Raw genomic sequence first — 144,179 nt, forward strand, 5'->3', positions numbered from 1 at the left:
ATTACAGGTGCAATGTGTTCAATGTACAGATTAGTAAATGAGACACTGATAAAACTTTTAAAAAATAAACAAGCAGGGTAGGGGAATTTTCAGTGAATGCTGGAGTATCCACTGATGTATGATTGTGTGAAAGCAAAAAAACCAAAAATAAATAAATAAATAAATAAATGATAAATAAAAGATCTAAAGAGAGATGTTAGGCAGAGAGAATAGCAAGGCTAAAGACTATACATCTCTAATGGGTTAGGAATTTGAAAAATTGTTAGGAGGTCAAACTGGCTAAATACCAGTGAATATAGAGAATAGGTCCCACAGTTATGTATTGATAGATTATGTAAAACTTTTTAGGCTATGATAAGAGGTTTAATTTTATACCAAAATCAGTGGGAAGTCATAAATGCATTTAGAAATAGGACTACCATGATTAAACTTTTAAAAAAGATCAATCTGCACCACTTTGTGGAAAATAGAGCTTAAAGGTATCAAACAAGAAGAAAGAAAACCAGTTAAGTATTATGGTAATGCTACTAATAGATGGTATGGGTAGGTGGCAAATAAATAAATAAATAAAGGGAAGTAATCACATTCAGAATTCATTTTGAAGACAATCTTAAAAGTACTGAAAGTTGACCAACCCAAGCCTATTATATAAGGAGATGCGGTTCAGACATGCACAATTGGCTGTAATTAGACCATCCAGAGCTAAAAAGACTTCTGAAAAGGCACGGCAATCCTTGGAAAATATCATGCCCCTTTTATAACTGCATCTGCTAAGGGATTAGAATGTAGGCTGAAGCTTCTGGAAGCTAAATATACAATATAAAGAAAGAACCTGCCTGAGAACGAAGCACGAAGGAAATTAGCATCAAGACAGAGGGAGATACTGTGGTGTAATATTTTTTGACTAACTGAATCCAACTCTGTGTGAAACCAATGCTGCTTTTCAGATATTTTAAATGGTTAGAATAGAGATTTTTGTCACTTGCAAGTGAAATCTTCTGCACTATTTTGTAGCAGGTTACAAAATACTGGTCTAACTTCTATTATTAAACAAATGAAGTAAGTCGTATAAACTTGCTATGCCAAAGTTTTCCTCTATGCAAAATGGAAATGATGAAACTATCAACATTCTAAAGGAATAACGTGCCCTTCAATCCATAACTGGTACAAAGATAAGACAGTAAAAACTGACAATGAGTGGGTGTTGAAGAATGAGAACACATGGACACAGGGAGGGGAACATCACACACTGGGGCCTGTTGGGGGTAGGGGGCTAGGGGAGGTATAGCAGTGGGTGGGAGCATAGGGTAGGGATAGCAGGGGGTGAGGGGATAGGGGAGGGATAGCATTAGGAGAAATACCTAATATAGATGACAGGGTGATGGATGCAGCAAACCACCATGGCAGGTACATACCTATGTAACAAACATGCCCATGTAACAAAAAAATGTACACCAGGACTTAAAGTATAATAAATCAATTTTTAAAAATAAAAGAATAAATAAAATAAAATAAAATTACATTTTAATACTGAAAGAAAAACTGACGAGGCTTATTTTTGCCATTCACATGTTTTAACCTTCAGCCTACATAGAACAACTCAATTTTGGGGAGTTACGTTGTATATTCCTGACTCTATGCCTTTATTATGCTTTACCTAACAGCATGATTTCATGTAAAAAAACATTTAATGTGCTTGTGTGTATTGAGTTTGTATATTGTTAAATATACAAAAATAGACATATGCAATTCTTGCTCTTGACATATCCAGACTAAGTTGAAATGCATTATGACATATATTGAGTAGTATGTGTGTGTCTGTGTGTGTGTGTACATGTTAATTGTAAATGTCCAGAAAATAGAAGAATGAAGAAAAATAATATGAAAATGAAGCAGAGGAAAACGATGAACTGGGGAATTAAAGGGAGAGGAGTGGATGGACAGTGAAAGTACCCTGGTCTCTTGGGATTTGCCCTAATTATCTCCATTATTTTTGTGCAACTAATGAGATATTTTGACAAACAATTATGCCATAAACCTTTTGTTAAAATTTACTCTAATAATTTTGGAGACAAAAATATATTTACATGTTACAAAGAAGGAAGGAGGCAACTGTGAGGAATTTGTGACAATATACAAATATGTAAATCTCCTATTTGCCATTTTATTGGTCAACACCCATCACCCTGTGATTGTACATAATGAATTCCATATTATAAAATAGTAAATGTTTCTCCTTTTTGTGCATTGTTTTGTAATTTTTTAGATCGATCCATGATGTGGATTTCCCAAAACCATAGATGCAATAGAAGAATGGAAAAAAATGTTTACGTCTTGTCAATAAAAGCTTTATCTCCAGCTCCAGACTTTAGATACCTATATGAAGCTTCCAGGGTTTGCTTTTGACAGTTTCTCTTCCTGAAATACCTTCCCTGAATATTTGAAATGGTCACTCCCTCTCCTAAAATACTTTCTCCTCAGAGATAATTTCCATCATCATCTTATCAAAAATGGCACCATCTGGCAATATCTGAACTTTTATGTCACTTTACTTTTTTCTAGATCTGTTATCAAAACCTCTTTATTGATTTATTTTCTCTTTCCTAATGTGTAAGATACTTAAAAAAGGACACTTTGCTTTTTTTCTGCAATTTTAACACCACAGTTCTAACATCATATTCTCATTAGATACTTGTGCTGTATTAGGCAACATAGTAGCTGCTAAAAAGAGAAATGATGATTTTTTTAATGAATGAATAAAAATAAAGTAAAATTAGCTCTTAAAATATTTTACTTCGAGACAGTTGTGGATTCACATGGAGTTGTAAGAAGTAATTGAAAATTAATTTTAAACAAAACACCAGATAATCCAAATGTTTTTCCCACTATGTAAGATAGTCAGTTTTCATAATCAGCTGGTCTTTTCACCCTTAAAAATTACTGGGAAAACAGCATTATCATTCAATCAAGGTGAATCTACCGTTTATGTTTTCTTATGTCACATTCCCCACTCTCCACATGTTTACTCAATCAGATCAATTTAACAAAATTATAGAAAATAGAAAGCACACTTCAGATCATAAACAGAAAAATAAACAGTGTCTTCTATTCTTGCACATTCACATGGACATATTTTGCAAAGATAGAAAACCATCCAGGTATGGTGATCCATGCTTGTAATCCCATCACTTTGGGAGGCGGAGGTGGGTGAATCACTTGAGTTCAGGAGTTTGAGACCAGCCTGGTCAACATGGTGAAACCCTGTCTCTACTAAAAATACAAAAATTAGCCAAGGAGGTGTTGTGCCGGTATTGTGGCATGCACTTGTAATCTCAGCTACTTGGAGACTGAGGCAGGAGAATCCCTTGAACCCAGGAGGGGGAGGTTGCAGTGAGACGAGATGGTGCTGCTGCACTTCAGCCGGGATGACAGAACGAGACTCCATCTCAAAAATTAAAAAAAAAAAAAAAAAAGAAAGAAAGAAAACCTATTACAAACCTATGATGTCAACTCATTACCCGTTTTCTTTCTCAGTAAATGACTATCATAGACATTTCATTACAATGCAAAGAATAGAAAATGAAATGACTAATAGAAATAGAATATACATAGTATTTTTTTTGCCAACACTCTAAAATATAAATTATAAGAGTAGAATTTGTTTAAGGTAAAACTTTATTACCTAATGATTTAATTAGTTTATTTTTGGAATAATTCATTTATTGATTTATCAAATATATGTCCAACATATCGAACACTTAGAATGTGCCAGCCACTACATAGGGACTGTATGCTTCAGAGAACAAAACAAGAGATCTTGTTTTTACGAATTCTAAGCTCTAACTGGAGAATATAGACACACACACACACACACACACACACACAATGTTCATGTACCCATAGAGACAAAGGATTAAGATATGCAATCTAGTGCTGTTACATCTATGCAGGAAAATAAAGCAGTAAAGAGAGTAGAGAAGCGTAGGGCACTGGGAGTGGGCAGCTGTAATTTTAAATAATGAAGTAGAATGGCTAGAGAAAGCCTCCTTTGAGGTGATTTTTGTTTAAAGACCTGAAGGAAGTAATCAGGGACTCACATTTTGTCCCTGGGAAAAGCTGACCAAGCAGCAGGAACAGAAAGAACAATGAGCATGAGGCAGTTATGTGCCTACTACGAAAGAGCAGAGTGATAAAGTACAATAAAACATATATATATATATATATATATATATATATATATATATATATATGAAAGAAAGAGTAGAGTGAGATGTGGGTAGAGAAGCACTTGCGTTGGTCAGAGAGAAAACAGGAGCTGAATCATTCAGGACTTTGCGGCCAACGCGACACCTTTGGCTTTTGCCCTGAATGTGATGAAAGGGATCTGTGTATTTTGAGCAGCGAGTATCATGTCTTTACCTTTGCTTCTTTGGATCACTCCAGCTGCCGGTAGGGAGGCAAGGGCAAAAGCAAGGAGACCATTAGAAGTTTTAAATTGCAAAGTCTTCTCAAGCCGTTATTAATCTGTAAGAGTTGAGAAATGAAAATACAAAAGCTTCCTATATATATATATATATATATATATATATATATATATGAACAGTTAATATCTCTGAAGGCTTTCTATGAGTACTAAGTAGCTGAAAAAAATTTCCCTGGAAGAAAGCTCCAGGCTACCCCTTTCATCATTGCCCTAACTCATTCACTATATAAAACTTCACACGTACTCTCCTTATCTATGTGTAAGACACAGATATTTCTTTCTCTCCATTGTGTTCACCTTTTTTGTTTAAGGAAATGTAAGTGTTAAGCCTCAGTTATCCTTTTTTCATCTTTAAAGGCTTTGTGCAATAAGCATAACCCTTACTTTGAATCATACATCAAAACAATTAATGTACAGTACTGAATTATAGAGTTGAATATAAAAGGAACTTCATCTCCACTTGATGTACAATATATGTCAAAATTCCATTTGAATTAATGGAACTCATACACAGGCTCTGTGAAGAAATAGTTTTTAGGAGCTTTTAGAAGATTTATCAGAATGTGTATAGCTCAATTTTTTCCATATGTCTATTGACTTTCTTGTTTAATTGGTTAATAAGAGTGCTTAACAATTGACCTGACGACAAAACTCTAACATTTTAATATAAAACAGAACATCTTCAAAATAGTATCTGTAAGACTAATTGCCAAATGGCTGACTTATGCATACATGAATTCTGTTCCTGTGAAATTATTTTTCTAATCTTCCACTTAGTTATCACCATCCTCAAATGCTTACGTTCCCTAATGCTGTTTAATTTCACTGCCCTCCTTCTAATGCCAATTTTAGATGGCCATCTGCATATAAGGAACCTTACTGGCTATTATGAAGCCATAAAAAGTGATAGAGAATCCTTACCCTGAAGGAATTTGTAATTGGTTATTTTAATGCAAATTTGAGTATAGTAACTGTTATATCAAGGTGTGAGTTTAGAAGTTTTTCTATAGCAGATAATAACTGAACTAGACCAGAAGAAAAATAAGAGTTCAATAATCAGAGATGAGATGTACTAATCATCTACACCCTAAAGACAACCTATTGCATTTGTGCTCTGTTTGAAATAATTTTTAAAGAATCACTAGCACTTTCATATTTGTAATTCTGAAAATACCTCGACATAAACCAATATTATTATTTAACACATATTTTTGGAGTCCTAAGTGTATAACAGGTACTAATTAAGAATATAACATATATCCACTCATTAAATACTTATAACAATTTTCCGAAGTAGGTACTATTTTCTTTCCTTTTTTTTTTTTTTTTTTTTTTTTTTTCTTTTGTGTGTGTGTGTGTGTTGGAATCTCACTCTGTCACCAGGCTAGAGTGCAGTGGCACGATCTGGGCTCACTGCAAGCTCCACCTCCTTGGTTCAAGGGATTCTCCTGCCTCAGCCTCCCAAGTAGCTGGGACTATAGGCACACACCACCATGCTTGGCTAACTTTTTAGTAGAGATGGGGTGTTTTAGTTGAGACAGGGTTTCACCATGTTGGCCAGGATGGTCTCTATCTCTTGACCTCATGATCTGCCTGCCTCAGCCTCCCAAAGTTCTGGGATTACAGGCATGAGCCACCGCTCCCAGCCAATAGGTACTATCTCTCTCTAACTTTACAAATAGTATCTTGTACTCTTATTCTCCTACATTCCTTTATTCCACACAGCAACAAGCCACTCAGAACATATCCCTCCCTGCTCTAAACCCTCCAATAGATTTCCAGACTACCTAAAGAAAAATCAGAATTTTGGATTGAGGTTTATCTAGCATTATATCATCTGGCCCTTGTCTAATTCTCTGTTATTCTTTTCTACAATTCTCTCCATCGCTGGACTTTAGCCACATACGACTCCTGCATACAGTTAACCGATCTCATTCGCCTCTTAGGTTTTGTACTTATTCTTTCCTCTGCTTGCAATGCTGTGCCCACAAACTGTCCTATAGCTTGTTGTTCTTTCTCATAACCAAGAGCTTAATAAAATATCAAATCATGAGAGAGACGTAGCTCACATATTCTAAGTATGTGTCACTTTCTATCTTACTCTCCTACATAAATTCTTTATGCTCTTAACAAAATAAGTGTTTTTTTTTTCCATTTCAATTTTTGTTTCTAAGATCCTAGTCTCTCTCCCTCACTTTTGAGCTTTAAGCTTATTGAAGGCAGAGACCTTGTTTATTTTATAACACAGAATCCCTGCGGCTGTAAGAACACTATGGCAAAAGTCTTCTTGGTCAATAGCTGCTGAATGAATGAATGGTTACTTTATGTAAGTTACTTTATGCAAGTAACTTCAAATCCATTTTTAAAACTTTAGGTTTCTGTACAACTTTTCATACTTTCCAATCCATGCTCTTAATCTGAAAATGTTCACTTGCTTTTGAGCCATTGTTGTGAGTTAACATGCTCATTGTTTAATACAATTATAGAAATAATTTTATATCTAATATTTATGAAATGGCTATAATTTTTTCCACATTGCTATGGTCAATCTCAATTACTTATTAGAACAATAATATTAACTAAAATTGTGGTAATGGAGAAACTCAGTCTTTGAGAGAGCTATAATTTGAATGTTTGTGTCCCCCTAAAATTTATAGTAGAGCTCCTAAACCCCAAGGTGATAGGATTAGGAGGGCCATATTTAAGAGATGAATAGATCATGAGGATGTGTACTTCATGATTGGGATTAGTGTTCTTATAAAAGACGCCCAGGAAATTATCTAGACCCTTCTGCTAAGTGAGGTTGGAGTGAAAAGATGGCCACCTATGAGAAACAAGAAGTCAATGCATCTGCCATTGACTTAATCTCAAATTTCCAAGCTTTCAGAACTGTGAAATATATAAAATTCTGTTCTTTAAAAGCCATCCAGTCTATAGTACTTAGCTACAGATGGCTGAACAAACTGAGACAAAGAGCTAAATTATTGTCTAATAGAACGTAGTCAAATAAACTGTACTGATGGTATTTTAGCACATTCCATCTGGTTTTTGAGCTAATAATGTAGATGGCCCTACTATACCTTGTCTTCAGTGTAAATATTTGCTATCAAAATTTCCTATAATTACTTGCTTTTATGATTGGCATTTGTGTGGCAAGGAAAGAGTCTTAAATATCAAGCATGTCATTGGATGGAGGTGATACATATCACCACACTGAAGGAATTCCCATTATAGCTCCCTTATTTTCCTATAAGGGCCCACAAGGTCATGTGTTCCAGATGGAATAGCTTCCAGGGGGAGGATAGCTATAAAGATACATCTGACTTTATACCAGGGAAAAAATAAGCGTAAATTTTGTTGTGTGTCTTTAATCTCCAATTTATCACAAAAACACAGCATAGTCTAGCTTATCCTAATAACACGAACAAATTCTAATTTTGGAAACTACACAATTCTTTTCTAAAATTTGTATGTCTGTTTAATAAAATTACATGATAATATAAACAGATTATAGTTTTTTTAAATGTTATTATTTTCTGAAACCTATGTAATGCTTGCCCAATAGAACCACATATAAATGGACAAATTAATTAGCGAGCAATGTGATACATTCCCACCACTTCCACTCACAGTCTTTTAGCCAAAATTGGTGACAAACTTACAACCTACCTGCAAATGAAATATAAAGGAGCACACTGAATATGTGATGGTAAGTTCTCACTGTCTAAGCCAGAGTGTTACATTATCAGATGAGATACTGTGACACAAACATTGATCCTAATCATATTTAAGTAGGAAAAAATGCTTCAAGTATAAATTCTAAAATATTTTTAATGTCGGCTGGTACAAAACAAGATTTCAATTAATAATCTACCACAAAGCTTTTCTAGCTAGAAATTATCCTTAGACCAACAGGCATTTTAACTTTCAGAAACAAAAATACACAAGACCTGGATGCTGAATGAAATGTTAATATATATACTTCAGTTATACCTTTGCTGTTAGAAGTAACTGGAAAGTTGCAGTGAAATGGTATTTTTAATTATACTATAGCCATTATAAAGTCAACTTTGCATGGAATCTCCATATCTAAAAATGTAATTCTCTGAATGTAATTATTACCAAATGAAAGGACATTTATACCAAGGTAAATCAGTTTATCTCAATTTTGATATTTTTGTGGCTACTTAACATATATCACGTGGCTACAATGTGCAGGTTTTAACAATTGAGCACTCTAAACTTCTTTGATGATATTCCTTTTTTAAAAATTAAAAGTTATTCAATGGAGTTAGACAATTTACAAAAACATTTAAAAAGAATATAGATGATTGAGCAATATGATACTTAATCTTCCTTCTTCAAAATAATTATTTTTTGAAAATCATTTTAAAAACTAGCGATCAGTGAGTTAGAGATAATACAACACACCTTCCTTGTTCTAACTGTAGTCAGGCTCCTCTAAGCCCTCTAGACCTGAACCTGTGTGTCAGTCACTGTCATGCCTACATTTCTTAATTTTAGTAAGAAATTTGCTATGTTAGTTTAGGGAGAATCTCCCATCCTTGATATATGATCCCCTAAGGATCTGATCCCCTAAGGATCTGATCAAGTTCTGCAACCCCACATTTTCCCACATGATATCTGATCACCCTGATTTGAGTTTATCTAGGATCATATTAGGTCTTTATAACCAGAAATCTCCCCCAATGCCTGGCATTTCTTTTTAGTAATTTTCCATACACTGACCCACACCCTGCTTCCTGGCTATAAATCCTCACTTGCCCATGCTATTTTGGGAATTGAGCCCAGTTCTATACTGAGATCTCTTTTCCTCCACTACAATAGTTTGTGAATAAAATCCTTTTTTTTTTTTAACTGTCCAACTGTAGTTTTCTTTAACAGCTAGCAACCATAAATACAGAAATCCTTTTAGCAATAAAAACGGATAATTAAAATGCCAAGTGGGTAATGTAAAAATAAGTACTAATTAAGTGAATTAGAGCTAATTTATTTAGATACAGAAAGATAAATATAAAATTATAGCAGCTGAGAAAAGAATTGTTTTTCAGGACACTGAGTACAACATCAATATAAATGTGGAGATAAAATAGAAATAATGTATTCAGATGAACATTAAAGGACTGATTTAGCTGATACTGCAGTTTTCAAAAGATATAATCCTATTAGTTTTAATACAAATTAAAATGTATTGAGTGTACTGTCTAAATGCTTTGCAGGTACTTTGTCTTTTAAGCACTTTATGAAGTAGGGACTATTGTTATCCCCATTTTATATATAATTTTAGATATAGTTTTAAAAAATAAAACTCACACCAAAATGGAATATAAAACATTAATGGTCATCAACCAAGTACCTTGTGAAAGTCAGCGTTGGGAGGAGGTCTGGAAAGAAAAAGAAATCATGGTGTTAGGAGACAAGCATGTGCAGAGGCAATGCATACCAACAGAGTCATAATTTCTGCTCTCAAATAATTCCTTTCAAAACCAATCATTGTTAGCTTGTCTAGTTTGCTTAAGTCAGTTATTTTTAAGTAATCAGTGTTCATTTGTTGATTTCCTCTCATTATGTAATCTTATTTCATGTAAATCATTTCCCCGTGGCCCTAGTAGTGCTAACAGGCCCTTTGTTACTACCAGGATAATAATATCCTTTGGTATTTCAAAACATGTTTCAATAGATTTCCTGCACCCTAAAAAACAGTTTTATAAATAGCTCCTCTGTCGTCTGGTAGGGAGACAACATTAAGGTTAGGAAGAGGGACATCCCATTTTCTGAGCCTTTGGACACTCTTCTGCAGTGCGCCAGGAAAGTTCCAAATTTTACCTCATTCAACTACGGGTCGTATCGAGTCTAGGCCTTAATTAAGTAACACAGTACATGAATTACTCCTCTCCAAGGTGTTCAAACCAACCTGCAAAATCTTAAATACTGTGGCAAGAAATGTGTCCCATTGAGCCTTCTATTTTGTCCAACTTGCCCAATCATTCTTATGCTCTCCACATATGCACCACATGCTCCGGCAGAAACAGATTTGTGAGATTTTATCTTTCCTCGATGGTTATTTCCTAATACAGGTCTTTACGTCTCAGGAGAGGTGGTGCTGGGGTGAACCTCTTTAATGATATGCAGCAGTAAGAACATCAATGGTAACTCTGAGGTAACTAAGCTTCAACTTTTGGGGCAAGTTATCCAGATGAAGTTACAGAAAGACTTTCATGCAGAGGAGGAACCAGTTTCTTCAAAAAGGGGAGGGAGGTCTGTCTCCAGTGGCAAGTGAGGTTTAGGGAAACTTTGAAAGTTGAAATTCTTGGCCTTTTCTATGCCTGCCAAAATTTCCTCGTGTTCTAAAGTCCTGTTTCTTCCTTTCCAGTGTGCTTACTTTAACATGAGAGATGTGGCGTGTGGAACATTTGACAGTCTAATTCTGTGTCTCTTAATCTCAGTTTCAGTCTGAAACTCCTAACTGCTGCTGGAGACAAGGGACCCCTCTAAAATTTCTACAGAGGTGCTTAATTGTACATCCTTGACTTTTAATTCTCTTTTCCTTGTATATACACTTCAATGCCTTTTTAAGAACCCAGGTGACTCTATAAATATTATAAATAACATTTCCAAATATAACAGTGGCATAGTCACTTGTCATCACAATACATTGACTTGAACCTGTGCTATATCCCATACAACCAGTTTGTTAGTTGATTAGTCATCATTATATTGCTTACAATGGATATCTTGTGTTCTATTTTCCCCCAGCTTGACCATTATCTCTGAGCTCCTTTAACAGCCCAATCCAAGAATTCTATTGGGAGCGTTTGTTTCCTAGGGAAAATTTCAATTCCAATTACTGTATCAAATGAGTTAAATCACAAATCAGATGCATCCCGTCAAATTAGGATAATTTGCGGATTTAATGAAGTATGAGCAGAAAACAGGGAAACCACAGAAAATTATACAGCATACTGAGTTTAAAAACTGTAGAATTACAAACACTCTAGACGTAAAAATGTTTAGGAAAAGAAACACTAGCCAAAACTTGAAAAAGAAGTAATATAAAAGTGTTGTTCTGGGAGGCAGAGGTTACAGTGAGCCGAAATCACGCCACTGCACTCCAGCCTGGGAGGCAGAGTGAGACTCCATCTCAGAAAACAAAAAAAGAAAAAGGGAAAGGAAAGGTTATTCTGAGAGAAGGAGTGAACTTCATTTAATGAACACCTAAAGCCGGATATGACCCCAGTGGGAATAGAAATAATAGAAATAATAAGTACCCTTAATTACTCTACTTCCTCCCTCTCTTTTCCCTCTGGGTCTCACCACTAGCCAAATCAAAAGAAAAATGTAATTCCATTGTATCTGTATACTAAATTAAAAAAAAATTGGCCATAAAAAAATGAAATTATGCCATTTAGAGCAACATGGATGGAAATGGAGGTTATTATTTTAAATGAAACAGGCCAGGAACAGAAAGACAATTATCACATATTCTCACTCATATGTGGGAGCTAAAAAAATTGTTCACATGAATGTAGAGTGGAAAAACAGAGAACAGAGCCTGGGGAGGGTGGGTAAGGGCAAGTGGGAGGATGAAGGTAAGTTTCTCAATGAGGACAAACGTACAGTTTAATAGAAGGAATGCATTTAATGTTCGATAGCAGAGTAAGGTGACTATAGTCAACAAAATTGTATTGTTCTTGGGGGATGGACACCTTAAGTACTCTGACTCAATCACTATCCATTATATACATGTAGCAAGATTTCACATGCACCATAAATTTGTACAAATAAACAATGGAAATAGAGATAAAAGGAAGATTTGGCACAGAACAAATGGGAAAATCGTGGCAAGCCAATCTGGAGGGGCAAGTGGGTGATATCTTACAAATAATACATATGATAACCTTTCTTTCCTTAATATCTCTGCTCAGGTTTTTCAAGATTAGCAGGTCTAAGGCTAAAATCTGCTCCTTCTGTGTTCTCCCTAAATGAGAAAAAAATATCCTCATTGAATCATTTGTTCAGACAAGCAAACTCAGTGTCATCTTTGACTCTTCAAACTCTATCATATATTGTATCAGCAAAATATATTGAGTCTGCCATCTGAATGTGGGATTACAGGCTGACTCTGACAACTTCGTGCTTTCTTTGCTATGACTACTGTAATCAAAATGATGACTGAAATAACCTTTTTGCTCTTCTTTCTGCTTTCAACCTTAAACACTTGTAGAATATTTTATAATTCCTGTGATCCTTTGAAAATGAGCCATTTCATCATTCCCATGTTTAAAACCTTACAAAGACTTCCCATCATATCAAAAATATAATGCAAAGTCCATATTATAGCTGATAAGGCTCTAAATTCTATAAAATGTAGGCATCTTTATATCCATATTTTCTACATCTTTTTGTCTGAGGCATTCTGTTTTAGTCACCCTGACCTGCTTCAATTTTTTTGACCACTACTAAGCAGATTCCTGCCACAGGACCCTCGCCAATCCTCTACCTGGAATTCTTTCATTCCTCTTATCCAGAGGCTCTCTAAATTCATTTATATGTCTGCTGAAAATATCACCTTCTCAGATAGCTCATCCCAAATCATCCTAAATAAAGTTATATGTATGTATATATGTATGTGTATATATGTCAATAGTTACTAAGATAGTATGATGTGGCCAAAGGATCTCAGTAGTGATTCTCAAATGTTTATTGGTTTATTACAATGTAAATAATTTATAAATGATAGTTTTAGAAAAATAATTTAATTGAAACATATACATATAAAACAGCCTTCTCTTATAGAAAATTTTAAAATAATTAACGTAAGTGAAGGTGTGTATAGACTGTTAGGTATTGACATATAGAAAATACTTTTATAAAATTTATTTTTCTTATATCCTAATGACTTTTTCTCTCATACAAACTCACCCTTAATTTGGGGGTAAAATTTCAGCCATTTTTGTTTCTTCGAAACTTTATTGATAGCTGAAATTTTCACTGGAGCAGAGGTAGAATTTCTTCAATGATGTTAAATTATGTTCATTATTTTTCTTTGGCTAAATGCTTCCTATAACATATTAAAGTTATGTGAGACTATTAAAGAGAAAACCTTACCTTATGCTCTCAATGTTCCCATTTTAGGGTTTACAGTTAGTTTGTTTTGACATGCAGAAAATTAAACAAAAGGAAATGATGAAATACAATAATAATTCTGCATATTGTTATTTACAATAGTAAATATTTTGACTTAACTTTCTAGATGTCTCAAAAATGTGTATACTCCCAATTACTATGAACTTTGATTATGTGTATAAATTCTATCACAAAGTATGTTATACCTAGAGAATGTTTTCTGAGACTTAAAATGCATTTAAAATTAGCCAGGTGTGGTAGCTCATACCTGCAATCTCAGCATTTTGGGAGGCCGAGGTGGGTGGATCACCTGAAGTCAGGAGTTTGAGACTAGCCTAGACAAAATGGTGAAACCCTTTCTCTACTAAAAATGCAAAAATTAGTTGGGCTTGGTGGCAGGCACCTGTAATACCAGCTACTCAGGAGGCTCAGGCAGGAGAATTGCTTGAACCCAGGAGGCAGAGGTTACAGCCTAGATTGCCCCACTGCACTCCAGCCTGGGTGACAGAGCAAAACTCTCTCAAAAATAAAATAAAATAAAATAAAATAAAATAAAATAAAATAAAATAAAATAAAGTAAAATAAAAATAAATTTAAAATTTTGGAACCTTTCAGTTCAAGACTGCTTTAGAAATAAAATATATTTTTCAAAACCTCTTTTTTAAAGGGCTTGCATTGTTTCAAAATGAAGGGGAAATGGTAAATTATATGTAATCAAGATTTTTTTTTAAACAGAAGCTTTAATTGGTTTCATCATAGTTGCAAACTTATTTTTCCTATGTAGTAATCATTAGATAAAATAATGGCATTTTTCTCAGGGGAATATTAATTTCCAAATTTAGAGACTGGGTGCCATTTAACATTTTACTAACATTGTTGCCATTTGCATGAAGCTGATAATGGGTGTTGAATTATATTTAACTTGGAGGCAGCAAATGGAAACTAATCGTTTCAGATAAAAAGTTAGTGGAAGCTGTGCAGTTTCACAGATGACATGTCTTCTTTCTCTTGCTCTAATTATGGAACAGCAAATAACAAGTAGAACTGAGATTTTGCCTGAGTGGTGGTAGTGACTCAGCCTTGACTCGTGAATGTGAAATAGGCTTTCAGCTCACAGACTTCTCTACATCACATTGCATGCTGTCTCGTGCTCTGACTCACAATTTCTTTTCTGTAAGAGTGAATAAAGGCAGTTGTACTCACAGTTCCCATCATCTGTAATTTCAGAAGCCTTCATAGTATTTCCTTGGTTCCTTACTAGTATGAAATATCAGGCCTTTATGTTATTTACAAAGAAAATAATAGAAATGTAGAAAGGTGATTTCAGAAAGAGGTTGATTTAGCAAAAATCTGCAGTGGCAGATAATTCAAATAGAAAACAATATTCTTACCCCTGTTTTTTTAGTGACTTGCAAACAAGTTGGGAAATTTGAAAGACCTGTTAGCTATGTAAAAAGTAATTTTTACATGACTATTTTATTCATTAGCTGCCTCACTTCTAGTTGTTTCCTTTTGTAGATGAAACAGACAATATTCTCTTAGAATGATATGTTTATAGATTTTTTCTTTTCAAACCAGGAAGACATTTAAAAGAAAAATTGCAAATTATAATTTTTAAGGCTTAGAATGTATTTCATATAGCATAAAAGAATCTCTTATGTATAATATTTTTAATAATTCAAAAATTTTAACTTTTTATGCTAATTGCACCTGTAAAAACTATTTTGTCCCAAATCTTAATGCATTATAATTTTTGAGTTAATAGTTGATAGAGTTTGGATATTTGTCCCTGCCCACATCTCATGTTGAATTGTAATCCCCAGTGCTGGAGGTGGGGCCTGATGGTGAAGCAGGATATTTCCCTGAACCCTGCATGAGACTTGAACACAGTCCCTTTGTTGCTCAGCACATCACTCTCAACTTTTTGTGGGAGGCAGCACATGAGTGAAGCAAAACTGGAGTGCTGAGTGCTGGGATCAGCCAGCTGCTTTGGTGCAGGTGGAATCAAACTCCACTCACTTAGATCTGCTGCATTCTACCCCTCATAGGAGGGAATGCACAGGTGAGTGGATGTAAGAGCCAGAGCGAGTGCTTCTGGATGCCAGCAAGAGCAAACTCCGCACAGACCCTGTGGCAGTGTCCAGGTGGGGTGCCTGAGACTCACAAGGCCCCAAGGTGTATGTTACAAGGCTCTCTTAGCTCTGCCACCCACGGATGGCTTAAATGTTTACAACTCAGTGGGCCCTCCATGCTTTCCCATGAGGCAGCCATCCTTCATCAGCAATGGCAAAGAGCCAGTGTGACAGCTTTTTGTATCCATACTCATGGCTCCTGAGCTCTTATCTGGTGTCCAAGAAAAATGAGGTCACAAGAATGAATTAAAGGATGGTAAATGCAGAATATTTTATTGCCTATGAAAGTGGCTCTTAGTGGGCAGGGGAGCTAAAAAGGAGATGGGGTGGGCAAACAATCTTTGGCTGGACTCTGGCCCTCTCAGGCCAGATTCTTTTCTGACGTTACACCATCAAGTTGTTCCTCTGAAGTCAATCTGCTTCTCTTTGACATCCAGCCATAGTCTCTGACATCAAGCTGCTTCTCTCCTCTCTGCTGGCTGAGTCTGGGGCCTTTATAGGCACAGGATGCAGGGTTGGATGGGCCATGGGTATTTTAGGAAAAGGCAATAGATAGCATTTCTCACTTTGGGCCATGATTTCAGGCCTTTCTGCTTGACGGTGGGGTTTTTTCAGGGACTCACCCTTTTCTGCCTAAAATTTCTCTGCCCTCTGTCCCTATCATTTCTCCACTCTGAAGAGGCACATCTAACTGCCATTAGAATAAGGATAATAACTAGTTTTAGCTACTTTCTGCTGACAGGAGATGTTGTCTGGGAAGAATGGCATTCAGATTTCTTCCAGAGATATACCTAAAAGTCCCTCGCAAGACAGCCATCATTTGAGGCTCCAGTTGCCCAACTGTTCAGAGTTTGATTGGCCTCTGGCAAGAAGAAACAAGCTTTACAAGGTTAAGGATGCATGGATTAAATATGTGTATTTTACAAAAAGGAGCTGAAAAGAGAGAATCTAGTACCAAAGATCACAGAAAGAAGAAGTGAAATATGCTAATTATTTTGAAAACGAAATAGAACAGAGCAAAGGCAAAAACAGCAAGCATAGCAAGACTAGAAAGAGGATATCCATGGGAGATTAATTATTAATACTTATCCTTTGTGATTTTTTTTAGCTTGAGGTCACTGATCTCTTCCACGTTGGTAATTTGGGTGCTCTTCTAGGTTGACGGAGGTAACTTTGTCAGCTTCCCAGGCCTTTATTCGGTTACAATTAATCCAAGAATCTATCCCAATGAGCTTCCCTACCTTAGGAGTAAAAAGCAGTAGAGAGTAAGGTCCCTCCCAATCTGGGCTTTCATAGGGAGAAAGGGAAGAAAGTCCCTTTACCATTAGTAGTTCTCTTGGCTTAAATAGAGGTGACACTAGTTCAAGGGACTGGGCCTCTGACAGTTATTTCAGTTCCTGTTGGAAATGGGTCAAATAAGTTTTATATTGAATCCAATCAGAAGTTTCCTGATCTAGCAATAAATCATTTTTAGAATAGACTATATACATTATTTCAAAGTGACTCAAACCTATCTTTGAGGGTTGTTTCTAATATGTAGTTGGGCTTTGGGGAGGAGTTGTTCAGGGGAGATGAGTCTCCTGAGACAGTTTTCTGTTGTGTCTTTTGATAATATCATCTGTGTTTTCTACCTTGCCTGAGAAATGTGGTCTCCAACACAGTGACAATGATACTGTATCCTTAGTGCCTTTGGGACCCTCTGGATGACAGCCACCTTGAATGAGAGGTGGAGGTACCTCTTTGCTCTGGAGGTACTCAGGAGAGCAAAGTAAGAAATCATCTCATTAATTAGTACTTTCCTCACCTCAGAAGATTTCTCTGTCTGACATGGAAATGATTCTACCCAATTAGTGAAGGCATTCATCTGTATTTAGATGTACGAAGTGCCCCTTGCCTTTGGCATATGGGTAAAATCCTCTTGCCAGTCTTTCCCTGAATAGCCTCCTGTCCTTTGGGTTCCGGGGAAAGAAGCTGTCAGTTGAGGGGATTATTTTGAAGGCAAATCTCACAAGCATTAACTACATGTTTAACCATTTGTTTCAAGTTTTTTACCTGAGAACAATCTCTGGGTCAATTGATAGTGAGGGAATGTGTTCTCTTTCCGGGTCCATGAGGGGTTGTAGTTTTAAGGGCAAGAATTTCCCAGCACCACGCCCTGCTCCCATCTCTCTCCATCTGGAAGATTATGTTTGAATTTCAGGGATGTGGGAAGAAACTAAAAGTCAATCACCCCAGCGGAAGTTTAAAGGAACTCCTTTCATTGGCCAGAGGAACTTTGGAAGGTGGGGATTTCTCCCAGGATAAATTCCCCTGCTCCTTCACCCACGCTGGATTTCCAGCTTTCTGGAATCGCCTCCCACACGGTGGGAGCTCCCTTGATTTCCCCTCTGGGATTTCCCCTCTGGAATTTCCTTCCACACTGTTTGTGGAAGTATTTCTCTTTTCCTGTCCTTCTCTTTTCTCTACCTAAACAAAATCACCTTTCTGCCAGACTTCTTGGGCCCGATATTTACTTTTGCAAGCATAAGGTGTAACTGCAGTGGCCCTACCGCTTATGCTTTAAGAGGTTGGAGACCAAGAACCCACAGCACTCCCTCGGGGGAGCTGTGCCTCACCAGCACCCAAGAAAAAAACCGTTACGATAGGTTTTAATTTTACCTACGTAGAAGGCCTGGTGAAGGCTTTTAAGAACTTTCCATTAACTGGCAGCCAGTAAATGAAGCTTGCTGTCTCCCAATTGTAGCCATCCTGAGGACTGAAAGACGTACCCTCAAGAAGTGGTCCCGGCCGGGCGCGGTGGCTCAAGCCTGTAATCCCAGCACTTTGGGAGGCCGAGGCGGGTGGATCACGAGGTCGAGAGATCGAGACCATCCTGGTCAACATGGTGAAACCCCGTCTCTACTAAAAATACAAAAAATTAGCTGGGCATGGTGGCACGTGCCTGTAATCCCAGCTACTTGGGAGGCTGAGGCAGGAGAATTGCCTAAACCTAGGAGGCGGAGGTTGCGGTGAGCCGAGATCACGCCATTGCACTCCAGCCTGGGTAACAAGAGTGAAACGCCATCTCAAAAAAAAAAAAAAAAAAAAAAAAAGAAGTGGTCCCTTCTATTTCTTCAGGAGAATTTTGAGGTTTTATTTCTCTTATGGGGCCCTCCCAGATCAGTCGGGCTTCAAGTGGATCACAAACTTGGGGTCCTCTCACTGTTGCTTTAGCTGCTTGGTCCACCAACCTACTTCCCTTGGCTCTTCATTCATCCCTTTGTGATGACCTTTACAATGCATGACTACTATTTCCCATGGTAGAAAAACCAAAGATAATAGTCTATTAATTTCCTGATGGTATTTAATGGGAGACCCATTAGCTGTGAGGAAGTTCCTCTCTTTCCAAATAGTGGCATGGGCATGGAGGACTAGGAAAGCATACTTAGAATCAATTTAAATGTTAACCACATTCCCTTTGCTTAATTCAAGCACCCTTGTGAGGGCAATTAGTTCAGCTACTTAAACACTTGTGCCTGAGGTGAGAAGCATGCTGTCAACAATATCATTCAGAGTAACTATCCTATACTCTGCTTTATGGATCCCTTGTTCTACAAAAGAACTTCTCTATGTAAAGAGAATCCAGTCTGGGCTCTCTAAGGGGGTTTCCTTGAGGTCCTCTCTGACCACCTAGGTTTGTACTGCTATCAGTTCACAGTAATGTTCAAGGTCCTGAGCTTCCTCTGGGAGGAATGTGGCTGGATTTAAGGAGGGAAAGGTTTTTAATTAGACTGAAGAGCCCTCTAATAGCAGAGCTTAATACCTGAGGAGGTAGTTGTCCGTTAGGCAGAGACCCCCACTAAGAAAGACAGCAGTCCTGCCACATTATGTGGATTGTAAATGACGAAGTTATTCTCCATGGTTTACTTAATAGCCTCTGGTACCAACAAAGCTATCACAGAAACTGCTTAGAGGCAGGCTAGCCATCCCTTGGCTACTAAGTCAAGCTCCTTACTTTGGTAGTCTACATTCTGCTGGGCTGGACTTTGGGCTTGAGATAGAACTCAGAGGGCCATTCCCTTCCTTTCTGACACTAAATGTTAAATGTCCTCCCTATGGGAACCCTAAGGGCTGGTGCCTTAAGCAAGCCTTTTTTTTCAGTTGATCAAAGACCTTTCTAGCCTCTGGTTCCCAAATCAGAGAGTGAGTTTTAGCTGCCTGAGTCTCCTTTATTAGTTGATATAAGGGATGAGCTATTTCACCATACCTATTCATAGGCTGAAGAATCCTTTAATGCCCAAGAATCACTTCAGTTGCTTGAGGATTGTGACAAGGGGGGAAGAGGAGAGACAGGCTTAATCCTATCCTCGCCCAATGCCCTTGACCCCTCTGACAAGACCAGGCTTAGGTATTGCATTGAAGTCTGACAAAGCTGAGCTTTAGATTTTGAAACGTTATGCTCTCTTTTAGCCAGAAAATTAAAAAGAGAGCCTTATAGCCCTCCCAAGAGATTTCTTCAGTTGGAGCTCAAAGGAGAATGTCATCTACGCATTGTAAAACGTTTTAACCCGAGGATAAAGGAACTCAGACGAGTCTTTTGACATTGCCTGCTGAAGCAAGTAGGAGTTATCTTGGAATTCCTTAGGTACCACCATCCAGGTTAACTGGGAAGTTTGGTTAGGGAGATCCTCAGATGTAAACAAATGCTGGGAGTCAGGGTGTAGCAGTATCTAGAAGAAGGCATCCTTTAGCTCCAGGACTGTGAACCATTTAATTCCCTCAGGTGTTTGAGCTAGCAGGGCATACAGATTGGAAATGATTGGGTGAATTGGAACCACAGCCTTATTTACAAAGCAGAGCTCCTGAACTTGTCTCCATTGTCCATTGGGCTTTTGTACCCCTAATATCAGGGTATCACAATGGCTGTTGCAGGGTTTGAGGAGACCTTGCAACCTTAAGTTATCAATGAATCCTTGTAGTCCTTTCCTAACTTCTGATTTCAGGGGATATTGTTCCTGGTTAGGAAAGGAGGTGGGATCCTTAAGGTGGATGTGGACTGGTTTGGCAGTTGTGGCTCAGTCAATTTTTCCTTGAATTGCTCAAACTTCTGGGTTAACAGCAGTCTCCCCTAGGAGAGAAAAATGATTTATCTTGGAGCCATCCAGATGGTGGTACCCATATGGACCAAGGTGGCTACTTTCAGGAGGTTCTCTAAAGCACTGTTTGGTCCAAGACCTGTTTCTGCAGCTTCCTTCTGATATCAGGGGCCACCTGAGTATTAAATTTATACTTTAGGATTAGTTATCCCTCTAGTGAATCTGGAGATAAAACGGTACGTTTTATCAAGGCCCCTCTTAGCCTCTCCAGGAAGGCAGTGGGGTTCTCATCAAACCCCTGGTCTTGGTATAATTGAAAGGCTTGGTTCTAGTTCTACATAGTCCTCCACTACATACACCTGAAAGTGTTTCCTCTTCCATTCTCCAATGTCACCATTGGGATCCTATGTAAGGTCATACAATTATACCATTTGTTTCTCTTCCAGTTGGATAAAATTCAGGCCCTTTCTTGACACTATACGTAATACAAAGCTCATCCCCAAATCTCTCTGCCACTTGCAGAGAGGCCTGCTTCTCGGTGTCAGTCCAGATTTGATTCAAAAGTAGCATAATGTCTTTCCAGGAGATTTGAAATACTTGGGTTAAATTCTGGAAAGCCTCTATATATCTGTCAGGATCATCTGAAAATGTGTCAAAATCCTCCTTAATTTGCCTTAAGTCCTATAGAAAGAAGGGGACCAGGACCTTACTGGAGCCAAGTTCACCAGGCATCTGTTGGAGGGGTAAGAGTAATACTAGGACTTGTCTTGGGTGAGGATTTCTAGGAGTGGGCAAGTGAGAGACAGAAACTGGAGAGGGAGGACAGGGTTGACCTGGAGGGGCAGGGCCAGAGGGAGTTGGCTCCCCTGCTGGAGGTGCCACTCCGGTTTATTTCTTGAGTTTCTTGGAATTGCCCCTTGTGCCCTCCTCCACAGGAGAGCTGGATGAATCCTTCACTATTAGCACAGGTCTGGACTACCCTTCAAGGTAAAGAGATCCTGCACATGTGAGGCCTCAGACCATTTGCTCTCAGGTTTACAGAAAGCATCTAACTGCAAGATGGTATCAAACTAAATAGCTCCTTCCTGAGGCCAAGACAGTTCTTCCCGAAGAGTATAATTTGTCCAAATCTTTGCGCAAAGGGCTAAAGGCAGTTTTTTCTTTTGAGTCTGAGAGCCAAAGCAGTCCCCCCCCACCCCACCCCCCCGGTGGTTCCCAATACACTCCAGAGGAGTACAGAGGATGACGGAGAGAGTTGGGTGCCAATTCTGGAAGACAGGAAAACAGACCTTCCTCATGTTCCTTCCCTCTTCAGCAAACCTTGGGGTGTGAGGAGAAAGAAGATGGGTATTATTATTTATCTCTTTTGTCTTTTCTTTTCCCCCCAGAGTCCTGGTGCTCTTAGATGAATGCCACCAATGGGTGTCATTGAGGCCTGAACCCACAGCAAGGAAACCACAGAGAACAGGAATTAGCGATACTCACCTACGCTTCCATCTTCCCTACTGCTGGCAATGTTTGAGCTCCCCGGCTCTTAGCTATGCCATGGAGCATGGTCTCCTCCCATCAAGTGGGGGCTATTTACATTGTGCCTGTTGCTTGATCCATTGGCTGTGGATCCCTAAGATCTGACATTTTTTTTTTGGCGCGGGGCGGGGGTGGGGGGGCTTCAACTCAAAGTTTAGAATTGAGTTTGGGACAAAAAGTGTCTCAGGAGTGCAAAAATTCATTTAGATTAAGTCCCAGATGGGCTTCGGCAAATTTGCCACTGTTAGCCGGTGGGGTCCTTCTTTCACTGCTTCCCTGTCATAAGCGGAGGGCTGAAGTACGAAAGAAAAGCTCCTTTGCATAAAAAAAGGTAAAAGAGAGAGAGAGAGAGAGAAAGAGAGAGAGAGAGAGAGAGAGAGAAACAGCTTATGTGGGGGAAAAAATAAAACCTCTTGCTCTATGAAAATGGGTTCCTTTATTCACTGTATCCTTCCTCTGGCTTGAATCAAGCTGTATCCCTTGGTCAGGGTAGAAAAAGAGTTTATGAACTCACAGGGGGAGGGGACAGTGAGCAGGAAACTCTGGCCAACTGCATGGCGCCCCTGGCTTCTAATATTTCCCTGGGGCCCTGCTGGCAGCTGCAGTTTTCTCCCTCCCCATGTGGCTGTTGGGTGTGGCACTTTCATGCTGCAGACACATCCAGGCACCCCAGCTGGAGGGGAACGGGGTGAGGGGGAGAGCTGCTGTGCACCACACACACCTGCAGCTGTTGGGGTTAGGGTGGTGGTGGCACCTCTAAGGAAATTTGGGCCATGATAACAGGCCATTTGTCTTGAGGGTGGGGTTTTGTCAGGGACCCACCATTTTCTGCCCAGAATTTCTTTGCCCCCTGTCGCTATCACTTCAAGGTGAGTGGGTCATGTGGGTGAATCTCTCAGGAATGTCTTGGGCCATCCCCTTGGTGATAAGTGAGCTCACATAAGATTTGGTGGTTTAAAAGTGTGTGGCACCTCCCCACCCACTCTCTCTCTTTTTCTTGCTTGCTCATGCGTCCTCTATATGAAGTGCCTTCTGCTTTGTCTTCCAGCTTGATTGTAAGCTTCCTGAGGACTCCGTACAACCTGATGCCAGAACTATGCCTCCTGTACAGCCTTCAGAACCATGAGCCAATTAAATCTCTCTTTAAAAATAAATTACTCACTGTCAGGCATTTCTTTAAAACAATGCAAGAAAGGCCTAATAAAATAATGTTAACAATCTGAGTCACCCATGATTTGGGGTAGATTGATTACAAAGACCATATAGTTTTACAAAGTATTAATTCAGTGTTTTTTACACTGTAATCCCATAGTCAGTGTCTGCTTAAACATCATATCATCCCCTAAACTAGTCTTTTGAAAGCCCTTTATTTTAGCCATTTCAGCAGTTGTTAATATCTGTCACTTATATATGAAATAATAGGATCATATTTAAATGATTCTCTGGGCTGTAAATACATCTCTCAGAATTTTTTGTTAAAATTTAACATAATCAGATTATCTTGATTCAATTATTTATTGTAAAAATTCCACCTACCACTAGGAAAAACTTAACTCTGCATTTTTCAAAGTGTAGTTATTTCCTGAATAAATAAAATGTGGCAAGAAACTATGGCTACTTCGTGGGTCAGTATGTATGCTATGTCTTCTACAGCTGTTGTCTTCTGAATTACTTTAGGGTGTACCATCCTTTTTTTATATGTAAGTATTTAAAATATGTAAATTTTTTCTCAGAATGTGTGATTCGTTTCTTTCTAGTTAAAGGAGATTTCCCCCGTGATCAAATTCAATCATCGTTCTATATTTTGAAATTCTGCTTGAAATACGCTTATTTTTATTTATGAAAAATGTGCCAGAATATCAGCAACTGCAATTTTGTAACACTTATATAAGCATATTTTCCAATTCAAAATCAAGTTTACAGCTAGAAATAGCAGACCAAATGAGAGAAATATCATTATGAATTTGTAAATGCTGTGAATTCAATAGCATAGCTAAGAAAATGAATGACGATGCTTCGGCAATATTTTTATTTTAAGATCATAGTAGGCATGGACAGAACGAGTTTAATAAATGAAACTGGCATAAATCTAGAATATATCATTTTAAAGGTTTTCACTCAGCACACAATAGTTCATATTTTAAAAACATTTAAAACTGAATTTGGAGAACCTGCATATATTGCGATGGTCCCACGGCCTTTCATTTTTAGATGTTTACAGTGCTTTGCCAGTTATTGATTTATTGTCTCTAATGTCTAAGTTTCCCCTTTTTATCTGCTCTGTGAAAATACATCAACGCTTCTAAATATTTTTCAGTTAATATTTTACACTGAAGCTTTGTCAATAAGGAGTGGTGAAGAAACATCGTTTAATATAAAGTTTTGTTTTCTGATGTTCTTATGCTCATTGGGTATGTTCCTGCACTGTACCTAGCTTTTCCCAGCACTAGGCTCCTGTAGTGCCCACAGCTTCTCCACGGCCTGCCTTCTGCTATGCATGGAGGCCAGCAGCATTTAGCAACCATCTGCTCTCTTCTGATACCGCTTTTGGCTGGTTTTGCAGAAAACTGCCCCTGGTGAGTCACACCCCCATGAATTACTTTCACCACACCTTGGAGAGCATTTTTCTGGCAGGTTCACCGCAGCCATTTCTCTGCCCTTCAGTGAGCCACAGCTGTGTACTCTCCAAGGATAACTTGTAAAGCCCATATGTGTCTTTGGGGCAGGGAGGTGCTATTGCTTGGATGTCCTATCTCAGCCATGGAGTAATCATTCTTATTTTGATCTTTTTTACAATAGTCAGTGAATTTACTGGAGATTCTGGGGTATGTTAGCTTATGCACGTAGATGTATCTCCATTCATGATGGTTGACTGAAACTTGGACTTAGCAGAAAACTATAGTTAATGAGACTAAATTTGCAGATCATCTGCGGCATAACTCAGGGAAGCAAATGTAAAGGCTTAGGAAGGTAGGGCAATTGAACTGAATGTATTATCCAATTTTCATTTGTAGTTTTGATATTTTTATTGTAAAAAATCACCACAACCACTGTTAAAGTTTCTTTTGCTTTAAAATTACCAAAACTTTAGTGACTGAAAACCTCATACTCATATCATCTTACAGTTCTGGCAGTCAGAAATCCAAAATAAGTCTTAGAAAGCTAAATCTAAGTGTTAGAAGTGCTCAGGTCTTTTTGGAAATTTTAGTGGATTTTTTTTTTAAGCTTTTAGTGGTCACCTGTACTTCGCAATTTGTGGTTTCTTTCCATCTTCAAAGCCAGCAGTGTTAAATCTTCTCTCCTAATTCAACTCTATTATCTGTTAACACATCTGTTCTTTATGATTCTACCCTTCTCCCTCCCTCATACAAATATCTTTGTGTTTATATTGGGCCTTTTCTGGATAATTCAGGATAATCTTCCATTGTGAAGATCCTTAATTTAATGAATGTACAATATCTCTTTTGCCATGTAAGGTAACATATTCATAGGTTCTGACATTAAGACATGGGCATCTTCTGGAGACCGTATTTAGTTTACCACAATCTCTGTCACTTGGTATGAAGCTATTGGCCTAATTCCTTATTCTCCATACTATTCTACAAGTGGTTTGCTTTTACCTAGCAGGGTCAATAGTATAATTGTAGAATATTGTTTCAGAGCTTCGCCAATTCTTTTCTCTGTTATAATATAGTCAATAGGGATGTTAATCATCTTGACAATTCACAAAACATCTAAGTCATCTACTAAGCTAATTCTACTGATTAAAACTGAAAAGTAGGAAGCCACAAATACACTTTCTGAAACAGTGGGTGGGAAATGTACCTAACACAATTTCATGAACCTGCCTTCCCAGTGTAGATTTCGTTATTTCAGTGGTCTGGAGCATGTCAAGATGGTTCCTACAAAGAGAAAGGTAAGTTGTCATACCTCTCCTTATCTACTATGAGAAATAAGCACAATATTTAGTAGTCTATTTTATATTTGTCAAGTATTGTTTACTACATTTCAGCGTGTTACTTTGGCTAACCTGCAGAATTGTACACAAGATGGCCGGTTATAAATTGTACAAGAGCAAAAGAAGATGACTCCTCAGCAAATTCAGATTCAGTCTGTAGTATAAGGTATTCTAATACTTGGGCCTTGTAATTTAACAGATTTATTAATATTTACAATGTACACAGCATATAGAATGCTGTATGAGTCTTTGGTGAACAGAAATAGAAAAATCACAGAGAAAGTCTCCAGGATTTTTATAAAATCTATGCCATGTTTAGCAGATACTATTCTTTTGAGAAACAGAATCTGACTTGCTACTGGGTCTCGTAGAGAATGAAAGCCTAACCATGGAACCTCAGATGATCAACCTACCTTAGCTTTGTGCCATTTGTCACAGTATTAGGTGAGATCAGGAATTCATATCAGAGCAAATAAAGTGCAGAAATAAACTTATATTCATGTAATGAATTTGTTTTACCACACATTTTATCACTTCAAGAAACTGGCCTAATTGAAAGGTACACTGGCGTATTGAAGACTCATTTTGACATCAGTTGAGAGAAAGATGCTTAAAAGAATAAAATATTATTTCAGGATATGGTATGTTTTCAATCGAAGTTCTTTATACAGTATGGTTTTCTACACAGCCAGAGTCCTTGAGTCTGAAAAAGAAAAATATGTGGAAATGGGAGTGGCTCTTATCAAAATATACCAAAATACCCAATTACAGAATAATTGTTTCCTACATGGTAAATTTGAGCTCAGTTTCTTGGGAGATATTAATTCTTAAATTGATATGAATCCAGCCAGAAAACACAATCAATGAATTCACTAAATTGGAACAGGAAACTACCTCCTGGACTTTTGGGGCTCCCTGTGCCATGAAACTAATGGAAAAAAAGAAGAATTCATCTACTGGATGGAGTGATTTACCTTAAGTGAAAATGTATTGCTTCTAATAATGAAGTAAAAGTAGACTATATGTGGATCCCAGGATATTCTCTGGGGCACTTTCCAAGCATATCCATGCCCAATTGTAAAGGGTGATAGAAAATCACAGCAATCAGAAAAAAACACATACTGAGGGTTTCAGACTTTCTGAAAATGAAGATTTAGGTCAATCCAGAAAAGAATATTGATCAGAGGAGATGAACCCAAGGGTAGGGAAATACTGAATTAGTGGTTAAGGAATGAAGCTGTAGATGTCAATTAAGGCCTTGAGAACAATTACAGAAATCAAGACTGGTAATTTTGGATGTTTTCTATTTTTCTCATTATATACATGTGGTTATTTGTATCTATGAATCATTGTTTTCCTTATTCTTTATATTTTTAATTTTTTATACAGCAGCATAATGTCTGCATTAGAAACCTTCACATGAAGGGTGTTCCTCAACACCATGTGACAAATTCTAGAGGAATGATTTTCTGGAAATTTCAGCAGTGCATTTCCACAGTGATTGCTCTGTCATTCAGTAAGCAATAGCCTTGCCAACTCCAAGATGTATCTTAAGTGTTATACCTTTGAACTGCAGGCAAAGACTCTTCTATAGGTCAATCCTATGGGAAATGACTACTCTTACATCTGTTACTTCAATAATTTTTGGAGGTATGCTTACTTCTTACTAACCAATTTATTATAACTTCAACTCCTGTTGTAGTTAATAGGTTTTTACAGTAAACTGTTTAAACACTGTGTGGTTACCATCTCTGAATTTGTCATAGATGTATATATATAATAACTTACATTGATTGATTCTATAATATTGAACTGATCTTAAAATCTGGTATTAACCTCACTTGGTTATAGTGTATTATGCATTCATTTATTATGATATTCAATTTGCTAAATTTATGTTACATATTTTTGCACATATATTTATTTTGAATATTGGGTTGGGGTTTTTATCCAACCAATGTTAGTTAACAAACATGTGGTATCTACCAAATTGGCTTACAAATAAAAGAGCACTCATAAATTAAGTAAAAAAGTTTAAGCAACTTTCAAGTTCGCATGACTTAATTAAACCTTTAATAAGCAAGCTAGCTTTAAAATTATTGATAAAATAAAAACAAACTATCTTCAGAGCTGTCAGCACGCATTTTTGTTTGGATTTCATGTTTGTCTTTGCTAGATATTTAAGATATCAGCGCTTGTCACAGAAAGTTATGAAACCATAAATCTAGCCAAAACAAAACAATTTTTATGTGAATGTTTCGATAAGACTGATTTAATATTGTTGGTTTAATGAAAACAGCTGAATATTCTGGTGAAATAATTTCATTGGTGAAAGTGTCCATGCAGTAAACTTTAAGGTTTTATTTAGGCAAACACCTAATATTCACAGAATATAAATTGGATAAAAAGGGAACAGAAACACATAAATATTCTAGATAAACTATTAAAATATGAATGTATAAGTGCTGTAGGTGAAGTTTTTGTGTAATTTATAATATGCTCATTAAATAATTGGGTCATTTCTAATTAAGAAATGGTTAGAAACATGTTCTAAAAATTGTGGAATTCTTCTCATTCATAAAATGCTAAAATACCTGATAGGCAGCTCAGGATTTCTTGCTTCCTAGTTTTTTACTAAAACTTATCTCCTTGATTTTCACTAAAATTTAAGGTTACTAAGGATATGAATTATAATTAACATATAGTTATATACATAAATTGTGCCTAAATATATATTATTAGTGAGACAAAGAATAATGTTATCTAATTCAGGAGTTATGTTAAAGTCGATTTAAATTATGGACTTAAGGTTATTTATGAAACATACTAGTAAGGAACTAGAAAGTAAGGAAGAGAGATGTGAAGAGAGTAATGTATATGAAGACGTATTTTTGGTAAGAAAAGTTATAAAAAAGATAATAATTTTGTATGAGAAAAGATGTCATGTGGTTAATTTTTTGACCTAAGGTAAAATGACTGGTTATTTAAAGAAAGAGGAAATCTGAGACTGAACGGAAAACCCAGCCATGTTGCGGATCGTCTGTGTAAGTCATATGTAGTTCTTCTTGTTTCTCTGTGTATTCTATCTTCATGTATATGCAAAGAAGATAGAAAGTTGAAAAAGTTTATATTACATTATATTATTTAAAATCTGTTAGACAATTGAGACAATTGGAGAAAGTTGGCTAATTAAACTTTTCTTAGTCTTGATTAAGGTGAAATAAGAAATACAATAAGGAAATGTACTGAGAGTTTAGCAATTCCTTTTTAATATAGTTAAGCATGAAACCAGATTTAGTGTTGGGCCAAACCTCACATACATGCTTGCATTACTTCATATCATTTGCTGTTTTGCATGGATAGTTCTAGCACTGGAGTAATTATTGGCAATGTGCCTAGAGCAAATTTCTTGATTGCATAAGATGGTAATATTGGTGGACTTAAGGATATTGAATTGTGTATCAGGAGAAGAATAGTAATCATGATTTTTAGTCTCCAAGAAACACTATAGCCTCCAAGGGAAACTGATTTGGAAATATTTAGGATTGATTTCCTGTTTATTTGGTTTTGTTTCTGATTTTCATTTGTTTGCTGTTTTTTTCCTCTTTGGGTTTATGGCCTCTGTATGCATAAATATAAACCATTGATGATTTTTGGTTCCTAGTGGAAGAATACTGTTTGGTTCTGTGAATAGTTATTTTGCTTCCTGTGGATTTCTAGCAAGTCATCATTTGCTTTATTTATTTATTTACTTACTTTTTTGAGAGAGAGTCTCACTTTGTCACCCTGGCTGGAATACAGTGGCATGGTCTCGTCTCACTGCAACTTCCCCATCCTGGGTTCAAGTTATTCTCCTACCAGAGCCTTCTGAGTGGCTGGGATTATAGGGACTTGCCACCACACTCAGCTAATTTTTGCATTTTTAGTAGAGATGGAGTTTCACCGCGTTGGCCAGGTTGGTCTCAAACTCCTGACCTCAGGTTATCTATCCACTTGCCTCAGCCTTCCAAAGTGCTGGGATTACAGGCGTGAGCCACCAAGCCCAACCCATTTGTTCTATTTATCTATAATTCCTAGGCTACCCTTGTCAGACCTGCAGGAATAGATGGAGCACATCAGCCATTTGAAATTTGGTTGGTTTTGCTTGCTTCTGATTATCTAGAGAGCTATGAGAGCTTTAAGTTTCCTGGCAAAAATAAAGAAAAAAAAACATAAAAAACTTTTGGAATAAGTTCTGAACAGAAATAGTGCATTATTTTTTATTTGAAAAAGTAGATGAGAATTAAAATGCTGAAATTATATTTATTTACTAGGAAATTCAATTCAATTAATAGTTTGAGTAAATGTCAGATCTTTCCCTGTAGGTAATGAAGAAAAATTTGATAGAAGTATAAAGTTTTAATGTTCAGAAGACTGGCCTTGTCATTAAGAAAATTATATTGAGGCTGGGCGCCGTGGCTCACGCCTGTAATCCCAGCACTTTAGGAGGCTGAGGCGGGCGGATCACTTGAGGTCAGAAGTTCGAGACCAGTCTGGCCAACATGATGAAACCCTGCCTCTATAAAAAATAAAAATAAAAATAAAAGAAAATTATATTGATAGGGGTTTCTCTCAAACTTATTTAGTTGTGTTGACTATTATTAAAATTAAGTGACATTCATTTGGATTAAGTAGAAATAATAATGTGAAACTTTCTAGTGAATTTTGATCCTGACCAGTCTGTTACTGATGGGCCTTCAGTTGTGTACTCAAAAACAAAGTATGTGCGAATATTGCACTGGTTTCAAGATTTTGGTGGTAAAAGTTAGCCAATAAGTTGTCAGTACTGTATCTAGAAACCAATCTTAGAAATATGTCATGATGCTCTTCTAAAATAGTGAAATTATTTTGTGTTTATTGTTACTTTGTCTTTGTTTCATTGTATAATACTAAGTGAAAGGAGATGATTTCTTCTTATTTCACTTACCATTTTTAAATGGTGGAGAGAAAAGTTAGTTGTCTTACTTTGATATGCTAGACATTTTTTATGCTTTTGGTCATAGTTCTGTCACTAGAATGCTAGTAATTAGATGTATGCAATGAATAACCTAACTACTTTTTTACAATAGTTTGAAGTTCTTCAGGCACTAACTACTAAACACCAAATAATACACCAGAGCAAATGATATAGGACCTTCTGTAGTTAAAATATCATATTAAGTAATGTGCTCTTAAGTTACAGGGCTTTGACTCCTGGGTCTGAAAATGGTACCAACTCCTGCGAAATTTTGAGCATTGACATCAGATGAAGCATCATCATTGGGTTTGAGAGAAAGTAAAAATCAAAATGAACTGCTTTTGTGAGACACAGGGCCAAAAAGACTATTCAATTCCTCTAGGACCAGGAACTGTTGGGGAAGAGGTGGGTGAGGGAGATTGTAAGGGTTGATTTTGAGAGATAAGATTAGTTCAGAGTTTTTCTATATATTAAACATTAATATTAAAAGCACACTGATGCAAGGCCAATCTCTGGGCTCATGTGTTGGAATAACAAGATTTTCTTGAAGCATTGATCAGCTTATCAATAAAAATTGGAAAAAGTTCTAAAAATTTATGGAAATCTTATTATGTGGTCAAACGGATTAAAATTACATTTATTTATAAGGATTAAAATTGCTTTGGCCAGTTGCCATGGATCATTCCTGTAATCCAGCACTTTGGGAGGCCTAGGTGGGTGGATCACCTGAGGTCAGGAGTTCAAGACCAGCCTGCCCAAAATGATGAAACCCTGTCTTTATTAAAAATACAAAAAAATTAGCCAGGCATGGTGGTGGGCACCTGTAATTCCAGCTATTCAGGAGGCTGAGGCAGGAGAATTGCTTGAACCCAGCGGGTGGAGGTTTCCATGAGCTGAACTCTCACCGCTGCACTCCAGCCTGGGTGACAAGAGAAAAATTCCTTTAAAAAAAATTACGTTACTATTAGCAATAAATCATACAAAGATAAGTTTTAGTTTTCTCTTTTAAACAAAGTATAATATTAAGAGATAAAATAATTTGTTTACATTTGAGTAAACTGCAGGGAGAAAATGGAGGGGGAAGAGACAGATTTAATCGGCCTCATGCTGTCTTAAGTATTAGGTCTTATTTTTGGGAAACTGGGTTTGCTCTCTATCAAAAAGTAAACATTTTCATTTTATCATTTCAGCTAATGAATGACATTTTATTGTGACCTGTGATACTACTTTGTTATTTTAAAACTTAACAGACTTTCCAACAGCAAAATTTGAAGCTCTAAATTCAGTCATTTTGACCTTAAAATAACTTTTTTGGATCTTGAGATTCCCTGAAATCAGAGACAGACATATGAGGTGTACTAGGTTTATTTGCTATGTTAGTATCATGCAGGACACATTGTCAGACCTGAGGTGCTGCTTAGCTTCCCTCGGGTTATATTAAATAGATGACTTGTTCATATGTGTTCCAGTACTGTATGAGATTCCTAAAATTATGATATGTCTTAATATATTTTGTCAGTAAAGATTATTTTAAATTGTTGTAGGCTTCAGAAAAAAACACATTTTCTTGTCAACTGTGTCTTTAATGATGGTTGTCTTAAGACTTTTGTCATCGACAATTGATGTTTTGCTTTGATCTTTCTAAAAAAAAAGTGACTTATAATCAGCTACAGTCCAAGGCCTGCCTCTTTGGAAGAGTTCATGAAAGGTACTCTTGAATACAGGTTTCCGATAACTTCGGGGACTGTGCCATCGGATTAGAGAGAAAACTTCCAGGGCACTAATTGAAAGGCTGATGTGTTCCTGAAGATTGCTAATCCAACATGAAGAAGCGCAAGAGTTGATTGCATGGACTAAATTAATGGAGGATAGACATAGTTTTTTTATGGCTTTTGTTGTTTGAAATATTGCTAATTCTTTTTGTTTTGTTTTCCAAAATCTGGAGAATCTTTTTCTTTTGATCTATTTGTAGCCTTGGAATACACTTTAAGTCTATTGAGTATACTTCTGTAAACATAATTTGAGTCATATATTTCTCTTTGCCTAATTTCTTCAAAATTTGTAAACTGTTTGTGAAAATTCTTAATCCATGGCACTGTTTGCATACAGATAATAACAACATGTTTTCTTTTGTAATGACACACATTTGAAGGAACTAGTTATTTTCTCAGGGCTCTGACCAAAATGGCCTTGTGAGATGTTTCAGTAAAGCCAATTTGGGAGAGTCTATATGGACAGTGATTCTTATCATATTTTGTATGGGTAGTCAAGCCAAGTATGTGGGACTAAAGCTAATGTTTCAGGTAGATTGGTCCTTCTCTGATTTGTTTCTGGTAGAAGTGGTGGACTGAAGAGAGAAATACTGTATGTCAGAAGAAAACTCTATATCTTATTATATCTGATTAACCATTGATTTCTGAGTGGCTACATGGTCAACCATGGTATGGAGATGCTGACAACACCCCTCCTCAGCATGAAGCAAGTAGAAAGATTGACAGCTGGATTCCTCATGACTGAGGAATTGAAAAATAGAAAGTGGAGACTGAAACCACCCCAAGAGTTCCATAAACAGTTGTTTTTGGATAAACATAGAAATTGATCTCTGGCGTTTTGATAACAATCCTGAAAAATGGAAAAAGAAAACATGGTACATATACACCGTGCAATACTATACAGCCATAAAAAGGAATGTGTTAATTTGCTTTGCAGGGGCGTGAATGGAGCTGGAAGTCATTATCCTCAGCAAGTTAACGCAGGAACAGAAAACCAGGGACTGCATGTTCTCACCTGTAAGTGGGAGCTGAACAATTAAAACACATGGACACATGGTGGGGAACAACATACACTGGAGCCTGTTGGAGGAGACTGGAGAAGAATAGCTAATGGATGCTGGGCTTAATACATAGGGAATGGGTTGATCTGTGCAGAGAACCACTGTGGCACATGTTTACCTATGTAACAAACCCGCACATCCTGCACATATATGCTGGAACATAAAAAGATCAAGAAAGATAAAAGTTTAAAAAAGATAAAGAAAAATTTAATATTGCTTTCAAGTAACACACACAATTTCTTTTTTTCTTTTCTTTTCTTTCTTTTTTTTTTTTTTTGAGACCAAGCTCTCCCTCTGTCACACAGGCTAGAGTGCAGTGGTGTGACCTCAGCTCACTGCAACCTCTGCCTCCCAGGATCAAGTGATTCTTCTGTCTCAGCCTCCCAGGTAGCTGGGATTACAGGCACCCACCATCACATGTGGTTAATTTTGTTGTATTTTTAGTAGAGATGGAGTTTCATCATGTTGGTCAGGTTGGTCTTGATCTCCTGACCTCCAGCAATCCACCCTTCTCAGCCTCCCAAAGTTCTAGACTTACAGGCACATAATTTCTTATTATAATTATTATTCATAAATTATTATTGATTTTTTAAAACTGCCAATAAAACATCAAAAGATAAACAAATCAGGACCTAAAGCACATATTTACAACAGTTAAGTAGAACTTTGATACATATTAGTTACATGCAATTTAAAGTCATTTGTAGTTAATAAGCATAACATATGTAACTGAAAAAATATTTAAATATAATTAATGATTGATTAATATTATATTTACTTTATACTGTTATAAATTTTATTATTATGCAACTTTACTTAGATTATAATTGTAACGAAAGTATCATATAACATGCAATAAATGCCATTACTTCTCATGGCTAATAACTTATTCTATAATCAGAAACATTTTTATTTTTAAGGTATTAAAAGGTATTATTAAAAGGTATTATTCAGATTTCCATGTCTACGCATATTCATATTGTTAAAAGCGACTTCTCAGATTAATAGTTTAGTTTTAGTAGTGACAGATATATTTAAGGTTTACTTTCAGTTTTACTGTTGAACTAAAATTGCCTATCAGAAAATCATTAATTTAATTCTGATTAAATAAAATAATTATTTTAATATTTTTGTCAATAGTCATAAAATACATTATTTTAATCAAAACAAAAAGTCAAAATGTAAGCCTCTTTATATTAAATATACAAGTTTCAAAAACGGTATAGATTGGGACGTACCTCAAATAATGAAATGTAAATATTAAATTTAAGAAATATTAAATTATTTTTGTAAATAAAGTTTTATTTGAAAACAGTCTCATGCATATCAGTTGTATGTCTACAACTGATTTCACACTACAACAGCAGTTACCATATGGCTTTCAAAGCTTAAAATATTTTCTGTTTGGCTTTTTACAGCAATTTTTCTTGGGTTCCGGCCTAGAGCAATGCTTGGCCAAATAATTTACTTGGCAGCTCCCAAGTTCCTTCATATTTATTCACTTTCTTTCATTTGCTCCACCAATTCTCACTGTGCCTCTAATATCTGGGTTTCATGGTTTGTAATTGGGTAGCCTAGTGTCTCGGACCTTGGATTCACTTATATCTGTGAAAATCAGCAGGGTTTTGGGCCTGACAAGGTCTTATTAAAGCTGAGCAATGGTAAATCTACTAAAGAAGCCGACACAGATAAAATCCTTGGTGTGTGTTTTGTAGTTTGTCTTGGAATGTAGGTCATGAGAACTAAAGAAAATTCAATAACACAGAGGTGGAATATTTCAATAGTAATGTTAATATACATAAGAAAGACAGATTGTTTTCTTTACTATAGCTGCCTTCTCTTATCATTAGTTTTGCAGAGAACATAATACAAAATAAAAACATTTTAAGTAAATTTTTGTTTGACCTTTCAAAAGAACTGTGAGGAAACTGTATTTTTTAAAAGTACATTGATCAGAATCAGTTAAATTTTGCTTTGATCATAAACTGCTCCCAATTCTCATCAGCTTACAAAAAGTAATGTTGTGTCATTTAAGTTAAATGTTTATTGTGGGCCAACTTTCCCTCTATGCCACATTGCCTTCATTCTGTATCTGTAGTAGGCAGAGCATCTCATATCTAGAATACTGTTGTTGTTAAGGAAGAGAAACATGGCAAACCAATGAGTCTCAAAACAACAGCTCTAAAGTGAGCAAAAAAGGTTATCTGGCCACTCCTAGGTTAAGAACAAAGTCTTCCTATGGGTAGAGACACTAACAAGTCTGCCATGATTTCATTTTCAGGGACAGAAAGCAAACATTTCAATATTTTGATCAATAATTTTAAAACACTATGTTTGGCATATAATCCTGGATTCTTAGTAGATATATGTGCGTATAAGATTCTGTAAATATGAGGGTAACAATTTGATGACAAATCTAACTGGGGGTGGGAGAGGCTTTTAAGAAACAATGAATAAATCATCTAGGTCAGAATACGGTTGCTTCTGATAAAAGTTTTTTGAAAAAAGTCAGCATATAGAATAACTTGCAAATGGTATGGTAAACAAAAGAGAGACGTTCAAAGAAAATGCTGAGCTCAAAAGATAATATTTTAAATATACTTCATAAATGGCATATATTTTTCAGTATGATATTCTCTCACTTTCTTTCAACTCTAATGTCTCAAATTACTTGGACTTTTGATAATACTATATCAAATATTTAAAATGGCCAGATTCTTTATATGGATGGACAAAATATATGGAATTGATATATAATTTAAACTCTTTCTCCTTTGTGACTTTCTACATGGAGAAAGTAAATTTCAGCATATTGAGGGAATCACAATTGCAATTCTGAAACAGCAAGTTTTCTAAGATATTTTTGTCAGAGAGTGGGTGCCCTTATATCTCTTAGCAGCAGGCTGAAATAAATGGCCATACAAAATATATAACCTGTCTTTCTTTCCTTGAAACTGAATCCAGGCAGCTATCACTGTATCTCTTCAAAAGAAACCCAAATAAAACACTTGCTGAATGTGATCACTGGAGAGAGAGGCAAATTCTCTTGAGTTTGAAATATATATGAAAAAGATTCTGTGAGTTAAACTTTAGTGAAGCTGCTAAACTCCAGGGACAATGAAGACATACTACAAACTTCCAGAGGAAATATTTAGAAACTTTAAAAAGAAGAAAACAACACAATCACTGAATCTATTAGTAATGACACAGTGTAGAAAATTGTAGAATATCATCTATAGATTCTTGAGGGGAAGAAAATAAAACTGTAATGTCAGAAGCTTACACTCATCAGAAATGACATACATCTTTTGAAAGGAGCAAAGAAAGACATTTCGGTGGATTTTAAGGTATGATGATGAGGATCTCATGAAATCGTCCCTAAAAGAAATGATCAAACTGGATACATTTAAATATATATATATATATATATATATATATATATATATATATATATATATATATCAGAGCTCTGGTAAAGACATACGAAGACATACAGCAAATTTGAAAATGTTCATACAGGGATACTACTAAAATGTGGTCCAAAATGTGAGACTATGGCATTCTTATCTGAATCTTTCTTCATTCCCCTAACTCAGCGTCAGTGACTCAGTTATTCCACCAAAGACCCAGCCATGAAAAACAAAATTCCTCATCACTAAAGAGAGCCCATTGTGACCCTGGATCTACAGATCCAGAGAGGAATACATTTTGTGAGATTGATAGTAACATAAGCAAGTTTAGAGAGAATGAATGATAAAGGCCAGCAGATCCATTAGCCAGAGCTTGTGATTATGTATGAGAAACAATGGACCAGCAGATTAGCTAAATATTTAAAAGAAAGATCCAGGAAATGAATATCATAAACACACCACATATCCTTATGGTTGACTGGAAGGCTGGGCATTTGTGAGAGAAACTAGAGTGGGTCTCATCTATTCATACATTCCTGCCTAACGGTGGGAATGTGCTCAACCTTAAAGTCAGAGTGAAACATACTTGTTAAATGCATTATTTCAACAAACATGCACATGGCCACCAGTAAGGGTGGTAGCCTTTAGACTCAAGATGTATAAGCACAACTTTTGCCTATTGATGACGTGACCGCTATGCTGTATAAGCACAGAAGCGACCCTTAGGGACTCAGGCTTAAAAATTTAGATTTAAATTTCAAAAACTGATTTAATTCAGTCAAGGTGCTAAACAATAACAAGAAAATAAAAGAGCAACAAAACAACCCTTGGAAGAAAACTTAGAATCCACTAAAAAATAGTGCCCAAAATGGGCACTATTAAAAATGGGCAAAAAATATGAACTGTTCACTAGAGAAGATATCTCAAAATCATTAATCATTAAAAAAATGCAAATTCCAACTATAATGAGCTAGCATTATATACCAATGAGAATGAGACCCAATATATTTATTCTCATATGTTGAATAGAAAAGACAAATATAGTAAGTGTGGATGACATGAATAAAACACAAACTTCATGCATTGCTTTTGAGAATATTCAGTGATTCTGTCATCTTAAAAATTTTTGCATTTGTCCAAAAAAATAAACATAAATTTACCATATAACCATTAATAAATGTACATTTATTTCATTTTTGTATTTCCACAAGATAAATAAAAATATATGTCCATAGAACATTCTCGTATGTCAGTGTCTGTATTAATCAGGATTCTCTAGAGGGACAGGACTGATAAGAGACATAGGTATATGAAAGGGAATTTATTAAGGAGAATTGACTCACACGATCACAGGGTAAAGTCCCATAATAGGCTGCTTGCAACTTGAGGAGCAAAGAAGCCTATAGTGGCTCAGTCCAAGTCCCAAAACCTCATAAGTACTGAATCCAATAGTGCAGCCTTCAGTCTGTGGTCAAAGGACTGAGAGCTCCCAGCAAACCACTGGTGTAAGTCCAAGAGCCCAAAAGTTGAAGAACTTGGAGTCTGATGCTCAAGGGCAGAAGGGATTTGGCACAGGAGAAATATGAAAGCTGGAAGACTCAGAAAGTCTGCTGCTCCATCTTCTCTTGCTTCCTTTATTCTAGCCCTGCTGGCAGCTGATTAGATGGTGCCCATACCATTTTAGGGTGAGTCTGCCTCTCTCAGTCCACTGCCTCAAATGTTAATCTCTTTGGAAATACCCCACAGACACACCTAGGAACAGTACTTTGCATCTTTCTATCCAATCAAGCTGACGCTTAATATTAACCATCACAGTATCCAAAATAGTGTTATTTCTTACAGCTCCAAACATGACATTATCCAAATTTTCATCAGTTGGTAAGCGGATGAACAAAACATAACTAAGTGATGGCATATTCATCAATAAAAGGAATAAATTACACATACATTGTGTTATATGAGTGAATCTCAGAAACATTAAATGAAAGAGGACAGCTGCAAAGGACTCTCATGTGATTTGATTTCTTAAAATGTCCTGATAGGCAGATTTATATAAACAAAAAGCAGATTGGGTTGCCTCTGGTTGAGGATAGAAACAAGAACTGACTACCAAGGTACAGAAATGAACTTTTTTTGTGTGATGTCAATGTTCTAAAACTGGACTATTGAGATGATTTTGTAAATCTATAAATTTGCTAAAAATCATTGATTTTCAATGTGTGAATTTTATGGTAAATAAATTATACTTCAATCAAGACACCTAAAAATGAAAACATACAAATACAAGGAAAACAATTTGGACATATCTGGACTGAGAATGTAACTATTTACGTACTTTCTCTGAGAAAAATCATTAAAGATGTACACGTGTAAAATGAAAATTCAGTCAGAAGAGAAATCCCATGAGAAGGAAAAGTAAATGATACAGATTATATAAAATAATCTCCTCTGATTTTAATATCTATTCATTTATCTCTCTAGCTTTCTGTACACTCACCCATCCACCTTGTCATCTATATCACTATATTGAACTCAGTAGAGTACTTTTAATAATGCTGTATTTTTCTCCTATGACTACTTTCAAAAATATGTTTTCATATCTTTTCTTATTCATTAGAGAAAACTTTTGCAGATTCGCTAGCTGCTGAATTCATTTCAACTACATAAGTAGTCTAATATTCAGGTATTAAACAGTACAGAAAAATCTCAGTAAAAACTTAAGTATCAAATCCACTTAAAACTTCTTTATTTTATTTATTTCTTTTGGGTCAGGATATTGCTCTATCACTTAGGCTAGAGTGGAGTGGCACCATCAGGGCTCACTGCAACCTCCACTTCCCAGGCATGAGATACCATTCCAGCCTAAATTTGTAAATTTTTATTTTATTTTATTTTATTTACTTATTTATTTTGTGGAGATGTGGTTTGGCCATATAGCTCAGCTGGTCTCAGACTCCTGGGCTCAAGAAATCCACCCACCTTAGCCTCCCAAAGTGCTTGGGTTTAGGTATAAGTCACCACTCCTAGTTTATTTAAAAGTTCTAGCAATTAAAGGATTTTGGTAAGTATAAGAAATATAGGTACATAATTTAAAAATATTTTACTTTACTGAAGTTTTTTTGGACTATTTGTTGCATATCTAATGATTTCCATCATAGCGAGAAAAGATCTGCTTATAAACTATTGCATATTTCTGAGTTTAGTTGACTTAAATAGATGAGGATTTCATGATCAAATTGAGATTTTCTTGAAGGGAGGAGCCTGCTCAATAACAGAAGTGCAAACACATAATTCATTCCATCAAATTATTATTTTTTAAATAGAACAATTAGAGCTGTCTGTATTCCATATATAGTAAAGATTTAATGGTTCTTTAGAAATAACCTGTTTGTTTTAACAAGAGAACAAATGAATCATCATGATAGGACAAAAACTAATAGTCTCTTTAAAAGTAAGGAAAAGCATGTACTGAATCAGTCTCTTTGGCATTCAGAAGTTCTGTATCTAAGACCACTAGACACTGGCAATAACATAACTTAATTTTGTTCAAAACTTCAGCCTAAGAAAAAAATATATGCTGAATTACAGCAAAAGAGAAAAATGGGATCTGCTGAAATATGTTCCTCCAGATTTTAAACTCTTAGTCTCAGCTTCAGACATACACTTTTGTTACAGATTTTTCTGGGTTTACTGGAGAAACCAAAGTTGAGGGAACATTGTTTTTGTTTCTATTTTTGCAAATGTACCCCAAACATAAAGGCTTAAACAAATAACATTTATTATCTCCCAATTTCTATGGTCAAGAATCCAGACATGATTTAGCTCAGTACTCTTGTTTTAGAGTTTCTTACAAGGATACAAATATAATGTTGGCTGGGCTATGATCTCATTAAAAGGCACGGTAAGCTCACTCATATGGTTGTAATTTCTCAAGGGTTATTGGAGTTAGGGACACAGTTCCTCAATGGTTGTTGCCAGAGGCCACCCTAAGTTCCTTGCGACATGGATCTCAGTACACCACACAGTGCGATATAGAAAGTTGCTTTATCAGAGAAAGCGTACAAGAAAAGCTGGAGAGAATGTGTGAGCAAATAGAGGCAGTTTTTATAGGCATATTTCAGAAGTGAAGTGATGCTTTTGCCATATTTTATTTTTAACAGCAAGTCACTAGGTTTGGCCCACACGTGAGTGGAGTAGATTGTGTGAATGCACTGAATACCAAAAAGCAAGCAAGAATTATTGGGAGTCATTTTGAAGCTATCACAAGTCCCTGTGATAATTAAATTTAGTACCTATTTCCTAGGTATTCTTTGTACCTTGTATGTGGATAGAGGGTCTTAGTCCATGTGGAGTGCTATACAAAAAAATACCATAGACTGAGTGGCTTATAAACAGAAATTTCTATCTCATAGTTCTGGAGGATAGGGATCCCAAGAGCAAGGTTTCAGCAGGTTTTATGTTTGGTGAGGATGTGCTTCCTGGTTCAAACATGAATTTCTTCTCTTTATGGCCTCACATTATGGAAGGGGCAAGCCAGCTTTTAGCTCAACTTGCAGATGTTAATTTTCCTATTTATTATAATATTGATTTCATTATATGTATTTATATTAATATCCAATTAATAGTTTAAAATATTTATCATGAATTGATTTTTTGAAATTATTTCAAACATTGTATTTCTCTCACAATTTTTTCCAAATTGCTTTCTTCTCTTTGATTTGTTCTATCTAAAAGATTCAGTATTTTTTAAAATTTATAATTATAAATCATTCTACTATAAGGATACATGCACATGAATGTTTATTGCAGCACTGTTTACAATAGCAAAGACCTGGAACTAACACAAATGCCCATCAATGATAGACTGGACAGGGAAAATGTGGCACATATACACCATGGAATATTATGCAGCCATCAAAAATGATGAGTTTGTGTCCTTTGTAGAGACATGGATGAAGCTGGAAACCATCATTCTCAGCAAACTGACAAAAGAACAGAAAATCAAACACCACATATTCTCACTCATAGGTGGTTGTTGAACAATGAGAACACATGCACACAGGGAGGGGAGCATCACACACTGGGTGGGGTCTGTAGGGAGGAAATAGGGGAGGGACAGCAGGGGGGTGGGGAGTTGGGGAGAGATAGCATGGGGAGAAATGCCAGATATAGGTGATGGGGAGGAAGGCAGCAAATCATACTGCCATGTGTGTACCTATGCAACAATCTTATATTTTCTTCACATGTACCCCCAAACCTAAAATGCAATAAAAAATAAAAATAAATAAATAAATACTATTCCGATCAAACTGCCAATGCTATTTTTATATAATTTTAAAAAATAACTCTAAAATTCAAATGGAACTAAACAAGAGTTCATATAATTAAAGCAATTTTAAGCAAAAATAACAAAACTGGAGGCATCACGTTACCCAAATTCAAATTATGCTATGCTGCTACAGTAACCAAAACAGCATGTACTGATACAAAAACAGGCACATAAACTATGTAACAAAATAAATAATAAAAAAGTAAAGCAGAACGCTCTATGATCATCTGATTTTTGACAAAGTTGACAAAAATTAGCAATAGGGTAAGAACTCCCTGGTCAATAAATGATGCTAGGACAGCTGGGTAGTAATATGCAGAAAAAAGAAAACTGGACCCCTACTTCACCATACACAATAATTAACTCAAGATGGAGTAAATATGTCATGTAAGACCTAAAACTCTAAGAACCCAGAAGAAATCTGGGAAATACCATTGTGGGTGTTGGGCTTGGGAAATAATTTATGACTAAGTCCTTAAAAGCAATTGCCACAACAACGACAGCAACAACAAACTGTTTACAAGTGGGACCTAATTAAACTAAAGAGCTTCTGTGCAGCAAAAGAAATTATCATCAGAGTAAGTAAACAACCTACAGAATAGGATAAAATATTTGCAAACTATGCATCTCACAAAGATCTAACATCAGAATCTACAACAATATAAACAATTCAACAAGCAAGAAACAATTAACTACATTAAGAAGTGGGCGAAAGATGTGAATAAATATTTCTCAAAAGAAGAGAAACAAGTGGCTAACAAACGTGAAAAATTATCAACATCACTCATCAGAGAAATGCAAATCAAGTCCGCAATAAGATATCATCTCACATCAGTCAGAATAGCTACTATTAGAGTCAAAAGCAACACATGCTGGTGAGACTGTGGAGAAAAGGGAATGCTTATACACTGTTGGTGGAAATGTGAACTAGTTCAGCCTCTGGGGAAAGCAGTTTGGTGATTTCTCAAAGAACTTAAAACGAAACTACCACTTGACTCAGCACCTCATTGTTAAGTAAGGAGCCAAAAGAAAATAAATTGTTCTACCGAAATAATACATGCAATTGTATGTTTTCTACAATACTATTTACAGTTACAAAGACATGGAATCAAGTTAGGTTCCTATCAACAGTGGACTGTATTAAAAAAATGTGGTACATATACACCACAGAATGCTATGAATGAATCATAAACACCAACAAAATTGTGTCCTTTGCAGTAATTTGGATGCAGCTGGGGGCCATTGCCTTAATTTGGTTGACACAGAAACAGAAAAGTAAATACCACATGTTCTCACATATAAGTGAAAGCAAATCTTTGGGTAAATATGGAAATAAAGATGGCGACAATAGATGCTGGGGACTCCTCGAGGCTGTAGGTAGGAAGGGGAACATGAACTGAAAACCTAACTGTTGGGTATTATGCTCATTCCCTCAGTAACAACATCAATCATACACCGAACTTCAGCATCATGAAATATGCGGTGTAACAAACCTGCACATGTACCACCTGAATCTAAAATAAAGTTGAAATTATTTTTAAAAAGGGGAAGAATATCATTGAATAAATCAGCTAAAACTTTTCTGTTTGACTTATGTGTTTCTTAGTACAGTATGGTATATAATGCCAAACAAATGTATGTAATAAATGTATTTTCTAGATGTTTATATGACAGTTTACAGGGCTGTTGAAAGTATGGCATTAGCAACTGGCAAAGATTTCAAACCAGGAGCTGATGTTTAAACTACAGACGTTCAATAACATGTAGTATTTTTTAATGTAATATTAGAGATGATCTTAAATTTTAATAACATGGTGACATTAAATGTAGAATAGTAATATCCCTGTATACATAATATAAGCAATAAGCAATTGCCTATACAGAAACCAATGCTTTTTTTGATTAATAATAAACCTGAATATATGACAGGAAAATTGGACTGAATAGTCTTAATATCAAAACAAACTTAAATGTCTTTTAAACATTGGAAAAGTACTTTTATTTTCTTTAGGTTATAAGTCCATTTTATTGTTTACTATCCCTTTCTTAGTAATATATTTCAAATGCCAAAAATACAAAAAATTAAAGTTTTTCCATAACCTTAATGAAACATTTGTTATTATTATTATTCTTTTAAATTTAGAATGAAGCAAACAATTACAGCACAAAGGATCACAGAGTATTTGTTTCTTTTTAATTCCACTTGGAATTTTTCTATTTGTTTATGAGATTATAAATATTTATTAAGTAATAAACATTTTATTCCAAACAGTTTGCCCTATTTAGAATATGATAAAATACGTAAACAATCACAATATAAAATTAATTAGGGTTAATTATGTATAATGCATAGAATTATCTCTGGTCACATTTGATAGTTACAATTTATATTTACCAAAAGTATTTTGATTTAAAATATTTTCCTTGAAGAATTTTTTTCAAAATTAATCTATTCCAATAACAATAATTTATGGATCTGTTGATTAGTAGCTAGTTTATGATTTTATTTAGCTAAGTAAAAGTTATGAGGAACAGAAAAGAGCTATCAACAATTAAAGGCACATTTAACAAAGAGGTACCAAAGGGGCACAAGGAAATTTTTGGTGGTGAGGAGCATGTTTATTACTTTAATGATGGTGATCATTTGACAGAATTATGTATATATCTAAACTCATCAAATTGTGTGCATTTCATATATGCAGCATTTTGATTATTGAACATATCTCAGTAAAGCTGTTAAAAATCATAATTTTTGGCTGGTCACAGTGGTGCCTGTAATCCCAGCACTTTGAGAGGCTGAGATTGGCAGATCACTTGGAATCAGAAGTTCAAGACTGATCTGCCAACATAGCATAACCCCATCTCTACTAAAAATTACAAAAATTAGTTGGGCATGGTGGCATCAGAGATATGCAAATTAAAACCAAGATGAGATGACATCTCACACAAGTCAAATGACTATTGTTAATATTCAAAAACCACATATGTTTGCAAGGATGTGGAGAAAAACAAATGTTATACTCGGTTCATGATACATTTTCTAAATAAAAACACTAAATATAATAAATTACTTTTCTTAATTTTATTATGATTATATATGTGTGTGCATATTATATTCTTTTCAAAGGACATTGGAACAATTGTCTAATATAGTCCCTGATATCATGATTGGCCTTGTCAGAAGACAAAGTAGGTGGATGTTAATTTAATGATAATATGGAGGAGGTTACTAGATTTCACCATCTATCATTCTGTATACATTTCTTATTTAAATCAGAAATGTTTTCTCGTCTAATAAAAAGCAAATATTCTGGAAGATGATCTACTTAGCATATAATCTTATTGCAAATTTATTGGGAGCCAGCCATGATCAAACCCAAATGAGATAGTTATATGTTAGTTACTTGTAAGATACAGTCAGTATCTGGTTCAAAAGAGGTATAAACCTGAAGCATCAAAATTACCTGGCAGAGGCAAGACAAGCATTCATTTCCCAAATCTGCCTTCCTTCTCCAGTTCTCTTATGTTTAGGAGATCCACGTTTCTAAATCTAGGCACGGACTGTAGGCCCAGGTGAAGACGCCCCTTCCAGGCTCTCGTATATTTGAGAATGTAGGTTAGCTGAATAGTGGCTGAACTTCATCCTCCTCGGATCTGCTGTGTGAGGAAAGAGATCAGATTTTCTGCCTTCTTCCGTCTTTCTTCTTGATTCCCTCTCTTTCCCTCTTTTTTTTCTCCTTTGTTGCCTTGTTTCTTTCCTTTCTCTTTATTTTTCTGCTTCTTTGTCTTCACTCGTCTCACTCTCCCTTTTTGTTTATTTACATCATTTAATTTTTCGAAATGGTCTCCAGTACTCAGAGATCTCTGGGAGGCCTCGTGGTTGTCTCCACACAAAATATTTATATCTAGATTCCTCTATGTTTGATCACCTGCTTGAAATTGTAAGAGGAGTATGTGTTTTCTTATTAATTGCTAGGATTATGAATGATGTTTTTATACCGAAAGACTGATGAACAAGAGTAAAGTATACAAATCAATTGATTATAACTTTTAAATGACATGGGAGTTTTGAGAAATGAAGGCCTCAGGAAATAGAAAAAAAATGTATATTTTTATGTTTATGTTCGATTAATGGTGGGTAGTTGTAGATGAATATGACTGCAGGACAAAAGGGCATGATCTAATGATAATATACAAGGGGTAACTTAGCAAGGCCTGTTCGTTCAGATTCTTCTTTATATCCCTGTGTGTTCAGAGATAAGGATGTTTCTTGCCTTTAGGTATAGGGAGGGCACCTCTTAAATGAAAGTCTTATGACCTGCTTCAGAAAAATATCAGGTAATCCTTTGTAGTTTTTATGACCTGCTTCAGGGAAAAAGGGCATGGAAAAGTCAAAGAGTGATCTTGCTTCCTCTATTTTCTCAAATGACAAGATGCCATATTTTGGGGTAGCGTGTCCTGAAACCCATCACTGGGATGAAATTTTTTAGAAAAACTAGGAGTCATTAAATAGGAAATGCATATTTTTAAATATTTTTAAATAGGATACTTAATTTTTTGTTTCTGGGAATATTAGATGCAGAAAATTTATTCTGTGTGAAAATATTCTCAAAATGATTTCTTTTCCCAATATTTTTAGAGTAGGTAATCTGGAGATGTCATAAGAATATCAATTGTCCTGGCCAGGTGCAGTGGCTCAAGCCTGTAATCCCAGCACTTTGGGAGGCCGAGGCTGGTGGATCACAAGGTCAAGAGATCGAGACCATCCTGGTCAACATGGTGAAACCCCGTCTCTACTAAAAATACAAAAAAAAAGTAGCTGGGCATGGTGGCACATGCCTGTAATCCAAGCTACTCAGGAGGCTGAGGCAGGAGAATTGCCTGAACCCAGGAGGCGGAGGTTGCGGTGAGCCAAGATTACGCCCTTGCACTCCAGCCTGGGTAACAAGAGCGAAACTTCGTCTCAAAAAAAAAAAAAAAAAGAGTATCAGTTGTCCTAAAATTTTAATGCAGTAGTCATGTAATCCACACCATATTAAGAAGTCACTCTTCTATAGGTTCTTCCAAATCATTACTTTAGAGAGTTAATCACTGTACTCTTACAGTAAACTGTAGTTTTACTACTGGCTTTGGTTGTAACCTACTATTTTATTGGGTATTTCCTGCTGCTTCTTTACTGGCCCCTCCAACAAAGCACGTTTCAAAATTTTATTTTGTATTAATTGTCTGGCTTAGACAAATCACTTCTTTGAGGCTTGGTTTCTAATATCTGCAACAAAGAAATGATCTGACTGATTTTCAGTCTTTTTCCTGGCCTTTAGGTTGTATGTAGTTTTATTTGGTTTTAGTCTGTTCTGCCCAAAGACATGCTGCTCATGATTTTTGTCTTTGAATAACACCATAATTTATCCAAGTATTCACATTTAAGTTTTCAAATTTTCTCCATCATCCTATACAAAAACCCTATGCATTGTTGCCTTACACAAAAACCCTATGCATTCTATTCTTTTTAATGATCTTTCTTTTCTTCTTCATTCTACTCCCATTTTTGTCATGTCAGTTTACATCCTCATTAATCTGATTCTGAATTCCTTGCATAGATTTCTAATTATACTCCTTTTGAGGGTCTTCCTTCTTCTTACTAATCTTCCAGAACAGATCCAGTCATATTCAAATAAATTAAATGACCACCTCTCTCCCCTACCAAATTAACTATAAACGTGATAACGTTCTGACATTCAGGATTTCTGCAAGTATCTCCAACACTCACCCTATTGCTTATCACAAAATGACATAAAACTCTACTCCAACTGAACTGAAACTATGCTTTTCCTAAAGAATATCTTTCTTTTGTCCCATGTTGCTTGTTGTTGCTTAGTTTTATTTAATTTGGTTTGGGCTTTGTTGATCTCAAAAAATTCCGTGTGTGTGTTACACTCTTTTCTTTCTCTGGAATTTATTTTCTTTTTCATCAAAAGACCAGATTTTCGTTCTTTTAATGAACGTTCTATCCAGTTGTCATGGCAATTTTGTTATCAAAAATAGAAGATTAAAAGAACCTAGGACCAATTCACTGATTTTTTGAAAATTAAAACTGAGTACTGTATGTATCAATGATTTGGCAAGGTCACTGTTTACTTGGAGCTACAACTGATAGACTACCTCACAACACGGAAATGTATTCAAGTGCTGATTTATTTTATTTTGCTGCATCATAGTGCTTCCCACCTATATTACTGTAGTGATTCATTTATTTCTTGAATTATGGTATTTCTGTCTTCATAGTTTTCTTCTAAAAGATTATAATCTCCTTAATTTCAGACAATATAATTCATTTATCTTTCCTATTGCTCTTTAAAATGAAATATATATATATATCAAATACATATATATGATATATATGTGTATATATATGTATTTGATATATATATCATATATATGTATATATGTATATCAAATATATATGGTATATATATGTTTCATTTGTAAAATGAAACATATATATATTATATATATATATAAACATCTTCAGATCATAAAGTCATGATTAATGATTTCAGTTAATTGAAATATTCATGTGGTCATTGATGATATCTATATCATCTATACCTCTATTATCTATATTTATACTTATACCTATATTTAAATCTGTATCTACAAATCATCATATCTTAAAAAAGAATAGCAACAGATAGCACTGTTTTACCAGAAACATGTCAAAAAACATTGAAATGTACAACTAAGAATTACTTCATATATTCTTATATAATTGGATAACTAATTTTTTGTTTAAAAAACAAGGCACAGATGATTGAGGTGGTTTGATGTTTAATTGAGTTGTTAGTTAAACCTATTTTACCAGTTCTACCTGAAATAAGCATTTTGCTTATTGTATTAGTCTATTTTCACACAGCTGTAAAGAAAGACCTGAGACTGGGTTTTCTGTAAAGGAAAGAAGTTCAGTTGACTCACAGTTCCACTTGGCTGCAGAGGCCTCGAGAAACGATCTCAGGGGAAGGGGAAGCAGGCACATCGTACTTGGCTGCAGGCAACAGAGAGCGAGTCTATAAAAGGAGCTGTCAAACTCTTATAAAATCATCCTATCTCCTGAGTATTCACTCGTTATCACAAGAAAAGTGTGAGGGAAACCATCCTGATAATCCAATCATCTCCCTTCCTCTACCCTCTATATGCGAGGATTACACGTACCTCTCTCAACACATGAGGATTACAATTCAAGTTAAGATTTGGGTGGGAAAAGGGAGACAAACCATGTAACTTGTAGTTAAATCGCCTGCCCAGAACCACCTTTGATTTAAATAAAAGCCTACCTTTGCGTATTGCCTTAACATGTATCTAAAATCCTGTTTACAATTTTTGAAGAAAAATTATCATTTCTAAGTAAGGTTATGATTTGACTCTGGCTTTATTGAAGCAAAAACAAAACCAACAAACACACACCTACACACACATAAATATATAAACATATTTCCATAAATGTTTCTGGACAGAGGGCTAAATTATCACTGTTAGCTTTCTTTATATATATTATAATGCATATATAAAAGACCTATGTAATATATCCAAAATTTTATTGTCTGGAATGCTTAAATATCTTTGATTTTTAAAGAAATGTATATTCCATGAATAATTTAACACTGAATAATTTCTTTTCTTTGAGAAAGTGAATATTATGTAAGATTAATGAGAATCATCAGTTGAATTTTTTTAAGTCCTCAAAAAATAACAATAGTTAAAAAAGAGTTTAAAACAAACAAATAATTATTTTCATTAAAGGCCATATATAAATGCTTGATGGTAAATTTTCCCTGGCCTATGTGAATGTTTCTTAGTATTTCACTTCATGTACCTGTATTCAGTAGGAAATTGGAAATTCTGGACTTTGCAAAAATGATGTCAATACATAATAGTTAAATGAGAAAAAATCACCTAATTGGGGGAAAGTACAGTCACTCAAATTGGTCATTTTTCATTATGTTGAAAAAGCACTGAGATAATTAGCTGAAATTCCCAGGTAAACAAAATACTTCATCATTGTGAAAGCATAGTCAGTGTAACTAAAATATCATTCAGACAAAATGAAAGTCCAAACACTGGACTTTCATTTCTGGCACTTACAAGATGAGTAAATTTTACCAAGCCATTTAGGTTTCTGATACTCAAGCTCACTTGTAAGATGAAAATAAAATATTTCTTTCAAAGAGTTATAATAAATTGTAATAGAATGATTGTGAGCAGACACGAAATCTGCCAAATAACAGAAACTCGCTCTTCCCTTCTGAAATAAGGAATCTTTAGTTGTGTTACTTAGAAACATCGATTGAACCACTTTCCTGTGGCTTTTAAATTTTATTATCTATACCAATGGAGAATATCAGAACAATTAAAGAATCCAGCCAGGCAAATCAAAGTAGAAAACAACCAAATTGGGGGTTGGGATTTAGAGTGACTTAAATATGTTAAAATATGATTCATGAAATTTGTACAGTGGAAAAAATATCTTGTGGTTAAGATTTCTTAAAAAGTCATAAAGTCTATAGGCACACACAGCTTCTTAAAGTTTTTTACCAAGAATTACGTGAATTGATTTTACTACAGTGACACTAATTCAGTAATAATCCTAAAAGTGAATAGGAAACGTGTACTATTTGCCAAGGATAGTAGACAGGAGATATAATAATCCATTGTGCTTATGTTATTACTTGGCTAAAAATAACACCCCAAATTAACAGGAAGGTACACCATGAAAGAAGTAAACGTAGCTTGCCCTTTTATAAATTAGGAAAGGGTGCCTCTTCCTCAATAGGCACATTCCAGAGCCAGGGAGTAAGGCTTAGTGAGTTTAATGCCAGCTGGATTTCAACTCCCATTGTTCTCCCTGGTTAGGGTCTTATGTAGAATGTATTAAAAGCACAACAGAGATTTGTGGTCTTAGATTAGGGAATATAACCAAGTTTTCTTGGGGACATAGTCTTAAAGATTGTTGCCACTTGGTGATTGGCAAATTAGCAGATGAAACATGCCAACTTTAGATGGGGGTAATGAAGAAAACATGACAGAAAAGAGTCAACTCTGATGGCAGAACTGTTAGTCTATACTCTCAGCTTTTATAAGCCTCTTGGCTGCATTTATGTCCCTCCTCTGAGCGGAAGACAGATGTCCTATCAACCTAGGTTCAGGGAGATTTTGATGTAAGCAAACTTGTTATCTAACCTCTTCTCTCTTGTGTGTGGACCCATTGATTTCTTGATGACTCATGATTTGTTCATATCTCATCCTCTAAATGTATTGTCTTCATATGATTTTTATCTGAGCAAATCTTTCCCCAAAAATACTTAACAAGAAATTCGAGCCTCATGTGTTTAACTGCACCCCTCCCCTCAGCTACTTCAGGGACATCAACAGGGTACTGTGCATGCTGTAATATAACAGTCAAGATTCATTTTACTTGTTTTGCCAAAAAAAAAAAAAAAAAACCATCTATTTCTTAATCATCTCAGACTGTGATTTGCTCTAAGAAATCTAAAACTGTGTACTTAAACTCAAGGGTTAATGACTTCTCCCTGTTCATGCATGATTTTGACAAAGTTTTCCAATACCTAACCTAAAAGCAAGTTCCGTGGGGGGTGGGGGGGAATACATAAGATCCTTTAATTCAAATCAAGGAGCTGTTTTGCTTTTCCTTGATCCTGTCTTATGGACCTTAGTAAAATGTTCAGAGGCTGTAATTGATTGATAGTGTTTGGATGTCTGTCCCCTCAAAATCGTGTGTTGAAATGTGATTCCCAATGAGGAATGTGTGGCCTGGAAGGAGGTGATTGAGTCATGGAGGCAGATCTCTCATAAATGGCTTAGCACCATCTTCTTGATGATAAGTGAGTTCTTGCTCTGTGCTCATGTGAGATTTCGTTGTTTAAAAGAGCTTGGCACCTCCCACCTCTTTCTCTCTTGCTCCCACTCTTACCACATTACAAGTGTGCTTCCGCTTTGCCTTCCACCATGATTCTGAGCTACCTGAAGCCTCACCAAAAGCAGACGCCAGCACCACTCTTCCTATACAGACCGCAGAATTGTGAGCCAGTTAAACCTTTTTACCTTATAAATTACCTAGCCTCAGGTATTACTTTATAGAAATGAAAAAAATGGCCTAACACTTGGATTAAATTAGTTAAGATCATCAATTCTGAGTTTTGTTATGGATAAATGTTCACATCTAGGTTATTACACTTAGTCATCCTAGCAGTCATGTAATAACCATCTAATATAGATTATTGCTATTATCATACTACTATTTGAGGTTCATACAAGTTAAACGACTTGTATGAGCCTCAGACACTCGTATGGTACTTATTCAGCTCAACAAAGATAGAAATAATCGACTGAGCACAGTTTGTAGAAAATAATTTATTTTCTTATTCTACTACTTTGAATTAATGATAATTTTCAGATGATTAAAACAGAATATTTACATAAAACCTTTGGCCAACGACAGTCTTGGAATGCAGGCTATTCTTTGGTTAGGTAAAGTTCGGTATTGTAGCTAATGAGTCCTTTTTTTGTTTTTTTGAGATGGAGTCTTGCTCTTGTCACACAGGCTGGAGTACAGTGGCATAATCTTGGCTCACTGCAACCACTGCCTCCCAGGTTCAAGTGATTCTCTTGCCTTGGCCTTCCAAGTAGCTGGGATTACAATCTATTTATATAGTTCTCAATATATTGTAAATATTATTAACTCATAGTTTCTCAACTCATGTCTCCTTATTGCTAATCATATAGTCCCATATTTATGTGCTCCTCTGATTAAAACAGATCCTAAAGAATATGTAAACGCATGCTTCTAATGGTGTCTCAACTGTCCTAAGATTATCAAACATATTTGTGTGCCTGCCATATTGATATGAATGCTATAAAAGTGAATTTATTTAACCATTACTGATGAATTTTGTTAATCCTCACAATTTAAAGTTTAATGATGTTTCCTTCCCACTAGTGCTCTCTACAGTGAAAATGTAGAGAGGTAAAATAATTTATTTTCAATGAAATAAATTGACTTTACAGGTTAATGTGCTTTCATTCCAAAGCTAAATGCTATCATTTTACTCAATTAACTTTTTGTCCTTTGTTCAAAGTCCAGAAATGATAAGAAGTTACGTCGTTACTTTATCCATTCTGTGAATTTCTCTGAAGTTGTAATTACTGTACTGAGAATTTTAGATTTTTTGCACTTTACCAGTCTTGAAGAGGCAACATGGTATCAATGTAAGTGGAATTTTCCTTAATGGATTTTATCTGCTGGTCAAGACCTTTTCAAAGTAATAGAAGTAAGGTCTTAGTGTTCATCTGATACAAATAACTGCACTGAGTGGAAAAAGAATTCAGATTAATACTCTTTTATAAACGCAGCAAAAGTGTGCTTTTACTGTAAATGAAAAACTGAAGATGGAGTCTGAATTTGCAACTGTAATGAGAATTTAACACATACCCTACTTCCAGGCATTTCACGTTTTGTGCCTGTTTCACCTGATTCTTTTTTCTTTTTTTATTTTGCTTTAAGTTCTGGGGTACATGTGCAGATCTTGCAGGATTGTTACATAGGTATATACATGCCGTGGTGGTTTGCTGCCTCCATACCCCTGTTTCACCTGATTCTTATCCAGTTTATTGTTATTAAAACGAATTGTAAGTCACATAGACATATTTGAGTTTAGTATTCTATTTTACATCTGAAAGATCAGATTTGAAAGTTTGCATTGGAACCCACACTCCTGAGCTTGGCATTCATGGATGAAAATCTGTTCTTGAGATTTCTCTAAGCTTTCTTCCTCTGGTCTTCTTCAAGTGACCTCTCCTGTCACTTGGTTCACTGGAAATGCCATATCTTTTTCCTGAACTCCGGTTGTATTTATTATCTTGATTAATCATTTGGCATATGTTGTTTACATCCTTAGATTCTTAGGTTACAACAAAAATGGTATAGACTTGTCACTAATCCAAACCTATTGTTATGGTACCAATGGGAAGAATAAACCAAGATTTTAAAAATGCACAGTGCAATAGACTAACTAGTGCTTACAACTCTTTGAAAGTCATAAGGGAAGAGGATACTCATTACTTGAAGGGGCTCCATTAGGCAAAGAGGGGTCATTTGAGGAGGCCTATAAAGACAAACATAATATACATACGCAATGCAATTCAAACATATCGTAGGAACTACGCAGGAAGGAGTTGAGTTTCAATGGAATGTTGTTGCAGGAGAATCATGAAATATAACAAATGTAGATGATCAAATGAGGAGAACATCCCAGTTTAAACTAATATATTTTTCATTTTCATCATAAGAATACTTGTCATAATGATAACTGTTATTGAAGCTAGAAGAACTTAATTCAAACAAAATCATCAGTGTTTACTGCATAAGAGTATATGGATAGCTACTCATTAATATAAAATTGATACACCCAGTAAAGACTTCAGTCCCTGTTACTTCAAGAGTTAACAGAAATACACTAAATATAATGTTCAGGAGGACTATCTTCTATTTAAAGAAGCCGAAATAGAAAAACCTACTGTAGCTATATTGCTCTTAGTTTATTTCTGTCATAATAATATTTAACATACTATTGACTAAATTAAAACGAAAAAGCCCATCAATCTTGTAAAATATTTTCATATTAACAACAATACCTCAGTGTAATCTGTAGAATAAAATCTTAAATACTAAGATTTTTGGCTTGGAATAAGCTAAAATGACTTTACTACTAATAAAAATATGAAGAAAATATATAAAAAATAAATCATAAAATATAAGAAAATATAAAAGGATATTTTAACAGATGTTTTATTGTAAATATTCAGAAAATATTTAATAAATATTAACAACTATGCTTTGTTTTGTCTTATACATCTCATAAAGTTCTAAAGATGAAAATAAGATACATAAATGATTTTCATACAATTATAAAATATTTCAGGAGTTATGAGGAAGGTGGTTGAGTTTCAAAGGAATGTGGTCCAGAGTTATTTCAGGAGAATCATGAACTATGACAAATTTAGATGATCTAGTGAAGAGTATATCCCAGTTTAAATGAACAGCTTAATCAAATCCGGACAGACCAAAGTAAACACATATGATCAAGATATTAGTTATTATAAATAATAGCTGGCATAAACCAGAAAAGCACTGATACAAAATAAATAAATAATGAGGTGCTGTTGTAGGTTGTGAACCCAGATGAATGTCAGGAAATAATATTTTAGAAACCTTAGATTGACAAGCAAATATAAATGAGATCAAAATAGAAGGAGAATCCCAAAGGCAATGAAATATCTACAAGATGGAAATGTTGCAAACTGAGAGGTAGTAGCAAAGAGATGAAGAAAGTATTGTAAGAATAAAATGATTTTAAGGATGAAGATGTAGGGGGTGGAGTGGGGAGGGAGCAGAGGCCTCCCAAAGTTGCTTTCAGTTCCCCTCATCCCACGGGTCCAGGTTCTTGACCTCCCTTATCCCAAGAATGGGGGCAGGGGCCCCGGAGGCGCTGCAAGTTTACGGTTGGAATAAATATCACGGACCCAAAGAGTTTCTGCTGAGAGAGAGAGAGAGAGAGAGAGAGAGAGGAGAGAGAGGAGAGAGAGGAGAGAGAGGAGAGAGAGAGAGGAGAGAGAGGAGAGAGAGAGAGAGAGAGAGAGAGAGAGAGAGAGAGAGAGAGAGAGAGATCCCATGCTCAGGTAAGGAGCATTGGGGTTTTAACCCTGAAGTTATTCCTGCCCCATTCATGTTCTCATCCAATGAGAGGAGTTCTTTCAAACTTCTGCTGGAGTGATTGATTTCTGACTCTGATACTGAATTGGCTACTTGGTCGTTCAACAGAGGCCCCTCCTTCCAGAGCTTTATGGGGAGCTTTGTAAACAAAGGAGCACACCTGGATTTTTCACCTAGCCCAAGAGTGGGAAAGTCAGAAAAAGAACTCTAGGTTCCTGCATGGGGGCATGGATGGAGACCTGGCCCTGGGAAGTTCCTGCCTTTGAAACCACGCCCCTCGTGGTCCTACACAGTCCCTCAATAACTGTATAATTATGGTAACAATGATAAGTAAATGAATTTTTTTTTAAAGAGTTATTATTTAGTAGCCTAAGAAGTTACAAAGATACCACAAAAAGGTGATCTCAATTTTAAATGCTGAGTTTGAAGTAACTACTGCATATCCAATGAAAATGACATTTAAAAAAATCAAAACTGTACTGGTGATTCCAGTGCCTTTTAATGAAGCTTTACAAAACTTGAGAAAGAGCTACATGAAACTGACTTAGAAAGATTTTCAGAATATATTATTTAGTGGGGAAAAAATGTAAAGGAACATGCACAGTATGCTACCTTACTGGTAAGAAAGAAATGAAAATTGACATGTATCTTTTTCTCATAACAAAAAGAAGCACTAGAAAAACAAATAACTAAAGTTAGTACAAACATGAGGTAAAGTGACAGGCATTTCTTGAAGTTTACCTTTTTATACAACTTTGACTTTTAAAAACATATTAATATTATTGTTTTAAAAAGAAATTAAATCAGTAGGAATAGGAAAGGGGGAAGAAACCCAGCTAAAATACAAGAGACAAATAAATCTAATTATATTTTGAGTGAACACATTAACTGCACCACAGGAAGAGAAAGAAAGGAAGAAATGAAGGAAGGAAAGATAAAGAAAAGAAGGAAGGAAGAAACGGAGGAGAGAGTGAGAGAAAAGGAAGAACAGAAATAGGAAAAAAGGAAGGTAGGAAGAAAGGAAGAAAGAATGATGAAGAAAAAAGAAATGAAAGAAATAGGAAAGAGAAAGAAATAATGAAAAAAGAAACTTCTCCAGATGACTTATTAACAACACATACATACTAGCTGATTTTATAACCTAAGTCTGGAGCAGGATGGGCTGTGAGGAACAAAGAACAAAGTGCAAAAAATTCTGATGTCTTTTTAGTGGAGATGTAGCAGTAAGTGAAGTTTAAATTCTGAAACTAATTTTTATGAAATACAGAACTAATTGAATCAAATGTGCTGATGATTATTTGTAGGATTCGCAGTTCTCAGTGTGGAAAATAAATGGATGGGAAAAACCATAAAAGAGCACTTGTGAATGGATTAGAAATGGAAGTATCTTTGTGAACTTATGATTCTTAAAATATGTAAATGTACATATGCATAGGTTTATAAGCATATGCATATATTATATGCATAATTTACAGTTTATTTTGCCAACATTGAGGATGCATGCCCATGACAGCCTCAAGAGGTTCTGATGACATGTGCCCAACGGGGTGGTCAGAGAATAGTTTGTTTTCACACATTCTAGGGCAGGCGTCCCCAAACTTTTTACATAGGGGGCCAGTTCACTGTCCCTCAGACCGTTGGAGGACCGCCACATACTGTGCTCCTCTCACTGACCACCAATGAAAGGGGTGCCCCTTCCTGAAGTGCAGCGGGGGGCCGGACAAATGGCCTAAGGGGGCCGCATGCGGCCTGCGGGCTGCAGTTTGGGGACGCCTGTTCTAGGGAGACAGGAGACATCAAACAACATATGCAAGATGAACATTGGTTCGGTCTGAAAGGCAGGACAACTGGAAGCAAAGGTGGAAAGACTCAAAGTAGGGCAGGGCTTCCAGGACATAGGTAGATAAGAGATAAATGGTTGCATTCTTTTGAATTACTGATTAGCTTGTCCAAAGGAAGAAATCAGAAATGCATTTATTTCTGTGAGCAGAGGGATGACTTTGAGTAGAATAGGAGGCAGATTGGCCCTAAGCAGTTCCCAGCTTGGCTTTTCCTTTTAGCTTAGTGATTTGGGGACCCTCCCCAAGATGTATTTTTCTTTCACACTGTGCCTGTATATGTACATGTCTATTTATATTTGTAAGTACATATATGTATATGTATTTATGAGTGCATTAATTTCCAAACCCTTTTCAATAAAAGGGCAAAGAAGCCAACATACCCACTGGAAAAGAGCACACTTAGTACTCAGACCTTTATCTCTATCAAAATAGATTGTTGAACACATGGATAATTACAGGGCTATAGCAGGTTAGGTATGAGATAAATCTGAGACATCATTTATGCATGAAAGTAAGAATGGAGGTAAGTTGCAAGGATACAGGAGCTAACTTATTTGAAGGGAATCCGCTATGCAAATAGGGACCATTTGAGTACGAAGATAATTAAATTAATTATATAACAATGAAATAGGAATTAATGTACCTATCTCAATTTAATTATTTACATACTTAGTAATGTTATCTATATTAAAATATACATAAATGTATTGCTAATTTTTATATTACATACACATACCCTCACAAACACATGTCAGAACTGAGGGATCTTTTGCACAGTAAAATACTAAGAATAGAATTATAAACATGGAAGGAATGCTGAAATTGAAAAATGTAATTATTTATTTATTTATTTATTTGAGATGGAGTTTTGCTCTTGTCACCCAGGCTGGAGTGCAATGCCAATCTCAGCTCATTGCAACTTCTGCCTCCGGGGTTCAAGTGATTTTCCTGCCGCAGCTTCCCAAGTAGCTGAAATTACAGGCTTGAGCCGCCATGCCCGGCTAATTTTTGTATTTACTTTAGTAGAGACAGGGTTTTACCATGTTGGCCAGGCTGGTTTCGAACTCCTGACTTCAGGTGATCCACCCACCTAGGCCTCCAAAAGTGCTGGCATAAGAGGTGTGAGCTACCACGCCCGGTGGAGAAATACAACATTTTAATAACCAACACCGTAAAGACCGGATGATAAATTTAGAGGCCAGTTTGAATAAGGAGGAGGATATTCCAGTGTCCCAACAGACTGGTTTTTTTTTTTTTTTTTTTTTTCTTTTTTTTTTTTATTGCATTTTAGGTTTTGGGGTACATGTGATGAACATGCAAGATTGTTGCATAGGTACACACATGGCAGTGTGCTTTGCTGCCTTCCGTCCCCTCACCTGTATCTGTCATTTCTCCCCATGCTATCTCTTCCCACCTCCCCACCCCCCGCCCCTCCCCCATTTCCCCCCAACAGACCCCAGTGTGTAGTGCTCCCCTCCCTGTGTCCATGTGTTCTCATTGTTCAACACCCGCCTATGAGCGAGAATATACGGTGTTTGATTTTCTGCTCTTGTGTCAGTTTGCTGAGAATGATGGTTTCCAGGTTCATCCATGTCCCTATAAAGGACGTGAACTCATCGTTTTTGATGGCTGCATAATATTCCATGGTGTATATGTACCACATTTTCCCTATCCAGTCTATCATCGTTGGGCATTTGGTTTTTAGTTGGAAGGAAAAGTAAATATCAAAACAAAATAGTAATTAGAAAGTGGAGGCTGGGTGCGGTGGCTCAAGCCTGTAATCCCAGCACTTTGGGAGGCCGAGGTGGGTGGATCACGAGGTCAAGAGATCGAGACCATCTGGTCAACATGGTGAAACCCCGTCTCTACTAAAAATACAAAAAATTATCTGGGCATGGTGGCGCGTGCCTGTAATCCCAGCTACTCAGGAGGCTGAGGCAGGAGAATTGCCTGAACCCAGGAGGCGGAGGTTGTGGTGAGCCGAGATTGCGCCATTGCACTTCAGCCTTGGTAACAAGAGTGAAACTCCGTCTCAAAAAAAAAAAAAAAAAAGTGGAAAAAAAAATTCAATACTCTGGCATCCACTGTGATTGGACATCATTCACTTCTAGATGTCATATCCTGGGAAGAAACAATCACTTATGTAGTATTTTGATCAGCAATGCATAACCTGAACCTAATCGTGAGGAAACATCTGAAAAGCAGAAATTGAGAAATATTCTATTTGAAAAATAAATGTTATCACACCATTTTCATCAAATATGTCAATGTAAAAATGACAAAAATTGGCCATGAAAATGTTCCAAATTAAAAAGACTAAAAGACATGATGAAGAATTACAATACCTGACCCTAAAATAGATTCTGTACTATAGGGATAGAAATACTATAAAAGATTAGTTATAGGCAAAGCACCGTCATATAGGCAACTAACCATCAGATATTTCAAACATTATGCAGATATATATCTATTTACAGTGAGTGTTTACAAGCAAATGAGTGGTAGAGAAAATGAGGCAAAATACTAACAATGGGTGAGTATGAATAAAAGATAAAATAGTATTTCTTAAAATATTTTTATTTGTACAACTTTTTATGTTTGAAGTTATTTGTAAGTAAAATTTACTAATATAAAATTCAGTTTTAAAATGAAAAACTTGTATCTTATTAAATCTTTTTAAGCACTCAAGGTTAAGAATTTGGGGAATTGATGAAATCTGGAAGAAATACATAAGTAATTTTTTTGCAAAGGCATACACACATGTACGTTGTGATGATTAATTTTGTATGAGAATTTGACCAGGTCATGGAGTACCCAGACATTTGGTCAACCATTATGTTGTTTGTTTTTGTGAGGATGCTTTACATTGATAGGCTGGATAAAGCAGATTGCCATTCTCCCCCCGCGCCTAGCTAATGTGAGAACATCTCATTGACATTGCTGAAGGTATCAGTGGAACAAAACACTGACCATCCACAGAATAAGAGGAAATTCCTCCTGCTTGACTGCTTTCCAGTTGGGACAGATGTTTGTTTTTGGACTCAAATTCAAACATTATGTCTTTTGGGTCTTGAGACCGACAGTTTTTGGAATGGAACTGCACCATTGGCTCTCCTGGTTCTCAGGCCTTTGCACTTGAACTAGAATTTTGCTGTCAACTCTCCTTGGTCTTGAGCTTACAGATTGCAGATATTGGGACTTGCGAGTCTCCACAAAATTAGGTGAGCCATTTATTTTAACTATCTATCTATCTATCTATCTATCTATCTATCTATCTATCTATCTATCTATCTGCCTGTCTGTCTGTCTATCAATGAATCATCTCTTTTTTCATCTATTTGCCTGTATGTCTATTTACCTATCTAACCTTCCTATCTATCTATTTACCTGTCTACCTACCTACCTATGTACTTACCTGCACATCCTATTGGCCTCATTTTCTGGAGATCTCTAATACACATGTATTTGTATATTATATACTAGCATAAGAAAAATATTTGAGAATGTAAAATAGATGTGTATCAGAGTTTCCATTTTATTCAGAGGCAAAAAGTGTTGAAGTGCCTCATCAAGGAACACACTTCTTGTACTTCATATTTTTTATCTGCCTTTACTCCTTTGGAAGATCATTCAGACTTTTAGCTTTAAATGTCATATATTTTCTGAAAACTGTCAAATTTGCCTTCAGCCCAGAGCTCTCTCTGGAAATACAGACATTATATTAAATTGCCTACTCAACATTACAACTTAGACATCTAGTCAACATTTCAAACATAATATTTTTAATTTGTATACCTTAGAAACATGATCTGAAGCAAAACCTTTTTGCCTCCCTTGCATTTTGGAGTCGGGCCTACATCTGGTTAAACAGACTTCAGAAGCATCAGGAGAAACACTAAGGAAGAAAAGCAGAGAAATACTACGTACATTCTTGATTGGAAACCAGCAAACTCGTTTATTTAGCTTTGCTAAAATAAATTGGGCCCATTTATTTTGAGAGTCTGGAAGGATGTGAGAATTGGACACAGTAGCTAGGTGCAGTGGCTCGTGCCCATAATCCCAGCACTTTGGGAGCTGTGGCAGGCAGATCACAAGGTCAGAAGTTTGAGACCAGTGTGACCAACATGGTGAAACTCTATCTCTACTAAAAACACAAAAATTAGCATGGTTTCAGGTGCCTGTAATCTCAGCTACTTGGGAAGCTGAGGCAGGAGAATCGTTTGAACCTGGATGGTGGAGGCTGCAGTTCGCTGAAATCATGCCATTGCACTCCAACCTGGGCAACAAGAGTGAAACTCTGCTTCCAAAAACAAACAAACTAACAAAGAAAACAAGTGAAAGATTGGCATATGTGCAAATCTAGGGAACACAGTTTATTTGGTAATCCTGACCTGATGGGAATTTTCATGATGATATTTTAGGCAGATTGGGTTGGTATTGGTGTGGACACTATGGAAATAAACTTGCTTCCTGAGACACAGAGCTCTGTAGCTCCTTTACTTACAACACTGAAATAAATTTGTTTTGTTTTACATGTATAATCTAATTGAGGATGTAGATTATATACATAAAAAGAACACATACCCACATTAAAATAGGTGGATAATAAATAAGTAGATACATTTTAAGTGCACATCAACAAAATGTTAATACTGTGGTTACACAAGAAAGGAATTATTCAAATCCACACATGTCCCTCCATGTCCATAATCTAATGGGCTTCATGTAAGCATACTCTTTTTCTGAGACCACCTGATCATTTCTAAGTGATGAAATGGTATCAGTTCTTCCCTTCCTTCAATTTTTCATCCTCACTGAAGCTGGAGAAATCATTTTGAAACAAGCATATGATTATTTGGTATTTACTTATTAAACGATCTCCATGGTATCCCATTTTTTTAAGACAAAAAAGATATTTCTTTAAACGTAATTTAAAAATCTTTGCAAAAGTTTGCACTTAACTCAGTTCTCAAGCCTCCTCTCTCTTTCTGCTCCAGCTCCCTCTCACTATGAAAGTGTTGTACTTGTGGTTACTTTCTATCTCTTACCTTCTTTCTTCTTCAGGTTAACATCTTCATATCCATACCTAATACCAATAATCTTGTCCTCCCTGAGTGCATTAATACCCTAGCAAATGCTTGTATGGTGCCAATTATCTCTTATTCATGGCACTTGCTAATTCTGCAATGTTACATTAACTCAAATAGCAATATGAGCAATATTAATCTTTTTCACTAGACTCTAAACCCTAAGGTGACCTCTGGAATATGCCTCTCTTTTTGTCATTATTTAAGCAGGTCACAGGCATCAATCTTACTTACAGTTAATCAAATCAATTAGTGTGCAAATTAATCTTTTGCTTTTCTTAAATATATCTGTAAAACCCAAAGATCAGATAAAAAACAGACACTAGGGTATGTGTCCGTGATGAGTGTTTAAGAGCAAAAAATAGAAAGTCCTACAATAGGATAGAGAAAAGAAAAGATCAGAGAAGGTGATTTTAGGAATAAAATGATGGTCTCTGTATTTGAAACATGGATAATAAGAAAATAGAAGAAGAAGAAGAAGAATTACATTGTGAATTCTCGTTTCCTTATTCATATGAGTAAATAAATTCTAGCTTTGCCTTCCTCATATTTCACATTTTCAATGCGTGCTGCATATTGAAGAAAACAACCTGCTTAGTTTGGTCTTAAAGGTTGCCTGTTTAGTGACCAGAAAATTCACTTTTAGAAGAAACCCTATGTACAAGCAATTTAGACCTTTTCTACTTTAAATGGAGCACTTGAAATGGCGCTGAAGAATGCCATCCAAAGTGCAGCATTAGGGGGCATACCAGCCACAGTGAAAGGTCACGCTTTGCTTCAAATTCACAATTCCCTTTGTTGAGTGTTTTCTGAATTTTTTCTTTATCCTAAAACTCCCTAGCATACATACTCAATTTAGAGCTCTTCTAGTATTTGAAAATATGCCAACACAACATAATTCTTTGAGGAAATTTGAAATTATTTGAGGTAAAGACATATTCAAAAGAGACAGTGCTCTCTCGTATAGTGCTCAGATTAAATTCATCACCTGTAAATCTCTTATTTGTTATTTGATCAATTTTTTTATAATCTGTGTCAAAGAGATCAGGAACCTATACAACATTAATTCTCAGGCATTAGTTTGTATGTTTCCAGAAAATCTTTCTTTCTTAGAAATGCACAAATACTCTTGTAAAGGATGATTAAAGTACATGTTTGATTTTATGACTTTGGGAAAATATGTGTTTATTCACAGCAGGAGTTGCACCAAAGATGTGACATTGTTGTCATCTTTTGTATACACCCTAAATTGCCTGATGAACATTATTTTTCATTTATTGATATATTTATATATTTGCTTAACATAAGCTTCTTTTTTATTCTTAAGTAATGCAAACTTCTTTCTGTGTTTAAAGGGAATTTTAGATTGATTTTGTTTGGGATATAATATTTTTCATTTAAGGTAAAATATATAATAGTTCTATGTAGATTGAAATTAAATTGAATTATGTTATTAAAATTGGTGCTAATTAAAATAGAAAGGGCATTGCTTAAATGAAACACAGTGTATGAACTAAAAATATAAATCTCAGAACTTATGATATACTTTTAGGGGGTTGAGTGATTTCAGCTCTCTAAATCTTCATATTTCTACATCAAATTATATTATCTTACATTTCATATCAATGCAAACAGTCCGTACATATGCCAAGGTTTATTTCTATAGCTGTCTGACCTGTGGCTTGAAATGATATCAATGATTGTGGTCAACATGTAAATTAAAGCAGGTCCAAATATCTAAGAGTCCTGGTCAGTTATCAAGCACTTAGTTCATTATAATTTTTGTGTTTTATCAAAGATATATGTGTGTGTGTGTGTGTCTGTGTGTGTAAGTTATTTGTTTTCTTCATATTGAGAATTTCTCCTCATTTTCTTCTATTTCACAAAATGTCATATGAGTATGCATATTTAACCTTAGACTTCAGCAAGTTCTTGTGCAAAATATTTGATAAACATACTGTTGAGATCAATCAACTCTGGGAGAGTCTTAACATGAATTGTTGGAGTGGATCTATGATGTGCAGGAGATGTTCATACCAGCCAGAGAGTGCTGATTTTGCACAACTCTTTCCAACTCTGTTTTTAGTGACTTCAGGTTACTGGCTACAAGAACTACTTACACAAAGAAAATCATAAAAGTCTATGAATGTGTATACAAATATGTATATGTATATTTTAAAATATATATCTTCTTTCCAGGTATCAGGATCACATTATTAAGAAATGAAGGCCTAATTTTCTTGTGAGAATTTGGTAAGGTTGTTTATTTAAATAATATATAACATCTAGGAGTTCTGGTCAGTTATCAAGCATTTAGTTCATTTATAAATTTTGTGTTTTATCAAAGATATATATATATATGCGTGTATATATGTAAACTTTTCTTTATATTGAGAATTTCTCAATATAAAGAAACGTTACATATTATTTATGTTATGTATTATTTACATAGCACACACATTAAGTTTTCTTTTTAGTTTTTAGCAATATTAGCGCTATAGACACCAAAAAAATAAGAGATTGTTTTCAGGTTGTCATGTAAGCTTTCTGGTCCTCAGACTGCAAAGATGTTGAGTTAATGAAACTGTTCTTGTCATTCAATTTGTATGATAACTCAAATCATACAAAAGAATTCATCTATTATCACAGGGTAGTCATACTACCACCATAAAGATCAAGTGAAAGTATCCAATTGCACTTCCAAAGCGTGTGCTTGTCTATATTTTATTAGAGTTAACCACAAATGATAACTTCATGAATTGTGATGTTATTACATGACGTGATTACTAGCATCCCATTTTCCATGGATAGACAGGCCAACATTGCACTAAACTTAAGGGTGCAACCAAACCAATCACAAAATGTCCATCTTTGTGAGTCTATGTACTGAAACTAACCTAAGTATTCATTCTGTATCTGTTAAAGTTGATTAGTGGGAAAAAGCAATGAGGTAATTTGAACACATACGCTTTAATATAAAGAATAATTGACAGGAGATTGGAGAAATGGTGAATTGGCTAATAAGAGTTAAAGCAAACATTAAAGAACAAAGAAAAAGCAAATGTAGGAATCAACTACCACTCATGAGGCTGAGATTAGAGTACCTAAGAAAGAGGCTTCCTTACCATGTGAAGACTGGAATTGAGATCATTTAGGAGGGGTCGTATCTACAAATCACAAGATGATACATAAGATGTAGAGGCGCCTTGTTGGCGTGACTTGCTACAGCTTTTTTTCTTTTTTTTCTAGGTTGTTAGAGAAACTCATCCACAGAGAGAGAGGATGTGCCTTAAAACTCACTTTACTGTCACATGTGTGGATTGGGGTGAGTCGTCCGTGTGAAGGTACCCTGTCTGTGACATCTCTTCCTGTCATCTCTCCACTGCAAGTCTTCCAAGAGAGATGACAGGGAGATTTGCAGGCTGATGAGTGCTTCTTCCTGTTGCTATCAGAAGGAACCAGATGGTGGGGCGTATCCTCAGGGCCTGGATGCTTGAGAAAATACACTGTGCTGATGTCAGGTGCTGGAGAAAGCTGTGATTTTCAGGAAACTCGCAGCAAAGAAGCCATATACTTTTCATGAGCCAAGTTTTTGTAGGAAGTGTGCATTGCAGGAACCTAGAGGTAGAAAAAACTGTGTAGATTAAGGAGCCAAGTGCTGGAAAAAGCACAACCCTTAGAAATCTGGAAAGTGAGACACAGTGGCATCAAGAAGAAAAAGCCCCCTCTTCCTCTTGTATCTCTTGAACACCTACTAACATGGCTTAACATAGTGTCAGCTAGCAAAGGAAACATATTTATAAAACCCATTTCCATTATCGTGGAACAGTCAAAATGGCTGATTTTAAAGATGAAAGTTAATACATTTATAAATGTAGTATGTGTTATAAATTGTAAGAATCTCTAAAAATATAAGTAACTTGCCACTTGTGAAATAGTTTTTATTGAGAAGATACTTCATAGGAAAATGTGACATAATTCCTGCAGAGCATTTGATGTATGAAATAAATTGGATGTGTTTCTTTTGCTCCCAATTTGTATTATAAAATGTCCATAGATATTAATAGAAAAAAACCTCTCTGCCTAAATTTAACAGATTTAAATATTTTACTGATATGTTTTAGAAGGTACAGAATAGACAGCTGGAGAAATATGTATGTCTTTAGGAGAGGGTCACCATGTTTATTTTTGAAAGTAAGGTAAAGTATGACAAAATACGTATGTAACAGATGTTCAACAACGTATGACCTTCCTGTGGTCATGGACTGTATTTTGAGGTTCCAGTTTAATGTGACTTTTCTAGGTTATTGTTTATTACTAAATGTGGGCTAGGTACAAGAGACAAGAATAAAACATGACAAAGAAAATTCTTAAAATGTGAAATTATTAAAGGCATATCAGATTTTTCTTCCTGAAAATCACATAATAAGTTATCATCTCTGTCTTTTATTTTGTCCCAGGTTTCAAGTTATATCTTCTTTTATAAGAAATGCTGTGGCCCAAACAACATTCCTATTGTATCAGGCAGCAGCCATTGTTCAACCAGAGGTGAAAAACAACTTGTTATATATTATATATTTTTATTATAGGAAATCAGCCTCATATAGTCACAGGAGGTTGTTAAGAAGCCTTTATAATGCTTTTTTATACCCATGTCTGATGTGAAATCTTGAAGTTGCAGGGTAAGTAGTTGATAGATATGAACGGTGTATATCAAAGGCAGGTGCCAATGATAGAATAAGCTTAAACCCTAAACTGAAACCAGCCATTCTCTGACTTTGGTAGTAAGAGTATCTTGCAGAAGCAGAGGCCCTGTGTCAGAAAACTAAACCTTTCTAAGGAGTCAAAAATGCCGAAGGAAAACATAAGAATAGGCAGAACAGTTGCAGATCCAGCTGCTGCTTCATGGCATTGAAATCAGTCATTAGATCAACAAACACATGTGTGTTTGTGTGTGTGCATGTCTGTGACTTACACAAAGAACACATACACAAGAGAGAGAGGAGAGAGAGAGAGAAAATGGTTGCTGCCTTCAATTTACCCTCCAAATCTCCCAAGAATCTTCTCACACCAATCTTCTAATGTGTCCAAATTAGAAACATACAGACAGGAACTTCTCCAAAGTTTAGTTCAGTCTAGTTATGATGATACATAACACTTAACACGTGTTTTACATAACGGTAATCTTCTAAAGTCAGACTATCAAATATGTTACATTAGTCCATTTTCACACGGCTATAAAGGACTGCTTGAGTCTGAGTAATTTATAAAGAAAAGATTAATTGACTCATATGTTAGCATGGCTAGGGAGGCCTCAGGAAATTTACAATCATAGTAGAAGGTGAAGGGGAAGCAAGACACCTTCTTCACAAGGCAGCAAGAAGGAGAATGAGCACAAGAAGAACGATAAAACATTTATGAAACCATCAGATCTCATAAGAATTAACTCACAATCATGAGCACAGCATGGGGGAAAAATGCCCCCATGATATAATCCGAGGGGATTATGGGGATTATAATTCAATAGGAGATTTTCATGGAGACACAAAGCCTCCTCATACCATTTCACCCCTGACCCCTCTCAAATCGCATGGCTCTTTCACATTTCAAAACCAATCATGCCTTCCCAACTGTCTCCCAAAGTCTTCATTCATTCGAACATTAACCCCAAAGTTCAATTCCAAAGTCTCGTCTGAGACAAGGCAAGAGACTTCCACCTAGAAGCCTTTAAAATCAAAAGCAAATTAGTTACTTCCAAGATACAATGCAGGTACAAACATTGGGTAAATGTTCCTGTTCCAAGTGGGAGAAATTAGCCAAAACAAAGGGGCTAACAGGTCCCATGCAAGTCTGAAATCCAGCTGGGCAGTCATGAAATTGTAAAGATCCAAAATGATATCCTTCGACTCCATGTCTCATATCCAGGTCACGCTGATACCAGAGGCAAGTACCCAGGACCTTGGACAGCTCCACCTCTGTGGCTTTGCAGGGTACAATGTCCTTCCCAGCTTCTTTCACTGCTGATGTTCAGTGTCTGTGACTTTTCCAGGCACATCTTGCAAGCTGTCAGTAGATCTATTATTCTGGGTTTTGGAGGACAGTGGCCCTCTCCCCATAGCTCTAATAGGCAGTGTTCTAGTGAGGTCTATGTGTGGTGCCTCCAATTCCACATTTCCCTTTTGCACTGTTCTAGTAGAAATTCTCCATGAGGGGTCACTCTCTGAAAGTTTCTGCCTAGATATCCAGAAATATCCATACAACTTCTGACATCTGTGTGTATAAATATATCTATGTGTTTGTAGCTATATACATCATTATATATATATATATATAATTTTGTCAGGTATTGCATTCAGGTATAATCTCCAGAAAAAGTGATAATTGTGAGAATGATTATTTTTATCTAATTAAGATTATTACTGTGATTCTTTAATGTTTCTTCATTAAATAGAATGTTCTCTACTGACTTAAAAGAGAGCTTTAAATCATTTATGAGATTTACATTAATTTTTAAAGATTTTATTTTAAACAAAAATTAATACTGAATTATTTCTAAAATCCAATAACTTTTTATAATTTCTGTGATATTCCCATTTGCCTTTTAATAAGGTAATTTGTATTACTTTCTTATTTAAATTTTTACTGTCTTTCTATCCTAGATTTGTTGGTATGTTTATTTATTTATAACTTAACACCAGGATTTATTTTATTCAAGTGACTAATAAAAACATAGCTGGTATTTATATTGGTGATAATTTTTTCTCATTTGTCATCACTTTCAAGTTTCATATCTCATTTTAAAAGTATCTTTTGTCTCTCATTGTGTGTGTGTGTATATATATATATATATTTGTTATCTATACATAGAATATAATTTTCACAGTGCATTAGAAATCTTTAAGTAATTAATTTTCAAATTTATTTTATAATGTCATTACTTCCTTCTGTATTCAGAATGTTTTCATGTTTTCTCTCCACTTTGTGCATCTTTTTCCTCTTGGTTTCTTTCTTTCTTTCTCTTTCTTTCTTTCTTTCTTTCTTTCTTTCTTTCTTTCTTTCTTTCTTTCTTTCTCTTTCTTTCTTTCTTTCTTTCTTCTTTCTACATACATATCTATGTGATATATGATATCTATGATATTTTATTACATGCATTCATTATGTAGGAATCAAATCAGGGTGTTTGGGGGTATCCATCACCTCAAGCATTTATCATTTCTGTGTTTTGGGAACATTTCCATTCTCTCTTCTAGTTTTGAAATATATGTCCATTAACTCTACTTTGCTATCAAATATTGGAAATTATTTCTTCTATCCAGCTGCGTGTTTGTACCCATTAACCAATTTCTTTTTATCCCCTCCAATCCCACCCACACACCCATCCCACCTCTGTTGTGTATCATTGTACTATACAGTTCTATGAGATCAAATATTTTAGCTGCCACATAGGAGTGATAACAAGTGGTATTTCTTTTTCTGTGCTTGCCTTCTTTTACTTAACATGATGAGCTCCAGTATCATTCATGAGGCAGCAAATGAGATGATTTCTTTTTTTTATGGTCAAGGAGTATTCCATTGTATGTATACATGCCATTCGTCAACTTTATTCATTCATTAACTAATAGGCACTTAGGTTGATTTTATATCTTTCATATTGTGACTAATGCTGTAATAAACATGAGAGTACATATATGCCTTCATGAAATGTTTTATTTTTCTTTGGATAAATATCCAGTGGTGGCATTGTTGGATCATATAATACTGCTAATTTTAGTATTTTGAGAAATATCTGTATTTTTCCATGGTGGTTATACTGATTTACATTTCCATCAATAACGTATGAGAGTTCCGTCTTCTCTGGATCTTCTTCAGCATCTGTAATTATGTCTTTTTAGTTGCCATACTAACTGATATGAGATGATATGTCATTGTGGTTTTGACTCGGCATTTTTCAGATGATTAGTGATGTTGAACATTTTTTTCATATTTTTGTTGGTCATTTGTAAATCTTTTGAGAAATGTTTATTCATGTCCTTTAGCCACTTTTTCTTGAATAACTTTTTTTAATGAATTGAGTTATTTATATATTCTGGATTTTAGTCTTTTGTCAGATAAATAGTTTGCAAATATGTTATCCCATTGAACAAGTTGTCTCTTCAATGCATTGATGGTTTTCTTGGCTATGCAAAAGCTTTTTAGTTCAATACAGTCCCATTTGTCTGTTTTTGTTTTTGCCTATGCTAATGAGGTATAAGGTATAAAATATTTATCTAGGTCAATGTCCTAAAATGTTTTCCCTATGCTTTCTTCTAGAAAATTTATAGTTTTGAGTCATATGTGTAAGTCTTTAAGCCATGTTGAGTTTATTTTTGTATCTGGTGAGAAATAGAGGTCCAATTTTATTCTTCCACATCTGATTGTCCAATTTTTCCAGCATCGTTTATTGAAAAGGGTTCCCTTTCCCCAATGTATGTTCTTGGTACTTTTGTTAAAAATCGATTGACTTTAAACAAATGGATTCCATTGTGTTCCATTGGAATATGTGTCTGTTTTATCCCAATATTATGCTATTTTGACTACTATAATATTGTAATATGTTTTGAAATCAGATAGTTGTTATCTTTGCTCAGGATATCTTTGGTTTTTGGGGCTTCTTTTAGGTTTCATATAAATTTTAGATTTTTATTTTCTGTTTCTCTGAAAAAACTGAAGGCTGAAAAACTAATCTATAGGCTGTTTTAGTAGATATGATTAATTTAGTAATAAATATTAATTTTTATGATACATAAGTAGTGATATTTTTGCATTTTTTTGTGTTGTCTTCAAATTCTTTCATCAATGTTTGGTAGTTTTCCTCATAGAGGTCTTAATCTTCCTGGTTAAATTCATTTATAAGTATTTTATTTTATTTTTGTAACTATTGTAAATGGAATGACCTTCTTGAATTCTTGCCCTCAGCTTGTGTATTATTGCTGTATAAACACATTGCTTATTTTTGTATGTTGATTTTATATCATGCAACTTTACCGAATTTATCTAATACAAAAGATTTTGGTGGATTTTTTTAAATTTTTATTTGAAGTTTATGGTACATGTGCAGGATATGCAAGTTAGTTACATATATAAACATGTGACATGGGGGTATGTTGTATAGATTAGTTCATCACCCAGGTGTTAATTCTGGTATCCATTAGTTATTTTTTTCTGATTAGCTCCCTTTTCCCACCTATAATTTTTTCTAAATAGTAGACATATTATCTGTAAAGGGAGATAACTTAACTTTCTCTTTTTCAACTTGGATGTCTCTTTTTTTCTTTTTTCTTGCCTAATTTCTCCAGCTAGGATATTCAGTACTATGTTGAAAAGGACTTGAGAATGTGGGCAACTTTCCCTTGATCCCCTTCAATATTATGGTAGCTGCGAGTTTTTCATATAAGCATTTTAACACATTAAGATATTTATTCTTTGTCTAATTTGTTGAGAATTTGTAGAATGAAGGAATGTTGAATTATATCAAATATTTCTTTCTGTATGTATTGTGATGTAAATATTGTTTTCACTCTTCCTTCTGTTGATTTTATGTATTACGTTTATTGATTTACATATGTTGAAATACCCTTGTGCACTTGAGATAAATCCCACTTGACAAAGGAGTAGTATCTTTTCAGTGTGCTGTTACAATTCAGTTATTTAGTAGTTTTTTCAGATTTGTATGTCTATGTTGATCAGAGATATTAGTCTGCAGTTTTCTTTTTTTATGTGGTGGTTTTGTTTGATTTTGGTATCAGGGGAATGTGTGCCTCATAAGTAAATTAGGGAGAATTTCTTTTTTAAATTTTCAGAATAGGTTGAGGAGAATAAGTATTAGTTCTATTTTGTAGGTTTGGTAGAATTAAACAGTGAAGCCAGACAATCCTGGACTTTTTTTGTTATGAGACTTTTATTGCTGCTAATAATTTCATTACTCATTATTAGTATGTTCAAGTTTTCTATTTCTTCTAAGTTTTATTTGTCTAGAAATTTATTTATTTCCCTTAGGTTTTCCAGTTAGCATATAATTGTTCATAAAAGTCTACGATGATTTTTTTTTAATTTCTGTAGTATCATTTCTAATGTCCTCTCTTTAACTTCTGATTTTGATTATTTGGGTCATCTTTGTTTTTTCTTGGTTAGTGTAGTTAGAAGCTTGTCAATTTTATTCACCTTTTCAAAAAAAACAAACTATTTTATTTGTCTTTCATATTGTAGGCTCTATTTTGTTTTATTTTGCTGTGACCTGTCTGATTTATTTTCTTCTGTTAATTTGGAGTTTGGTTTGTTCTTGCTCTTGAAGTTAATCATTAGATTGTTTCTTTGAAATCTTTCAAATTTTTGATGTACATGTATATTGTTATAAATTTCTCTGTTATCACTACTTTTGCTGATTCACATAGATATTGGTATGTTGTATTTCAGTTTTTGGTTATTTCACACACATTTTTGACTTTTTCCTTAATTAATTCCTTGACCTAATGGTTATTCAGGAGCATATTATTTAAATGTTCATATATTTTTAGAGTTTTCTAGATGCCTCTTGTTATTGATTTCTAGTTTTATCTCATTGTGGTCTGATAAGATACTTGATATAATTTTTATTTTGTCAAATTTTTGAGATTTAGTTTCTATCATAAAATATGATCAATCCTGAAGAATCTTCCATGTAATAATGAAAAAAATGTGTATTTTGTATTTGCTGGATATTCTGTAAATGACTGTTAGGTACATATAGTTTAAAGTACAGTTTAAATCCAATGCTTTCTTTCAAAATTTCTGTCTAGATGGTATAATGCTGAGAGTCAGATTTTGAAGTCTCCAACTATTATTGATTTGGAGTATATTTCTTCCTTTAGCTATAGTAATATTTGCTTTATAAATCTGGATGCCTTGATGTTGGGTGCATATATGTTTAGTATTGTTATATCCTCTTGCTGAATTGATTTATCATTATATAATAAAGTGCTGTCAAGAAGTACTGAAAATCATTCTTCTGCTTGATATAGACTGTTGCTGAAGATTTTGAGTGTATTTTTGTATTTGATTTCATGAATTCTTCAGTTCCAGAATTTATGTTTTATTTCTGTTTTTACATTTTATCATACTTGTTTATTATTTGAAATAGAGTCTTATTCTGTCACCCAGGGTAGAGTGCAGTGGAGCAATCATGGCTCAGTGCCATCTCAACTTTCTGGACTGAAGTGATCTTCCCACCTTAGCCTCCTGAGTAGCTTGGACTACAGGTACACAGTACCACAGCCAACTAATTTTTGAATTTTTTGTGAAAACAGATTTTGCCATGTTGCTCAAGTTGGTCTTAAACTCTTGAGCTCAAGCCATTCACCTGCCTTGGCCTCCCAATGTGTTGGGGTTACAGGCATGAGCCACTATAGACAGCTCAATTATTTCTTTAATAAATTTATCAGCCATTCACAGTGGCTTAAGCCTATAATCTCATCACTTTGGGAGGCTGAAACAGGCAGATCACCTGAGGTCAGGAGTTCAAGACCAGCCTGGGGAACAGGATGAAACTTTGTCTCTACTAAAAATACAAAAATTATCCAGGCATGGTGGCACAAACTTGTAATCCCAGCCCCCCTTGGGGGCTGAGGTAGAAGAATCACCAGAACCCAGGAGATGGAAGTTTCAGTGAGCCGAGATCATGCCATTGCATTCCACCCTGGGTGATAAGAGTAAAACTCCAACTCAAAAAAAAAAAATTAATTTATATCCTAAATTGCTTTACTGATTATTTCATATTTTTTCTATATTTTTTATATCTCACTAACATTCATTATTATTTTGAATTATTTAATATCATTATTTTAAGTAATTTGGGGGAATTTATTAATTTCTTTTTGATTGTAATCTGTTGCTGGAGAATTATTATATTCATTTTTTTCATGTTTCTTGTGTTCTCACCTTGATATCTGTGAATCTGATGAAATAGTCACTTCAGATTTTTTAACATGACTTTGGATGGGAAGACTTTTCTTGAAGATGTGCCTATGGTGTTGCTTGAGTAGTGCACTTCTGCTTCAAATCTGGGTATTTGCAGAAGTGTAGTATCTATAAGATTTCTTCAGTTGTATGTAAAATGCAGTATCCATGAGATTTCTCCAGGTGTCTGTGATTTCAACATTGACTTAGGATGCAGTTGTTGGTGGTGAAGTTGGGCAGTGAGTATGGTTTGGGCCACGGCTACAGCAGTTGTGAGACAATCCCCTGGGCTAGTGTTGACAGTGGCTGTGACAACCTGATAGGCCAATCCCCAGGCCTGCAGGTGTCACATATGTATTGGAACTAGTTGTAGTAGTAGTGACATGCTGGGTGGGCCTGGCCTGAGGCTCCTGGAAATAGTGCTCATGTGATGATTGAATTGTGATAAACTGGGGCGAGCAGCCCCCAGGTCTTTGGATAGCATGTTCAGGCCCTGGGATGGTGGAATCAAGTGGAATGGACTCGTCATCAGGCCTCCAGAGGTACTTATCAGTAACTGGTTGTGATCGGCAGGGATAGGGTAAACCCAAGACCCTTCTAGAGTGTTTGAGTAGGACTGATAGTGTCTGAAGGCCTGCTGTTGGAGAAAGCAGTGTTGCTTTCAGTGGCAGCATCCATATTCAGGCACCTGGATAGTGCACATTTCACTTGTGCTTTGGCTTCGTAGTGGCAGCCTGCAGTGACAGCAACTGCAGGCAATTTCGTTTCCTTTTAAAGCATGTGAAAATGTGAAATAGTGCTACTGTTAGGGGTAGTGGGGCCATTGACAACAACTTGTGCTTTAGCCCTGGAGGCAGCAGCCAGTCTTGGCAGTGGCTGAAGACCGGAATATCAGTGTGGTTCCAGGAATGTGGGGATGCATTGGCTGTTGGGCCTGTGGGTATGGTGCACTCTGATGGGGTCTAGGCTCTCAATATGATGCCTTTCTGCATCTGCTTAGGACTCCATGGGTGTGTAGAACCCAGCATGAGTCCCCTTTCTGGATCAATCTTTTTGCACAGTCTTCAGGCAGCCCACTTGTATTAGTTTTCCAGCCCACAATGGCTAGGGACTATCCTGTGGATAGGATTACATGACTATGGGCTGGAAATGTGGGCCACTGGGGATTTTTTATTTACATTTTCTTGCAATGTTGAGCCTCTCCAGGCTCCCAGATCCCTACTGGTACTTGCCTTAGGTGTTTCCTGTTACCTCTCTGCTAAATTCTGGTATTTTCTCTTAGATGGTCTACTCAAAATTTAAGTATCTACTTTTTCTTTTGGTTCTGCTTTGTGAATAAAAAACCAAGCAGCAAATGCCTGTAGTCAGCCATCTTGAATCCTCTCCTTTCTTTCTCTTCTTTCTTTCTTCTAACCCCCTCACTTTTTATTCCCCACTTCCATTTTAGATGCTTTATGTTCAATGAACAGAAAGATGGCCAGTGTGGCGGAAGGTAGGGGATGAGGCAAAAAATGTAAAGTGTTGGGTAGATCATACAGAGTTTTGAATTTTAGTCTGAGTGTGAGGAGCCATTGAATTGTTTCAAGATTGTTATCCTCTAAATTAGATTTTAAAGGGACAATTTTTGTGTATGAATTACAGACAGCAGTAGTGGAAGCAAGTGGTAATTGTTATAATTTAGATGAGAAATATTGATGGATTGAAGTTGTATGGTCTGGGTGGAAAGAGTGAGAAATTGTCATATTTTAGATATTTATGAAGTTAGAGCTAATAGTAGTTGCTGACAGCTAAGATGTGACATACAAGAGAGGCAAGTCAAGGCCTGGGCAACAGGTAAAATTGAATTGTCATTTATAAGGTGCTACATTTTTAGGATATACATGTAGATTAACTTAGACTGAACTACTTAATAAAGTAATTGGTTAAGTATTGGTTTCATTTTGAGAGCTCTGTGAAAAAAGCAGTGAGATACTGAGGGAATCAAGAAATAAAAAAAAAATTAGAGAACCTCATGATGGGAGCAGGGAGGGAATAATTATTTCTAGGAGAGAATAGACAACTTCAAAATGATTTCATGAATATGTGAGAGAAGAAAATTAATCAAGTGCACAGAATGAGGGCATATTTATGGATAGAAATGCCAGGTATTTATGTTTTGAAAAATACGAAAAGTTAGTTCTGGGACACTTGCAAGTTTTGTTGCTTGGAGTGGTAGATATATTCTTTTCTTCTTTTTTTCTCCAGCAGAATCATTCCTGTTTCTATTTTCTATTTTTTGTTAATTATATTTTAAGTTCTGGGATACATGTGCAGAACTTGCAGGATTATTGCATAAGTACACAAATGCCACGGTGATTTTCTACCTCCACCCCCTGTTATCTATATCAGGCATTTATCCCAATATCATCCCTCCCCAACCCCCCCATCGCCCACTATGCCTCCCATAGACCCCCACCCTCCAACAGACCCCAATGTGTGATGTTCCTCTCCCTGTGTCCATGAGTTCTCATTGTTCAACACCTACCTATGAGTGAGAACATGCAGTGTTTTATTTTCTGTTCTTTCGGCAGTTTGCTGAGAATGATGGTTTCCAGGTTCATCCATGTTCCTGCAAAGGACATGAATTCATCCTTATTTATGGCTGCATAGCATTCCATGGTGTATATGTGCCACATTTTCTTTGTCCAATCTATCACTGATGGGCATTTGGGTTGGTTCCAGGTCTTTGCTATTGTAAACGGTGCTGCAATGAACATACCTATGTGTGCGTCTTTATGATAGAACAACTTATAATCCTTTGGGCATATGCCCAGTAATAGGATTGCTGGGTCAAATGATATTTCTATATCTAGATCCTTGAGGAATCAGCACACTGTCTCCCACAATGGTTGAATGAATTTACACTCCCACCAACAGTGTAAAAGTGTTCCTATTTCTCCACATCCTCTCTAGCATCCGTTGTCTCCAAATTTTTTAATGATTGCCATTCTAATTGGCGTAAGATGGTATTCTCATTTCATAACTTTTATTTTTTTCAGTTTCAGTCAGATCATTGCTTGAAATGTCAATAAGGAAAAGTTCATGAGGTCTTATGATGGAGGAGGAGAAAAATAGATAGTGATTAAGATCAGGAGAGTGAACTGGATGGGTAAAAGCAACAGCTTTGCTAAACAACACCAGAGTCAACTTATTATGAGTGTTCATCAACTTATATTGACACTAGTCAAAAATAGTTTTATGTTTACAAACATATATTAAGCTTTTTACATGAAGATATGAAATAGAGAATTCGATTCAGAGTTCTGTCAGTTATGGACAATAGAAACTGTGAGTTTCCAGAGAGATGAAAATGTATTTAAGGGAATAATTAAATAGATAATCTGTTCAATAAAAGTCAATACAAACTAGATAAATATTGAATTGAGGTCATGGGGAAAATAAGAGTGAAGGAGAAGTCACTACGTTCAATGAATTAAATATGTTGGCGGGTTGAAATCATTCAGAGTCGTATAACCAGAGTGAATGAGTTGGAGAGGCAGAAGATATTCAAAGTATTATAACCAGAATATCGGAATCACCAAAAAATAAAACGGTAATAATATGTTTTTTACAAAGAAATATAGTAAGTTTGTTGTTATGGTACTGGAGAAACGAAAATTAAGATGGCAATTTTTAAATGATGGCAAAAAGCAACGGGTAATATTGTTTACTATTATAAACTTAAAACAAATGAAGGGGATTTGGGGAAGCTCAAAAATAATTGTCAGGAAGTGGCAACGAGTAGCAAGGTAGGCACACACCATATCTCTACAAACAATGTTAGCTTGGGAAAGTAGAAAATTTAGAAAATGACTAAGTAAGATGGAAGAGGAACCAGGCATTCTTAGAGGAGACAGATTATTATCACTTCACGCAAAAAGGTCAATGAAATATCAGTGAGGAAATTATTGGAAGAAGTTTTCATATTCAGAAGTTATTAACTTTAGACTGGAAGGGTGTAAGGTTGAGAAAGGAGTGCCAGAGTAAGTCTATACAAAGTCTATAGGGATGAAAGTTTACTGATGAGGCATGGGGATGAACAGTGACCTGGGATTACTGGGCTTTCTGTAAGTCTGAGGGTTATTGAAATAATTTCAGTGATCTCTTAGTAAATGTAAATGTGTGCATAAGAGAACGTCTGTGAGTATTGTCTAAGAAAATGAGGGTAAAGTTTTCAAGAGGATATGAATTCTGTGGATGTCCAATTCAAAAAAGAATTAATGATAGTAAGTCAGTAAAAATGGTTTGGTACTGGAAAGATGATTTAGTATATATTGGAATTTTTACCTGAGATGATACACATTTTTGATAAATAATATTTAAAGACATATCCTATTCTAAAAATCTTAGATTTTTGGAAATACCTAGTCATTTTTTCTCTCTTATATTCATAAGGAAATCTAGATCTGTAGTCTTTTAGAAACAGATTTATAATTGATAGGTTGACTGATGATAGAAATAAAAAATAGTATTGATATGATATATTTTAGATAAAATGTAAGACTTTAATAAATATTTGCTTATGGAGGATACTGTTCCAACTAAGAATCCCATAAAAGCAATTACTATCATTTTTAAAAAGTGTGTAACCAAAACTATAATGTGTTGACGTAATTATAAGTGAGTATTTAACTTGTTGCAGAACTATTTTTGTTGTTCAAAAATAATTGACTGAATCATTAGTTTAAAGCAATTCTTTCTCACACTTCTGAGGGGTTTGAACTTTCAAATAAAAGTTAATTATTATGAGATTCGTAAGCATCAATTATTTTACAAATTGTGATCCTAGTATTCCTCGGCAATAGATCAGCTGACTGACCACAGCAGACATGAAAAAATGACAAATTGAAGTGTTATATTTTGTAAAAAGACCTGAATATCAAGCAGAGATTAATGTCATCAAGGAAAGTTGAGAATAATAATTTTTATGCAATGTGAATGATCAATATAGCAACCAGAAATGAGCAATTATTTTGATTGGCAATATCTAAGCTAGTCAAGTAATGAAAAAATTAAGAAGTGCTTATATAAATAAAGTAATTTCATACAGTTAGAGTAACTAAGTCTTCCTTCAGTTTTAATAACCTTAGTGATAGAACTTATTTTGCTTGGTTAAGATGCCTGTTTTCACTTTATCCTTCAAAACAGTAGTTGTATGACAACAGTAATTTATGTTACTTCATAATAATATCTGCTCCATAGATGAGCAGAATAGATTATGAGCAGTGTGTATGGAAAACACTTACTAACATCCTCAATGAATGGCAGCTTTTATTACCATACCCCTCAGGTTTTAGTACAGGTCACTCTCTGGTGTCATATATGGTCTAATAATGTTGAAGACAGGGAAAGATAGACATTGAGAACATATGGGACTTCAGAGATAATCATTTCAACCTGTCCATTTTGGCAGAAAATAAACTGAGATTTAAGTACAGAATATTTAGGGAATTGTGTTCATTTCTATATACATTTATTAATTTATGGTAAAAAAATCTATAGATAATGTAGTTTATTTCTCAAGAAAATTAACAGGGATAGGATGTTTAAAACTCATCTCACAAGAGAAGCCGATTTATCACGATTCAGCTAGAGTTAGTAGGTCTAGGTAAATTAAGAATTTTTGGCAATATCTAAGAATGCTTTAGTGCATTTTGCAATTTGGTAAATTGTTAAAAATTATAAGAAAAGAGAGAGACATCTCCCTTCTTAATAAAGAAAAAAATATTCGTTCTGACTTTGCCCTATACTGCTTGTGGGCATGTGTTTAGTTGAATTGAACTGGAACAGTCATAGAATATAAAGTAACCACAAATGTTTCCATGAGGGGAAAAAAGTTAAAAGCTAAGGGAAAACTAACTCTACCATATATTTTAATAAATAATATAATTAAGAATTCTGAAAAATAAATTTCTGCTATTATGTATTTACTTATTTTTGAAATCTACATGATGATGATAATATTTAATTTTATGTCAGTGTGGCTAGATCATGGTGACAAGTTATTTTGTTAAATGTTATTCTGGATGTGCCTGTGAAGGTGTTTTGTTGAAGAGATTAACATCTTAATTGGTGAATTTGGAGTATAGCAGATTGCCTTCATAACATGGGTAGACCTCAGCTGAACAGTTGAAATCTTTAGTAAAACAAAGACCCGTCTCCTCTCTTGGAATAAAAAATAATTCTGCCAGAAAATTGCCTTTGAAAACCCCCACTGCAGCTCATCCCTAGGTCTCCAGCCTACTGTCCTACTCCACAAAGTTTTTACTTTTAAACTTTCACAATCATGGGAGTCAGTTGTGAAATCAGTAAGTATTTATTTCACAAATAAATATTCATGAAATAAATCCTAATCTTTTTCCTTTTTGTTCTATGCACGCATACACACAACTCCCTCTCACATACACACACCATTGTTCCTGTTTCTTGGGAGTATTCTGATGAAAACAGTGCTAATATTTTTTTCATTAAATTTTAGCAAAAAGGAATGGGGGCTGTAATAGTGATAAATAAATGCTACATTAAAGCATTATCTAAACACAAAATCAAAGTCATGGAAACAAAGGATAATTAGAAATAAAGTCAAATAAATACCGTAGTCCATGTTTCTCACTGTGTAGTTTGTAGATTGCAACTGAAAAGCATCTAAATAGGGTTCATTTGGATTCACAGGCATAAAAGATAATTTTCCTGTTGTTTTAAAGATGATATAGTACACAGTGTGACTGCATTTGTGTTACTTTATTACGGCTAAAAACTTACAACTATTTTAATTGTTTAAAACTGTAATGAGAGCAGTGTGATAAAATACGCCATATTTGTAGTGTGATAATTATGAGGGAGGATCTATGCCAAAGCTTATTTGTGAAGCAGGCATGGGGAGCAGTTGAATTTGCCTAACTGAATACCAAGAGTGACTAAACAAGTCTTCTTTTTATTTTTCCCTGTACGCCTCTCACCTGTTCAACACCGAGCACACTTGGAGTCTAATATGTTAATGGTAGACAGATTGCAGTTATCCTGGCTTACAGTTTCATTCAACTCTCTAATTGGAGCCCCAGGCTTGGGCCTCTCATAAACCACATCCTGTACAACACTGCTCTGATAGATAAATAAGTAGAAAAAATGAAAACAAGAAAAGTAGACTGGGTTTTAGGAGCCGAGCTGAGCAAATACGACATCCACATAGCCTCGAGCTCATCACTGTGATGAAGGCTGTGAAGAGGTGATAATACTCCTTGTTCTTCCTGGTAGACAGATTTAGGCAGGTCCTAAAGGCTAGAAGGTATATTTAAAATTAAATGGCAAACAGCTACGACCAGTACAAAAGTAGTGTTCACTACGGCTCTCTGCACAGAGTGTTGATAACACATGTACCTGTAATCTTGCTCCGTGAAAAGTACTGAAATGGGGAGAGAAAATCCAGGGTAAGCAGGTAGACAAGTTGAATGAACAAAGAGCTCTGAAACTCGAGGAAGGAGCAGCAAGGCAAACCAGCACACAGAGGGTGTTCTCACTAGGTCGACTCAAAGGTAGAATTTAGAATCAGAGGGCCGCTGGAAGCAGGTTATGATATCATTGGTTCTAGCATAGATGACAGTTACACAAATATAGCCCAGTGTGTGCTCAAATTATTTTAAGGATGTGAACATTCTTTTTAAATCTCTCTTGCAGAGTTATTTTACTATGAGAAATTTTGGATTTCTGTGAATTTCACAGTATTTGCTAGGTGTTAGGGGTGTTTAATATTAGCACCTCAGGCTCTAATAAAAAATCTGTGCAAAAATCGACTATCAGCACACCAGTTTAAAGTGTATCTGTGCCCTTTTTGTACACATGAATTAATTTAGAGAAACGGTTAACTGCATGTGCTTCTTCAGTCATTAGTTGGTTACTAAGTAAATGGACGAGGTAGCAAGAATGACATTGTGTTTGCATTTTTGAGTCATTTTTCTAGGAATAAAGGAAAAATATGATTTAAAGGAGTAAGTTATTTTCATAGTCTTAATGAAAAAATAATTTAAAAATGTTTTGTGTGTGTACTGGTAGACAGTGATTATAATTACAGTCATTTGTAGTCTTTAATTTGTAAAGTAATTCTAAGTAATTTTTTGAGTACTTATTTCTTTTTTTTTTTTTTTTTTTTTTTTTTTTTTCACATGTACTCTTCAAGGAATTGGGAATAAGTCACCACCAGAAAGGTTCAGCTCCTGGTTACCGCCTTATGACCCTTAAATTAACAGGCTTTTCCTTCACGTATGTAGTTAAAGTAATGACCTAATTTCTTCCACAAGCTAAATGTATGGTTAAATTGTCTCTTAATTTGGCAATCTATTCTACTTGGTGAATAAACTCTTTCTATTTGTATTTTTTCCTGTGTCTCCTCTATTATGCACGTCAGTATGGCATGGTAGTTTTGAGAAAAGACTCTGGAGCAAAAATGTTGGACTTCAAACCTTAGTTCCAGAACTTTCTTTCTAGCTATTTGATCCTGAGTGATTTAATTGTCACCTTGCTTTAGTATTCTCATCTATAAATTAGAAAGAATAACAGTATCTAATGCATATGTTTTGTGAACATCAAATAAGTAAACACACACACACTTAGAATAAACTCTGGCACATAGTGAGCACTTTATTATAGACACAGAATTCGCTATCATTACTGCAGTCCTCATAATTTACTCTATTTTATCCATTCTATTATCACCTCAGTCAAATCTCCATCATTTTCCCGTTAAGTTATTCCAACAGCTTCCTACCTAGTATTCTTCTCTATTCTTCACCTACTTCAAGTTCAAATGCAGTTGCCAGCATGAACTTATTAAAACACTAAGCTGGTTATATCATTATATCATATATCAAAATGTTGAGCTAGTTATATCCTCAGATTAAAATTATTCAATATTCTTCATCTTCCTCAAAAGGAAGTTAAAATTATTTTTATAGCATTGTCAACACTCTGTGAGTTGGCATCTTCCTGTCACTTTAGCCTCATCTATTTCTACTTGTCATCCTGAACTTTATGTCTTAGTTATATAGAATAATTCATATCTCATTCAATACTCTAATTTTTTCTATGAAAATGCATTTTACAGTATACTTATTCTGTTTTTTATACTGCATTCTTTAACAGTAAAATTCAATTCATGCTTCAAAGCTCAATCATTGATAAGATGTTCTAACCTTCCCTATCTCCATCTATATTTTATGTATTCTGAAGCCCCAATATAAGTGTTTTTACTTGTTTAAAGCATTTTTACATTTGGTTGAAGTGATATCTTTGTTTCTCAACTAATTTATGAACTATCTCAAAATTATTCTGTATTTTATCTGAAATTTTCAGAATTTACCAAATAATAAGTCCTTGATAAATTTTTGTTGTAGTAGTAAGTAATGTAATCACTTTAAATATGTACTCTCTTAGACCCTTATACATGTGGAGTATGATCCAAAGCCATTGGTAAAGGCTTTTTACTTTTTGCCTTAGAAGGTACATGGTAACCTTAAGGAAGAACAAAATTTATTATTTTAGATTCCATACACAACTGAGAATATGTTATTTGTCTTTCTATGCTTAGATTATTTCACTTAGTGTAGTGTTCTCCAATTCCATACATGCTGTCAGAAAGTGACAAAATTTATTTCTTTTTAAAGGCTGAATAGTATTCCACTTTGAATAAGTAGGCTTTCCATATCCATAGGTTCTGCTTCCTTGGATTTAAATATGTGTCTTAAAAATATTTGAAATAATTTTTAAAGGGGTGATCATACCTATACATTTATATACATGTACATATATAGACTTTTTTCTAAGCAATGTAGTATAAAAACTATTTAAAAATAATTTATGAGGCATTAGTTATTTAAGTAGTCTAGAGATAATTTAAAGTATAACTATCTTTTATAATTTAAAGTATAATTATGTTTAAATTATCTCTAGACTACTTAAAAAACTAGTGCCTTAGGTTGTTATTTAAGTAGTAGAAGGATGCACTTAGGTTATATGCAAATATAACACCATTTTACCTAAAGGACTTAAGCATCTGTAGATTTTGGTATCTGCAGATGTTGGGTGTTCCTGGAATCAGACTCCTAAAAATACCAAGGGACAACTGTATATACCACAATATCTTTACATTCATCTTTTGATGCATACTTTTAGGCTGATTTTATAACTTGACTATTGTGAACAGAATGGCAATGAAAATGGGAGTATGGATATTTCTTGACATACTGCTTTTAAATCTTTTGGGTAAAAACCTAGAAGTGGAGTTGCTGGATAATATGAGAGTTTTGTTTTCAGTTCTTTTGAGGGACTTTCATACTGTTTTCCATAGTCTTTGTAAGAATTTACATTCCCACAAATAGCACATAAGGGTTCCATTCTCCACATTCTTGCCACTCTTATCTTTCATGTTTCGTGATTGCCATTTTGAAGAACGTTTTAATTTGCATTTTCCTAATAGTTGGTGAAGTTGAGCATTGTTTAATATCTCTGTTGGCAATTTGCATGTTTTCTTCTGAGAAATGTTTCTTCAGATGACTTGCCCATTTTAAAAATTACATTTTTTCTTTCAATCAATTTTAAAAATGTTTATTTTTTGTAGATTTATGGGGTACCAGTGCAGTTTGTGTTACATAAATAGATGGCGTAGTGATAGAGTCTGAGCCTTTATTGTACCCATCCCCCAAATAGTGTACATTGTACCCAATAGGTAGCTTTTCATCTCTCACCCCTCTTCCACCTTCCTACCTTTTGAAGTCTCTAATATCTATTTTTCTACTCTGAATGTCCATATGTACTCGTTGTTTACTTACCACTTATAAGTGAGAACATGTACTTTTAGCTTTCTGGTTCTGAGTTATTTCACTTACAACAATAACCCTCAGCTTCAGCCATGATGCTGCAATAAGTCATAATTTCATTTTTTATGCTTAAGTAGTATTCCATGGTGTATATATACCACATTTTCTTTAACCAATCATTCATTGATGCATTAGTTGATTCTGTAGTTTTGCTGTTGTGAATAGTGCTGCTATAAACATACGAATGTAGGTGTCTTTTTGATATAATTTATTTTCCTTTGGGTAGCTGCCTAGCAGTTTCTTCTTTGGCCTGGGGCTCTTTCTGAAACCACAGAAGCTTGCTAAGCCTACACACATGTGTGACCTAAAAATGCATAGAAATAAGGCCCTCTGGGCCTATCTTCATACAAAGGACAGGAATTAGTATATAAATGGGCTGTTATTCATTTATAGTAAAAATTCTGAGCACATTTTATAGTTACCCAGAAGTCCTAAGCCATTGCCCACAGAAGGAACCAGCTATTTGATACATTTATTTTTTTGCCTCTTTTATTCACTTGTCCAACACATATAACTCTGTCACTACTACTTCTTGGGATGCCCTCCTAAATAAACCACCTGCAAACAATTCCTGGTGGCACCCTTTGCATTTGGGAGGACACAAAAGCAAGATTGCAAACAAGAAAACCTAGTAGTAACTGTGATTATTTCTGCTAAATATTACTGAAATTGATTTAACTTTGCTAAGCCGTGTGCAAAGCAATGAACACAGCAAACATCATTCCACCTTCTTGGACTTTCTAAGGGAAGAAACTTCATTTGTTCAGGTAATTAAAGTATGACTTGGGTGGAATGTGCAAGAGAGCAAATACCTTGGAACCAGGTGGAAGAAATGAGTAGGTCATGATAATACAACGCCTAAAAGACAATTGATTAGGTATTAGCAAGTATTTCTAAAATATGAATTTTATTTTAAAAAGGTACAAGGACATCGTTTTATAGGGTTAAGAGATGATAGAGTAAAATAGGATAGTATTAGATGTGAAACAAAAGAAAACAAAACGCAGTAAAGAAGTATTGTTGATGTGGAAGTTCCCCAGGGCTTACAGATGAACTTGATGAATTAAGTAGTAGTAAAGCAGAGGAATTAAAATTGTCTTCTAGGTTTGTCGTTTGATCATCAGTGTAGCGAGCGTAAATTTGTCAGAGATGGAATCAGTGAAATTGAGGTTTGGCGAGAGTTTGAAATCAAGTATCTGCTTTTTGCATGTAAAATCTGAGACATCTCGGAGACATCAATTGTGAATATTTAGAAGCAATTGTATTTATAAGAACAGAGCTAAGGTGAGAAGTCAATTTGTCAAGAATATTCTAAGAAGGAGACGGTTGATATTTGCTTTAAGTTTGCATTGGTTCAAAATAAAGGAAATGGCAATAATCCTAAAACCATCAGTTCACATTCAACTAAAATTGATAGTTTCAGTCAGCAGAAACAATAAATTTAGGAAGGTGTTATTTCAGTGACATGAAGGTCAGAAAATAAAATGTTAACAATTTTTTAAACAACAGATTCTAAATACATCTCTCTAGATTATGTCTTTTCTAAGCAAGAGAGTAATGCTACTTCTTTAGGAATGATACAAAGCTACCAGTAAATATGACAATTTTACTTTAATAATGTGTTCCATGCAGTCCATTCAGTAAACTCTTACTTTAATATAAAGCAATATGTAAGTATTGATATAAAGTGAGTTTTTCCTAGTCTTCACGAAGCAAATGTTGGACAAATATTTAAAAATTTACTAAGAAAAGGTGCCAAATTATTAATCTGTATCAGAATTATTAAGTTTCCATACATGCAGCTGTGATCACAAACCAAATAAGCAAGTTGCCACTCAGATTTTCTATTCCATGGTGAACCTAAATGAAATGAATAGGAATGTTACGTGGAGGAAAGTATAGTCCAGCCAAATCTTGGAGTTGTTCCTGGAAGTCAAAAGTCACGGCTTTTTAAGTAGAAATGGAGTCTGTTCATGTATCTACATCTGTTGTCAGTACATTAAATTCAGTTCCATTCTTGAGTGAATTTTTCTTCACCAATATATCAGTATTTGCTGTTTTGCGAGTCTTCACTAAGAAAGGGCATATGAACACAAAGATAGGCACAATAAAAGTAAAAGTAAACCATTTGTAGTATATTCTATCCATTTAAAAAAAAAATTTGTACATGTTCTTCAGCCATGATCTACAAAAACCATACAGTGTTTACTAATGAAAAACTATTTCTGATTTCTGAGTGTATCTACTGTTTTCAGCTCGTCAGTAAGGCATACAAACAGTGAGAATCGTAGTGAATCTGCTCATCTCCTTATGGCAAAAGGAGTCATGTCAAGTTATCTAAATACGCAAAGAAATTTTTGCCAATTTTCTTTTTTTTTTTATTTTAAAATATACAATGAAATTATCATTGACTGTAGTCACCCTGTTTTGCTATCAAATGGTAGGTCTTATTCAGTCTTTCTACTTCTTTTCTTCTGTACCCATTAATCAACACTACCTTTTCCCCAGCCTTTCACTACCCTCCCAGACTCCTTTAACCATTCTTCTCCTCTCTCTGTTCAGGAATTCAATTGTTACGATTTTTAGCTCCAACAAAAGGTGAAAATGTGATGCATGCCTTTCTGTACCTGGCTTATTTCACTTGACATAATGATTTTCAGTTCCATCCATGTTGTTGCAAATGACTGGATCTCATAATTTTTTGGTTGAATAGTGCTCCGTTGTTTATGTATACTATAAATTCTTTATCCAGTAATCTCCTAATGAACAATTAAGTTGCTTTCAATTCTTAAATATTGTAAACAATGCTGCAACAAATATAGGAGTGCAGAAATCTCTTTGGTACACTGATTTTCCTTCTTTTGTTTATATACCCAGCAGTGGGATTGCTGGATCCTATGGTAGTTCAGTTTTTAGGTTGAGAAAGTTCCAAACTGCTCTACGTAGTGGCTATACTAATTTACATTCCCATCGACAGTGTACAAAGGTTCCTTTTGTCAACATCCTCGCCAGCATTTGTTATTGCCTGTCTTTTGGATATAAGCCGTTTTAAAGGGGTGAGATGATATTTCGTTGTTTGGATATGCATTTATCTGATGATCAGTGATGTTGAGCACCTTTTTATGTGTCTGCTTTCTCATGCTTTGGTCATGATAGTGAGCATGTGCTTATCAGATCTGATAGCTTAAAAGAGGCAGTTTTCCCGGCACACACTCTCTTTCCTGCCACTGTCTGAAGAAAGTCCTTGCTTTCCCTTTGCCTTCTGCCATGATTCTAAGTTCCCTGAGACCTCTTCAGCCATGCAGAAATGTGAGTCAATTAAACCTCTTCTGTTTATAAATTACCAGTCTCAAGTAGTTTCTTTATAGCAGTGTGTCAACAAGCTAATACAGTTAACAAATGAACTTTCTTCAAGAGATAGCCAGAATCTGACCATGACTAACTATATCGCATGCTATCATCTTAGTCGAAGCCTGTATCATTTCTTTTGTGAGTTACTACAATTGCCTCTTTGTTGATCTCCAAATTCTAATCTTGACTTCCTGCAAGCTAGTGTCCAATATTAACTAGAGCAAAAAACAATCTTCAAAGTCAGCTGAAGTTCTCCAAGATCTATACTTTTATTTTTTCCTAGTCTAAGTTTCTGCTATCTGTCATTCTTTCCTCACTCATTTTTGTTCATTGCTTTTCCTTGATTCCACTTAACATGACTCTGACTTAGTACTTTTGCTCTCCCTTTTTGTGAGAGAACTCCTCCTCCACCCATATAATCTGTATAAACTGCTTTTCCTGTAGGTCTCTCAAATATTACCCTCCTGGTCAGGTCATCCCATGTAAATTCCATTCTCCTCTATCTGAGAATCGAGGAGGAAGAAATCCTGCTTTCAGTATTTTCCTCTGCATCAATTACGCCCAACATCATGCAAACATACACACAAAGACACATATTTGCTTGTTAGTCTCTGCCAACATGATTTTAACTTTCAAATGAACATACTTTTGTTTTCTTAATGGCTATATATACAGCACCTAAAGCAGTGCCTGACACATTGTATGTACAAAATACAATTTACCAGTGAATGCAGAAATGAATGAATATAAAATAGTCTTTAGATCTAGTTAATTAGGGCTGAATTGATTGGTTTACAGAATAAGAACATGGCAGCAGCAGAAAAAGCCAGAAATATAACACTTGTTAAAACCTGAAATGTGGATATTTCACCAAAGTGTGACTATTTCCAATTAAATGATAAAAAATAAGTAGATATACTTACATACCTAATAAAATACACATGCACATGTGCATAAAGTTGTGTAAATAAAAGAACATAAAAAGTCATTATTAATAGTTCATAAATTCAATCATCATTCTTACTATTATGTACAATGGAATCATGAAGGGAATGTTAGTGAAACAACTCACTAGAGGACATTTTTTAACTTTAATGATCAAATGTTTGTGTAAACAAGTGTTCAAACACATAAGTAAATGGCAGATTATTGAAAGGAGAAATACAGGTCAGTAAAGTGACTGACAATATTTAGTATACTAAAAAATGAAGCGAGAAAAGATAAAATACTAATTGAATAAATAAATACTTTGAATAATTGGTGTTCTAAAGATCTATTGTAATTTAGTCTTATTTTTTATTATGTTTTATATCCAAAAAATAAATTCTAACATAAAAGTTGGAGTCATCTAATAATTTCCATTCCATGGATAAAGTCTAGGCTAGTGAAATGAAAATCACCTGAGGAACTTAATGAAAATATATATTAGCATGTTACACTCCTAGAGATTCTAATTAACAGGTCTGAAGTAAAGTCAAGACTTTAAAAAATTATCATAAAGCTTCCAAAGAGGTTTAGAAAACTCTGCTATCCAGGTTTGAGAACCAGTAATATTTTTCAGAGATCATAAAGTGGCTGCCAGTGGCCTGATTTGAACAAATAAACATGATTTCCTTGGCCTGTGGAGGGTTTTCTCATGCTTTCAAATTATATATAAACAGTCACATTTATAGCTTCTTGTGAAAATAAATCTAGCAACAGAGAATTTGCATTGTTATAGCAATGTGCTAGAACTGTTAGTAACTTCTCCCTTCATATAAGATACTGATTCTTTCATTCATTTATTCAAATTAATATTTATTGATGACATATTCCACATTATATTATTCTAGTTGCTTAGAAAATTAAAGTAGGCAAAGTAGACAAAAATTCCAGAAGTATTAGAACTCAAATTCTAGTGGGAAAACCAGAAAACAGATGGGTTTTGTTTTCCACAATCGTCCCCATCAGTCACCATAAACTTCAAGACACTGGTCAACGTGTTGCTGTCCTTGATCACTACACTGGCATGTCTATATTTTCACAAAGTGTGAAGCCTTCCATTTTTATTTTTATGTTAGAGCAGGGATAATTTCTACAATAAGGAAAAAACAAAATATTCAGCACTTAACCCAAAATATTTTGACTTCTATTTTATGTCACACTTCAATGTGTGTGTTCTTCAAAATTGTAACTTGGGAATTCATCTTCCTCTGATCTTGTGACTTTGAGATCCCCTGAGACTCAGAGATCATCTGTAATCAGTTAGTGGAATGGAAAAGAAAGGTACATTTCTCTCACAGTTTTGTAACTATGTCGTTCCATATTCTGGAAGGGTGGCACACTATTTTTCCCCACGTTCCTTGGGTAATAATACATCTCATACTGCGTCTAGATGCAAAGGGCCCAGGAAATGAAGTCTCTGCCTGGGCTGCTCTTTTATCCCTGTGGGTTGGAAAAGAGAACAAGAATGTCTCCTGGACCAATAGCTTGTCTTTTCCAAACTGTAAATGTTTAAAAAATGAGATATGTACCTAGAAGCCTGAATAATTCAAGAAAACAACAGGAAATATTTTCTCTCTCTCTTTTATCTGAGGTTCAATGAAAACAAACAAGTTTTAGTTGGAAAGTTTTTGTGTTCCCTATATCATTCACTATATTATTTACACCCATTTGCTTGATTTTTGATTTCTGATCTAGGCCAAACTACGATTTTGGAAGGAAAAAATAATCAGATAAGGAAGTAAAGGTTTTTCTTAAAGCCACAAAATAAATTAACAGTAAGTCCAGGAAATACATGAAAGGAGTCTAATTTAAGTTGAGTCTTATTTCTTTTATACTTTTGTTCCTCTATATCATGATATGACAACATGAAATATGTAGAAAACTATGTGTATGCATATACATACATTCTTTTTTATTTTTGTGTTAATAGACGTGTATTTGTATTTCTTCTGGTAAGAGTACTACCTTTGGAAACACCACCTCCTACTTTTTATGATTATTTGGAAGCAGCCTATTGGTATACCATGCTATTGTGGGCACAGGACTGAACATGTAATACAAGTCTGTTAAATCAAAATACATATCCATAGCAAAGATTTGCCCGTGAATTTGCATGTGATTAAAAAGGATGCATCATAGTTCTTCCTGAAAGGAAGAATAAAATAGCAGAAGGATTTTCCATCCTGTCTACATTCCTGTTCTCTTGGTAATGGTAAAACATTTTTTGGGGATACCTCTATCTCATTTCCTACGTTTGAGAAGAAAAGAAATCTCTCCTTTCCAAATTTGTCAGGGACTGGTGATATCTTTTGTCTGAGATGTGCATATCTCCTGAAAGCATAGAACTGAGACAATAGAAAAGTGGCCTAAAAGAGAAAGAATGAACCTCAGAAAGGCTGTATGCATATGGTGTAAGGTACATTTCTGTGATTAATGCGAATACTTTGTAAAAGTTTACTTTTGCCGAGTGGTCATTCCTGTTGGTGAGTGGGAACTAAGTTATTTATCTTTAAATAACTTGAGATTGTCCACAGTCTCAGCCCAAGAAGGCAGCTTGCTGAAGTGGAAACTCCAGAAACCAGAGAGTACAGAGTGGACCACATAGAAGTGAGAAAAAGAAGTTAAGCCAGATAAATTTCCTAAGTTAGAACATACGATATGACACTGCAAGCAATCAGCAAATGAAGACAGAATTCAAATTTTTGCCACGTGGAGGAAAAAGATATCCTATGTGGATTAAATAGAAAACAGCAAAAACTATGACAAAGGAGAACAAATTCAACAGGAATATGATGTTGTCACGCCTGTAATCCCAGCACTTTGGGAGGCTGAGGCAGGTGGATCACAAGGTCAAGAGATCAAGACCATCCTGGTCAACATGGTGAAACCCTGTGTCTACTAAAAATACAAGAAAATCAGCTGGGCATGGTGGTACATGCCTGTAATCCCAACTACTCAGGAGGCTGAGGCAGGAGAATTGCCTGAACCCAGGAGGTGGAGGTTACGGTGAGCCGAGATTGCGCCATTGCACTCCAGCCTGGGTAACAAGAGCAAAACTGAGTCTCAAAAAAAAAAAAAATATATATATATATATATATATATATATATATATATATATATATATGATGTTGTGTGAACTTAAGATAAACCAAGCAAAGAGTAGAAAGCTAATCACTATGGTAACACTAGAAAAAAGGGAGTAGTTTCTCTTGCTGTCTCCTCTGCCCCAGTGGTAGGGAAGATACTTATGGGCTGAAGACCATAGGATGCTCAATGTCTTCCTTCAGCCTAATGGAGCTGCAAGTGTAACTACATATATGTCTAATTGTTATGTAGGAGGGTTTAGGTTTTAATCTGAATTTTTCACTTTAAAATATATGAAACAGTGCTATACTCAGTAATAAACTATTTGTGAAGACACTACACTGAGTGTGAAACTGACTTATCCATCCTTACACTTTTGCTTTTATATTTAGAGCAATATCTTTTTTTTCCAGAAGATACATCTTGTTTTTTCCTTTTTATAGTACCAGTTGCATTTGAACTTATTGTTATATTTCATGAAAAATAGAACACATCAACATTATACTTTCCAGAAACTCTTAGTTGTCTGACAAGCTTTTCTGGGACTTTTTGGCAGTCTAGTGATTCTCATTACCCTTTCTGGAACAGTGAGCTTTGAGGGAGAGAGTAAGGGTGCCTAACATGAGAAAGGGACTGTGTTCAATAAAAGACTGCCACTGTTATTTCTGATATCTGTATAGTACTGTTTAGTCTGGCCTATTTTGTTGACTTTTTGTATCACTTATGGTGAATTTTCTCTAAGTGGGTACATTTTTTAAAAAAAATTCCAGTTGTTTCTTCGAGGATTCTTACGAATCAATCTGTGGGACTTGCAGATAACTGAGGATCTAATTTTAACAAAAGGGGCAGAACTGGATATTTGTTGACAAAATTTATTTCTCTGTCTTACAGCTTAATTAGACTAAATTTTTAGTCATCATTGTATTTAGGAGTGACTGTGTGGCTGGGTTCTAGACTGTAGAATGTGGATGAAAATGACACATGACATTTGTACATTTGGGGCACAAAGAGCCTCAAACACAATTCTCTGTTTTTAAAATGTCTTGTATGCTGGACAGATTTAGCATATAACAGAGGAAGTGAGGAACCTAGAAGAAGTTAGAGTCACAATACAGAGCAGCATGAGATGCTGTATCACTTATGGAAGGCTGCCTACCAAACACCAAGCTGAGAAATGCAGTACGTAAAGCCACAGAGATTGCTTGTTTGTCTCAGTTCTTCTACTGTTTTCAAAAGTGGTTCATATTTTTCCTCCCAGTACTCCTGGGGCCCATAAGAATCACACCATTGTCTAGGCATTTGATTTTAATACTTAGGCACAGCCTGTGAAAATTATTTCCAAATTTATGACCTGCAGGATATTGGTTTCCTGTGAACCCACTAACCACCACAAGGGGGCAGAGTTGCCTAAGCCCATCATCAATCAGCTAAGCAGTTGCAGCTTTGACCCATTCAAGATTGAGGCTTCTCTCTGGTGATAGGAACTCTTGTTTCTTTGCTTCAGATATGCAGCAGATGGGTGTAAAATGTTTGATATAGGGATATGTTCATTGATGTCCTTGCTTCTTCCATTTGTTATCCAAAATTTAAATTCAGATAGCAAATGTACCTCATTACTTCTGGAGTCTGTATTTCTATTTTTCATTCTATAGATATGCATTTATCATTATATATATTTATGTCGATATATAGAAAATGTATATTTGCATAAGTATGCACACAGATATAAATATGCGTATGCTGGAGTTTTTTTTTTTTTTTTTTGACACGGAGTTTCGCTCTTGTTACCCAGGCTGGAGTGCAATGGCATGATCTCAGCTCACCGCAACCTCCGCCTCCTGGGTTCAGGCAATTCTCCTGCCTCAGCCTCCTGAGTAGCTGGGATTATAGACACGTGCCACCATGCCCAGCTAATTTTTTTGTATTTTTAGTAGAGACGGGGTTTCACCATGTTGACCAGGATGGTCTCGATCTCTTGACCTTGTGATCCACCCGCCTCGGCCTCCCAAAGTGCTGGGATTACAGGCGTGAGCCACCGCGCCCGGCCCATATGCTGTATATTTTTACATAGTCAATGACTGTAGGTAGAAAGGGCACTGCTTAGTAATTTAAACTTCCCCAACTTCTGAATACATTGTTTTCAAAAAAAAACTTTTAAATTACCTCTTGTCACCCATGTACGTATATTAAAGGTTTACAAACTCTAGTGCTTCCCCGGGCTTTGATAGGGCAGTTTTTAAAGTGTGCTGTTTGGAATTAGAATTTGTACAAAGCTACGACTCAATGTAGTTGTACCTGTGCAAGCATCTGAGCCAAGACACCGGTGACTTGAATTGCAGGGCAGTGACTGAAATGACGGTCCTCTTCGCATCATGTCACACACGTTCCGACCCCCCTGGACCTACTTCTGTCTTCACAGTTTTGTATGACCAGGTGACAGCAACCACAAAGCTGGTAATTATAGAGAGGAAAATGTAGAATTGGGGAGATAAAAGAGGACAGGAGGGTGAAAAGAGAGGGAGGAAATGAGGGAGGAAGAGGGCAGAAAGGGAGGGGAGGAGGGGACACAGGAAGAGCAGAGGCAGAAAAAGTAGGAGGAGACTGAGGACGACAAGGAGAAGAGGAGAAGGAGGAGACAGAAGAGGAGGGCAGAAGAAAAAAGGGGGAAAAAAAGAAGCTAATGGCAGTGGCAGCATAGGAGGAGAAGGAGGAGGAGGTGAAAAAATGAAGGAGACATTTTCACCCAAAGCGAGATAGAACACATGGTTTTCTAAGCAGTGCTTAGATACGTTGTAAGTGAAGAGAAGCACCGTGGGAAATAATATGTTAAAATATTAACAAGGATGTTTTCCTTTTAATTTCCTTGTATATACCCTTTTCTTTATTAATTAAAGATTTACTTCTGTAGGATTTGCATCATTAATAAAGGAATACAAAGCAAAAGGAATGTCAATATTATACTTTTACCTACAAAAATAACTTTTGCAGCCTGGGGAGATAGATATACAGAAAGAGATATCTCACTATATAGAGATTTCATTATATATATATATATATATATATATATATATATATATAATATGTAATATTTTTACTTGTAAAGTGTCTATCCATGCAAAAATAAAATTCTAATTCATAATTCTCACACTGTTAAAATAACAGGTGTTAACAGATAGTATATCTTTAGAGGCCTACTTAAAAGAGCATTGACTATGTTTTTTAGACAAAATTAGAAGAATTTAGAATGCTGTATATTTCATTGTCAACATGCTATTTTTATAAGGTGGAATGATTTGCAAACATTTTGAAAAATTGCCTGAAAATTGCCTGAAATAATGTTTGTTTTTATTTTTTTTTCTTCTTTTGTTACAGCATTTTTGGTGTAGGGTAATAACTCCACCTGTCTTCCATTTTTCTGCTCAAAGCCTTCTTGTAGTGGATCAGACATACCATCATTCTCAGCAAACTGACACAAGAACAGAAAATCAAACACCGCATGTTTTCACTCATAGGCGGATGTTGAACAACGAGAACACATGGACACAGGGAGGGGAGCATCACACACTGAGGTCTGTGGTGGTGATCTAGGGGAGGGACAGCGGGGGTTGGGGAGTTGGGGAGAGACAGCATGGGGAGAAATGACAGATACAGGTGAGGGGAAGGAAGGCAGCAAACCACATTGCCATGTGTGTACCTATACAACAATCTTACATGTTCTTCACATGTACCTCAAAACGTAAAATGCAATAAAATATATATTTTTTAAAAAAGGAAAGACACAGAGAAATGTCTGAAATTATGGTTGTTCCTGAATGATGAGATTGAGGGGTTTTGTGTCCTCATGTTTGTATTTCTTTAACTGCTGGAACATTTTTTATAAAAAGATGACATTTTTATATTGTCCTTTTATGAAGACAATAATGTACAACACTCAAGATGTTAAAACTGCTATTTTGTAGATGGTTGTAGTTTTGATAAAATTGTAGATGTGTTGCTATTTTCTTCTCCATTCTTTTCATGCATTGCTAACATTTTCTTCAATGAATATGTATTTGTTCTGAATTTATAAAATCCTATTTTAAGGAAAGAAAAAAAGCTTGACTGAAAATGTAAACTAAGGGCAACTCTGGGTCAATTTGGCACTGAACACGGTGGATATTATGAAGAAGTAGATGGGGATTGGTCGAATACCCTATCCAAGGAAAGAGTGACGTCACAAACCGTCCTTAAGGCCTTTGTTCTAGCTCTGTATGAGAAAAAGAATTTCTAGGAACACCACAATCTTGAATCAAATTTTAATCTGTTAAAGCAAACTTTATTTTTTTTTCATTGTTCTTTTCTTTCAGGCAATTAATAGGACTTTCTAAATTATTTCTCTACCTATTTTCTATCTGTTGTTTCTAGCTTTCAACAATAACAAAAATTGTGAAAGAGTTAGACATGGCAAAATATTAATGGGTATTTGATTCTATGGAAGTCTGAATACTTCATGGTCATTAAAGTATCTTACAATTTGATATATTCTGGAATTTTCATAGTAATCTGAGTAATTAACTCTCAGAGAAATTAAAACAAATGTTGTCCAAAGAGAGTGTAATTTATTCTTGCCTTCCTCTGTGAATGATGCCAGTTTTGTATACATTAAATTCATTTCAGCATTCTTTATTGTCTATATATTAACATACTCAGATTATTTTTTGATGCCTTTCTAGTTCCCTCATTCTTGAATTACTTAAATAAAGTATTTGGCCTGTGTTCACATTTTATATTTATACAAAAGTTATATTTTTTCTTTTGTCGAATTATCTTTTTTACTGTATCTTATGATCTAGAAAAGACCATCTCTATCAAGGTTGGAGGGGGAATGACCTTATGATGGAGAGATTATATGAACATCTTTAACGTGTCTGATGTTCAAATGAGGGTAGTTATTCTGAGCTATCTGTATTGGTTAATTTTATGTGTCAGCTTGACTGAACTAAAGGATGCTCAATCGTTGGTAAGTCATTATTTCTGGGTGTGTTTGTCAGTGTGTTTCCAGAACAGATTAGCATTAGAATCTATAGACTGAGTGAAAAAGATATCCTTCACCAATGTAGGTGAGGATTATCCAGTCTTCGGAGGTCCTGAATAGAACAAAACATGGCGGAAGGCGAGATTTATTTCTCTCTGTGAGCTGGGACATCCCCCTTCTTCTGCCCTTGGACATAAGAAATCCTGGTTGCTGGATCTTCAGACTCTGAGACTTACACCAGTGGTCTTCCTGTTTCTCAGACCTTCAGACTTAGACTGAATTATATCATCAGTTTTCCTGGGTCTCCAGCTTGCAAACAGTATAGCATGGGACTTCTTGACCTAGATAATAATTTAATTCAATTCACTTTATAAATCTCCTCTTAAAAAAAATATACACATTGCATGCCTGTATCAAAATATCTCACATACGCTATAAATGTATACACTTACTAGGTACCCACAAAAATTAAAAATAAGTAAACATACGTGTATGTTTCTCAGGAGAAACTCATACACTATACAATCAGGAAGACTTCTCCGAGAACTGTTGACTGAAAACCAAGAGACATATGTTCAGATAAATATTGTTTTATTTATTAATATACCAAGATTTAATAAATTATGTACTAAATTATTATACTATTTGTAAAACTAAAATTTATACTTTAAAAATGATGTCATTTTCATTAAAGAATTAATTTTAGAAAGTATATTTGACCATTAAAATGACCACATTCTGTGATTTGTAATTTCCTCAAAAATAAAATATTTTATTACTAATTTATACTAGCATGTGTTTATTATCCCCTGAACTGTTCTCACAGAGGTGCTTTATTTCATCAGCTTGAGATAATTTGTCTTTCCAAGAAATTTTACAGTAAGCTAATATTTTAATTGACCAATGTGACAACTGAAAACCATTTTTTCACACAGTGAAAGCTCCCAATGGTACAATGCTCAAAATCAACATCTTTGTACATTAGTAACTCAGGACTTCTCCCAAAACAGGTACATTTATATTTATATCTATATTTATTCCACTTTGTACATACTTTATATTATCTTGTCTGCTACACTATTATAACTTATTTTCAGGATTACTTTCTATTACTACACTGTTAACTCTTTAAAGGTAAGGGCTGTGAATTTTCTTTGTGACATGAATTCTCAGAAGTGTTTGACACAAAATAGACAGTAATAATTTTTGAAGCTGGCTCCTTTGGGATATGGGAAGCTGGAATATGGTATTGTTTGTGACACATGAGAGTGTTTCATCTTCTGAATGAAGTGCTAAGAGCTTTAATTCACTGTCTCCCAAAATCAGTCCTTCAAGTTTAATTGAGATTTTACCTTCACGTTTCTTTTTGAAGTATCAAAATTTGCTAAGAACATTATGACATTAAACTAAATATTTTATACACTGTAACACATCAGGATATTTTTCTTTAGGCTAACATTAGTCTCAGGGCAGAGTATGTATAAAATGCTGTACGAAAACATTTACTACATACTACCAAATATATATTTCAATATAAAAGCTGACAAAACACTTTCATGTATAGAACTATTTAAGAATAAATTATATCACAGGAATATGTACTTATTGTGTAAGTCTCACAGTAGATGTTCTTACATATGCAAGAAGTATCCAGGTCTGTAGTGACTTTCTTCTACTATTTTATATTGTTTATTGGTATTACTAATATTATTTTGTTATTATGACTTTTATTTTTTTAAATAGTCTAAATAGACTATTTAAATAGCCTAAATGCAATAATTGTATATAGAAGAAATAAGATACCCATTTGGAAGCTATGTATATCAAGCCTCAATAATTTTCTCTATTTGCTTCACAGAATCACATATTCATATATATATATATGATATAAAACAGACATGCCAAATAATATATATTTTCTCCTCACTTATTACATTATCTTCTCTTCCCCTTTCTTCCAACTGTCTCTGCATCTGTCAAGTGTTTTAATTTCATAACGTTAGCATTTGTTGTTCCTAGGTAGTTTTCTACATTTTTACTGTCATATATAGATCCATATTTTATATCACTTCTTAACATTTTAAGCTTTGTGTAAATGATATCATCATTTATATATCCTTTTGCAATTATTTTCCATTTAGACTTGTTTTGAGGTATATCCAAGTTGTTCCATTAGGGAAGTTTTTTTTTTTATATTAATTTTAGCTGACTCTACAATTTATTTTTTTTATTCTTCCCTTTATTTGACATTTAACTAAGCCTTTAAAAAATTTTGATATCAATACTTTAGTGAATATTCATGGGCAATGTTTATATGCATAAACATTTATCAAGGTTATCAAGTTGGGAGTGAAAAAAAAAACTGTATTATAGGATATGCATACCTTCAACTTTATTTAAGTTGTCCTATAAGGTTTTATATGTAGCTTCAGTACTTGATGATTTTCCTGTTGGTCCAGATTTCAGTTTACCTTAAAATAACTTTTTGCTATCTGCTTTTATCACGACAAATATAATATTTATTTGATTTCCAGAAGAGTAATCAATGTCTTACATTTCAACCCTTTAGCATAATCCTGCTGTTTTTTTTTTGAATTAAAATTAAAAACGGTGTATTATTTTGAAATTACTCTACTTAATAAATGTAAGATAGTATGACTGCGTTACAAGACACATATATCTTTGGACCAGGCATGGCGGCTCATGCCTGTAATCTCAGCGATTTGGGTGGCAGAGGTGGGCGGATCACGTAAGGTAAGGAGATGGAAACCAGCCTGGCTAGCATGTAAAATCCTGCCTCTACCAGAAATACAAAATTAGCTGGGTGTGGTGGTATATGCTTTTAATGCCAGCTTTTTGGGGGCTGAGGCAAGAGAATCCTTTGAATCAGGAGGCAGAGGTTACAGACAGATGAGATCATGGCATTGCACTTTAGCCTGAATGACATAGTGAGACTTCATCTCTCTCTCTCTCTCTCTCTCTCTCTCTCTCTCTCTCTATATATATATATATATATATATATAGATAGATAGATAGATAGATATAGATGTCAGTGTATACATATATGTGTGTGTATATGTGTATACATATATGTGTATATATGTATATGTATATATGTGTGTATATATGTATATATATATATCTATATCTATAGAAAGATGTATATATGTATATACATCTAGATACGTATATTCACACATGCATACACACACACACATATATATACATATATATATATATATATATATATATATATTTGGCTTTCTCAGTCCATAGTGGGATATCTTTTTTACAGTTTAGAATATATTCATTGCTATGAATAACTATATTAAAAATTTGTTTTTCTAATGTAATTTTGAAACAGTAAGAGTAGTAAACACTGATTTTATTTAGGAAGAGACAAAATTAAATAGTGAGTGATATTAACATGGTTGATCATAACAGTTTAGCCACAGAAATGGAGGAAGAATTGGGTGTAAAAATGTTTCAAGTCAGAATTATTAAAGACTGAAATAACAAAGTCATTAAACATTAAAGGCAGAATTTAGAAACATTTCTCAGGCACATTCAATGGTATTGATGGCTCATTATATGGATAAGAAATGTATAAGTTTGATGGTATTGTTAAATTTTTCTCTGAGAACAAACACTACAGTTAGTCATTTTGAGAAATGTCTGTAAGACTACACAGAAGGAGAAAGGCCTCATTTAACATTTCAATATTGGAAATAACAACTGATTTCAATCTTTAGGAAACTAATTTGTTAAATGAAACAGAATGGATACTGGGAATATCACCAAAGTTATCCAACAGAGCTCAGCCCTGATTCCAGGTATACGAGCAAATAAAATCTTTCCTGACTCAAGCGACTCAGTTTTGGGTTGATTTGTTATTTAGTAATATATCATTGAGCCAAAATCCAAGTGAGAAATTCTAAAAAATAGGATATGCTGCTAAGACAGAGTTAAGATAAGGAGTTCAGATTAGGAAGAAACCTGCATTTAGGGAAGAGCTGATGCCGTTTTCGGAGATAAAGTGAGCAAGGGAAGTATTCCGAAAAAGAAAACAATAAGTTCTAATGGCAGAATGATAAATATTCCCTACTTTTAAGATGGAAGTAGACATGAAAGATCCACTAAAATAGATTGAGCACTGTCAATAGTTCTAAAAGTTATGAAAACTAAGATAAAAATTGGGTTTATTGTGTAATAGTGAATAATAAATATTTAATTGAATAAAGGTCAAACAGAATCTTTGTTTGCAAATCTACTGATTTTGCAATGAAGAGGTCACCAGGGCCTCTCAAAGTAGCAATTTTAATGAAGTGTTATGAGCAGCATGTGTCATATGCCAGGTTGAGAGGGAAGTGGAGAAAAAAAGTGAAAGTGAGTTGTTTGTGTGAATCCACATTTGTGTTTTGGATAGTAAGTTGATCACATTTTAGGTTGACAGTAAAGAAATAGAAGAAAATTGAATGAATAGAGATTTCAGGAGAGATAATGGAGGTCAAAGTGAATAATTAATTATGAGTGTAAGTTTGTTCTTATCTTGGAGAAGAGGAAAGGAGAAAACACTTTCTTTTCTAGGAGACTGTAGAAGACTTTTAGTTAGAAGTGATGACTATATATACGTGCTACTTTAAAAGAAATGTGAGAAATAATAGTTTGCTATTAGATATACTGCCGTGTACCTTACAACAAACATCTTGTAGGTTAGAAATCTGGTATAGGTCTTAATTGTTCTCAAAGTGCCAAAACACTCCATTCCTTTCTGGAGACTCTAGTGGAAAACACATCTCTTTTACTTGTTCAGCTTCTACATACCTCTCCCATTCCTTGGCTCATGGCCATCTTCCTTCGTCTTTAATGCCAGGAACAACAAACTTGTTTTCCATATCATCTGTCTGATGTCTCTTCCATGGACACATCTCCCTCTCTGACTCAGCTGGGAAGGCTTCTCAGCCATTAAGAACTGGTGGTTAGATTGAGCTTACCCAAGCAGTACAGCTTAATCTCCCCATGTCAAAGTCTTTAATCACATCTGCAAGGATATTTTTGACAGAGAAGTAACAAATTCTTATGTTCTTGAGATTAAAATATGTATATCTTTGGGGAGCCATTACTCTGCCTACCATGTATAACCTGCTTGATGATAGGTTAGCTATGTGGTATACTGTGGCATGTCTTTCATCAACAGCATATAAAAAGGAGTTGCAGTGTAACACTTTTAGGAACATTCTTTAACAGCAAAATAGACTCTAAGGTTTCATATGCCTTTTCTGCTTGATTCTGCACCATCTTGCTTTCTGAAACATGACCAAATAAACTAAGCCTCCGAGAAGAGGTAGATAAATGCCACCAAAGTGAAAGCTAGAAGTTTCTACTCAGGCTCCAAGCTGTCTACATCTGAACATTTTCATATAAAAGAAAAATAACTCAACCTATTTAAGTTATTATTTTATTACATTTGTCTTAATAGCTTTTGGAAAAAATTTCTAACCAATATGCTTTATCAGAGTGAAGTTGAGTTGGACATTATAAACGAGAAGGACCTCTGTTGATTGTAAAATGGATTTTATTTTAATGATTAAATTAGATTATCTATTCAGTAATCTTATTCCTTAGTAGCACAAAGACTTACCAGTTGAACTGACAAACTATACTAATATGGACAAGTTATCTAAAACTACAATGCAGAGTTGATGTTCTATTAATAGCTTAACTGTAATTAAGCCAACAGTCAGACATCAATATAAATGTCAGTATTATCAGAAAATAGATTTTGCTGCTAGGATAGTATGGTAATAAATTTAATTAGAATTGTAATTGCTTTTTGAGTCAGCAAATCTTAACTGCCGGAAAAAATATTAGCATTTTAAATTTGTCACCTATACACTCAATTTTATATCTGACTTTTAAAAAATTGTATTTTCACGTAGAATATCCAATAAATTGCCTAATATGAGAAAATATTGATAATACTAAAGGAAGTAAAAGATCTTTGAGAGTTTAAACTAAAAGCTAAAAATACTACTCTTGGGTTAATCAAAGCATCAACTATCTTTACATTGTTCTTTCTGCATGATTCTCTCTAGAGCACAACAATCTAAAGTTTTACATTTATATTTCACTTCAGATTGTTCACATTTTTAAAAAGATGCCAAGTTACATAGTCATTGGTACAACCAAATTATTTTCTATTACTTTTGGAGGAATTAAGGTTACCAAATCAACAGATCACACAGTGTTTGAGCTTATTTATTACATTTTTGAGAAATGCATTTTTGTTTACTTTAGATATGATATCACTTCCTAGAAGTATGTGCTCTGTGAACCATTTCTATTCCTCATATTAAGTTTTGCTACATTGCACACACAATGAATATCATCTGTCCTGATGATATGGTCTAGTAGCACCCTTATTTTGTTATGCATTAGTGAATAGGTAATTCAACTTGTGGCTTAGTTTGTTCACCCATTCTTATTTATCTCTTTTACAAATGAAATTTATAAGTAAGATGCTATGGCTATGTTCATATCATGTAACACATTAAGCACATTCTTAAGAATATGTCCAATTTTGTGGTCTTTCTTTTTTGAAATGGTATATCAAAATTGGAAGGAAATAGCTAAATTATTGTTGATGCTACCGTAGTGGATTTAATGATGCCTCAATGCCCAAACTAAAGATGTATATGCAACCAAATACTTGGAATCTGTGAATCTTACCATATTTGGGGAAAAAAATGAGAACATATAGAAACAGAAAAGTGATTAAAAAAAACACCACCACCGCCAAAGCACTGAGAATCAGAGGAGAAGACACTGTGAAAATAGAAACATATATTACAATGATGCATATACAATCTGAAAAATGCCAGGGATTGCCACCAGCCACCAGAAGCTAGAAGAGAGGCCTAGAACAGATTCTTCTCCAGAGCTTCTAGAGGGAGCATATTCCTGCCAACAATTTGATTTTGTAATCCTGATCTCCAAAAGAGTAAAAAATATTTTTTTATTATTTGAATTTATTTAGTTTGTGGTGATTTAGTACAGCAGCCACAGAAAATAATAATACATTTATTATTTACCAATTACTTTTAATTCTTAAGTACTATTTTTCAGTTCATAGTTTTTCAAATCAATTTGCTAAAACTAGTATTTGGTTTCATTTTTACTAACTAAAAATTGTATATAAAGGTTGTCTTAAATTCAGAGAAGGGGTGGAGAATTTAATATATACCCTTTATTTCAGTCCCTTGGATCTCCCACTATAATGAAAATAAAGTGTTTCATATATTTTTACCCATAAGGATCAAGAGAATGGGACAGAAATAATGAGATCCTACCATTTGCAATAACATGGATGGAAATGAAGGACATTACGTTAAGTGAAATAAGCCAGGCTCAGAAAAATAAACTTTGCATGTTCTCACCTATTTGTGGGGGCTAATAATTAAAACAGCTGAATTCATGGATATAAGGAGTAGAATGGTTACCAGAGGATGGGATGGGTACTGGTGGTGGGGTGGAGCAGGGTGGGAGTGAGAATGGTTAATGGGTACCGATGGGTAGTTAAATAGAATGAATCAGATCTGTTGTTTTATTGTACAGCAAGGTGACTACAGTCAACAGTAATTTATGACATATTTTAAAACATACATTTATAATTGGAATGTTTGTGACACATATACACCATGGAATATTATGCAGCCATCAAAAATGATGAGTTCATGTCCTTTGTAGGGACATGGATGAACCTGGAGACCATCATCCTCAGCAAACTGACACAAGAACAGAAAATAGAACACTGCCTATTCCCACTCACAGGCGGGTGTTGAACAATGAGAACACATGGACACAGGGAGGGGAGCATCACACACTGGGGTCTGTTGGGGGAAACAATGGTGGGTGGAGAGTTGGGGAGGGATAACATGGGGAGAAATGTCAGATATAGGTGATGGCGAGGAAGGCAGCAAACCACACTGCCATGTATGTACCTATGCAACAATCCTGCATGTTCTTCACAAGCACCCCAGAACCCAAAACGCAATCAAACATATATTAAAAAAAAAGAAAGCTGGAGAATCTGAGAAAAAAATTAGTGACTACATATTGTGATCTCCATGTTTCTTTCTGATCTTGGTTCTCAGCAAGTTGAATAGTGGTGGATCGACCATTCTGGAGTCTGGAAGATGGTGGCCCTCTTCTCACAGCTCGACAAGGCAGTGCCCCAGTAGGGAACTCCCTGTGGGGATCTGATCCCACATTTCCTTTCCACAGTGCTCTAGCAGAGGTTCTCGGCGAAGGCTCTGCCCCTGCAGCAACTCCTGCCTGGACATCAAGGCATTTCCATACATCCTTTGAAATCTAGGCAGAGGTTCCCAAACCTCAGTTCTTGACTTCTATGCATGCAAAGGCCCAGCACCATGTGTAAGCCATTCCAAGGCTTGGGGCTTATATCCTCTGAAGCAATGGCCTTAGATGTAAGTTGGCCCATTTTAGCCGTGACTGGAGCTGAAACAGCTGGGATGTAGGGCACCATGTGCTGAGGCTGCATAGAGTAGGGGGCCTTGGGCCCAGCCCAGGAAATCATTTGTCCCTTTTAGGCCTCCAGACCTGTGATGGGAAATGCTGCTGTGAAGGTCTCTGACACGCTCTGGAGACATTTTCCCATTGTCTTGGGAGACTAACATTCTGCTCCTTGTTACTTATGCAAATTTCTGAAACAGGCTTGAATTTCTTCCCCCAAAAATGGGATTTTCTTTTCTATCACATCAGCAGGCTGAAAATTATCCAAACTTTTATGCTCTTCTTCCTCTTGAATGCTTGGCCACTTAGAAATTGTCTTCACCAGATACCTTAAATCAGGCATCCCCAAACTATGGCCCGTGGGCCGCATGCGGCCCCCTGAGGCCATTTATCTGGCCCCCTGCCACACTTCAGGAAGTGGCACCTCTTTCATTGGTGGTCAGTGAGAGGAGCACAGTATGTGGCGGCCCTCCAACGGTCTGAGGGACAGTGAGCTGGCCCCCTGTGTAAAAAGTTTGGGGACACCTGATCTTGAGTCATCTCCTCTCCAGAGTATGGGAGAAGTGTGTGACTTGCTTATAACTAGTACAATGAAAGTTATGGGAATGCCACTTTTATGATGTTACTTAAGATTAAACCTGTGTTGCTGGTAGACATTCTCTCTCCATGGCTTTCTTTGAGGAATAAAAAGTCACGTTGGAAAGACTCATGTGTCAAGTTGTTGAGGACACTTCCTAGCTGATGGCTAGCAAGACAGTGAAGCTCCCAATCTAAAAACTCACGAGAATTTAAATATTATTGTGTCAGGCTAGGTATTGCTAATGCAAGCATCCATAACAATGGTTTTTGCTCTTACTGCGTGGTTAAGTTAAATTTTAAAAGCTGATAGAGCAAATGTCCTTATACAAAGCCTGTACCGTAGCAAAAACCCACCAAGAGTTTCACCTCAGCTTTTCCTGGGCCTTGAAGCCTGACAGACTAATGAAGGAATTCTTAACAGGACCAGTTTAGGATTAAACAAGTTTTTGTGGAGATCTGAAGAAACTGCTCAGACCTCCACAAACAAGTTTTTTGGGGTCTGAAAATACTCCACAAACTTCCATGATTTAGCAGGAGAAAAAATAAAGTTAATCACCCCAGCACCTGGACCCATTTAGATTAGGTAAATTTACTGAGGTTCCAGAGGAAGTCTTCAGAACTCAGATCTTAGTTACAGATTAGAAGTTAATCACTTAGTCTTTCTATGAATGCACACTTACAGGTAGACATATAGTTTAGAAGATATTTAAGCTCTGGAAAACTTTGTAATTTTGAGTTGGCCTGGTGATGTTTTCCAGGCCTCCTCCCTGTACCTGGTTGCAGAAATAAACTCCGGTCTTTCCCAGTTCATCTGCGTCTCATTACTGGGTGGTGAGAATAAGCAGACCGAAACTTGGTTTGGTCTAGATTACCAATAATAACTTAAAATTGTGGGAGGATCATTCCCCAGTAAAGCCTTCAAGGGAGACCATAACCTCAGTCAACACCTTTAGGGCAGCCTCGCTGGCCCCTTAGCAGAGGAGGGGCCAGATAATCTGTGGCCTGACTCTTGCCCCACAGAAACTGTGAGACAATAATTGTGTTTTGCCTTAAGCCATCAAAGTTGTGGTAATCTGACAAAACACAAAAAAATAATAATGCACTAGGCCATGGTGAATAATTTGATTTTTAAATAGTGTGGATAAAGTATTTTGATAATAATTAAAACTAAAATTAAAGAAGACACAACTTCTTAATACAAATGGCAGGGTATACAACCTTCCATATCCCTTTAGATATGTTTTCTCTAGATTATATTTTGAGCCAAGGTATCAAAGATTAGTCAGAGCAGCCTAATAAGAATGGAAATACAATTCATGTAGAGTAGTTGTGGGTTTACATTATATTATTTGCTTATGCCTTCCCCAGTATTCTTAGTGTAGCTATAAATAAATAAGTTTCTTTTTATTTCATAGGTTTTTTTTTTTTTAATGACATGAACAATCCTCATTGTTATCTTAATTATTCCAGCAGTGATCATTCCAAAGGCTATTTCTTTCTTGATGTGGCAATTACAAAGGCAAGCTTTCCTGGGTATACCTCGGCTTATTTCAAAAGCAATTATTTTGAAATTTATTTTTACAAAATTTCTATCTCCTGAAGATCAAAGAAAACAAAAAGACAGAAAAGGTAGCTTTTCTAGCACAAAGTTTAAACCAATTAGTAAGTAGGAAAATGTTATACGAATGGAAATCAACAATTAGCTAACAAATATTTACTAAGTGCCCAACAAAGATCAAGCATTGTTATACAATCTTAAGATGAACAAAACAAAACTGACAGAAGGTCTTGTTTTTATGGAGCTTTTATTCTCTCTTATTGATCAAACTAAAATAAAAAATACTAGGAAAATTATATTGTGAATCTTACACAAAGAAAATATTAAGGCAAAAAGCATGAAGTTCTATTGATATTGCTTTTTTATTACTAAATGGAAAATGTGCTGTATGAGATTTTTGTCCCACTCAGTACTTCCCTATTATCTTCAATGATTAATAATAAAAATAATAAAAGCTAAGAATTATGAGCTCTTTCCTTCCTTTAAGCCCTGTGATATGAATTTTATGCATACATTAGTTTATTTAACCTCACAACTACTCTATGAAGTAGTTAGAACTTTATGTCTATTTTTCTTATGAGAAACTAATGTTTCAATGCACTGAAGCAAGTTGTTCTTACTACCTACTTTGTAACTTTTAAACTTAAATTTTGTTTTGTCTGTTATTTGTACAGTCACACCTGCATTCTTTTGGTTATCTTCTGCATGGAATACCATTTTTCATCCTTTCACTGTTAGCTTATTTGTTTCTTTGCAACAGGTTATTTTTTTCTTTATTCATAATGCCAATCTCTGCCTTTCATTTGGAGAATTTAATCCATTTAACTTTAAAGTAATTATAAATAAGGAGAGAATCACTTCTGTCATGTTGTTATTTATTTTTATTTGCCTTATAGTTTTTATATCTCATTTTCTGTATTGCTATCTCTTTTGTTTTTAGTTAATGTTTTACAGGAAAACATTTAAATTCATTTTCATTTTCTTTTTTTTTTTTTGGTATATTCTTTGTTTTATGTTACTCTAGGAATTGTGTTTAACATCCAAATATAAACAATTCTAATTTGAATTAGTATCAACTTCAATAACATACAAAAAATCTGCTTATTTACACATCTGCCCAACTTTTTCAATTGTTGATGTCACAAAATTATATTTTTGTGTATTGTGTGTCGAAAACATAAATTAAAAGTTGTTTACTTATTCATGAGTCTCCAGAATTATGTAAACAAAAGGTAGCAATAAAAATTATTGTTTCAGTAATACTGGCTTTTATAATTGCTCTTATATTTATCTTTACTGAGATCTTTATTTATTCATGTTATTATGAGTTACTATCCAGTGTCTTTTCATTTCAACCTGCAGGACTCCCTTTAGTATTTCTTTCAGAGGTCTGGTAGTAACAAAGTCCTTCAGCTTCTGATTTTGTGGAAATATGCTAATTTCTCTCTGACTTTTGAAAGATAATTTTTATTCATATGGGAATCCTGGTTGACAGATTTTGTTTTTTGTTGTTGTTGTTGTTGTTTTTTTTTCCTTTAGGACTTTATATATGCCAGTCCACTGCCTTCTGCCCAACCAAGGTTTGAAATGAGAAATCTGCTGATAATGTTTTTGAGGAGTCCTTGGTGTGTGATAAGTTACTGTTTCTCACTTTGACTTTGGTTTTCAACAGTTTGATTAAAATGTGTCTTGTTATGGGCATCTTAGAATTCATCCTATTTAGAATGTGTAGACTTTCCTGGGTGCTTGTATTCCTAACTGATCAAATTTTGAAAAATTTCTTCCATTATTTCTCCAAATACTCTCTGTTTCTTGCTTTTTTTTTTTTTTTTCCCTGGAATTCTCACAATGCTTAAACAGGTTTGCTTGAGGAAGTCTTCATATCTGTTGCTTTTGTTCAATACTGTTTTATTTTGATTCCTCAAACATGAACATTCAATTGTTCTATCTTCAAGTTCGCTGATACTTTATTTTGCCTACTCATATCCGGCTTTTTCTTCAAATTTAATTTTAGATTCAATAGGCAGATGTGCAAGTTTGTTACTTGTATATATTGTGTGATGCTGAGGTTTAGGGGTACAAATGATCTCATTACCCAGGTACTGAGCATAGTACTCAAGTATATCTGCCTTTGGATTCCTCTAGCTAACTTTAATATTTTAGTTATTGTTATTTTCAATTGTATTTTTTTTCAGTTTTAAAAGCTTTTTATGTTTTTACTAATATTTCCATTTTGTTCATGCACAATTTTCTTCCATGACATTCTATATGTCTTTTTTTTTTTTTTTAATTTCTTTGATTACCTTTAAGGTAACTACTATAAAAGTCTCTGGCTAGTAGGTCTGCTATCTGGCTTTTCTCAGTGATAGTTTCTGTTTTTCTTATCTTTTCTTTTGAATGGGCCATACATTTCTGTTTCTTTTTATGCCTTCTGATTTTGTTATTATTGAAAGATAAATACTCCAAACTAATAATGTAACTACAAAAATCAGATTCTGTTCCTTCACCTAGGCTGAGGTTTTTTTGTTTGTTTGTTTGTTTGGTTGGTTGGTTGGTTTTGATTTAGTTTTGATTGTTAGAGGCTGTCTCTGTGCCAATGTGTGGGCTTAAGATCTTCTCAAGTCTTTTCTTATACTGTTTGTTTCCTGTTCATGCATAATGACCTTCTAATTTCTAATTCAAATGCAGTACTGTGGAATGTCTTAGTCTTTAATGCTTGGCTCACCAAGCTGGAAAAGGCATAACACGAAGGAAAAGGGTAGAACACGGCACTTTAACGTTTCTGGATATTGTTTTAGCTTCAGAGGAAGGTGCTTGCAATGAGGGGAAGGCAGGATGAATGTCCTTAACAATATATCATATATATATTACATAAAATCATATTTTATATATGTAATCATATATATAATCATATATAATTATATATATAATCATATATAATTATATATATAATCATATATATAATTATATATGATTATATACGATTCTATAATTATATATATAATTAATATATAATCATATATAATTCTTAACAATGCTGTTAAATATAAATATATATAAATTATATATAATATATGTTTTCAATATATAATATAATTATATATGTAATTTTATATTATGTAATAAATATAATTATATATTATATATGGACTATATATAATTATATATGATTATATGTATAATTATATATAATTATATAATTGATTATACATAATTAATATAATTATTATATATATGATTATATATAATTCTTAACAATGCTGTTGAATATAAATATATATAAATTATATATTATATATAATTTTAATGTATAATATATAATTATATGTATAATTATATATTATGTAATATATATTACATATATAATATATATAATTATAATTATATATAAATGTATACATTTTTAAAATTTTTAAGCCATCATTCTACCTTCAATTTGAAGAATTAATTAGAAAGGGACAAAGGTATTAAAGTTAACAATTTTGTTCTTATAATTCATTCAAGAGATGATTCTGGCCTGACCTAAGGCAGTTGTAGTGGGTGTGCAGAGAGTGAAAGCCAAGAAATCAAGAAAATAAAGAGAATTCTCAAGTGTTTCTATTGGATGATTTAGTAGTTTGTGCCTCAATTTTCCCCATGGCATATTTATTTATAATTGACAACATGGAGAAACTAATGCCATAAAAATGAGATTTTTCATTATGTGCATTTCCTGAGAGGATCGGACATGCCACCTCATGCAAGACCACTTAGTAAAGCATCGGGTTTTGGCCAGGGGAGAAGCAAGAATAAGGAAAATGACTAAGTCAGACCCTTGACTGAAGTTTTCATGGCAAAGGCAAAACAAACAGATGTGAAGGTATCTCAAAATGTGAAGACAAATATGTACTCTGGATGTGTGTTTCAAAGTTATCAGCAAGAGTTATTAGGTTGTTATCAGGAAGTTATCAATGAGGGCAGATGGTGGCAGATTGGAAAGATCTCAGCCATAGGGAATAGAGCACAAAAGCGGGCTAGGAAAGAATCTTCTGATCCTTGGTGCAACAGAGTACTAGGTAAATGAAGAGAAACATGAATTCATTTTTTGGCTATTTTAGACCCTCTGTAATTTGAACATCTTTATATTTAGCATCCTTGGTCAGATAAAGGAATAGTAAAAAGATATGCTTACATCTATAAAAGTCTAATAATAGAGAAGTTTTGGTTTTATTTATTTATTTATTTATTTTTCAAAGACATGGCTTCACTGTGTTGCATAGGCTATACTTCCACACCTGGGCTTAAGATATCCTCCAACCTTAGTCTCAATATAAGCAACTGAGACTGCAGGTGTGCCAACATGCCTGATCTTTTTGTTTTTCTGTTTTGTTTAGTTTTTGAGAAGCCAAAAATACTTTAATAAGCTATGATCTCTAACAACATATAAGAAAACCATTGTGGGCACTTAATATAATAAAAATGCTGTATAGATGATTCTAATAAATTTGAATGAGATTTTAACCATTAAGATGCACAATAGGCCTGTGTCATGTTTATGAAACAAATCTCAGGTCTTCTTATCTTCTCAACACACTATATAGTCCTAAAGAGATGCTCAAGCTGAATTTTTTGCACTAGATCTATAAGATTCTGTTCTTACACATTGTGTTTGGAATTTTTAATGTCGTAGTCTCTAAAAATACCTAAATCAGTCAGTTCTCTAGATATTTTCTATCTTATCCAGCTATAAATTAGTAGTATAAATATTTGAAAAATATTTTTTTATTTTTTCCACACATATTCCTTCCTTTAAGAGAAATAAATTCAACTGATTTTACCTCAAGTTGTCAGGCTTTTGAGTAAATCAACTTGATTTAGTTCTCCTCATAGCATCGTCATAGCTATCATAGTGCTTGTCAAGTGCTTGCAAATTAAAGAAGCCCAGTTCAACTAGCATTTGAATAGAAATGACAATGCAGTTACTATGCAGAGATTCTGAGAGATGGTCAGACTTTGTATAGATGTAGGAACTAGAAAAGACAGAATGTATTAGTGAATTTGATGTAAGAGTTGAGAGAGAAAAATATCCAAAATGATTTTCAGTTTTATGGCTTGAGGACCTAAGTAGATAAAATTTGTCACCAATTCAGGAAAAACTGGATCAGGTAAGAGCTTCAATAACATAGGAAAATAATAATTTCTATTTGGTACATATGCAGTGTAGATGCTTCAAAGATACTCATGCGAGATGGAAGGTAGACATTTCTCAAAAGTAAGCTTTATGTGAAATATACTTGAGTGCCATTATCATGTCAATACATACAGAAATATATCAAAATTTATTAAAAAGACTGAGCCCACCCACAAAGAAGATATTTGCTAAAAAGAACCAAAAATATCCAAGCCTCATTGTTGAGTTTTTGAACACCTGTTTGAACTGGTTTTGAACTGGTCTGAACACGATTACAATTTTAATAAGATTAAAACTAAAAATATCGAAGCCTCATTGCTGAGAATTTTTACAAAAGTTTCATTAAATAGACATGATTGGTAAATCACTGGCCATGCCATGAAATTGATCTCCAAATGTCCTCTCCTCCATAGAGGTCTGAGGCAGGGGTGGTGCTGAAAGTTTGAGCCTCTTATTAGGTGGTTGTTTTCTCTGGTTACCAGTTTTCATCCTGAAGTGGTCTTGGGGCCCTACAAAGCACCATCTCATTAAGATTGCCAAGTCAGTCCTATCATTCAGGAAAGTCAGGGTTTATGAAGCTCTGTGCCAGTAACTGGACGCAAAGATTAAGTATACTTTTTATTCAAGGACGAGAGTTTGTTATGTGTTTATTTTCAAGCTGTCAGTCATAAGATGAATTCTCTAAAGACAGATATTCTTTATTTAATACAATAGAAAAGTATAATATTACTGCCTTTATTCAGCCCTCATGACATTCTTTTGTGTAAGTTATATGACATGAACAACAATGATTAGATTTGCGCCTTCAAATAAAGAAAACCACATTTATTGAGCACAAAGTGAAGCAATGCATAAATTTTGACTCATAGAATTTTTTTTTTTTTTTTTTTTTTTTTTGAGACGGAGTTTCACTCTTGTTACCCAGGCTGGAGTGCAATGGCGCGATCTCGGCTCACCGCAACCTCCGCATCCTGGGTTCAGGCAATTCTCCTGCCTCAGCCTCCTGAGTAGCTGGGATTACAGGCACGTGCCACCATGCCCAGCTAATTTTTTGTATTTTTAGTAGAGACGGGGTTTCACCATGTTGACCAGGATGGTCTCGATCTCTCGACCTCGTGATCCACCCGCCTCAGCCTACCAAAGTGCTGGGATTACAAGCTTGAGCCACTGCGCCCGACGACTCATAGAATTTTTAAAGATATTGTATATGGGTAAGAAATTCAAATTAAAAGACTTAAAATGAATATTTAGTAAGCATGAATTATTTATTTATTTATATAATTAGATATATTTCAGACTCAATAGTTCATATGCTTCCAATTAGTTCAATACACAGAAATATAGTTAAATCATTAATGATACATTTTTAAATTTTTAAATAAAAGACTTCCTAGGAGAAATTTTCATGTTATTTTTAATATGTTCTAAAGTGTCTTCATATGGAATGTCAATCCATAGGCCCCTGTAATCCACAACATTGATCCTTACTCCTGGTAAATGTTTCAGACAGAAAAAAAGAGAAAGTCTCATCATTATTCCTGCTTCCTCCATACATATTTAGAGTAAATTTTATTGTATTGTCCATCAGAATGGTATGACACATACAGTAACTTGAGGAATAATAACCCAAATGGGGTGTGTGTGTGTGTGTGTATGTATGTGTCTGTGTGTGTGTGAAAGAGAGAGAGAGAAAGAGAGAGAGAGAGAGAGAGACTCAATATACATCAGGCCAGAAAATGTGATTATGAAAAAAAGTATTTATTCTAATATTTATAATTTGTCATTACATTTTCTCTCATCTGTGTTCTAGTTTTGAAGTATTTAAAATGGTTTTTTCTTTGAAGCATTAAATTAAGGTTAATGGAGGTAAACAATAGATATTTGACCTATAAAACCTGACTTTTATAAATACTCATTATTTTTATGTTCCTTCCACCTATAAAGAGTTGCTAAAATTTTGTCTGGTGACCATTTTTCATTTTGTGTTAACATGCTCTAGTAGTATAAATTTTAATGTTTCCCAGTGAGAAAAATTTTCATCAGATTTTTCTCTAGAGTGACTTGAATCACTCTAAAATTGCCACCTAGGAGCCTTTCTGTGGTGAATTGGTCAGGGACCTTGCCAGCAGTTTAAATGTTAAGAAAAATGAACAATGACTGATGATACCAGATTTGTGCAGAGTCAGTAGTTGCAATCTTTCAGCTGTATGCTCTGCTTCAAGTAATGCAACCCACATAACAACTCACAGAAAGTTGTTGCAGTATGAAAATAAAATATAACTCGACTATGTCTTTGCACAGAAAGGTTTCCTTTTTAGGCCTCAGAACAATTCTAGGCCATGTAACACCAGTGCTATAGCTCTTTCTTACCCGAAGAGTAAGTCAAATTTTATATTTCTGTCCCACTTGACCTTCTTCCCTCCACTGTAAGCTTTATAACTCCAGTGTAAGTTCACAGAGATTACAGGATTTGTACTTTTCTCAGCCTCTTGGTTTATCAGCTAATTCTTGATGAGAAGTCACACAAGCTGAAAGCTTGCTTTGAATGTTTTTCTATTTCTGTAACTCCCTGAGAGTTTTGCCGTCATATTTATCCTGAGCCAATAGCCATTTTACTAGATCATAGCTGATTATGAAATTATTAAAAAAACACTACCAAACTGTGGCACCCTCTTTAATAAACGATTGATTTAATTAGAATCGTATTGCCAGAATTACTCCAGGAACAGTATAATATTTTAGGATATTTAACAGCCTAGGATAGAATTGTTGACCATAATGAAGAAACAATGTTTCTAGGATTTTATGGATTTGGTTGGAGCACAAATTTTAGAAAGTGGATACGCATTTTTCCAGAAAATATATTTTATTTTTAAACTTACCTCTTATAGTTCTCAAAAATAAAAGATAATACCCACATATATATCAATTCTAATGCAAAGGAAATCATACTCTAAATATTAATTTATCAATTGGAAATGCTTCTCAGCAAAAATTTACATAAAACATTCATGTATTTTATAGTCTAAACATATAAACAAAGTGAATAGTAATCTCAGCTATTTCTTTGTTGAGGATGACAATAACTTATTGTGAGGATCTTTTTATCATCAAACATATAGAAGAGTTAGAATTTATTACCACATTTAAAATTAGTATAATAATTATCACAAATAATTATCAATCACTTATTGATTACATTATATATGGCATATGTGATTAATAATGTGTGTGTGTATGTATATATATATGTGTGTGCATATATATATATATATATATATATATATATATATATATGGTATAATGTGTGTATCTAGCAAACTGCAATAGGAAATCCTTGTTAAGGCACAATTATCTAAGGGGAAAGGGAAAAAAGGTTGGTATCAATTAAGGCATCTATTTTATCATTATGAATATAGCAGATTTGCCATAACTCTGATTCCCACATTGCAGCTAAGGCAGGCAGTATATTATTGGAGCATATTAGGGTTCTCTTAGAAGAGCACAGCTAATAGAATATACATATATATATATATATATGTATATATGCTATTATATATATATATATAAAGGGAAGTGAAAGTATTAACTTACAGGATTACAACTTACATATACATGTAATATATATGTAACTTACAACATATATATATATCCTCATATATATATATCCTCATATATATATATATCCTCATATATATATATATATATATACATATCCTCATATATATATATATGTATATACATAAAGGAAAGTTTATTAAGTATTAACTTAAATGATTTCAAGGTCCCACAGTAGGCCTTCTGCACGCTGAGGAGCAAGGAGAGCCAGTCTGAGTCCCAAAACTGAAGAACTTCGGGTCTGATGTTCAAGGGCAGGAAGCATTCAACCTTGGAGAAAGATGTAAGATCAGAAGCCAGTCTTGTCTCGCCTTTGTCAAGTTTTCTGCCTGCTTTATATTCACTGGGAGCTGATTAGATTGTGCCCACCAGATTAAGGGTGACTCTGCCTTCCCCAGCCCACTGACTCAGATGTTAATCTCCTTTGGCAACACTCTCACAGACACACCCATGATCAATACTTTGTATCCTTCATCCAATCAAATTGACACTCAGTATTAACCATCACAGGTCCACCCCTTGACAACTTCAACACATACACATCTAACGAGATAATACATGATTCTCAAATAAAGACAATAATAAGGTTATAATTACATTTAACATAATACAACTTTCCTTCATGCAAAGTTGTATTTGTACAAAGGAAATCCCAACCCAAATACTATTACATAAATTTACCAATACTTAAATGCTGATATGAAGTCAATAAACCTTATGTCACATCATAAATGTGAGAGAAAATAAATAAAAAATATTTTTAGTACAAGTGTATATATGCGCAAGCATGTTGGCTTTATTATTATTTTAAGTTCTGGGCTACATGTGCAGATTGTGTAGGATTATTTTTAACAAAAGAAGGAGGAAATATGACAGTTACAGTCCTCATTTCTGCAGCTTGTCATATGACATAGCTGGTACTGATAACTACCTCCTTCTAATACCCATTCTGATTCCCTTTGTCTTCAGCAAGCAACTCAGCACGTCGTGGTATTCTTTTCTGGTGAGTGACCCAACCTTCATTCCAGAGGGGTCTGGGCCATTTGAAGTCCCCTTTGGATTGGGCTGTTGCAGTTTCCCATTGGCCTTAATCACAAGGCATGGTAATGCTGAGAGATGCCCTGCTAGATCTCCTGTATTCCATGCGTACTCATCCTTAACTCCATTGTGGCGTAGTGGACTGATTTCATCTTGATAGCCTGGGTCAGTCACCCCAACCAACACTGTAACTCTCTTCTTAGGCTGTTGGCTTAAAGGTAGGAGAAGCCCAAAGTGTCCAGGTGATAATCTTAACCTTCAGTTTAATGAAATAGTTTTGTTTCCTGGTGGCAAAGTTCCTCCTACTGAAACTAAGACCTCTAAACCAGCAAATGTAATACCATGAGAACAGGAAGCAAAAATTTTGCTAATGGATCACCAGGGATGATGGTGAGTAAGGCCAGTTTCACGTCCATCCCTTGATTCCTGGGCCCATGAATCCTGGCTATGGGAGACAAGGTACCATATATTGGGTGCTGACTGAGAGCATACACCACCTTCCAGAGAACTTTGCCCCAGCCCTGCAAAGTATTGTCACTTAGTTAGAGGTATAATTGTGACTTCAAAATGCCATTCCATCGTTCTATCAATCCAGCTGCTTCACAATGATGGGGAACACGGTAAGACCAGCGAATTCCATGAGCATGAGCCCATGGCTGCACTTTTTTAGCTGTAAAGTGAGTGCCTTGGTCAGAGGCAATGCTGTGTGGAATACCATGATGGCAGCATTCTGTGAATCTGTGGATGGTAGTCTTGGCAGAAGCATTGAATGCAGGATAGGCAAACCCATATCCGAAGTAATTGTCTATTCCAGTAAGAACAGACCTGTTCCTTTCATATCAAGGGTTCATATTGGTCTCTGCTGTTAGCAAGGTGGGCACTCAGCAGTGGCCATAGCCAGGTCAGCCTTGGTGAGTGGAAGTCCATGTTGCTGAGCCCACGTGTAACCTCCATCTCTGCCACCATGGCCACTTTGTTCATGGGCCCATTGGACGATGACAGGGGTGGCTGGGGAAAGAGACTGAGTGGTGTCCACAGAACAAGTCATGCTATCCACTTGATTATTAAAATCCTTCTCTGCCAAGGTTACCTGTTGGTGAACACTCACAAGGGATACAAATATCTTCACAGTTTTTGACCACTCAGAGAGGTCCAACCACATACACCTTGCCCTAATTTCTTTGTCACAAATTTTTGAACCATGCTTCTTCCAAGTTCCTGATCATCAAGCCAAACCATTGACTACAGCCCACATATCAGTATAATCACAAATTCGGCCATTTCTCCTCCCATGCAAAGTACACAGCCAGGTGCACTGCTCAAAGTTCTGCCCAATGAAAAGATTTTCCTTCATTACTGTCCTTCAGATTTATCCTAGAAAGGGGTTGTAGTGCTGCAGCTGTCTACTTATGGGTGGTGCTTGCTTATCATACAGAACCATCTGTCAACCAGGCTCCTGTCTTCTCTTCCTCTATCAATTGTTCATAGGGAACTCCCCATGAGGCCATTGGTGTAGGTTGGGGGAAACAGGGCAGGGTGGCAAGAGTGGAGACCATGGGCATCTGAGCCACTTCCCATTTAACTTACTTAACCTGCTCCAGCCCACTCACATATATGCCACTTCCATTTGATGATAGAATGCTGCTGTGCTTGACCCACTTTATGGCTAAATGGGTCAGAAAGCACCCAGTTCATTACACATAGATCAGGTCACATGGTGACTTGATGACCCATAGTCAGATGTTCAGTTTCCACCAAAGCCCAGCTACAGGCCAAGAACTGTCTCTCAAAAGAAAAGTACTTATCTACAGAAGATGGTAGGGCCTTGCTCCAAAATCCTAGAGGCATCCACTGTGATTCACCTATAGAAGCCTGCAAAAGACTTCAAACAGCATCCTTATCTGTCACTGACACCTCAAGCATCATTGAATTTGCCTGTTCATATGGTCCAAATGGCAGAGCAGCTTGCACAGCAGCCCGGACCTGTTGCAGAGCCTTCTCCTGTCTGGACCCCACTCAAAACTGGAAGCCTTTTGGATCAGTCAAGAAATGGGCCAGAACAATGTGTTGCCTCCAAAATACAAATAGCTTCACTAGGCATTGCACCTCTTCCTTGGTTGTAAAAGGGGCCAAATGCAACAAGTTGTGTTTTACCTTAGAAGAAATATCTTGACAGGCTCCACACCACTGGACCCCAAGAAATTTTACTGAGGTAGAAGTTCCCTGGAATTATTTCTCATCCTGTGGCACACAAATGTCTCATCAAGTATAGTGTGTTTACTACTTGTTGCTTACTTGATACAATCAGCATAATGTCCTCAGTGTAATGAACCAGTGTGATAACTTGCAAAAGTGAAAAGTTATCAAGGTATCTCTGAGTAAGATTCTGACACAAAGCTGGAGAGTTGATATACCCCTGAGGTAGGACAGCAAAGGTATATTGCTGGCCTTGTGAGCTGAAAGCAAATTGCTTCTGGTGGGTCTTATGGACAGGAATGGAGAAAAAGGCATTTGCCAAGTCAATGGCTCCACATCAGGCACCAAGAGATGTATTGATTTGCTCAAGCAATGAGACCACATCTGGTACAAAAGCTGCAAATGGAGTCACCACTTCCTTAAGCTTATGATAGTCCGTTGTTATTCTTCAATATCCATCCATCTGCCTTCTGCATAGGCCAAATGAAAGAACTGAATGAGGATGTGGGGAAATCACCACCCCTGCATCTTTCAAGTCCTTGATGATGGTACTAATCTCAGCTGTTCCTCTAGGGTTGTGATTTTGTCTTTTATTTACCATTTTTCTAGGTAGAGGCAGCTCTAATGGCTTCTATTTGGCCTTTACCAGCATAATAGCCTTCATCTTATGAATCAGGAAGGCAATATGAGGGCTCTGTCAGCTGCTAAGTATGTCTATGCCAATTATGCTTTCTGGCACAGGTAAAATGACCACAGGATGAGTCAAGGGACCCACCACACCCACTGTAACTCAGACCTGAGCTAAAATTTCATTAATTACCTGACCTCCATAAGCCCTTACTTTAATTTGAGGACCACAATGACATTTTGGGTCTCTTGGAATCAATGTCAGCTCAGAACCAGTTTCAGTACTCCCTGAAATGTCTGATCCTTTCTCTTTTTCCAATGCACAATTGTCCTGGTAAAAGTCTGGAGGTATCCTTGGGAAGGGATGGAAGAAAGATTTACTGTTTAAATTGTTGGCAGTGTACTGAGGTTCTTCCTTCAAGGGGACCCGGCCTCCCTTTGTTCAAAGGATTCTGGGTGTGTAAACTGGCTCAAGTCTGGAAATTGATTGAGTGGCCATGATTCTCCATTTTTGTAATTCAAATTACTCTTCTGTCTATTCGGCCTAGAAATTTTCCATGTGTATAATTTAAGTGGAAATGCAGTAAGCTTTCTATCAATTTCACTTCTAGGAACACTGTACTTAATTAGCCAATGCTAGAGCTCTACACGAGTCAGGCTATTCTGATTGCTGTGTTGCCTCTACCATCCGTTACAGTAGATACACCCACCTCACTCACTTTGATGGTTGAGTGCTGCCACTTAACCCCTGCCACCTCAGGATCCAATTATTCCCATTGTATTTAAATTTCATAGTTGAGGGACTTTGATTCCCACTGTCAGGTCTGACATACAGAGAAGAGAAATTACAAGGCCCTTCAAAGATGCAGGTGCTGCCTTCACAAATCTATTTTGTAAGGCATTGGTCAAGGGTATATCTTCTGGGCCATCACGCTGGGATGACAAGGATTTAAAGTGACTAATTCACTTCACCATTCCAATCTCCCTAAGGCTTTAGATCCCTTCTTCTACGTTCAAGAGTTTACTGAATGAAGGGGAGTTTATTTTATCTAAATTACATACAATCTAATCAAGGTGACACTCAGTATTAACCATCACATGGAGTCTACAGTTGCAACAGTCCCTTACTCCGAAAATCATTGCCAATGAGGCATAATAATAGAACTAATATATGGAATGCTAGTTTCCCAATTCTCCAACTTCCTAATTGCAGTAAATTTTGTCCTGAGTTTATCATTCTGGTGACCAGGCATAGAGTCTATACCTTTAACCATCCAACAATTTATTAATAATAGAATTCCCTATGTTAAATTGATACTTATAATAGCTATAGTAGTATTTGTTAACAACTGAATTATGAATGATTCTTCTATATGAAACCAAGGCAGTTCTAGCTCACTCACAGTGAGCTGTATTTCTATATTTCAACTAACCAAGTAAATAATAAAAAAAAAAACTCTGAGCTGCAACATTAAAGCAGATTCCCTTTTTAGTGGGCCCAAATCAATAAATTCAGCCTAATCTACGTTCCTTTCACCATAATCCCATACCCCTAATATCCTTTCCCATATCTATTCTCCAGATTACTGTTTGTATAAATTAGAGAACTCAAACACTTCTTTTGGAGTGTAGTGCACTTCCTCATGGGTCTCACTCTCCACCTCACCTCTAGGAGCCTGCCAGGACTTCAGTTGTAGTTCTAGAAGCAAACAGAGGTGTTGGGGGTGGCTTCTGAAGAGAATCAACATTACGTTTCAACATTATCTTGCCTGGCACCTGCCTCAGGAGAGGCCATCACTTTTGCCTCAGGCAGCACAGGGTTTATCTCCTCAGACAAAAGTGGAAAGGCTGATGGCAGTGTGGATGGGGCGGGGTGGGGAGAATGTTGTCACTACTGGGAATGGGAGAGACGTTCCTTCTGGCAAAATGAGTTTATCAGAGTTTTCAAACTCAGTGTCTCTAGTTTCATCAAGGCTCTCCCACATGTCCCCATTCTAAGTTGCAGGATCCCATTCTTTTTTAATCAATGCCCTCACTTTAACAGTAGACACCTGGTTAGGCTGTGCATGCTCCTTTTGTTTCAGGTAAGCCACTCACATGGTAAGAGCTTGTGTCTCTTTCCACAATTTCACGTCTTTCTTTACAGGAGATAAGACTCTTACTCACAACCATCTGATCAGATTTGAGATTCAGTGTCTGCTTCTGAAGCCAGGAAACAGAATCCCGCAGTTTATAATTTCCTTTTATCACTTTGTCCAGTGAACTTGGGAGCAACCAACGAGCTTCATTATGTTTCTTGGTTCTCCACATATGGTCAAACGTATCATGTATAGAGTCACCAAGCTCCGTGCCTCTGACAAGTGGTAAATCAGGAGTATGAAATGCATAACACTCTAAACAGTTTATGCCAAGGACTATCAGTGTTCTCCACAGTATTAGAAGTAGAGTCCTTAGCATTTTGGGGTCTAATGCTATCAAGCAGTCAACTTTAGAAACCTCAAAACCAATGAAAGAACTCCATCCTTAATATTCTGTTTCTATAAAACAGATCCTGGTGCCAAAAACTGTATTAGTGTTCTCTTAGAGGTACAAAACTAATAGGACACACACACACACACACACACACACACTCACACACTCACACACATATGGGAGTTTATTAAGCAGTAACTTACAGATCTCAAGGTCATACAATAGGTTGTCTGCAAGCTGAGGAGCAAGCAGAGCCAGCCGGACTTTCAGAACTACAGAACTTGGAGTCTGATGTTTGAGGGAAGCTTCCAGCATGGGAGAAAGATGTGGGCTCAGAGGCTAGGCACATCTTGCCTTTTTCAGGTTTTCCTTTCTGCTTTATATTCACTGGCAGCTGATTATATTGTGCCCACCAGATTAAGGGTGGATTTACCTTTCCCAGCTCACTAAGTCAAATGTTCATCTCTTTTGGCAACACTCTGGCAGACACATCCAGGATCAATACTTTTTATCCTTCAATCCAATCAAGTTGACACTCAATATTAACCATCACGTGGAGTCTACAGTTGCAACAGCCTCTTACTCTGCAAATCATTGCCAATGAGGGATAATAATAGAACTAATATTTGGAATACTAGTTTCCCAATTCTCCAGCTTCTGAATTGCCATAAATTTTGTCCTGAGTTTATCATTCTGGGGACCTGGCATAGAGTCTATACCTTCAACCATCCAAGAATTTATTAATAATTGAATTCCTTATATTACATTGATACTTATAATAGCTATGGTAGTATTTAACAACTGAATTGTAAATGATTCAAAAAAGAGTGCAAATTATTCCTAATCATACCACCAAGGTCTGAAATTAGGTATCATCATTAATATTGCATTTTCCTCTCTGTTATCTATAGATGTATCATTCTTAATAACATTTTTATTATACTAGTGAAAAGGATTTTCATATTGTAATTTTGACCAACCATAAATCTTATTTCCTTTTGCCATATAAAGTTTAAACATTATTAAATGTTAAAATAATGTTTATTTCTTTTCAATATAACAGACATTCATCAATGTTTGTGTGATCACAATATAAATTCTCTTCCCATTCCGTGGGAGTTCCTCACTTTGAAAGAGAATCAGAAACCTCCCTTACATACAAAGCCCAAAATGCCAGATACCTCTCCATGGCCTCTTGATAACTCAATTTTTAATGGATCACTTAGGTTCTGCCAACATGATATACCTGCTTAAGATTTTAATATTTAAGGGAGTGACAGAAAATGTCAAGAGAGTTGAGAAATTTATTACTCAAAAGTGGTGTCACATGCCTGTTTATGATGTAGCCGAATGGGACACACTGAACTAAATATTTTGATGACACCATTTTGGCTCGGGTTTCTTGGTACTTGCTCAGCCCAGTTTAATGCCTGTTTTTCAATTCCCGCTCATCCTGTTTTCCTTTAATTTTCTGTGGTAACATACATATTTTCAGTACATTTATCTTTTTAAGTTTTTCAGGGTATTGTGTTGTTTGCTCCTTATATTCCTGACTGATCCATTCAAAAAACATTCAACAACAAATAACACAAATACAAGAGAAAGCTGTGAATCAGAAAAAACACTGATAAACCCAAATAAATTAATGATTTTCAACATTTCATAAAATATTTAAAAAACATTAAACTGGATAGATTTCTTTATTTGAGGCAAATACTTCTATATTGTGCTAAAACATCTCAACTGATTTGTATTATTTATGAGAAAATATTTAAACAAATAAAAATGTACATTAAAAGCAAAGAGGGTAAGCATTCCATTGAGCAGAGTTTTGTAATGGTAAAACTTTTCTCCAACTACAGCCATTATTTGATACTTCGAGTTAGCATGAATATGAACTCATGGTGATTGCATTATGGGCTGAATATATTGAAGGTATTGGTGAAGACAAATATAAACTCAGGGCTGCTAGTATTTATATGAGACAAAATAGAATTCAGTGGAAAGATTTATTAGATGGAACAAATATTGTCATTTTATAATAATAAAAGTTATATATAAATATCAATGAATACATAGCCATTATTAGTTTTATGCATAACATTCATATTAAAATATATAAACTAATGCTATAAGTATAAATTTTTGAAAATAATTACTTTTATAAATATTAGGTAAAACATTTAACACAAACACTGAAGTTACTAAGACTGAATATATAAAATATGTAAAGTGCTTAAAATATATCTCAAAATATTCAGGTTGCTGTATAAAAACAATAGCCAAGAATCTAAAAATATGAAATAAACTATGTCAGAATAAGCTACAGTTTAAAAATCAAGGAGAGCTAGCTCTGGAGCCCCTGAAATGAAGGAGTCAGGCAGATACTGTGGAGATGAAAAAGAGGTGCCAAAATGTTAATTGTGAGGGAACACTGATGATGTTGCTTTCAGAAAAAGGAAGTCTTATTCTCAGTGATAAAATACTGACAGTTGGTTAATCAGAGCATATACAACTGAAAAATGTAAGAAAGGAAGATAGTTAAAAGTGTGCAGGGTTTAAGGTATTAATATCAGGAAGGCAGTGAGTCTAAGGAAGAATCAGGTAACTTGAAAAATGAAGAAAACTCCTCCATAGAGATTCTGTAGTGAAAAGAAGTAAGAAAATAAAAGAGAAAAGTTAAGAGTACATCAGAAATCAGAAGAAAATAGGAAGATTGCCAATTTTTCCCTGCTAGAAAAAATGACCATTACTATTAAAAAAGGAATAGTTTATTGCATCGAAATAGAGGGTTCCTTGAACCATTAAACCAAATTAGCATCCCACAATTCTCATCTTTCTCTTCATATCACAATTACTGTTATTTAGAAGAATAACATGAACTATGAGAACACATGGACACAGGGAGGGGAGCACTACACACTGGGGTCCGTTGGGGGGAAATGGGGTGGGACGGGGGGTGGGGAGGTGGGAAGAGATAGCATGGGGAGAAATGACAGATACAGGTGAGGGGACGGAAGGCAGCAAACCACACTGCCATGTGTGTACCTATGCAACAATCTTGCATGTTCTTCACATGTACCCCAAAACCTAAAATACAATAAAAAAAAGAAGAATAACATTTACAAAATACCAAACATACTATAGGCTGTATTTTCACAATGCTAACATAGGAAAAACATAGAAAAAAAAACAAGTGCAATATTCAAAATGATAAATCTTTCCCTTCCAAATTAAATGAAGCTGACCGCAGTATAACATACACTTTAATTTGAATGAACATTCATGATTAAAAATTTTAAATATTGAAACGAGTGTTAATAGATGTTAAAGCCTAAGTAACAACAATACAAACCTAATACCAGAATTTCAAAACCTAGAAAGAAAATAGATTACAAAGAAGTATATCAAATGAGAGTTGAAAAGATTCTGAAAAAACTACTGATAGAAAATACACTATCGTCTGAGAAAGGAATTATTAACCAAAGGGAGGTTACATTTAAAATTTAATGTGTGATCACAGAATTATATAAAAAACCAACTTCAAGATAAAAATAAAAATAAATAAGAAACAAGTTTCAGAAAATAAGTGATCTATATACAAAGAAAGCAAAACAAGAGCTAATGTATAGCTAAAAGAATGTAGTTGAGTGCAGGCATAAGCACACACAAAGATATAGACATAAAATACAATTAATATTAAAAACATTAATTCATGATCATTTTCCAGGAAATAAACAAGATCTGATTTTACATGTTGAAAACTTTTATAAAGTATTATCGTATCATTGACCCAGAATGTTCAAGTCATGTTGTGCTAAAACTACTGAGCTTTAAAAATTTATAAAAATAGTGAAATTAAAATAAAAATATTGGGGCTCCAGTAATTCATAACAAGACACAAATAAAAAAATAAGTCATTGCAAAAAAAATACAAAGCCAAAATATAATAGAATACTATTTCCAACAAGCTTAAGGAAAGTAATTGTGAGTAAACTCACATATATATATGATTTTACTTTGTAGAAAGAGAGAGAGAGAGAGAACTGTATTTGTAGAAAGACAATTACTTTGTAGAAAGAGAGAGAGAGAACTATCTTTAAATATCAGGATTATAAAAATATTTTTATATATGTAAGACCTCATGGAATCTTGTAGTTATGAACTCTATTTGAGAAATCAACTGAAGGGTGAGGTTTATCCCACAAATTGATAACTAATTTTTTTAAATGGCTTATAGCTGCATTAAACACATTAAATTGTAGATCTAACAATTAAGTTGGAAACAGGGCTAAAGATTAGAACAAAACATGATTTGTCCCATTAGTAACATAATATATTCATCTGATGATTCGAACAAGATGGTTAAATTAAAAAAAGACATAAATTTATTATGTATATATTATATAAGAAATCACCTAAAAGGTACAAACCTTTGAAAATGAAAGCCTTGTAGTATAGTTTGCAGTTAGGTAGCAAGATGCCTCCAGGTTTGCTCTTTCTGCTTATAATTGTCTAGGACATATGAGCTCTTTTTTGGTTCCATATGAAATTTAAAGTAGTTTTTTCTAATTATGCTAAGAAAGTCAGTGGTAGCTTGATGAGAATAGCATTGAATTGATCAATTACTTTGGCAAGTAGGGCCATTTTCACAATATCGATTCTTTCCATCCATGAACACGTCATATTTTTCCACTTGTCTGTATTCTCTCTTATTTCCTTAAGCAGTGGTTTGCATTTCTCCTTGAAGAGGTCCTTTACGTCCCTTGTAAGTTGTGTTCCTAGGTATTTTATTCTTTTTGTAGCAGTTGTGAATGGGAGTCCATTCATGATTTGGCTCTCTGCTTGTCTAGTGTTTTGGAATGCTTGTGATTTTTGCACATTAATTTTGTATCCTGAGACTTCGCTGAAGTTGTTTCTCAGCTTAAGGAGTTTGGGGCTGAGATGATGGGGTTTTCTAAATATACAATCATGTCATCTGCAAACAGAGATAATTTGACATCCTCTCTTCCTATTTGAATATGCTTTATTTCCTTCTCTTGCTTGATTGCCCTGGCCAGAATTTCCAATACTGTGTTGAATAAGACTGGTGATAGAAGGCATCCTTGTTTTCTGTGCTGGTTTTCAAGGGAAATGCTTCTGGCTTTTGCCCATTCAGTATGATATTGGTTATAGGTTTGCCAAAAGTGGCTCTTATTATTTTGAAATATGTTCTATCAATGCATAGATTATTGAGAGTTTTAAGTATGAAAATAGATATATAGACCAGTGGAACTAAACAGAGACCTCAGAAATACACCACACATCTACAACCATCTGATTGTCAACAAACCTGACAAAAACAAGCTATGAGGAAAGGATTTCCTATTTAATAAATGGTACTGTGAAAACTGCCTAGGCATATGCAGGAAACAGAAACTAATTCCCTTCCTTACACCTTATACCAAAATTAACTCAAGAAAATTAAAGGCTTAAATGTAAAACTCAGAAGAACAGAAGCCCTAAAAGAAAACATAGGCAATATTATTCAAAATATAGGCATGGGCAAAGACTTCATGACAAAAATACCAAAAGCAATTGCAAGGAAATTTAAAATTGACAAACGTGCACTAATTAAACTAAAGAGCTTCTGCACAGCAAAATAAACGATCATCAGAGTGAACAGACAACCTACAGAGTAGGAGAAGAATTTTGCAATCTAATCATCTGACAGTGGTCTAATATCAGAATCTACAAGGAATTTAAACAAATTCACAAGAAAACAAAAACAAAAACATCAAAATGTGAGCAAAGTATATGAACAGACACTTCTCAAAGAAGACATTTTTGTGGCCAAGAAACAGATGAAAAAAAGCTCATTATAATTGGACATTACAGACATGCAAATCAAAAAGACAATGAGATATTATCTCATACCAGTCAGAATGGTGATTATTAAAAATTCAGGAAAAAATAGATGCTGCTGAAGCTATGGAGAAATAGGAATGCTTTTACACTGTTGGTGGGAGTGTAAATTAATGCAAACACTGTCGAGGACAATGTGGTGATACCTCAAGGATCTAGAACCAGAAATACCATTTGACCTAACAATCCCAATTACTGGGTACATACTCAAAGGAATATAAATTATTCTACTATAAAGACAAATGCAAACCAATTTTTATTGCAGACTATTTACAATAGCAAATATTTGGAACCAACCCAAATGCCCATCAATGATAGACTGCATAAAGAAAATGTGGCACATATTTACCATGGAATATTATGCAGCCACAAAAAAGATTGAGTTCATGTCCTTTGCAGGCACATTGATGAAAGTGGAAGGCATCGTTCTCGGCGAACTAACACAGGAACAGAAAACCAAACATTGCATGTTCTTACTCATAAGTTGTAGTTGAAAAATGAGAACAAATGGGCACAGGAAGGGAAACAACACACATCACACTGGGGTCTGTTAGGGAGTCCTGGGCAAGGGGAAGGAAAGCATTAGGACAAATACCTAGTGCATGCAGGGCTTAAAATCCAGATGACAAGTTGATGGGTACAGTGAACCACCATGGCACATGTATACCTATGTAACAAACCTGCACATTCTGAACATGTATCCCAGAACTTAAAATAAAATTGTTTTTAAAAAAGGAAAATAAGAAAACAGACCAAAAGAGAGGTATACAATGATAGAGACATATGCATGTAGACAAATAAAATATAATATTCATTGTAGTTATAATATCAAATTGTTTTGTTTTGTACCAATGCCATACTGTTTTGTTGACTATAGTTGTATAGTACAGTTTAAAAGTGGATAGTATAATGCCTCTAGCTTTATTATTTTTGCTTAGGATTACATTGGCTATTTTGGCTCTTTTTTGGTTTCATATAAATTTTGGAAATATTTTTGTTTCTAATTTTGTGAAAAATGACATTGGTAGCTTGATAGAAACATTGTTGAATCTGTAGATTGCTTTAGAAAGTATGGTCACATCAAGAATATTAATTCTTCAAATCCATGTACATGGGATATTTTTCCATTTATTTGTATCATTTGTGATTTCTTTCATCAGCTGAGAATTTTCCATTTCTTTAAGTTCTTTTCCCTTTTTATTGGAAATTCTGCCATTATATTGTTTCTCATTTCTTGTATTTTATTGTAAGCATTCAAGAGAAGACAAGCAGTTTCTTCAATGCTCTGCTTAAATATTTTCTCTTCCAAATATCCAGTCCCATCATTCTCAAGTTTTACATTCTACAAAACACTAGGACATTCTTTCACACTTTATAGCACAATTAACTTTCTTTCAGTTTCCAAAAACATGTTCCTAATTTTCACCTAAGACCTCATCAAAATTGCCCTTACTGTCCACGTTTTTACAAACATTCTGCTCATGACCAAATAGGCAATCTCTTAGAAATTTAAGGCTTTCCATATGGTTCTTATTCTGATCCCTCAATAGAATCATTTTTATGGTTCATTCATGCTGTTTCTGGCATGTACTTCAAAACTCTTTCAGCCTGAAACTATTAGAGAGTTCCTAAATCGTCTTCACAATTTTAGGTATTTTTTTTCATAACAACAACCCATTCAAGTACCAATTTTCTTCTTGGTCCATTTGGGCTGCTCTAACAAAATACTTAAGACTTGACAACTTATAAAAAATAGATTTCTTTTTGTCAAAATAAATGCTGAAAAGTCCAAGATCAGAGCACTGGCATATTTGATATCTAAAGTGATATAGAAGTCAATTCTCCAAGAAATCACATAATACTGTCTTGGGAAGACAAAGTAACAGATGGTCAGAGGAAGTGAGTCAAAAACTGATAAAACTAAAAAAAAAAAAAAAAAAAAAAAAAGAAGTAGGCATGCCCATTATTATAGTTAGAGACATTATAACTCTTCTTTTGGTATTTGATCAATAAAGTAGACAGAAAATCCATACTAATGTAAATATTCTGAACAGACTTTTAATCAGTCACACCAAATTTGCATTTATAGAATAATTCACCCAACAAAAACAGAATAAATATTTTTCTTAAGTTACCATAAAATATTCATTAAGATAACTCACACTTTGGGTAATATAATAAAATACAAATTATACAATGCTTATTATCAGAACACAATGGAATTAAAATAGATATTAAGAGAAGCAGGATAGCTAGAAAATCCAAAAGTATTTGGAGATTAAACCAAACACTTTGAAATAACATAAAGGTCCAAGAAAAAGTTTCAAGATAAATTACAACATTTTTTAAAATAAAAAAATGAAAATAGAATTTCTCTAAATTTATGATATGCAGTTAAATAAGCAAACAGAGAAACATTTCATGACATGGAAAGCATGCTTCAGAAAAGAAGAAATATCTAAATTAAACACATGGAAGGCATGCTTCAGAAAAGAAGAAATATCTAAATTAAAGAATCAAAGCTTCCACCCTAGGAAACTAAAGAAACAACAGTGATTTAATATCAAAGTACAAATTATAAAATCAGTTATAAAAACTACAGCAGAAATCAACTAACCTGAAAATGAACAAAGAGTAGAGAAAATAGTAGTAAACAAAAGATCGTTCATTAATTATAGATCCAATAATATTTACAAACTTCTAGCCAGATTCACTAAGAAATAGAAATTTTCAATAATGCAAATGAAAGAGGGTTCATCACTACTGACTCCATAAACAGAAGCATGATAAAAGTATACTATGAAAAACTGTATGTCACAAATTTGATAGTTTAGATAAAATATATTTATTACTTGAAAGACATAACAATCATTTGTTAAAATAATCTCAGTAGAACCATATCTACTAATAAAAGAAAATTAACTTAATAACTTAAAACTTTCCTCCAAACAAGACAGCACGAGGCACAGATGATTTCACTAGTGAATTTGGCAAATATTTAGTAAATTAATGATATTATTCTTCCATAATGTCTCTCATGGAACAAAAAGTAGCAGGAACACTTCATAATTCATCCTATGAGGTGATCCTAACACCATAACTATAATGGCTTGAATGGGAAGAAAAACTGCAAGAAAACAATTGATGAACTGATGCTAAGTTTAGTGGAAAGGCGAACTAGAATACTCATTATAATACCGAAGTTGAGGAACAGAACCAGAGCATTATCTGTCTTGTCAACTGATCTTTGAAAAAGGGACAAAGGCAATTAAACAGAGAGAGGACTCTCTTTTCAGCAAATAATGAGGGACCAATAAGACATCTGTATGAAATAGATAGACAGATAAATAAATAAATGTAGACAGAGAATTCACAACTTTCAAAACCTTACCTCAACATAGATCGTAGATCTATATGTAAAATTCAAAATCATAACATTTGTAGAAGAAAACACAAAGGAAAATTAAGGTGATCTTTGATTTGGTGATCACTTTTTAACTACAAAACCAAGAGCAAAGTTTATGAAAGTGAGCACTGATAAATTGTACATATTATAATTAATGTTTTTTGCTCTACGAGAGAAACTTCCATTTAGAAAACGAGGAAAGGCACAGATGAGAAAAAAAAATTATAATATGTACAACTAATAAAGAACTTCTAGCCAATATATACAAAGATTACTTGAAACTCCACAATAAAGAAAAAATCTAATTTATAAATTACCTAAAGATCTGAACAGACACCTCACCAAAGAGAACATACAGAAGAAGAAGCATATTAAAAGATATTGGACATTGTTTTTGATTACAGAAATGCAAATTAAAACAGTAATGAGACAACATTGCATACTTATTTGAAGGGCTGAAATAAAACAATAACAACAAACATATACCAAGTCATATTAAATATCCATAATGACAATAACTTTAAATAATTTTTGGTGGGAATGCAAAAGAAGGCAGCCAGTGTGAGAAACAATTGTTAATTTCTTACAAAGATAAACATAGACATTGCATGTCATATATTAATTGCACCTTTCGGTAATAACCAACTGATTTAAAAACTTGTGTCCACACAAAAGGCTTCACATGATGTTTATAAAAGCTTTATTTGTGATCAGCAAGAAATGCTACCATCCAAGTTTTCCTTGAATATGCTAATGCATAAAAAGACTATGGTATTTCTACACAAAATAATATTATTCAGCAATAAAAATAGATCAAGGGAAGAAAATGTATTGCTGGATCTTCAATGAATATTACTAAATTAAAGAGGTAAGTATGTAAAGATTATATAATGTGTGTTCCCAGTTACATGACATTCTAGGAAAGAGAAAACTATAGAGACAATAAAAGCATCTGTTTGATAGGTGGGGTTGTGAGGATAAAAGGGGCGATGCACTGGGGAATTTTAAGGGCTATGAAACTGTCCTGTATGATACTGTAACAGTAAACATCTGATATTACACACTTGCCAGAACGCATACAATTTATAAAACAAAAATCAATTCTTTAAGTACACAAATTTTAAAAAGTCGTTTAGGAGATTAGGGTATCTCAGGAAAAGGAATGTAAAACGTGACAAGAAAATATAACTATGTTACAAATATGAAACTTCACTGAAAAGTGATGGAAGAATATTTACCTAATTAACATTGGAAATTAGTGGAATCTTTAAGACTCAAGGCAAATTTAACAGTGCATAAGTACTGTACTTTAACCGATCAACTTATTTTCAATACTTTCATACGTTAGCAATTTTGATGCTCCTATAAATGTATACTAGCACTATGTAGTCATGTAAATGGATGACTAATGGTGGGAGATGAGTTACTGTTGAAGCGAGAATTTGCAGATATGCACATAAGATATTAAACTCAGAGACATCTTCATGTTTATATTAATATAAATGTAGATGGCTACATACAGAAATATTGCATTGGAACACACACAGCATGTATATATAAACTCCTTGTTTTATCAGCTGAGAAGGTCTAACAGCAAAGGTACCCAGAAGCAAGGAGCACACCTCATGCCCGGATGTTTGTTTCTAATGCAATTTATCATAAAAGAAACCAGTGTTCCTTAGAGAAATGGCTAACGCTAGGACTGGTAATACATAAAATGATCCTGGGGCTCTCTTAGTGTCAGAAATTAAAGAAATGTTTAAATAAGAAAACAAACAGGAACGAAAATCTCACACTGATGGGGCTACATTACAGTTACAAGAGAAAACAGAAAAAATCCCCAATGGTGAGATGCTCTCAAAGAGCTCCCAATGGACTCAAAGCAGGAACAATTTGAGGAACAACATAATTACAGTTGAATTAGATTTGAATCAAAAGTGTGAAATAAATATCCATGAGTCTTTATTGATTCCCAAGATACAATTTATCCCAGGATAAAATTCTATCTTGGGAATCAGTATAGACTCATGGATATTTAATAGACTCAAAAAGTGTAAAACTCATGGATATTTATTCTATTTCTTTATCATGGATAAAATTTATAAATGAAGGAATAAATGGGAAGAAACAATAAATCTGCCATTTAAAAGAATTCCAAATAATTTATGAAGCAATCTTTCCTTAAGAAGTGGAAGCATAGCTCCTACTACTTAAGTTTCCACTGCATTTACTATTTCTCAAAGAATATAGTATGAAATAGGATGGGAGAACACAGTCTTTATAACACAAAAACCTGAAAAATACTACCTCAGCCATAATGGCTAAGGTTAACACCTTATGTCTTATGAATTGTTTATTGACCTAGATATAAACATCTAAAAGCTGAAAATCTTGTGGATTGTGTTATGGTAACTCAACTCTTGATCTGGCTCTGGAATGTCTTCTAAAATTTGTTCCATTTCCTTCCTTCCTTCCTTCCTTCCTTCCTTCCTTCCTTCCTTCCTTCCTTCCTCCCTCCCTCCCTCTCTCCTTCTCACTCTTACTCTCTTTCTGTCTTTCTTTTTTATATATATTATTTATTCTACTTTAGGTACGTACTATACCTGGCATTTCTCCTCATGTTAGCCTTCCCCACCCTCCCCACACCCCACTGTGTTTCTTTCTTTCTTCTTTCCTTCTTTCCCTTTCTCTGTTTCCTCATTCTCTCCTCTCTTCTCTTTCTTTCATTCTTTCTTCTTTCTTTCTCTCTCTCTTTCTCTCTTTCTCTTTCTTTCTTCTCCTTTCTTTTTGGTTTCCTTTCTTTCTCTTTCTTTTTTCCTTCTTTCTTCTGTTTTCTCATTATCCTTAGCCAGGCATGAGGGTGTGCACCTGTAGTTCCAGTGACTCAGGAGGCTTAGGTGGAAGAATTGCTCGAGGCCACGAGTTCAAGACTGCAGTGAGTATTGATCATGCCACTGCACTCCAGCCTGGGCAACAGAGTGAGATCCTGTTTATAATACTCTCTATATCTCAAGTGGTTGAAGATAAGCAGGTGTAGTCAGGACAGTGATTATTGCTTTCAAGAAACATCTTTTGGAAGTCAGGGAGAAATATCAGTACATTTTACAAGTATACTAAATTCTGCTGTGTCAGCTGTATAACGTTTTGTTTCACTGACAGAAATTAGAAAATGACAACCTTGAGCACCAATGCCCAATAAACAAAATATCTGTTGGAATTAAACAACAACAAAACAACAACAAAACAGAACATGGGAGCTCTCAGTCGCCATAAACAAGTGAGCCAATTCTTCATAATAAACACATTTTAACTATGCATTGTTCTTATATTTTATTTTTATTTTATTTTATTTTTTTGAGACAGAGCCTTGCTCTGTCACTAGGCACCAGGCTGGAGTACAGTGGTGTGATCTTGGCTCAATGCAACCTCCGCCTCCCAGGTTCAAGCAATTCTCCTGCCTCAGCCTCCTGAGTAGCTGGGACTACAGACACGCACCACCATGCCCAGCTAATTTTTGTTTTTTAGTAGAGATGGGGTTTCACCATGTTGGCCAGGATGGTCTCGATCTCTTGACCTTGTGATCCATCCACCTCAGCCTCCCAAAGTGCTGGGATTACAGGCATAAGCCACCGTATCCGGCCTGCATTGTTTTTAAAATTGGAAGTACATGAAACTGAAAAAAACAAAAAACAAATGTTTTATGGACCTTATATCTGTCAGAATGAATAAAACACACACAATGAAATATAGTATATATGAGTGATATTAGTTCTCCAAAGGAAAATAGAGCACGTTATGAAATTTAAGAGTGAAGGATATTGTCAATATTGTAGCAGAAGTCTTTAGAGAATGACCTGGCAAGTTATTTGGAGACATGTTGATGATGTTTTCTGAAAAAATGTTAGTAAGTCCTGTGTACAGTATATCTGTGGGAAAAGTATTATAGAAAAGAGATCAAATATATGAAGAATATTAAATAAGAACCAGCATAACAATTTGAGAATAGTAACGAAACAACTTAGAGAAATGTTAGCAAGTGGGAGTATATGAAGGGATAAAAGCATATAGTTTACAAGATGAAATATGTTGGGATGCATAATCCAATGTAAGAATATTAAATTTTATCACTAATTAGAATAAAAGCCACTGGAGGGTTTTAATAACAGAAGTGACATGATTAACTTGTATTTTCAGCAGCTTGTAAGGATTAATTTTGGGAAAAGGAGAAGCAAGAATGAAAATATTGAATATTAATATTGCAAAATTTCATGAGTAATAAAGATTGCTGGAGCTGGTCGTTAATTGTAAGTTGTGAGAAAAAATGTTGAATTCTGGATATGTTATTAAGGTAGAGCTCACAGGCTTTTATGATGAAATAAAGGTGAGGGGAAGAGAATGGTTTCAAGATGTTTGCTCTAGGTGGGAAAAAGGAGTTCCTCTTTCCAGATATAGAAACTGCTGGAGAGAATCAAGTTTTAACCTGGAGAAATCAATAGCCTGGTTTTGAACAGATTAAATGTGAGATGCCTTTTAGAATTCCAAGTGTGAATCAAACACCTAGATACAAAATTCTCGTTGCAGAGAGAGCTAAAAGCTAGATACAAATTGGGAATCAATTGTCTCTAGAATACAATAGAAACAGTATGTAAAAGCATGTGACTGGATGAAATCATGTCAAGAGAAAGCATAGATAACACGACAGCCTAACTGTTTTCAAGAATGGCCATAGCAATCTCCAGAGCAAAAAAAAAAAGAAAGAAAAAAAAATTGGTCATGAAGTTTTATACGTGTGTGTGTGTGTGTGTGTGTGTATGTGTGTGTGTGTGTGTGTGTTTATGTGTGTGTTTGTGTGTGTGTGTGTGTGTGTGCATGTGTGTTTCTGTGTAGTTTGAAGGGATGTCAACTCTGTGGAGAGGTAGTTATAGCATTTAGTTTTATCAAAATGACAGAGACCGGTAACTTTACTTCTACCCGTACATTAGTATCCTCTTCATGCATTCTCTTTGAATGACCGCCTCCATGAAAGATCTTTCTGCATGCTTTCTTGTTAAAATCCAGCTCTTATTTTCTTCTATGGAGTTCAGAATATCACCTCCAACTAGCCCTCAGATGTCATTCCCATAGTTAGAAGCAACACATTGCTGATTTTTGGTTTTGCGCCTCATGAAGTGTCATTACTTTAGACAACTATTCTGACAGAATTATTTTTAAAAACTGCAATTGCATGGACTTATTTTCAGCATCTTCACGTACTTCAGTTTAATGTTTAGTAACTTTGACAGCCTTTCCTCATGTATATGGGTTTGGGGTTACAAGTCATTCATATTTTAGAGACGTCAGTTTGTAACTGTTCCTCATTATTTCTGTTGTTTTGATATAATTTTAATACCCTAAAGTTTCTGCTAATATGAGCTTAAACTCTCAATGGCGAATTTTTCTGAGAACAAAAACAAATTGTTTCCCAGTTTATGATAAAAATATTTACTCTCTTTTTATTTTCTAGACATACTGCCCTTTCTTTGCCTGACTACTCTAGGATTAGTGAATATTAACTTGAGCTAACCCTAACAATAGCTTATAAAAGTATACAGTATACTTAAATTTTTATCTGACCTTTACTAGATTTGGTTAAGATGGAATTTTTTTGGTCCATTCTGCGGAATTCTTTTTTTAATCCTAGGATGGCCTTGTAATTCTCTACATAATATATCAAGAGTAACATTATTAATAATCTGCTGAGCACACTTTTAAAAATAGATTTCTTCCCAATGATTAGTATATTTTCATTATAACTAACAGAGACTTTGAGGTATGTGATTTAATCTCCAAGATACAAAAGTTATTGTATTTCTTGACAATTATTTTATGCCTCAGGTTGTATGATGCATAGAGCTAAAGAACATTTATTCCCCACGTGACAAATGTCAGGTTTTGTAAAACATCCCTGATTACAGAATATCTTCCTTTTGCTAAGTAAAAACACTGAAGACTTAAATAAGAGAAAGGCATGCATTTTCTCCTAGGTGAAAAAGAATTACAGCTTAACTGTCAGATATCATGAGAATTACGATTTGTACATCTTAGTGTAATAATCCATTAAGTAATATGTTTTACATTTATTTTTCACTGATTTAGCTAAGTACTCAAAATATACCCTGCATTTCTACACTTATTAATGATAGATACAATTTTCTGAGCTAGCTTCTTGAATCTGCTTCACTTACTAATTCAAAGGAAAGCACAACATCTTTCTTTAACCTATAATTTGAGTATTTTGCATCTAATTGGTCGTAGTTGAGTAAATATATAGTTGTTCTTACAATGTTAAACATATAAGCAACAGTCTTTATGCTGTTTATATGTGATTAACTTGTAAAAAATTCATCAAGTGCACTGAGATCTGCACAGCTTATTTAAAAATTATGTATAAAGTTTTGAAGAATAAAAATGGTTTGACAAGTAGGCAACTCACAAAGGAACTGACACATAAAGGGAAGAGGATCAAACAGGAATATAGCAGGCATATTCACTCTGTAGGCTGCAGTGCCTGGCTACACTCCAAGGGAGTTGAAAGAACAAGCAGACATGAAATATAGAAAAAGAATAGAGACATGAATCTCAAGGTGGAGAAATAAAAGACCATTTGACATTCAAAAATGATTTTTTAATTTTACGTCTTTGACACACAGTCAATAAACTCACCTCGGCTTAACTTAGTTGACAAAGCATGCAACTGTTTTTCTAAATCTGAGGAAAGCAACACAAAGGCTTGTATTTAAAACATGTTTCTGCTAAATAATATGAACCTACTATTTTAGTTTCACAAGTTTTCCATAACATACAAGCTAGTCCTGGTAAATTCTGTATGCAAACCTAAATTCAGAAAATCTTTAATTTTTTTAACATTATATAATATATTTTAATATGTTACTGCAAGAGCAAATGTTAATTTGATTAAATATAGTGTTCTAATTAATCACCATATGTAACATTTTGGTTAATAATTTTCATGTATTTGTCAAATTTTAAATTTTAAATTTTAAAACCTATTTATTTTGGTTTTGTTTTTAAATTCAAGCTCATCAAACATCTGTATGGCACTCAGCTTGTCTTGAGTTTAGTCAATTGAAAATATTCTTGAGTAAAACGATATCAAGATGATACTAAGGCAAGTAACTGATAGACAACAAAACCATGCTAAAGTGAGAACATCTGATAATATATCAACTTCTAGTAAAAGTTGGTCTTTAAATAGTGGATTTTTTTACAATTGCTACATGCAAAGCTCACTCAATTTTCATTCTTGCATGTGTAAATCTTAAAGAAATAATGGTATCTGGGCAGGATGACAATATATATTAAATTACCATAATAAGAAAAAAAGAGGTTGCTGCATACTGAAATTTCTGTACTTATGAATATATGCTCTTTGTATTTTGATAAATACAGATAAAAAAAAAGAGCCCTCCCAAAAGGCTCTTTTGAGTTAGACTTCCTCCACTAGGTATCCTTTCTTTTCTATAATTTAATGTTGGCTCAATTTGCATGGCCTTGATAAATTTTGAATTGATATTTTCATATTTTACTGGGATCCCATATTGATCTTATGTGAATTAGCTAATATTCTTTTTCATATTTTATAAATTTATTTTTCCAATTCATATTGTTTTTTGTTTTATGTCTTTGTAGTTATTTCTCCCAGTCAGTCTTTATGTATTCTGGTTTCCATTTTGCTGGAGATCATCCTCATCACCATACATGAATTCAATTGAATTTATATTTATATTTCCTGTAAAGTTTATTTTACCCATGAATGTATAATCAAATATAAAATATCATCTATGGGCCATGACATCAACCTTCATTCTTACCCCCTTAAGAAACTAATACTTATAATCTCAGAATTATCTGTGGATTTGTCTGAACCCATTTTTTTCTTCGCTGTTATATTGGTTTAACTGGGAGATACTATTTATGATTTTTACTAAAAGTATTTATTTACTAAGTCCCAATGATAGGATGGAAACTTTACTTTGATGATATTGTATGATTTTCCCTAGTCTTAATTTTATTTCAGTGCCAGGCATGGAATTATAAATCCCTTTTCTCTGTGATTATAATTTGGGGAAACAATTTATTAGAAACACATTTCAAAACATGAGAATAAGCTGTAGGAATTTTATCTCTATAGTTAGTCTCGACATTCATTCTTGAAGTGCTGAGTGAAACACACTAGTGTTATTACTATCTGTAAAAAAAAAAATACTGGGATCTTTGTTTAGGACAGGGAAATAGAAACATTATGGCTTTAGGGAAAGTTGTTATTATTTTTGTTCAGTGTTAATTATTCACAGTTTGATTTTCAGCATGACTCTTAGTTTATGTGTTCCAAATGAAATTATATGCTGTATTTACAGTATTAAACTACAACTGAATTCTGATGGAATTTCAGTGGGAAAAAAATGACCTCTTATTCAATTGAATTTGTATATTTTCTTTATGTTTCTTATGAACTTAAAATTGTGAATTTAAATAAAATTAAAAGCATATTGACTAAACATCTCATTTGACATTTCATATTTTAATTAATCAAAATTTTTGTATTATCTATATCTATCCTTTATTTTCCTCTAACAATGTGGTTCCCTTTGAGTATTTGTCTCCATAATGTTATTTCCCAGGATAGTACTGAAGTGCCCAGAATATCACAAAAATGATTTAACAATATGGCAAGAAGAGAGCAATTTCTTGCCATTTAGAGAAACAAAAGTGGCAAATGCTTTGGTCTGTGTTGTACGTCGTTAAATACAGACAGGAAACAGAAATATATAGTTAGAGAAGACATGGAATGTAGTGGAGCTATAGGATATTATCCGCCCCCCCCAAATTTTACACACTTTATGTAAACATGTCAAAGGCTCAGATATTTGTGAATATGCCTGAAGAAAGTTATAAATACTTTCTAGATTTCAGAAAATAAGGGCAATTCATACAAAATATAATCTGCATTCTATTATGTTCATCATCATGTTTATTAGAGTAGAATTTCAGTTTTAGTAACAGATTTTTTTTAATTTTCCTTCCTCAGAATGAGAGAGTTCTCTAAACCTGAGCATTAGGTATTCAAAGACAAAAAAGAAGCCACTTATACTGCTATGTATAATTAATAATAAACATATTTTTGCATTATTGTAAATCCTTATGCTAATTGTTAACCACAGTAACTTTATTTGTTTTAATGTAAATAAATGTGTGTTTTAATTAACAGTATAGTAAATTATCTTCTCTTTTGTGCAGTTCACATTGATGGGCTCACTTTGATGAGTGCTTCCTCTTTGGTTATTCAGATATGTTCCAGTTTTTTCATATTCAGTTAAAGATTTGTTTCAGATTGTCTCCCATTCAGAATCTTCTTTTGTTTTCCTCAGTATTGATTTCACTTTTATAAAGATTCACAAATAAGAAAATAAAAGGCCTTAGCTATATTGTTTATTATTCTTGCTCTTCAATAGTGTTTTCACTAAATATAAACACTCCTCTTACCTGAATTTTCTAAGCCCATTATAATCAATTTCCTTGGTATACTTTTGACCTCCTATTTTTTCTTCATGAATGATGTCACTGTCTCTTCTGCAATGTTGTGACATCCTTGTTTCTCCATCTAACACCATTTTTGCTATAATAGAATCTAAACCATGAACCCTTTTATTATAAATTTTGAGAGAACACTTTGATTAAATTATTGAAGTTACTTTTAGTCTTTTGAATAAAAGCATATTTTGAATGAAGACATATGTGTGCAGTATTCACTTCTACTTGTTGACTAACCATATAAGACTATCCATGAAAATTAGAGAAAGTTTCTAACTTTGTATTTAGTCACTTAAAAAAAATCTAGCTCAATTATAAAGTCTAAAGTGATTTTAAAACACATTTTCTTGACTAATTCTATTTTTCAAGACAAACTATGCTTTTATTCTCCCAGACATTTTTTTATTCAATATTTAGCTTTTTCTCACAGTCTTCAGAGATCTTATTGATTTAAACTCATATCTACTTCTTTATTCTTTAGCCAAGCAGTTTCAGTTGTATTAAAAGTATTTGTTCTGGAATGAGTGGGAATATTTTAAATTTTGAGTTTACAAATTTGGTAACTAAATTTGGAGTC

This window comes from Saimiri boliviensis, chromosome 11 (genome assembly GCF_048565385.1).
Source record: "Saimiri boliviensis isolate mSaiBol1 chromosome 11, mSaiBol1.pri, whole genome shotgun sequence".
NCBI classification, from domain to species: domain Eukaryota; kingdom Metazoa; phylum Chordata; class Mammalia; order Primates; family Cebidae; genus Saimiri; species Saimiri boliviensis.